The following is a 128279-nucleotide window of genomic DNA, read 5'->3' as shown; positions in this document are numbered from 1 at the left end:
TCTGAGGGAGAAGGAGAAATGAGGAGTAGGCGGACCGTAGACATACGCCCAGACTAACGCCGTGCGCGCTACATACTCGTTCAGCTCTTGTTTATCACTCCTTTATAGTCTATGCTATCCGTTAGACATGCGTTAGAGGCACGCTATGTCCGCGCTAGTATTCGCTACGCATCACCGACGAGCACACAACGAATACCCACGGTGTTCCGCGTGTATCTGGCGCTGGCCCAACGCGCTCCGCGTGTGTCTGGCGTTCGTCTTCGTGCGTCGAGCCCAACGCACATTTTTGAGCATGCACAAAAATTGTCGACGCACGCAACGAATGACGACGCATGATACCGTTAGCCCAGCGCACTCGACGAACGAGTAACGAATGCATAGCGCAGGACGACGCACTGACCTAAATGAATGAATTTTTGGTGCGCGGACCGTGCGTCGTGTATGTGTGACCGGGGCTTAGCGAAGGTCGACAATATGCATCGAGCGGCGAGCGCGCAGATGCCGCAGATACGAAAGGCTAGATTATGCATATTGCATATAAATGGCAGATGATTGTGATAGAAGGCAAATGCAACTTAAATGTTTTTCATCAAAACTTATTAGCAGCATTTTTTCCATTTTCCTGGTTGAGCAGTGAGCACGCTATGTTATCACAAATAATTTGTTTATAAGTACAATGGTTCAGTCTTTGAATGAACTATCTACTGTAGCTGGCATGAGTCATGGCAGGAGAATCGCCTTAGTATATCTATCTAGCTTTTAATCGGCGATAAGGTACGGTTGAGGATTACATTTTGATGTTCACGTATATTTTTGTGCCTGCACTTCTTGGACCACGGGAATTGTTTTGCGCTCACGCTACTTGCCTAGACATACCAATGCGGAACCCCGGAGCTTGGGACACATGTGGAACTGTGACACAGTCGCTGAGTGGTGACCCCATACCACACGTGTCTGTATGTCTGTCCGCCTGTATGTGTGTGTTTTATCGGTCACCCTGTGCGGCTGTGACGCCGGTGTCTGCTTACCATGATTGACGGCGCCGGGCGGTAGCGGAGTCGGGTTCCGCGGCCCGCCGCTCGCGCTGTGTGGCCAGGGCCTGATTGTGTGCGCGGGCAGGTCGTGACCTTGATCAGCCAGAAGGGCAGGTAGCCCGACCTCGGTCATGTTATCAGCTGTGTGGTGCCGTGGAGGATCGTTACACAATGCACATTACATATGCCGTGCCGTCGCTCCCCAGCGCGGCACTCCCGCGGCGTCGGACGACTGGGAGGTATACTGTACCGCGCTACACCGGAGCTGTGCGGTACAGCCTAACCTCCAGTGGCATACGTCCGGCACTGCCGTGCCGCCTCGTTCGCTTTGACTCTGAGGCTGCAGTTTGCATGCCCGGTTTGAGATTGTTTCTGCACTGGTTTACACATTTATATTACTTGAATAAGTATGTTTCTTGCCCTTTCCTATGCCTCCCCATTTTCACCACTTAATTTTAACATTTGCTTTTGTTGATAAACGTAACTGCAGGAAAAAGTGTATCATGTCGATGGTCAAGCTCCAAACGTTTTGAGCTTCTATTCTTTGACAGCTGGTATACTCGTAACCTGTTTTTAACATATTTTCCTTCATTAGAGCGAAATCAAGTTGCTCATACCTTTCTTTCCACGGCGACTAATCGTCTCATACCTACCAAGCAGCCGGTGAAACCAACAGCGGAATTCGTTATTGTGATACGACTACGTGCGCGGATTTCATGGGCCGCACCGCATCACTTAATAATGTGAAGTGTGATATATATGCACTAAGCAAGCTGCTTTTCGAAAGTATTTGAAATGTAATGGCTATAGCCGCCTAGGTATTGCATTGTCCAACAACATCAATCCATATAAACGTTATTGTTTTCACAAGTCATATTTGTACGTTTAGTAACTATTAACAGAATGTAGTTCTATTCCTCTCACGTCTATCCATGTTTGATACAGCATGACTCTCAGTTTAACATAGTGCGACTTCGTAAAGAATATGTAGCTTCTGTAGAACCTACATTCTGGGTATACCTCACCTCTCGGCTCTCCTAGTAAAGTGGAAAATGTCATACAGCTGGCTTGATTAGATTTGGCTACGTCTCAGTTCAACTGAGATTAAAATGTGATTGATGATGTCTTGTTTCAGTCTCTTCCTAGTGGATTTGCGGAAGACACATGCGTCCTGAGTTGCTCTTCACTATCGCTCAACAATGTAAATGGGCTATCTTCTCTGGCTTCATTCGATTTTGTGAATCATTGCGCCAGAAGTTAAGTGTTATTTTTGATAAAATATACGCTTCTGTGCGCGAACTATTACGCTAGAAGTTAAGATTTCAGGAGCCTTATGTAATGAATTGACCTGTTGACACATAATTTAACGTACCCAAATCTCAAGTGCAGTAAGTCTCTCTCAATAAGGCATCGCACTGAATCCGTACATGACACGTTAAATCGCTAGGCATTGAGCTAAATGAGCCCAGCCTCCTTTGCCTTCAAAGGAATTGTTTAGTGCTACCCAACATCATTGTACCACCTTTATATGCCATATTATTTCATATACTAGTATTTTATGGCGCCATCGTAAAATATATATGTGACCGAACACTGCGTGACGGCCACTGCGATACAATCGTAACACACTTGATGCAGCAATAACTAAAAAGTTTCTAAAATTGAGCTAGCTATTTCGACGTCAAAGCCGTTTGTCGGAAAACATTTGCATCAGGCTAGAGAAAGGTATTATTTCATAAAAAATGATATGGGCGCAAAATGACCACCGCAGTCGACGCGTCCGTAAACCCTATTGAACGAACGATCATAAAAAATGCTGCTCATATAGACACACTTAGACATGTGATTGTTGCAAAACAGACTTCTGTTTGCATCAACATTCGCATACTTCTCTGTGCCAGATTTTCTTAGAGCCAATACGGTAAGTGATTTTATGACCAAGTGGGACGCGCTCTCGGGCTGGACTGCAGGCTAAACTGCCGTCAAAATCACTCGCTGACCAGGGCTAAAGGCGGGACAGCAGTGTCAATGGAACTTGAGAGACCGGTTGGTCGCTTTACGCCTAGGGGTCATTTCCAGGTGTTTGGATCACATAGAAAGTTGGCGGTCACTTTATCTGCTTTGGTTGGTGTGTAGTAAGTAGCGTATGTTTTCCAGTGCTGGTTGTCTGCTGAACTCGTAGACGCGCCTTGCTGCTGTCATTGGTAGGTCAATGTTGTAGCTGCTGATGTATTGGTTATTGAATAATGAAACAAGTCGGGGCATCGGGAATGGGAGTTCATCAGGCCGAGTGTCCAAGCGGTGTCTCGAAAATCTAGTGGATGAATTTCGGACGTGCGGTGGCTCGGCCGGATCGGGCGAGTACTCACGGGTCCGGCGTTGTGCAGTCCCAGCTGATCAGCCACCTGTTGCACCTGCTCGGCCGCGCCATCCACCTTCACAGTCCACTCATTACGGAACGCCAGCCGCGTCTCGTGGTGGTGTCTGCTGGCTCGGGCTGCCGGCGCCCCACCGAGCCCGGCCAGCAGCACACACAGCAGCCCCGACACACGCATCCACGCCGACTGGCGCCCGCCCGGGGGCGACAGGGCCGGAGAGGAGCCGGGAGCTGCGAGAGGGAGCCGGGAGCTGCGAGAGGGAGCCGGGAGCTGCGAGAGGGAGCCGGGAGCTCCGACAGGCAGCCGGGAGCTCCGACAGGCAGCCGGCGCCGGTCGCGACTCACGGGCGGAGCCACAGGACAGGCCAGACGGCCCTCTGAGCGGGATCTGTCGGCTGTGCCGCACCGATGGGGCGCTGAGCAGACCCACCCAGGCAGCGTCTCCCAGGGAGCTACGGGCGCCGGTCGCGGCCAGGTCCGTCTGCCCCCGCCGCGGCCGCCGCACTCACACCTGTGCCCCGCGCGCCACACATGTGCCGTGACGTCACATGTGGGTGGTGTGGCGTCACTGAGGGCGGCGCTTCGGCCGACCGGACACCGACACGCCCCCTCTACGCCCCCTCCTCTGTCCTCCGACTTAGTGCGTTCCTATTATGATGGAACTGTGATGTTCCGAGCAGCCGAGCGAACGTGGCTCTGTCTTATCCGACAGAATTGGTGCGCCACTTACGTCGAGTCAACCGGTGGTGAAGTATGTTTGTGAGCTCGTTTCGGTAACTGAGCAGCGTGTGACTAGTATTTGACCTAACAGCTGACGATCACTGATGGCAATATAATCAGTGATCAGTGCTTGGATGATTTGCGGACCGATCAGTAGATTATCGGGCTTAGTTGGAGCAAAAAGTCGTCAAACCTACGATGTCCGATTGCCAAGTGGAATAAAATGTTACACTGAATCATTTTCTATAATTACAGCGATAATCTTTACGCGGACATTCCAAAGCTTATCAATGCAAAGAATTGTTAAGGAACTAAGTCCTAGGAATCAGCTTAAGTTGATGGGGCAAAACGCTTATTGATGGGGGAAAGTGGCATATGGGTAGGGCAGCAGCCCCACCAACTGTATAGGAAGTTCCGCCCCTGTTATTGGGGACTTAAACAGCTCAATAGTGAAAATCCTTGCTGATTAGGGAACTCACAGCCTGCTCATACGTTACTTAAGGATTTTATGCATGTGTATTTCGCCTTAGTACCTAATGCCACTTTATTGATCAGAAACCAACAGTGCAATGTGCATTCGAAAAGGAGGTCATATGGTATGGCATGAACTGAAGGTTTAGGTCGGTAGTTAAATATCCAGTTTGCTAATATTTTTATAGCAAAGGATTGAATTTCTAATTTGTCATGTAAATATTTATAATCAGGTTATGTTTTATTAACCAATGTTTTTATAACGTTTCAGTCACTACCTTATTAGTCAGAAATTAATAATAGCTATTAAGGTAGGTACATAAAACAAAGTAAATATATGACCAATGGCAGATCCAATTAAATATCCATTTTATCACCATTTCATTTTTCTCAGTTTATCCCAAGTAACTATCTACCAGTATCTTCTCCGTCTTCTCCATTTGTCAATGGGTGGGAAGATGGATAGGAAAAGTTCCAATCAGCCTGTAAGTACCTGTCGTGCACTTGTCGTGTCGTGAAATGAGTGGAGGGCAGTGGCTTCTTCCACGCTGCAAGCTGTCAGGATTCCTACATGCATGCCGATGCAAATGTATATCCCTACTGTCGTCATAACCGTGTAACAGCATCCCGCGTGTTAATTAGTTTTTAGAGCGCTGGTGGTATGAGGGAGGCACCACGAGTAAGTGGAAGACCGACCCGTGAAGATGAGCGAAGAAAATGCTCATTGCCAATTGAGTTGCGGCCAATGCTTAACAGTACACGAGGTCTGTCTGTAACGCGCACTTGCTCAAGTAGGTATCGGCGGGGAAATGGCGGGGAAAATGTCATGACTACATTTATATACATAGACGTTGCGAGAGAGGGAGAGAGAGAGAGAGAGAGAGAGAGAGAGAGGGGGAGAGAGAGAAGAGAGAAGAGAGAGAGAGAGAGAGAGAAAGAGAGAGAGAGAGAGAGAGAGAGAGAGAGAGAGAGAGAGAGAGAGAGAGAGAGAGAGAGAGAGAGAGAGAGAGATGAAGAGAGAGAGAGAGAGAGATGAAGAGAGGGAAGAGCCGAGAGAGGATGTTTGAATGAAATGACTCGTGTTTGATTTCAATAGTACGATTTAAGGCACTATACTCATGAAGATCAAACATTTGAACATGTTCTATTGCGGTGTCAGGTTTTGTCATTTTCTCGCCGCTCTCGTCTGCAGGTGGGCTGGAGTCGGCGATAGTGACGCTGATTGCTGATTGGCTATCAATCTGTGCGCTCCATGACAAATGAGCAAACCTCCGGCCCGCGCCGCGCCTGCCGCGCTGCGCCGCCTCCGCCGCAGATAGCTCTGACGCGCCATAAACGACACGATTGCACGTGTAATTCCCTCGAAATGGCGCGAAAATATCGCCATTCACGGATAACGAAACTGATGTCCGTTCTAAATGTCACACCCGTGTGGATTAAACATGTGTAGGAACTTGCCTAATGGATATAAAAAGTACAGGTTGCCGTTTGGTCGGCAAGAATCAGTGACTTGGTAAATTGTTTTATTAAGTTGTATTTTCAAAACTCAGTTCATACTAATATCATTTCAATACCTTTTTAGTTAAAGGTAAGGCGATAAGGTTAGCAGTTAGGTACCGTGGTACGTATATACGGGCGTTATTTCATTCTTACCTTTTGGACGGCTTTGCTGATATCTGTCCGAGCGGCACCTGGCGAGCATACCGCCGATTTTCCCGTGCCCTTGGAAATACAGTCATATTAAAATGACGGTTTGCTTAAGCGTATTTGCGCGGAAGGTAAGACGATTATGCGAACGTATCCTCAATTGATTGTAAAAAATCATTTTTAAATAGCTATGAATATATTTACGGTCGAAAACGTCAGACGTTAACCATATCTATTACCATAGTCCATCGTGTTGCGCCCCGCATTTAGAATACTTCGCTCAATATTGTTAGGAATGGCCTCCATTACAATGACGTTCAGTTTGTTATTGGGCGCCTACTTCTTTTCAAATATGTACGAATAATGCAAATATGATCTTATCGCAGCTTATTGGTCAGCGTTTTGACGTGATCGCCCAAAAGAAAGAACTGCAAGGAGTTTGGACTACCTACAACTATGCATGTAGGTAAATTATAATTACTAGATTTCAGTTTTGGCTGGTCGATAGTTATTTGATATCACGGTGAGTGGCTGAGCGCGACGCCCAGATAATCGTGGGCCTCCTGCGACCTGCATTGCCATGTCAGCTGCTTTTGATAGCGCGAAACCAAACCAAGATCACTTAACGGATAAAAGGCTTTTCAGTTAGCCTAAAATGCAATATTTTTAGCTGACCTAGGTTGACCTTGACCTTGACCCTGACATACGTACATCGTCGAATAGCATTTTCCATGATAGGTGGGAGGTAAGTAGTAAAAAATTCCGATATCAAGGTGTCAAAAGCTCACAAGACACATAGCCAACGCAAGATATTTGGTATTGATCATTTGGGTCATGACTCATGACATGACCTGAAGAACAAGATCATATCTCCGAAACCAAAAACCATAGGCGGCTGAACGGGAAGGGCACCGGGGCACCGTGCCCCCCTTTGATTTCGGCATCTTAACATTAGCCCTATGGGCGTTGCATGGAAAGAATGGGACCAAAAGTCGTCAGTGCCCCCCCCCCCTTAATTGAAGATGTTCCGCCGCTACTGCCAAAACAGCAGAAACTTGAAATTTCCAGTGGACGCTGAGAAGGATAGAGAAGTAGCTATACGAAAAGTCAGGTTTCTAGCTTTAAAATTGTTAAGTGCAGAGCAGAAAAACTAACTGGGGGTGGAAACAGCCCCCCCCCCCATGTGCGGGCGAGGGTTAATTAAAACCCTCGCGGGCCCAGGGGGGCATTTCCGCCCCCCTGATGAATATTTGTGTTAGATCCTCCCGAACGCTAAGGGATAGGAAAGCGAAACTTTGAGTACCTTTTCTCCCATCAATTTGACATCTTCTGAGGTAACAAAATTGGACCTAGCCCCTTTGATGACGTCACATATTTTTCTAGACCCCTGTACGGCAAACTTCAGCGTCACAGACGCGAACTTCAAATGGCTGCTTAACCTAGAGCCTCGGCTTAACCTAACCTAGAGCTTAACCTGCCTTAACCTGCGTTTGACCTAGAGAAAAATAAAAAAAAAATAGTTGTAGTGACCTGAAGTCAGAGGTCAGGTTAACGACTCTGAGCTGTGGTTTTAGTTTTTCGCTAAAAACTTCAACGAAAATGGTCCTAGAGCTACGGCACTACGGCAGTGGTACCAACGCTTTCGCCTTGTCAAGCCGCGTCGAATGATATATATTTTGTTTGGAAAAGTTCAAGTTTTGTGTTGACCTCATGTGACCTCGAATGACCTTTGGTTGGCTTTGACGCATGAAAGGTCGTTTATGATTGATTCGTAGCCGATGATCACGAATCTGGCATCTATTTTCCTCTAGCAAGGATACTCCTTTGTGACCTTGATCTTTGAGCAGCCTTGTCCCTATCGTAAGATGAACCACAAATAGGGACCTGATAACCTTTAAAACATTTTAAAACATCTTGGAGTTTAGAACTTAATATTTACAAAAAAGTGCAAAGTTTGAGGTCGATTTTGAGCATGATCTTGACCTTGACCTTTGATTTTGAGTGCACATTTTCAGAATTCTCAGATTCTCTTCTTTCGTTTGAGTTCAAATTTTGCCGTTTTTTGCATCTTGCTGTCCTCCAGAATACTTATCTTGAGATCGCTACACATTTGCCAATTTTTACATTTGACCTTGACCTTTGACCTTGAGGATTGACCTGAGGTCAAAAATTTTAAGTGCTTTAGAATCGTCTCTTAATCTTAAGCGCCTTTCGTTTGGTACCGCTTTTGTTTCCGTACCTTCCTTATTTACGGAGTTAGACGGGGGGGACGCCCCTTAACCGGCCGTTACGAGTACGAGTGCATAACAGTTCTGAATATCTTCTCCAATGAAAGTGGGATTATACATAGCTTCTCTGTCCCCCCCCCCCTCATGCCCGATTACTTGTTTTTGTTTGTTTTTGTTTGTTTTGTTGGGTTAGGCCCTTTCGGTCCAATGAGACCATTTCAGAGCCGGGAGGATGATAGGATATAGGGGGAGACATTGGTCTGGGCAGGCACCCTAGTGAGTCGCCGGGGCTGAGCCCGTCCAGAGGACAGGCCACCCAGCCCCAAGGCACTCACTGCACCCGGCTACGGGGTGCGCTCCCTCGGGAGCAGCGGTGCCGCTCCAAGGGAGCAGCCCGCATGAGATAAAGTTGCCTGTCCAGCCCGGAGGGGGTTGTGGCGTGGAGGAGAAGGATTTCAGTATCCTGAGGATAGAAGCATGGAACGGTGCCCGTTTACTACCGCCTTGATGACAGTACTGTCACTGCTGCGGTCTGCGGAGTCCGGCTCGATGAAGAAACCAAAGTATTGCGGTGCAGTCTACTTTCAGGCGCTTACTGCTAGTGCCATCTAGCGACATCATACGCAACTACAGCTTGTTAACGCTACCTAGCGGGAAAACGCCAACCGCTGAGCGCCACTGGTCGCCAAATCCCAAAATGAAGCATAAAAATGCTTTGCTCCTGCCAGCTCTCGTTTTTTTCTTCTAACTGTTAACAATTGACGCCGCGCGTGTTTTGTTCCTTGTGATTAGTTTAGTTTTGTTTACTGAGACTTCATCTCTCCATAGTTCCACCCCTTCCTATATACACGCTCGTGGCCTGTGCCTCATCAGTCACTCACACAGTCTCCATGCTCCAGTATATTTGTCAGTCGGGTCCGGCCGGCCGGCCAGGTCAGGTCAGGTCAGGTCGGCCGGGGTGCACAACACTCAGGCAGGCAGGCTGGCACACGAACGGCACGCGTAGAACACACCCATACACAGACGTTCGCTCGCACACCGTCGCCGAGCCGAGCCGACGGCCAAGCTTCCAGCACCAATTCAGCAGTCCCGCACCCTTCCCGAGCAAGCACACACGCGCGCGGCCAGCCCGTGAAACCCTGCTGGCAGCCAGCGAGCTAGTAATCGCTACACACATCGACGGAAATGCACAATATCACCGTATCTATAAATAAAGGTGTCGCATTCCGCATTTGGTTTATGCATTGCTGAAGGGTCACTCTTGGAGCATGTAACTGGATTTAGATCTGATATATCTTTTGCTATTTTTATGCATTTTTAAAGTGTTTAAACGTAGAAAACACCAGCGCACTGGGACGCTTTGTACGGCCGCCGCCACCGATGCTCGCACCCGGACAGCGAGAGGGACGGCCGGCGAGGCAGCGGCCCCAGAGAGTGACTCGACACATGCGTATTTACACGGCGAGGGCGCCCAGCCGGCAGTCACACCGGGCCCGGCCGACCCGGCTAAAACCACACCGCACCTCGCATCGCGCTCCGAACCCCCACCGGCCGGCGCCTCATGGAATGGACGATAGGCAGCGCTGGCGGCGTGCCACCAGGCGGCGCCGGCGGCGCTCACTGCCGCTTCACGGTGAGCACCAGGCTGGCGGCCGGCGGCCGGGTGCCGTTGTGCTGCGCGCCGGCCGCCGGGCCCGGCTCCGGCGGCGGACCGTCGTCCAGCGGGTCCTCGCGCAGCGCGTCCTGCCAGCGCGCCGGCTCGGCCAGCCGCGCCCGTTTGCGCGGCGGCTCTGGGCCGACGGCCGGCCGGTCGGCCGCCGGCGCCGAGTCGTCCTCGGCGTCCGATAACTCCAGGTCGAAGCCGGCCAGGCCGGCCAGCTGCGGCTTGCGCGTCAGGTAGGCGCTGAGGAAGTCGGCCTTGCTCGACTGGAGCAGGGTGCGCGCCCCGCGGCTCGAATCGGCCTTGCCCAGCGCTGCCTCGTCGGACGCCTCGTCTTTGAGGCTGGGCAGGACGCACAGTGACAGCGACAGCAGCAGGATCATCAGGCAGGTGCTCGGGTGGGCCACGCCACGGCCGGCGCCCAGCGCCACCCGCGTGATGTGCGCCTGCCGAGAACGGAGGGACGCGTGTCAGGACACTCACCAAAAGCTGCCGGGCATTGGTCTCAACGTCAGCCTAGGTACAGCTCCAGCCAACACCACACCTTATCAATAGGCACTGTCGCAATAGAAATCGATGACCAACATTGGCAAGTTCTGTTCCCGACTTTTCCTCCGTCGTTGTCTCACCTGTAGCCGCTTCAGTTGCGAGGTGAGCGTCTCGTTGTGGGTGCTCAGGGAGCTGTTCTGGGCCGCCAGCTGGCCGTTCTGCGTCTCCAGCCGCTTGATGCGCTTGTGCAGGTCCTGGTTCTCGGCAGTGCACATCCGTACCCTGGCGACAAAATAGTGCGTCGGTAAAATTTTGTTTCACTATGCCAGTCTGCCGTGAAAATCGCAAGATGCGCATTTATAGATTGATGCTACAAGCCAAAACAAAATTTATTTTAGAAATCAACGACGCCAAACAACAACAAGCTGACATATGCCACACTGGATACCAAACTACAATCAATTCCTCACACAAGTCCACTAAATATAAATCCACCTGTTACAGAGGTGCATGCAGACACCCACCTGTCCTCCAGGCCGTCAATGTACTCCTTTTTCCGCTTGCGGCTGTCCTGGGCGGACATCTTGTTGCGGATCTTGCGTCGGATCCTCTTCAGTTCCCTCTCCTCCTCCCTGGTGAGTGGGTAGTGGGTGGGCAGCAGGACTCCCTCCTTCTTCAATAGACGCCGCTCTTCGACTGTGGAACGGGTAAGGCAGGGTTAGAGGTCACATGGTATGACACGACACGGAGTAGGCATGACACGGTTAGAGGTCAAATGGCACGATATATCTTGCTAAGGACACGGCCTGGGCAGAGGTCACATTGCACGGCACGGCACAGCACAGGGCAACACAACACAGCACAACACAACACAACACGACACAACACAACACAACACGGTATAGGCACGGGTCGACACGGCACGACTCGACATGGCAAGATATGGCACGGCACGGCACGGCAGGACACGGCAAGAAACGGCACGGATCAACACGAACACGGCGCGGCGCAGGACTCGGGAGTCAGAGTCTGACAGTGGTTTCGCCAGGAGAGGCCCTGTCGTGGCACCCTGCCCAGTCAGCTGATCGTGGGAGGGACGGGGGCAGCTGGGACACCGTCCAGTCACCGCTGACAGCCGCCAACTTCGTAGATAGTGATAGCAAGGGACGTGTATAGCGAGGACCGCGAGGAAAGCACAGGAGAGGGGTTTGTTTGGGTTTCCTATAGATTGACTCATTGAGGCATTTTTCTCGAAATATCGTCCGTGTGTTATAGAAATCAACAGGCTTGGAAAATGAACATCTATGGTCATTTTATATATAAAAAATGCACAATATCAAAAGACTTGTCAGTAGCTTTTCCATACGAAACCAACATTCAACAGCCAACAACCCCATTTCTACCCTCCCCCTCTAATAGTCTCCACCCCCTCCGGTCCACCTACTGGAGAGGTCGAGTTTCTTTTTCTGTCCGTCTGCCAGTCCGACGCCGGAGGTGGCGGCGTCCCCCTGTCGGCTGCTGCAGACGGTGATGACGGGGCCGGTGGAGGTGTGGAGACGCTCTCCGCCGGCGATACTGTACACCATGCGGGTAGTGCCGCCGTGGCGGATGGCGGTGGGGCGCAGCTCACCCACGATAGTCGGAGACTGCGGGACAGAGACGCAGAGTGTGAACGGTGGGTGTTTGGGCAGCATGGGGTGGGCGGAAGCCAAAAAAGCTATGGTTCATTGTTTAGGCTAGCTGGACGCGAATCGATAGATCTTCGCTTAGTTACAATGAGTGCTCCTAAATACATCAAAATATTATCCAATAGTCGGTCAGAAGCGGCAATTCATTTCGTTGAGGTACTCCTGGGTGATAAAACTGATTACGCTATGCCATTTCCAAAATGGAAACGCGAGGTGGTGCACTACATATCGAAACTAAGGTCTGGCGTGTAGGTTACCCATTCTGCATATTCACGAAAAGCCAATACGCCTCGCAAGTGCACACAAACTGTTGCAGACACGCCGTCCTACTTCCAGTCCGGTGCGAACCCCGCCTGCACCGGTGCTGGGGGTAACATCAGCTACCAGCAGAAACCCTCCCCTCCTGAGCTCCCGCTGCCGCACCTTGACATTTCCGGGCGCGCTGAGAATCTTGACCGTCTTGATGTTGCCGGAGCCTTTGATGTTGACGGGTATGAGGATGGACTGTCCTGGCCGCGCCTGGCGGAGGACGGTGACGGTCGGCGGCGCGGGGGCGGTGGTGACGGGCCGCGCCGCCGCCGGTACTGCCGTCCGCTCGCCGACACCTGTGAACGGAGGGAGGGAGGGGTCAGCAGGGCTACTCACTGAGTCTGGGGACAGACGGGTCGGCGGCAGCGTGAGTCAGGGTCGGCTGATGACGGCCTCCCACCGCCGGCTATCAGCCGGTGACGGTGAGCCGATACGCTCAATGCGTCTCCGTGTAGTCAAGTGCCTGATGTATGATATAATGCGTTAGCGATTGACGTTTGTCTAACTTCCCTTGGCATTTGTATCTGCAGATAACGTGAAGTGAAAAACTAACCGATCAACTTAGATCACATCATGTCAGCGTTTGTTCATAGCAAGCCTCAAAAGACAATGTCGGCGTGATTCGCGTCATTTGAAATATCATTGATACGGGATAGAGCGGAAACGGTTAACGTTTGAAGAGAATGTGTCAGATGTACGACTGCAACTCACTTCGTCTGAGCGCGACAGCGGAGGACTGCGATAGCACAGCCAACCGATTGCTCAGAAATGTTGTACACACGGCTTAGACACTGCTGACCACACGATTCAAATGCATAGTAAAAACTCGTCACTAACATCAAACAATGGCACCACGGCGTCAAAAACGTCCTTCGGTGGGCGGAAACCAGACACCTTCAAGAACCATGACACACCGAATGTTCCCGAAACTTGAATGGACAAATGAACACGACTCCACCAAAATAACGTTATTTTTACCGTCAAATGACCCACTTAGAGCGGTGTAATTACCTTCAGTTTACCTCAAAGGCCCGGACATTGCATTTATTCCGCGTTATTTTTAACACCGACTGGTCCGCGTGGTAACCAGGGGTCACGCAGACCAGCCGTGGTTCGTCTACTGTCCATAACGACCGCGTCGGCGTCCACTTAGAGCGAACCAAATTGCTGACCTATGTCCAGCAGTGCCTCCCGGACACAGTGCGCGCAGTCTCTCTGTCCGGCCCCCTCCATCCCCGCAGCAGCGGCTGACGGCCTCTGACGCAATGTGACGTCACAGCGCCGGCCACGTCGGCACTCCTGAGGTGGCGGCGCACTGGGCCGGGTGAGTCAGGACGGCGTCAGCCCCCCCCCCCGTCCGTCGGTCTCCCCGGCGACCGGTACACATAGGGATCAATGGTCCGGTCAGTAGGGGGGGAGGGGGGGCGTACACGTGTCCTTTGTATGGTCCTTCCCACGCACACGCACCAATATGAATTGACCCAGTACAATACCGAACACCCAGACAGCCAACTGCATGAAACAGTTTGTAAGTAAACCGGTAAAAACGACCACGCCGGCCGCCCGGCCCGACCAGGCGCACAGGTGCCAGCTTTCGGGCGGGTCACGGCAAAATGGCGCAGACTCAACCAGCAGTACCGGATAAAACTGCGACGACCGGTTTGGAGGCAACATGGCGCCGCCCACGAACGTGTAAGCGGCGTGTTCATATGCAAGGAAAGTCGAGGGGACAAGGACGGTATCAGTCTGGGGGAGATATCAATCTTTCCAGCCGGCCCGACATCCTGCGGCGTACGTCCACCGTGACTGCCCGTGACGTCCACCGTGACTGTGTCCGTGACGTCCACCGTGAGTCCGTGATTGGGGTCGAAAGGAACGGCCGTATCGCCGGCCCAGACGCCAGCTGTGCCGTCCCACCCGGCCGGCAGGGCTGTGGGAGATACTACACGGCTATCGGGGGCGGTACGATAACGCAGAGGCTCGACGCTGCCCTCTTGGTAAATACGGGCGAGCTTCCTCATGGCCGACTGCGATACAGCCATATCGGGCAGCTGACAGCGTATCAAGAGAATTTTCTTACGCAATGTTATGCGTTCCTTGCTCATAGGCCCGTGAAGACAGCAGCAGGTTGTTAACATTAGAACGCAACCGTTTTGAAATTGGCATCCCAATGATAACATTTCTCGATCGGAGACAAACTCAAAACAAGCAATCTCTGACGTCCAGCGCCTCGAGAAGCGTGCCAATGACGCACGTTTGGTGAAGTCCAAACAGAGGAAACCCCACATCACCAAAACTGCGTCAGAGGTCACGCAGACTACCCTCCCATTCCGTCAATTCGGGCAGCCTTTCGGGGCTCTGGGAAGCCCGGCGGGTGGACCGGTCATCATCCTTCGCCCGCCTGTATCGGCTGGCCCGCCTGCACGGCATGTGTCGGTCAGTATAAACACAGTCTGTTGGAGCAGCGCCGGCAGCGTGCCAGCGCCCAGCCTGTAAACACTTCTCCCGGAGTCGGCGGACCGGACACGGTCCGGCCTCAGAGGCGCGGGGGAGGGAGCGATGGGGCAAAGGTACGATAGGGCACAGTGCGGGAGATAATGGGATGAGGTGGGATGAGATGGCAGAGGATGTAGTTGCAACACGGCTTAGATGATGCTAAGTTGATCAGAAGTATGTGTTGCAGATTCAATGAAGAATGCCATCACTGACCAGTCGGCCTGTATGCCCGTAAGCTTCTGTATATCGGCCAGACCTTGCGATTGCCACAGGTCAGGGCGATTATTACCGCTATCGACTGACTAGAACAGTGAACTGAGCGTTATGATGCGTTAATTGCAGCAGATAACTGTGTCCGACTCAAAAGCTCGTAAACACGCAAGATTGCGACATCACAACTTGGTAGTAAATAACCCTACGCTGAACGCCTCCCGAACACACTCATCTAATTTACGAGCCACTTGCGTATCCTCGGCAGCTCATCGTGCGTGCATTGACCGCCGAGCCGAGCCTATCTGTCTGAACAGGCAGTTGGTAGACCCAGCGGCGGTGGCGGCCCTTCTCAGCCGGCGTACGCAGCCGTGCGTGTCGGTCACTGACAGGCCCGGCGGGCGGTCAGCCGTTACGGGCGTCACAGTGCGTCCCGAGCGTCACGACGCGGCGCGGCGCTGCTGCTGTGGTATGGAGGGACATCTGTTCCGGCCGGCCCCGCATAGTGCGTCTGCCTGCTGCGGTCTGTTTCCCCGCCGGCTCCCCGGTGGCCGCAGCTGCCGGCCGTGTCGAGCGGAGCTGGGAGGGAGCTGACGGGTTCGGTCGCTATCAGTTCGGCCCAGACGCGCCGTCGGCAGCCTGCGGCATTTCACGGAGAACTGCTCACAGCCAGCGGACGGAGGAGGGTAGAGAGGAAGGGAGGAGGGGAGAGAGGAAGGGAGGAGAGAGGAGAAACCGCTCGCCGCTGATAGAGCGGCCCAGCAGGCGTAGGGGGGCGCGGTAAGGCGAGCAGCCGGGCTGGAGCGCGGACTGGCCAGTCATGACCGACCAGACGTTAGCCTCCTTCGTGACCGGGCTGGGCCGTCCATAACTGAAAACCGGCACACAGCGAGTATAGCGGAGCGGGTCCGTGAGGAATGCGAATGATAGAGCGATAACACACGAAGGATAACCGGAAAACAGACGCATATCGGCGTGAAACAGCTGGCGAGACTTATGGATCACACATGGGCGAATGTCGGCGTGAACAGCTGGTGGTATTTTGCGCCATGCTTGTGCCATGCTGTTTTATGTGGATGTTATCGTCGCTGTGCGACAGAGCCACCTGAGCCGCATCGTCACCTTTTGTGAGGCAACGCACAGGCGGGCTACACGTGCGCAAATGTAGGGGACGACAGACAGCCGCGCCGCCGTACGAAATGTCACTCGGTCGCTAAAATGGGGAGCGGGGGCCTCCCGCCCCACGTGGCCGCCCGTCAGCCGCCGTCGAGCCCGTTCGGGCGGCGTGACAGGCGGCGCGGGTCACCGTCCACCCTCGCTGCCGCAGCAGGTCGGGTCGACCCCGTAATGACTCAGGTGCGGCCGGTGACTCCGGTCCTGGCCGCCAGAGGCGCTAGTGCCGCGCAAGGTGGGTTGGGCCGGCGAGCCCACACCTCGGGGTCGGCCGTGTGGCGCAATGTCGGTCCCAGAGTAAGATCGCTGGCCGGCCGAGTGGACCCCGCCCCGGGCCGGCGTACGGTGGGGCACATCCCAGACACGGCCGAGGCGAGGCCGACGCGGGCCGACGGACCGGTTCTGGCGTCTGACCGACATCCATGGGCGGCGCGGGTGGTACTTTTACCTACCGACGCCTCGGGCTGGACCGGCTCGGCTCGATACCATTCGCCGAGCGCCGTGTGCCGGACCCACCGGCCGATCGGCCGGCCGGCCAGCCAGCGGTGGCGGCCATGCGGCCCACGCGACGATGAGCCGGCGAACGGGGGAGGCGGCGAGCGGAGCGGAGCGGAACGGGACGGGCTCACGGCGCACACGGCCGCGCTTCCGCCGGTCATGGCCGGCCGCCGCCGCTTCGTCCAACGGTTCCCCCACCGCCGGCACCGCGCCGCCGCTGCTCCGTCGAGTCGGCGCCGTCGAATCGCCCACACGTTTCCGCCGGGTGGAGAAAGAGTCGACAGTTTTCATGACTGCCGAGGCCACGACGGCGCGCTAATAGAGCGCACTTTCGCTGACCACTCTCCGATTACGATACGGACGCTTTCGCCTCATGCAGCAGTATCTCTCCGCCGTGATCAAAGCAGAGATGACGTCAAATATGTTCTGACATCATTCGCTCGCGGCTTAATTCACACCACGCTGCCACCACGCGGTTGCTAGTCGGCGCTGAGCCCCTAGTCTCGCTCGCGTCTCATGAACTATTACCGGGTTCAAGGGCAAATCTGTAAGCGGCGGGGCCTCTCCTAAACGGGCTCAGTTCATCAGTGACGTATCATTCCGGACATCGTCTCAGCCTAGGTATAACAGTCGCTACGGGCGCCTAATAAACGACGACTGCAGGCAAGAGTCAAGTCGAGTGTTCCTGTGTGGGCGTTCCCAGCCGCTCCAATAGACAAAACTGTGCCGTCACTCTGATGCCGCTGCAGTGACAGCCGGGGCGGCGGGCGGCGCCGGCGAAAGCCTGCCTCCCGCCGTTACGGCCGCTCTCGAGCACGACCTGCCATGAGAGCGGCGCCGAGAGTTGTTCAAAAGGAGAGAGGGAGAAGGGAGCTACAACAGCTCTGGGCCGACCCGGCCGAGAGAGCGGTCCCGAAACGAGCGACCCGGCCCGCCCGACCGGGTCAGGGCGCCACAAACCATGGGAGAAAGGGTGTGCGGCCGGGCGGCGACGGTGGTGAAGGGAAACGGGTGCCAGTCACGCTCCAGGCTGAAAGGCAGCCGTGACAGTCCCGATCGGCGAGCCCAACGTCCCTTGGGCAAATGTGAAGTCATCGGTCCGTTCCTCGGGCGTTTGTGGCATAACCGGTCACTGCCATGGGTGCGCGTCATCCCCTTCAACGAACAATCTGTCCATAGAAGGCTTGTACGACAGCCTCCTTGTGCATCCAACGGAAGGACGATATGTCCCCATAGAAGGCGGATACGACCTTGCGGAAGCCCTAGCTGACGGGAAGTCTGAGGTCGGGGGCGTTATCCAGTTAGTGTTCCACCTGTCCCGCTGCCAATACTGTCAAGAAGCCAACAGTTGCGTAACGCAGCGCCGCGTAACGGTGCCGACGGCTCGGCCGATGAATACAGCCGCGGTAGCGAATCAGAAGCCATGACCTGTCGCGGCCGCCGGGGACACACGGACCTTTCTCTCTGCACACGTCACGGCCTGAGTACGCGGAATGCAACCGGTCACAAAGGTGGGTATCTAGAGCGCTGATCCGTTCCATGGCGACGCTGCACGCCAGCCAGGCATGTGCATCGGCTGTGTCAAAAACAAGCGGTCCCGCACCACCAAATCCGGCCGTTGCCTCGCCGGCTGATCCGTCCGAGCCGCGCGGTGCTGTCGGTCCGTGTTAGCCAGCCCTCGGCAGGAAGGTAGACAGGTAGGTTTACCGCTGTTCCCGCTGACGCGCGCCGGGCCGGCCGGCTCACCGACAAACAGTCGCCGTGCCGGTCCGCCGCGCCGCTTCGAGAACGTTCCCGGGAGGCCGGACTCGGCCGCCATCACAGGGTCTAGTTCGGCCGCAACCACAGGGCCGAGACACACGTATCGATGGATCGGCACGCGAGGGGTCCGTTCTGACCATATTCACGCCCACCGCAGGGCGGTTACGAACACTGAATAACATGCAAAACAGTACGGTTGTTTGTTCACAGAATAGTTAGACAGATGTCGATTCAAGCTAAGTCCCACGCTACTTGTATCACTTTAGCGTCAAAATTATCCAATAGAAATAAAACTAAAGGGGCCACCAATGCCGTGCATGTCTGAGTCGCGGCACCATACAGTATCACTAGTTTTTGTGCAAGCGCATTGACATCTGGCCATGGACCGGACGGGTGACATTTCCCAGCGTAGCCTGTTTACGTTACTCCGTGCAAAACCCGACGGTCACCGAGAGCGAGCGACTGACCGGCAGCCGTCCCGGTCGAGTGGCCAAGGTTAGAGAACGTGTCAGCCGCCGTATGAGAGCCACTCACAGCCGGGGGACACGAGTTCACCGAGCACTGATTACTGATAGAGGTCGGACAGGTCAGACTGCGACACTAACCGGGCCTGAGGCGCCGGGACTGGGCAGTTAGGGCGGCGAGTCTAAAATAATACTCGCATGGTACAAGTGCAGTAAGACTTGATGAAAGCGAAGGCGACAGTGATGTAGCTTATAGTAGAAATATTTTCCACCTATGCCTAAACTAGCGCGATATCTAACTTCACCTGTCCCTTCCCGTCCGGCGCCAACCGTCCGCCTCTGCCCACGGCGGCGATGATTCGCACGCTCGCCGCACCGGCTATTCAAACGGCGCACACAGGCCGATGGCCGGGCCCGGCGGCCGGTTCGGAGGAATGTCCGCGCTTCACCGCGCACCGGGCGACGCAGCGCCGGCGGCGGCGGTGGGACGCGCACCGGCCCCGCGGCCGCCGCCGGCAGGACCGGCAGGACCGGCCGCGGCGCCCCACCGCCGGAGGCCGGTGGAGGACGATGACTCCGGCACACACCTGCCGCCCCCATGAATAACGCGCCGGCCCGCTGCGGCTGCGGCGGAGCCCCGGCCCAGCGCGCAGCGCCGACCGGTCGGCCGGGGTCGCCACGCCGCCAGGTATGCAGGCCGGAAGGAGCGGCCGGTGCCCCCGACAGACGCAATCGGCGCTCGTCCCGGACGCTGCTCGAAGGCATCCGCACACGCTGAACTCATCGTGCGTACAGAGAAGTAGACGGCCGAGTTGCGAAACCGCATTGCTTACCGGTGACGGCTGCGCATTCACGGGCAAATCGAAAGGCAAAATGCTAGAAGAAGGATCGTATAACAAACTAATGGTTATGTGAGAGCTTATCTCCGTCCTATGGGTCTCGTATCGTCCGCTGGAAGGAGCGACAGAGAGAAACCGGTCTGGGCCAGGAGCCGGCCCAGTTTCTCCGTCCATCCCTTCTCGGTAGGAGCCCGCACCGTTTCGGGACCGCGCCCACCCCTGCGGGCGGCCCGGTCTCTGCGCCCGGCGCCGCCGTCCCGGTCAGGTAACAGACGACCCGGCACGGCACAGCGAAACGGGGTCCGTCGCAGGCCACCTGTCACCCAGTCTCGAGTAGCTCATACTACGCACAAGGTTACTACGCAAGGCCACTATAAAATCCGTGCGGCAGGTTAGTTAGCGAAGGCCATATTCTTGTTCTGCGAGTCAAGATCATCTGCAAGATTTGCGCGTGTTGGCTTAACGCATAATTTCTAGAACTCGCAAAAATAGTTAGCATATCAATGTCGATCCATTTGTAGCTAACTCAACGGCCATTTTTAATGATATCAAAATTTAAACCGTGAGCCTTTGACCAGATCTCGCCCAGACGCTGTCACAGGACTGAGCACTTGAGCAGTGTGCAGTGTGCATTTGCAGACCACGTGGGCGGTAGACCGACCGGCTTCTGCCGGGTCAACCGAACCGGCCGGCCAGCTCAGGCGCGGTGAGCAGTCGGGCATGCGGTGCAGCTCGGCGAAGGACCGGTCTGATCCCCCGCCCGTCCGGCCCGGCACGCCGCCGCACCGCGCCGGTCGTGCGCGGAGGAGAGTCCTGAGCCCAGACCGGCCAGCGGTCACCGGCCCCGGCGCGCGCGCGCATGGCACCGCCGGAGGATTTGCAATGCAACAGGACGCGGCATTGACCTCAGAGGACGGTCAAGGTACCGGCGGGCGGCGGAGGGGCGCAGCGGCCGGTGCCGTGTTTTTGCGGTTGGATTGGGGTCATGGAGGGGAGCGAAGGGACGGAGAGGGTCGATGGGATCCCCGGGCTAGTGAAAGGGCAGCGCCAGAAAAACAGTCACCGGACCCAGTTCCAATCAGACAGGATCTGAGAAGGTGACCAAATTTCACTTTTCGACAAACCACTGCGCTGTTCACGGCAGTGTGAGTGCTGGCACTTTCCTCGTGCAAACTGGGCCACTCACTCCATGAGCGGCACGAGCTGCCGGTGCAGCCAAGGCCAGAGGCCCGCTCCGACCGATCTGGCTCCTTTAGCGGACGGAGCGAGACGCCACGCTGACAGCGACAACGCGGCGTCACGATAGCGTCAAAGCGCGTGACGCCGCATCCCGACTCGTCCGCTCGGCCGGCCGAGAGTGACAGTCGTGACCGGCAGATCGTCACGGCGCGTCACACCGCGTCATTCTCAGAGCACGACGAACCTCGCACCGTAACTGCGACGGAGGGATGGCAGACTGATGCCGTCTTCTGGCGACTGGTAATACAGACATTCCATCAAAGTGGCGAGGCAGAAAACTACCCACTAGCCAGTCCGTCGGTGACCACTGAACGAAACGCTGGGAGTCCGACGGCCGGCGCTCCCACCCGGCTCTTCCCACCGTACCGGCGCCGGCGGCACCGCACCGCCACGGGCGTTGGACAGACGGCGGCCGTCGCATGGGAGTTCCATGGACGGACGGATGGAACAGCGCACCGGTACATCTCACACCTGCGCCGATCGGCCGCTGACGCACACTCATGCCGTCTAACGGGACTGTCCGGCGGCCCGGCGACAGGTGGGCGGCGGAGCCGGTGTGGGGACAGTCAGTCACATATGGGATGGATTGTCCAAAAGACGGGTCGGCCGCGCCGGTTTTGGGTACAGCAGTCATCAGCGAGAGGGGTGGGTTGAGTCCAAAAGACGTCCACGCGGCGCCGGTGCGGACGCCCAGTAATCAGCACGAGGGAAAGGCAACGGCTAGAAACCGGAAGACCGTTGAGCGGCGCCGGTGTAGGGACAGCAGTTAGCGCCAGGTGGGGGACAGACAGATCCCAGAGGACGGGCAAGATGGTGCGGGGTGACGCCACAAAAACAGTCCCACCAATCAGATACACTCTCCTGTCTGTTAGACCGGTTGTCTATCAATTGTCTACGATACGCAGCTCTCATTAACGAGTTGCAAAGACGTGCTCATCAACCGAGGTGAGCCGGTGGGCCTCATTTCAATCCGTCATGCCACCGGCTCTGACCCAGATCAGCAGTGCCTGCGCCGTGCCGAGCCGACACATAGCTGACGGCCCGTGACGGGCGAGGTCGACCGCGTGTCACGCCCGCCCTCCCGGGTAGTACCCCCCTCTCCCCCCCCCGTCAGCCCCGCCCTTCCGCACGCACATGTACCGCGTCATCCGCAGACAATTACAATCCGGCCCGCCCCATCACACAGCAGTTATAGCTGCTGCGGTGTCGATGGGCTCTGACACACCGCCGGAACATGTGTCGTCTGCCCGCGGCTCAGGTGCTCCACACGGGGGCGCCGGCCGGCCGACCACGCCGCCCCCACCGCCGGCCTCGGTTCCATCGATCGCTGGCCGGCCTCGGGGGCGGCTAGGCAGCACCGTAGCCGCAGCCGCAGACTTTCACCGGCCGCGACCACGTGGCTCGGCCAGAAAACATATGGTCCGGCTCCCAGCTGATAACAGCGATGTACTGAGAAAATGTAACGAAGAAATAGGACGAGACATGAAGCCGGGATGCAACGCTGTGACGCAGCGTAACGACGGGTCGCCGTTGTACAGTAATGCCAGACCTGTTCAGTACGACCGAAGTGGCCTGCAGTTCGACCGGACCGGCGTGAACTACTAACAGACCGGGTTAGACCAGGGCGTTCAACACACCCAGAACGGTGTGCACTGTGCCGTACGCAGTACGCACAGACCGGCGTGCAGTAGTGCAGTGCGACTAGCCAGCGTGCCGGGAGTTCCCTCACGTTCGCCGCAGCGCGGTCAACGACTGGAGGTGGCGATACGCGGCGGCCCGCGCCGGTCAGCCCGGCGGCAGTGCGTGCAACGGCAAACAAGTTGCGCAACTTCTGCCGAACCGGCCGGCGGCCGGCGGTGGAAATATGCACCTCGGCGCCGAGCGGGGGCCGGCGCCCCGAGGACCACGGCGGGCCAACGGCCGCTGAGGGGCGCCGCTTTGAAACGACTGGTTATGATAATGACGGCGAGGTCGGAGGGACGCACTGACCGACGCCGGACGCAAATAGAGCCGATAATCCATTGTTACCGGCGTGAGTGGGCTAAACAGCAAACAGGTTGGCACAGCTCCAGACTGGCTGCAAGACCGTGGAGGAAATACTTGCAAGTTTGCGTCAGTCTCTATGTATAGCCAGCAAAATATGATCGCGGAAGCGTGATAGAAGTGAGATTGCCGACAAACCGTTGCATTACTCTGATAGAAATCGATAAGGTCGACAATACAATCATTTACCACATAACCCTGTTCTAAATCAAAGAAAGGTTTCAATTGCAATTTGCAGCGTTACGATTTCATATCCGTACCTAAACATCTTAATAGACAAATCCCAGTCATGAGTCATCATCATCCCCTTCAAGCGCTCTCCAATCACCACGTGCGTTCTGCTGTCGCTCATCCCTCCCTCGGCCTCCCTGGGCTGCATCCCTCCCTGCTCCCTCCCACCGGCAAGCATGTTCGCCCGTTCGCCGGGACCTACTTGTGCAGACGGTGGCCACCCGCTCGGTGGTAGAATCTGGGGACGGCGGCTCGATCTTGATCAGGTCGATCGGGTTGAAGGAGCGCTCCGGCTCCGCGGCGCTCTGCTCCGGTTTGGAGCCGAGCTGCTCCGACTCCTGCTCCGGCTCCGACATGTCCGTGCCGCCTGCGGCGAGAGAGGGAAGTGACTGGTGATCCATGCATGGTACAGAGGGGAAGGTAGATGAATTATCTGACAAAGCATTTGTTCTGCTAAGGATGGAGCTCATGACAAGAAGTTTGAAGTCTTTTCCCCTATCATTAGGTACTGGTTACACACATTACAAACTGCTAAGTGGTGACTGGTGAGCAACACTTCCAAACTTGGAGATTCACATTTATAGACCTTCCCCTTCATTAAATATCCCTTGCAAGCCAACCAACCCAACCATTCATTCATTTGTTTGTCTATTTTCTACCCAATGTGTCCATCAAAGCCTGGCTCACTCACTCAGATCATCTTCGCCATTATCGTCAGGAGACATGATCTGGTCAGAGCTGGTGTTGGAGAGGCCGCTGTCTGACAGCGCTGGCGAGGGTGACAGCAGGCCAGGCTCACTGACACTGTTGCCAAACTCTTGCAGGAATGAATCCAGGTTGTCAAACATGCTGAAGTCATTGCCCTGTGCATGATCAAACAGGCTATCCTCCTGGAAAAAAGAGCACATCCACAGTTTGGTGTCACATACCATCTTCATTAGCAACTGAACAGGTCAAGGATCTATACTAAAGGCAAGTGCAGAATTTTGTTTGTGTCATACAATGGTAAATATTTATGGGTGGAGGGTGTGGCATTTTTTGGGAGTTCACTTCACACCAGAATTAAGTTTTTAATGTTCTTAGACATCAACATGCTGGGATGGTTTTCACAAACACACAGCTCCACAATACAAATAATGACCCTCAAACATAACAACCTCAGGGAAATAAAATAGTGAGCATATCCCAAGGTGTGGAGTGTGGAATGACATATACATTATGCACACTTTCACAGTGCACCAATTTAACTGAAACAACACTTCAGGATTGGACAACATTTACAATACAGTGCAATTGTGATTGCATATATCACATCTGATTAATGTTACAAGAACATACCTTTGTAGGCTCAATAAACTTTTCTGGTTCTTGCTTATCAAAAATGTTTTCTGGGAAGTTCTCCAGGTCAAGATTCAGGCTGAGATCATCTTTAGACTTCCTATCAATGGCGATGTCAGGCAGGAATGGTCCTGGGCTGACTGGGAAGAAGTCCATTTTGTTTCCTTGTTTAGATCTGGCCTCTGGTCGTTTGTTCCAAGTCCAGAGCCAGCCGTGCACTGGTATTTTCTACGTCCTCACTTTCCACCTCCACAGCCCTGACGAATAACAGACTTTTCACAAACGCAATCTCCGCACAGCTGTCTCTGTACGGCACACTGACCGCACACCACCACCCGACGTAACACCAGCGACACGAATGATTACGGACCCGCAGCGCACCCCGAGCGGAGGGGAGGGGCCGCTGAGGGGCGGGGTATTCCAAACTGACGTCACGCCCAGTGATGGTGCCCGCAGGCAAATCTTGTGCCGTTAGACCGGCGAGACCTTTTACAGGTGCAGTTCGACAAATCTGTACACTACAATGACATAATAAGCAGCATCACTGATGGAAAACAGACTGAGGAGCCATCCCAACCAGTTTGTAGCACAGAAAACAAGTAAAACACACAAATTCAATATACCATTTGGAGCTGTCGACGTGGCCGCAGCCTCCGTGGCCGCTGGCTCGCTGCCAAAAGAATGCCAGATGGCTTGTTTTTAGTATACAAGATTGATAACAACTAAAAAATAAATCATACTAGATCTCAATGCAAAATTTTTCTTCATATAAACCACTGAAGTTATCTTGGGATACTTTTTCCTGCAAAAAAAATCACTAATAAAATAGATGTAAATGTATAAATTTCATTTGAGAAGACTACAGGCTTACTTTTGCATCTCTGGATAAACAAACTAGCTAATCTTCCATAAATCTAGCTTCTTTCACCTGCTACAAACAAAGCGCTCTTGTTACAATTCTCTGGGACTTCCCCTGAAGAAAAACCTGTTCTTTCTCCATCCACAGCTGACGAAGGCTTTCAGTGAAGTGACGTCAGCTAATATTTGATAAACTTTTTCCACCATAAATATTTAAATTAACCCATTTCTGGGAACTTGAATAAAAGCCATAGGCGGTAAAAAATGATTATTTGCAGTTTTGAGCTTCACAACATATTTTCTAACAAAAATGTATGTATGACGTACGTTTTTGCTCGCTGGACGAGTATTGAGTAGAACATATTACATGGATTGCAAGACGTGTGCATAAGTATGCATGATGAAAACATTTGTTTCCTCAGGTAATCTTTAGTTTTTGTTTGGCCGGGGCGGGGCTTCGGTCGTAACAACTTCGCGTTCGGAGCCAGTGTGCATATTAGTTGTTTTAGCCTTTGTACATAGGCGATAGGAGATTAATTGATTGAGGATAAATCCTCCAGTCATTTCAATTTGCATCTGTCCCATTCTTCCTGAGGTCAACTTGTCTGCTATTTCAATTTGTATAACAAGAAGGTAAGAAGCTGGGCAGCCTCTCAGGTCTGAGGCTATAGGTTAAATGTGCGATTGAGAATGGAGTGTTGTTCAGTACACTTTTGTTAGCGCTCTACTGCTGGATTTCCCATTTAAAAGCTACCAGCTGCCAATTTGAATCCTCAGCAGCAGCATCTCATTACCAAACTGCCAGACTGTAAAAATATACCCCGCGTTTGATGTCTCTCGGATGACGGAGATTCTACGTTGTCCGGCCAATCTTGTCCAAGGTCAGCGGGGGCTCGGCTGCGGTTATGGAACGTGATTGGCTGGACAGCATAGAATCTTTGTTGTCCGAGACTGAGACATGGAACGCAGGGATAGACACTACATGGGACGTCCTAGAGACTCTGTCCCTCCTGTATGTCAAAATTCTGCACAACCAATTTTTTTACTTAATTTTAAGCACTACATGCTCTAAAATTTGAATCTTATTTTATTTGTGTGAAATTTTAACATTTGTAACCATTTAAGCTCATGGCCCATGCACATCTCTAATATCTATCTATCTCTGCTATTAACATTCAAAGTTTGATGACAAATAGCAACGAGAATGGATGGAAAGCAAGTGAAGCAAGAATGCTTTTCCATTACAACACTTGATAGTTTTAACTTTCCATATTGATGATTGATATGAGCTCCAGTTGACCTTAACTTATAAACTTTTCAGGTAACCATGGAGAAAGCAATGGGTGATATGAACATTGGTAAGTAGATACATGAAATCAGCTCACAAGAATTGGATTTGTCAGTCATTGGTTGGAACTATGAGCCTTAAAGGAAACAGTTCACTTTCCTGAAATTAGTATTTTGCTATGGATTTACGATTTTTTATGCTCAAAATGATCAGAAAATAAAATAAAACCTTTTTGTAAAAACAATTATTTTCTATATTTTAATATAGGATGAACTATATTCTATGTAAAATAATGTTTGACGCGGAAGCTTATTACGCGTTGACCAATCATATTGCGTAGTTCAAACCTACGCATGCTGCATTAGCTGTAAGCAGCATGCTGATTGGCTGACGATGACGTGGCTGCATTCCTTGCAAGGCAAGTGCAAGGCACACATTCCTCTGCAAGGCACTCTTTTCGGAACGAGAAATGGAATATCTTCGTCTAGGTTGATCGTTGAGCCGTAAAAGCTCCTGATTTGTGCTAGTCTCAGCTCAAGCTACGAAACTGCTATTCCAGTTCAAAATCCCATGTTAAAAGTGAACTATTTCCTTGGAGGGGGAATGAGCTAGCTGAATGAGCTAGCAGATTGATTCTCCTACTTTGCATTTTCCTCTATTCTCTCCTTATTTTGATTGCATTTTGTCACCTTGCTCTGAGTTGTTGGTGAAATAAAGTCTGGAACTATTGTAGAAAAGTTTGCAACCAAAAGAGCTTAAATGTCAGTCCCAAGTCTCATTCATTAGAACATTGAGCATGTAGTGAGAGTACACGTCCTGGTGACAAATACAAGAGTCTGAGGTTCAAGGTGCAATGAACGCCTGATGCTTATGAGCTCCCTGACTGGCATGGTTGGGCATGGTTGAGGTTTGTGGCAGGTTGAAGCCAGCCAAATCAGTGAGGGTGACTAACCATACATGGCTATGTGCATAGTTAAACTTCGGACACTAAATTCTGCTGTAAAGTAGGAATTACTTGACCGGAGGGTAGAGGGCAGGGCCAACGCAACAAGTTTTGTTTAGCGGGGCTTTGTCTGTGAATTCCTCCATTTACAAGGTTTGTACTAAATTTATAAAATATCAGCATAGAATTGCTCTTAATTGGTCACCAGTAAGTGCATGGAGCTCCTGTCCATTTATTATTCAAGAGCAAGAAAGCAAACAGAGAAAGAGAGAGAGAGAGAGAGAGAGAGAGAGAGAGAGAGAGAGAGAGAGAGAGAGAGAGAGAGAGAGAGAGAGAGAGAGAGAGAGAGAGAGAGAGAGAGAGAGAGAGAGAGAGAGAGAGAGCGGAGAGCGGAGAGCGGAGAGCGGAGAGCGGAGAGCGGAGAGCGGAGAGCGGAGAGCGGAGAGCGGAGAGCGGAGAGCGGAGAGCGGAGAGCGGAGAGCGGAGAGCGGAGAGCGGAGAGCGGAGAGCGGAGAGCGGAGAGCGGAGAGCGGAGAGCGGAGAGCGGAGAGCGGAGAGCGGAGAGCGGAGAGCGGAGAGCGGAGAGCGGAGAGCGGAGAGCGGAGAGAGAGAGAGAGAGAGAGAGAGAGAGAGAGAGAGAGAGAGAGAGAGAGAGAGAGAGAGAGAGAGAGGAATTCCTAAGAGGAGGGAGTGATATTTCAAGTCAAGCACTGGCACTGCTAGAAAAGAAACCATAGTTTGTTTCATTGAACTTTGATATTTCACTATTCTGCTACTCTGATGTGTTGTGTCTATTTCCACAGCAGAGATCTACACCTCGGAGAAGAATGGGTCAGATGAGACTGGCAAGGGCACGGCGGAGGCGCCTTTCAAGACTGTGCTGCGTGCAATGCACCATGCTGGCAAGGAGCCGCTGCCCACTATCCTTGTGGATGCCAAAGAGGAGGGCAAGGTAGGATGAATGTCTGGGTGAATGTTGAAACAGCATATTGACTTGTTGGGCAAAGCTGTAGGCGTGCGGAGTCGGAGTCGGTCGGAGTCGACAGTTCTGGCCGGAGACGCCGAACTCGTACCGACTCCGACTCCGGAGTTGAAGTCGTTATTGCTAGGCCTGAAGTCATGTTTTAGCTAAGCAGTCAAACTACTCATTGGTTTTCTACCAGTCGTGTTACACGACACATTGGTTACGATATAAAAAATCAACAGCTCCTTTAGAACGAATGGGACCATAGATGGAGAATGTGTCGGCCGTGGTAGTCGTAGGAGTCAGGCCAATGTGGGCCCACAGTCCACACTGAGTATTAAGGCCTGCTGGGCCCTCTTAGACAAGACTGAGGTCAGCTCATACCAGCACTAGGCCTTCCAAGGTTTTTGTGAGCCCCTTCGACTGTCGCGTGACCTCGCATGGAAAGAGAGCTGTTTTATGTTGATTATACCTGAAATACTTAGTCGTGTTATATATATGACACCACATTACCTCACCAAATTGTCATTTGCGTAGTTCATCCAAAATAAACTGCACAAACCAATTCCACCTGTTACGACGGGTCATTTCTCGCCCCGGGCTGCCAGCAGGCCTCAGGCGGTTACACGACACATTGTTACACCTGTTACGGCTGGGCCATTTATCGCCCCGGGCTGCCTGCAGGCCTCAGGCGGCGCCTCTCCCTGTCTGTCGACGGCGCTCGAGCCGCACCTGGCCCAGTTCTCCTATATCGGCGGCCACTCGCCCAGTCGACTCGACCTGCGCGTGCTCGCCCGCCTGGCCGAGCCGCCGCCGGAGCGGACGCACGTGGCGCGCTGGTGGCGTCACGTGCGCTGTCTGTCGGAGGAGTCCTCCGGCTGGCCGGCCGGTGATGAGACGGTGCTCCCCCGTCTGGGTCTGGACCGACTCCTGGGACAGGTGGGCCCGTCCCGGTCCCGCGCACTGGCACACATGTCCATTTGGTTGCTGTGGTGCCGCATTGCTAACCTCGCTGCACCGATGATGGTAGAAGCATATAGCTTATGGCCTGGGCGACGGTATGCTTTTGACAGCTGCACCTTGCATGAGCTCCGCAATTATATGGATGCTAGTGGAATTCATTCGCTGACCATTATTGTGTATCACAGCGAGAGCGGAGCGGCCCCCGGTGCCCCCTCCTAAATGATTCTTGATTTATAACATGACGCTTTTGGACGCTGCAAAATGTCTCAAAGTCGTCAATCGTCATCAATGCATTATCGTAGTTGCATGATCGAATGCGTGTTGTGGCATTATCTCTTTCGAGCATTAAATGAGCTGGAGTAGACTATGGAGCGTTTAGTTCGTAAACCTGTCACATTCGTTCCGTTTGTTTACATCTGTTTTGTTTCAACTGCTCATGACAGCCAAAAGTGTCTTAACGAGAAGACCTGCGCTTTTTAGTTGATTTGTTTAGCTTAGTACTGGTTTTGTCATACGTCTAGCAGCATCCCCAGACCATGCTCATCAAGCTTATCGGACCGAGCGGGTTGTTATCCGTCATCTGTTTCGTAATGAAGATTATCATTTCGAGTAGAGATTCACTGGCGCTAAATACGTTTGGCTTCGGTATTGTTGAGCTGGCAACGAGCTAGTAATTGCAGCTGAAAATATGCATAGAGGATGTGATGCTCAAGAGAGGCCCACACACTGCAGTCTGTGGCACGGTGGCGGAGAGCTGAGACCTCCGCACCACTCCCTGGGGTAAATCCATGTGTCGCGGCTCGTTTCGCACAATGGAGCTTCCGATTTGACTTATAGATTCTGAACCGGATAGGCAGCCGTTTACACAGACCCAGGCACGGTTCGGCTGGTATTACTACCTGCCATAATCATTTCACACTTCATGCACCGGGCTGGACAATGGCTGGGTCGATTTCTTGTGCAACAGCACTGCGAATTTTGCCCTGGCTCAATCTTCCAGGGGTTCGAATGTCCGTCATGATTTGCACACCTGCTGGGCGAGCATGATTTCAAACACATCCCGTTTTCCTCTGGCATAGTGAGGTATATAACCAATCAATCACAAAATAATCAATGATCTGGTTGTAGTTCGGCTGTGATTTGATTTATTTCCTAGAGTTTGCGGTTTCGCCATAATTGCTTTTGCTCACCGACCGCAGAAACTATTCGGTGTTTTGCGATGAATCGCAACCAACATAACAGCGCCTGGTAATTCATCTATTGTGCGGTAAACTGTAGCTTCGTGGGCCGTCGTGCATGTGCTACGTTTGAAAGTGTCAAATTTCAATTATTTTTGCATCTTCACTGAATCAACTTCAGAATTTTTGTTCACACTGCACTCATGAAATTCTAGCTTGCTGGACCGCCCACTAACACCATCACATTGTAGCTTGCTAAGACGTAACTAATTTCTCCATTAGTTGCTCTTCGTTGCTGATCGTGTACTCCTAACCTCAGAGCAATGCCGTACTTCAATATCAATTCAGAGGAGTTTTTGTTCAGACTCAAATTATTTTGGTTTGTCGTTAGATGTCTTGCTCGCTCATTTGATACTTATTCCTTTTCTGTTCGTCAGCAATTCGAACCTGTTGCCAAGTCCCAGTTGAAGAAGGTGCACAAGATATGGCAACATGAGGTGAGAAAAGCCGCGGAGCGCGCCAAAAAGGAGGCCGAGGACGCGGAGAAGCGCGCCAAAAACCTGGAGGAGGCGCGAAAGGTGACCATCGCCGAGGACCCCAGCTGGCCGCGCGCGGTGCGTGTGAAGATCAGTGAGACGGAGCGGCACCGCGACACGCGAGTCAAGGTCTACGGCTGGGTGCACCGGCTCAGGAGGCAGGGTGAGTGGAACTTATAAAAGGAGGGATAAGGTACAAGAAGGAGCAAAGAAAGGGAGATTCTTACTTAAATCAGGAAGTTGAGAATAAACCAGAACGCTCGAAGTGATGTTAATTTGATCCTTGACTGGATCGCTTCACGACATACCTTATGCTGCAGATGTGCGACCTCAGCTTCCCGCCTCCCCAACTCACCACCCACCCCTCTGTCGTGTCCCCAGGCAAGGCGATGATGTTCGTGGTGCTGCGCGACGGCACGGGCTTCCTGCAGTGTGTGCTTACCGACAAACTCTGTCAGACCTACGAGGCGCTGGTGCTCTCGACCGAGTCGTCTGTCTGCCTCTACGGCACCGTCAAGGCGCTGCCCGAGGGCAAAACGGTACGGCGGCACCCGGGGATGGGCGATTGTCGGTTATCGGCGGTCGGCTGGGGTTCAGAATATCGGTCCGCGAGGGCTGGAGCTGAATAGAGGCGATTTGTTTTCTCAGCGGTACGAAAACATTTCTAGGAATGCGATTTTTTATTCTAGGAATACGTCAATACTCAATGACTGCTTCAAGTGTGTGATAATTGGCCATTTAGCATGTAGTCGGATGCGTTGCTTCCTTTTCCGTCCTCTCCACTACACCATTCTGCTTTGTTATGTGCTTTGAACCATCTTTTTTACTAGCTGGATATTTCGATATTAAAACATCCCTATCATTAACGAGTGTTCATTTTCTCACGCACTTCTATCATCTGTGTTGTTTACCAAACACACCCATGTCGACGCCGCGCTTTGTGCCCACCAACAGGCGCCGGGCGGCCACGAGATGCAGGTCGATTACTGGGAGCTGGTGGGCCTGGCGCCTGCCGGCGGAGCCGACACCCTACTCAACGAGGAGGCCAACCCCGACGTGCAGCTCGACAACCGGCACATCATGATCCGCGGGGAGAACGTTAGTTGGGGCTGCGGGGAATAGGGAGACTGGAGAGTAAGGACGTTGGTGACTGGGGAAAAGAAGGAGTGCGGCGGAGTTGATTAATGATTTCGGGAGAAACAATCGAAGAAGGAGAGCTACCACTGATGAAATCAAAGACGGTAGCAGAGACATAAGAAACGCATCTCAAATGCGAAACATTTTTAGTGTAAAACTGCTGCTGTATGCTCATCTTTGCAGCTATGCTTATCTGTAACCGTAATATGACCTGTAGTTTTCGTCACGTGACATTCATAACTATCTCTTTTCTTTTCCATAGACCTCCAAGGTGTTAAAGATGCGTTCAGTGCTGACACAGGCCTTCCGTGAGCACTACTTCAGCCGTGGGTACTTCGAGGTGACGCCGCCCACGCTCGTCCAAACCCAGGTAATCAAAATGTCAGCCCTTTTGCTGTATTAAGTTTTCCAGATTTGATTTATCTCAACGAGGGTTACCTTGTTCAGTCGAAAGACGAAAGGTCATACATTGTTCGGTCGTACAAAACAGTGAGGTGACCTTTCACGAGATGCTCATTCGCCGTCTATAATCACGTTGTCCGTGGGTTGTGGCTGACGTGTCGCCTTTTTCGCGGTCAGGTTGAGGGTGGCTCAACGCTGTTCAAGTTCAACTATTTCGGCGAGGAAGCTTACCTGACTCAGAGCAGTCAACTGTACCTGGAGACGGCCATTCCGGCGCTGGGAGACGTCTTCTGCGTGGCACAGAGTTACCGTGCCGAGCAGAGCAGAACGCGCCGTCATCTAGCCGAGTGAGTGCATCGCGTGGGGGTTTTATTCTGGAGGTATGCGGTATATAGCCGGAAGAATGTGTTTTTAAAACGAGCATTGAACGCTGTTATAGCTGCAAAGTAAATTAAGTACGATTGTTTCATTCAGGCATGCGCCATTCACCTTTGGTTTTGCGAACTATACTTCGTTGTGTGATATGCTCAAGATCGAACTGAGCTCTTCAATCTCTGATTGATCACCAACTCCGCCAATTTTCCGATCATCAGGTACACCCACATCGAGGGCGAGTGTCCGTTCATCACGTTTGACGACCTGCTGGACCGGCTGGAGGACCTCATCTGTGACGTGGTGGACCGCGTGCTCAAGTCGCCCTTCGCCGACATCGTCTACGAACTGAACCCGGTCAGTATCCTGCCTCATTTTACCTGTGGGGGAGGTACCTTGGGAGTGTCTTATTACGAGCGAGCGAGCGCAGCGAGCGAAGCGAAGTCTTTTCAATATAACGGAAAAATCTCAGTATGAGCGCCCCGGCCCGGCCCGGCCCGGCCTGTAACGCTTTTGAGAGGCTTATATCTCAGCAGCCGCTGGACCGAATGGCCTGCGGTCTTTTTTGCTGGGTAGCCCCATCCTTTCTACCCCGTAATTGACTATTTTTTGATACATCTCAGTGACCGCCGTGGCACGTGCCACGTGAAAAGTCAAGGGTGTTCAAGCAGTTTTGCAAAAGTAATGATTTTGAGAGGCCCATATCTCAGCAGCGGCTTGAGCGATTGTCTTGCTGTCATTGTTATAGGGTAGCTGCATCCCTTCTACCAAAGGTCGGATACTCTTCATCTATTTGAGTGACCCCCACTGCACGTGCAAAATACAACAATAAGAGGTGCCAAATTTGTTCCCATTTCAGTAACTCGGTAATTCTGGGGCGATTTCGCTGAAACTTGGCATACAGGTGCACCCATCAGGCAATGCATTCCCACGTGTTGCTGTTAGGGTGCTATTGCACGTGCGCACGTGCAGGGGGCGTTTCCAGATCTCGAGAACGGCTGGGCCGATTGCGCTCAAATTTGGTACACGGTTGGGGAACGGTTAGTAGGGTGCCGTGCAAAAGTCATTTTGGACCCCGTTTGCACGTGCGCATGTGCAGAATGCCGCTTTCAGATCTCAGGAACGGCTGGGCCGATTGCGTTCAAATTTGGTACACCGCTAGCGACCGGTTAGAAGGGTGCTTTGCACAAGCCCGTTGGAAGTCCCCTCTCACCCTTCTGCACGTGCAGGGCTCACTATCTCGCTCGCTCGTTCTTCGCCCAAAAGGCGTTTTACTGGCGTTATATATATGTCTTATTATATATTTGCCTACATGTCAGCAGCAGCTGCAGGTTACGGATTACTCATGACACCTCTTTTTTGCGCCTCCAGGACTTCAAGCCGCCGAAGCGTCCGTTCCGCCGGATGGATTACGCGGACGCCATCAAGTTCCTGAAGGAGAACAACATCACCAAGGAGGACGGCACGTTCTACGAGTTCGGCGAGGACATCCCCGAGATGCCAGAGAGGAAGATGACCGACATGATCAACGAGCCCATCATGCTCTGCCGCTTCCCCTACGAGATCAAAGCGTTCTACATGGCCAAGTGTCCCGAGGACCCGCGCCTCACTGAGTCGGTAAGGCTGCTCAAGTGTGAAGGGTGACGATACTGATATCTTGGGTGAACGGTCTCATAGATGAAACATAAAATTTGTGTTGTGATATCTCAATAGCCTTTACATTTGTATTAAAATGTGTGTCAATCTCCATTGTAGTCCTCTATTGGGCTCATAATAATTCCACTGTCGGCGCGTCCCAAAGCCCCAGCAAACCAGATGATTCCTGTGCCATTGTCAGTTTAGCTATTGTCTTTTTTACCCGCCTGTTGTTGACTGGCTGACCCGTCGCCCCTGTCCTGTCTCAGGTGGACGTCTTGATGCCGAACGTCGGTGAGATTGTCGGCGGGTCGATGCGCATGAACGACCTGGCCCAGCTGGAGGAGGCGTTCAAAAAGCAGGGCATCCCCTCGGAGCCCTACTACTGGTACAAAGACCAGGTGAGACGACAGTTAGACGGCGCAGTCTATATTTGTATTTCAACGAGCCATGGGTTTGGTACAATTGCCTATATCGGCAGCACTTAATCGGTCGGCATTGATCGTTGTCGTTTTTTTCCGGTCGTAGCCACTGGGTGCAAAACAGGAATGATCTATTCATATCTTCTATCTGTCATTGTAAAGCATATATCTTGCTTGAACCGGTTCTGATATGCTCGGTAGCATTGCCTTTTGATATTTGTGAGATGAACGTTTCTGCAATCCTGCACTTCGATGCATAATATTTTTGTCACGTCGTATGGCTTTTCTACCCACCAAAACCTAAGGTGTGGGCAGTGTCAGTTGAGCGTGACTACCTTGTAAATCGTTCCAGCCTTTACCCTTTTCATCCGCGGACCTTCTAAAATGGCTCACCGTAGCTGCCCCTTGCCAGTACGCACCCTCGCCTCACATTCGGCTGGTCCGGAATTATCTAACACCCGCTCCCCCGTCGGTTACAGCGTGTCTACGGCACCACACCGCACGGCGGGTACGGCCTGGGCCTGGAGCGTCTGCTCTGCTGGCTGCTGAACCGCTACCACATCCGAGAGGTGTGTCTGTACCCGCGCTTCACGGGCCGGTGCAAACCCTGATCGGACCGCCCCGTACCGTCCGGCGCTCGGCCGCCCCACAGACCAAATCAGCTTTATTTATACCGCCCCACGGCCATGTTTTGCGGTGATCCATCCCATCGGGAGCTGGTAGGCAATACATTTCGAATGAAATGATCAAGTTTTTGAATGGTGGTAAGGGATTAAGGGTGGTTATCCTTTGACTCTCCGAGCTTCCTCTCACGTGGTGCTTTCTAAAGGGTGAAGTCATAAGCTACCCTGCCTCTCGGTCCTGGTAACCTATACCCCGATAAGTTCCTTGTTTCTCCGCCTGCTCTGTGTCAGCTCAGTAGTAGGGCCGGTCGCCGGTGGACGAGTCGGCCTCCTCCGCGCTCGACACGCTCCCCAGGCTGCCGTGGTCGCTGCTGGCGGGCCGCGCCTCTCCTCCCCGACTGAGACTGAGACTGAGTCCGAGACTGCGCCGGCGCCGCGTGTCGGCCGAGCGGGCGCGGTCGGACATGGCTGAGCCGGGCCGCGGCTCGTGCCACTCCTGCGAGTCGGCCACACCCGACAGGGTGATATCCGAGGGCGACACGGAGCGCTGCTCGGGCGTCTCCAGCTCGGCGTCAGACAGCGAGGCGGCTGTCGCGGCCGTGGGTCGCACGTCCATTGACGAGAGGGAAGCCGGCCGCGGCGGCGCCGTCTCCTGCTCGGTGACTGAGCCGGCGGTGGCAGCCTCCACGGACCGCGACTCTGTCAGACTGGTGACCTCAGCCTCGTCCGCCTCTGCGTAGGCGTGCCAGCCGGTGACGGCCCGGCGCACCTGGCGGAACCGCTCGTGCGCCGTGCTGGCGCCCTCGCCTCCGTCCACCACGGCGATGTTGCTGCGCGACTCCTCAGCGATCGTCTCCAGAACCTGCCGCAGTCGGTCGTCACTCTCGTCCTCTACATCAGCCGGGCCGGGCGTCAGAGAGGTGCGCATCATGAGCGTCTGTCCGGCGCGGCTGTCCACCACCACGAACCGCGCCTGGTCCGAGCCCGGCTCCAAGACCAGGTAGCCGGCCACGGGCAGCGCCTCATACCCTGCCGGCACCTGGTCCACGGGCGGCGGCAGCGCGGCCGGCGGCGGCGGCAGTGTCTTGGAGGTGGACGGGGCGGCGGCCGGCGGAGCTGCCGGCTCCGGCTGCGGCGTGGTCTCCGCGCCAGGTCGCTGACTGGGGATGTTCCTCCGCAGCGCAGCCAGAGAGTCGTACTCGAGTGGCAGAGGACGAGAGACGACCTCCTGAGATCGGCTGTCGGATGGAAAGCGGCACGCACCCGTCAGTGCAGACATACGACACATGATAGTTTCAGTTCCATCACAGCCCAACTGCAAACACATGCCCTCTAGAGGTCACCGCAGCCTACCTGGCGGTCCATCGGTTGTGTGCGCGACTGCTGGCGTTCAGAGGTTGGATCTCCAGGTTAGAGATGGTCTGAGCAGTACTCTGCAGGCCGCCCGGGCCGAGGCCCTGCTGCAGCTGGGTTGTTTTCCCCGGACGGAAACGGATCTGCTGACGATAGCTGCAATAGCACAGACAGATGTGCGTGTTCAGAGGCTGCTTCTATTTTTCGTCAGTCTGTAGCATGATCACAAACAATCAAGGGCAAGCAAATCGACGGTGGTGCTCGTCGTCTAAGAAACGGCACAATAATGCCAGAAGAAAAGATTTCCTTACAAGACAGGGCAGAGGAAAGGAATAATTTTCACACGGATCTCGGCAACGATCGGATGCCAATTGCTTCTCGCTGAGGCACAGATTACGTCACTCACCTGGGCGGCATGTCCTGGATGCTGATGTAGCCGAAGATGGGCGCGCCGAAGCTGGCCTGGGTCAGCTGTGCAGGCGCGTCTCCGGCTCCTTCGGGCGAACCGTCCGCTGCGAATGAACGGTACGGGAGGACGGCTTGTCAGTCCATCCACGCAGCTGACAATGGGGCAAGAACGGCTGTTTGCCTGGAGCTTTGTAGCTATATCAGCCGTATTTATATCCCGATGTTCTGTGGGTATCTTGATCTTTCTGCCTCTCGTCATCCCTGCGCAGAGTTGAGTTAGCTTACACAGGCGATGACCAAGCCGGTTAGGTACAGAGTCAGGTCCCATTCTCACTTGCAGTTTTATCCTATCCACACCAGACATTATCACAACCGTATCGCACGGTCCCGACCAGTCAACAGTCGCACTCACTCACCCATCTCTCTGCGACGTAGAGCCAGCGGCAGCGCAAACAGGATGCCGGCAGCGGCAACGATGACGGCTCCACAGAGGATGAACGCCAGGTCATAGGAGCCCACAGTCTCTCGCAGAATACCTGTGAAACCCAGTGTCCGATGCCGATCAGAGGAATTAGTCACGGTCCACGGATGAGTTCAGCGGCTGACAATAGAAACACGGGACGTATAGCGACATGGGTGAGTGGACGAATAACTGGCAATTGGATGGCTCAATGGACGCCGATGGCTATTATAAACATCATCATCAGCATTCATCAAGGATGGGTTAATGACGCTTCACTTTACCGTGACTCCTACGTGACTTTTGTATACGTACCGGCTACGAACGGTCCAATGATCCACGGAATGGATACCATCCCGACCAGCAGCGTCCAGGCGATCTCGGCCGTTCCTCGCGGTCCCATCAGTCGCAGTGTGGTCAGTGGCATCAGGTCGACGTAGAGGCCCTCGGCAGCGCCGTACACCAGCGCAAACGCCAGCATCAGTGGCAGGTTCACCACGGCCGGTACGAGGATCAGCGAGAGGCCCATCACTGGAAATGAGACAGTGGTCAGAAGGGAGACAGACCGGCATCAATAGTCCCGATGATAGAACTGGCCAATGCTACCCTCTGATGACCCTTGTCGCAATGCCTGCCATCTGACACGGTACTAAACGATGTTCAGGATCAGCGCTCTTGTATGTACTACTGTGACCTCTTATCACCATTGGTGCCGGTGATAGCGTCATCTCACCGAAAATAGAGAGTTGTGCCATGAGCCTCTGTGAGACCCGCGGGTGGTCGAGGACCCGACCGAAGCCGATCCTGCCCAGGGCACTGGCCACCGACATCAGAGATACGGCCGAGGAGGCCTCTCCGAAACTGAGACCTAACAGGAACGGAGGAGAAGATCAGAGACTCTGCAAGAACACAGGTCACTGGCAGGACACAGGCCGCAAAAGGAGACAGACGGGGAAAGGGCTCAGTTCGTCTCTTTGTCCTAGGAAGACGACGTGTTTCTCCCATCACTGAGCATTCTGTGTTGCCACTCACCGATGTCCAGGCCTCGCTGCACCAGATGTATGATGGGCGTCATGGAGCCGAGGTGGACCAGCATGATGCACGACACCCAGACGCAGTAGACGGGGTCTCGGAGGGTGTTCCTCACCTGACGCAGGTATACCGTCACTGCCGAGGGAGAATGGGCGGCAGGTCAGAGTCGATGGGGATCGGGCCCTCATCTACTATCTCGGACTTCTCTCTGTGGAATAGCAGGTCACGCGGGTGTTGCAGGGAACACCTCATTGGTCAGGCGGCTGATGCTTGACAGCAATCATGGCGTTTAGTACTCCCATTTGTTTGGTATACGAGTACCTATCGGTCTCCCTCACTATCCGCAGTGCGGTAATCTGATACATCCCCTCCTCGGAACTTACCCGTCATCCCGTCTGCCATGGGCTCGCTCTTCCACTCCCCTGCTCAGTGCTCACCGTCTCGGGGCCGGCCAGGGTCTGTCTGGTTGGTCGGTATGAGCCGCTCCCGGCCGCTGAAAGTCGAGGCGCCGACAAAGCCTAGACACCCGATTCCGGCCAGCACTCGCATTGTGGCCCGGTATCCGACAGATGTCAGCAGTACCTGCCGGCAGAGGGGGCAGCACAGTCGACGTACTGGGGCTATAGGGCATCGGGAGACTCTAGTTATAGCTGTGGACAGACATTAGACAATCTATCCATTTTACAGTTTGGTGAATTTGTCAATGGACGAATGTTCCGCTTGCGCAAAGTACTTGACAAATAATACATGCAAACAATTAGCAACTTTCGGTTGGCTGCACAGTCATGCACAACATAATCATTTGGCTACCAGAGATATAGCTGCCAAATTCCCTTCAGATATCTCTCTGTACCATTAAACGTTTTTGATCCTTCCAAGCCCCATACGCTTACCTGTGCGACGGGAGGCAGTATCATGCCTCCTATCATGGTGCCCGACATCACTATTCCGGTGGCAAGACCTAGGTGGCGGTCAAAGTAGGGACTGCCGGTCAGAGGAGAAAACGGAACGGCTGTTAGAGATAGCGTAAATACGAGAAAGGGTAAACAGGCACACATGTAGCGACCATGAGTCGACACAAATAGCTGGGGTGATCTGGGAGCAGGGGCTAAGACTGACCTCGTGATAAGTGATCAATGGTGTCTGTGCTTATGCCCATTTACGATTCCGTAGATGAAGAGTGCGAACCTAGTATCTAACAGTATGTGCATATGTGTTCATATCTCACGCTGATGACCAAAATGCAAGGAACGGGTGTCGTTTTTATCGTTGATAGCATTTTCGCTTGTCGCTAAGTGATGCTTGCACCTTATTCCGATCGACCGGGCGCACCGAATGCGGAAACCAGGATCGTAGACGCCTGGAAAACAGCCGGATTTGGGACACTGTTTTAAACACACTATTTATGGGCGAGCGCGTCAGTGGAATAATTCAGCCGTCCTGTTTGTCACGCACAGTACTGGTGGCGGCACACTGCGGCTCGCAGATAGACCAAGGACGGCGGCTGAAACAACAAATGGTCCGGCAGGCCACACGCCGAACCGAGCCGCAGTTTATGAATTATGGCATGTCGCACGGTCCGGCTGCCGTGTGTCGGAGGCCTATCCGACCCCCAGACGACGTTATAGCGATCTACTAGGGCATATTATCACGGATGAATTCACATGCACATTATAATCGACTACTGAAACTGCAATAAGACCTGCAAAAATAAGTATTTTGAGAGTGTAAGGACTGTGAGCTTACGGTCCATAGCCTGGAATTTCCTAGCAAACGTAATCCTTTCAGAACAGTCGGCTTCGGATGTGGTCCTAGTCTATTGGATAAAAGCACCAGAAGAGTATTTGTTCTGCAGAGTTCATGGAACTCTATGATATCACCCGTTGATCAGCGGTGTGACCGGGTCCCTCCCTCGACTGCTTTGTGACGTATTTGAGCGGCCACGGCGGCTGCAAACTGGCCGAGCCCGTGAGTCTCTCTCGACTGCAACAGTGCAACAGCGGTTGTTTTACGACACCGAGAGTGTAGCGCCGTGTCGCCGTGTGTCGCGTCATTGTCACTCCGGAGCTGCCGGCGGCCAATGACTAGGCGGCGCCGGCAGAGCTCCCAAAATTGAGCCGAGACCAGCTGAGACCGTGCCGGTCACTCCCAGCGTGCAGTAACCGTGCACGGAATTTTATTGTCGTTGAGCGCAGGTTCTGATGGAGTTTAGAGCTACCGGGAACGACAGCTCTCATTGAGTCAGGATGACCAGAAGGGAGTCATGCACTGAATCACTTTGTTCGTGATCGCTGTGTGAGTGTCAGTGCGCGTGTGGGCGCCGACAAGCGTTAGGGTAGTCTGAACCGCATGAGTCACCGGTTGAGATGTTATCATCTCCCCGAACCAGTTGTACTGGTGCGAGAAGACTGGTCTGAAGGGGGCTTACATGTGGACAAAATGACTGAGCTAATTGCTGCACGTTTCATCAGCTAGCGATTGACGTCCTATACGGGTCGTTTGTCAGGGAGTTCATTTGTCAGAGAGTTCCGAACCTCGATTGTGACGTCACCGCAAACTCTGTTCGGAAATACCAACCGGACATTCAACCGGGTGACAAAGCCCATGGAACTCCGATGCATGCACTCATGTGCGTCGGACATGCCTAGTGTCCTGTCAATGTATAGCGCAGTCTACTTCGCTCAACCATTGCACCGTTCGGAACGTCCAACTTCCAATAAACGATCGTCAGTCCCGTGAATTTCCGCTCTTCGGACTATACGGTCACCTTATAAATGCTACGTGCATTTGAAATGTTTGCTGCATATTTGCACGACATATTCATGCTACGCCGGGCCTTTACAGCGTCTATCTCTCGCTCATAAACCCCTCCCATACCTGCTGAGGGATACCTTCCTCCTCACACTAAGCCCCACTCACTTGCTGACGACCACGGACGGCGTGTAGGACAGGCTGGAGCCGAGGCCGAACAGGAAGACGTAGCTGACGGCCAGCTCGGTGACGCTGTGGGCGAAGCTGCAGCCCAGCAGGCCGGCCACGGCGATAAAGGTGCCGATCGTGGCACAGGCCCGGTGGCCGATCTTGTGGAACACCAGGCCAGAGAACGGGCCCAGAAACGACGAAAAGCCGTACGAGAGCGAGCCCAGCCATGCTGCCGACAGAAACGGGAGCCCAGTGAAGGAATATATAAGCAAACAGCTCAACAGGCTAAAAAAGGTAGACGTACGTTTTTAAAGTTTTGTCCAGAGAGTGGGTCTTTCCTAGTAAATGTGACATGACTTACATGCGGTGTCGTAAGAGAGTCCGTACTCGCGACGGAACGCAATGAAGAGGACGCTGTAGGCGTGGTGGATGCCGATCAGGAAGGTGTTGACCAGCAGGGCGCCCATGCAGACGCACCACGACCAGCACGTGTCCACCTCTGCCGACGGATGGGGAGCGTTGGCACGGTGTCCACATACATAGTCATAGAATAAAATAATTATTTGAAAAAGACTATAAATTGAGATCGTTAAAAGGTAAAACGAAGACTAGGCTGTGAAACACTTGCAAATAAGATCAATTTAAAACTATGTAAGCATTCGGTCTAAAGAAACTGTTCTTATCTTATACCGAGCCATTTAACCAGCGAGCGCTCGCTCTGTCGATGAAGTTATCAGTCACCTGCCTCCTCTTCTTCGTTGTCGTCGGGCTCGCCTCCGTCCAGGCTGCGCTGCAGGTAGGCGGCATACCGACGCACCTGATTCTCCCGAGCCCGCTGCACCGCCAGCGGCACCTCGATGGTCGACGACGAAAACGCCATGGTCGCGGCGAGCACAAATCACCAATCGAGATAAAATTGAGCTTCGTAAGACACAATAGTCTGACTCCGTTTGAACGTTAGATTACCGCAGCTCTAATTTTTTTTTTTTATCAATTTACATGTCGAAATTCGTTCGAATAAATCGTTCGACAAACTTGGAAACTATTGTATGCAAGGCATTGTATGCAATTTTCAACGCCTCCAACTCGAATTTTCACCTTGCACGTGCCGAATGTTGCAGTTGATGCACTCAAGGCGATGCACTGCAGCCACACTGCAGCTAAAATGTCGGCCGTTATGTCGTTTCAGGCCCTTGATTTCCTGCGACTTGCTATTCGCAATGTCAAATATATTATGTTATATGTTATCTTAACGTTAGGCTAATGCCTCATGCTGGTCAGGACGATGATTGTGTTAAATGAACGTTATATCGTGGTACAGAGCGATCGCTTACTTGCATTCTTTAAATTTGCAGTAAAACAAAGTATGTACGTAAAAATTAAAAGCAAAAGTATTCGTTGAAATACCTCAAAGTAAGCAAAGTCGCTCGGTGATCACATCAACAGTTGGGTGTTTGGATTCTCTACCGCACATCTACATTCTACATACCACAGAGCTCATTTCCGGCCGATGCTATCCGTATACATAACCCGGCAGGTGACCGACATTTAAAAACAGCTTGCTGACAGCATTCCGCGGCTCTCGACAGATGCAGGCGGGCGGTGCGGTGCAGCACCAACATCACCCGTCCTGCATTCCTCCATAGGCCGGTCGTGTCCACTCATCTATTAAGGCGGCGCCGCGGGCCTTCCCACGGTAATCCACCTGCTGACCTCTCCCCTGCCGGGGCCCCCTCCCCGGCCCCTCCCGACCCGACGGCAGCACCTGGCCCGCGCGCCCCTCCCTTCCGACAGGGGAGCACGTTATTAGCGGGAGACGCGTGTCCGGCCGCTCGGAAGGCCGCTGGTTAGGACCGTGGGTGCGGTATTTGAGGACGGTGAGTGACAGCTGGACCTTGCGGCGAAGCTTTGTCAGGGTCTAGCGGCCCGAAGAAGCTGGTCCATTCATTCAAATTGAATCTTTGGAATTAATTTAGATCAGAGACTTGTTATTTATTCTTCCTACTGCTGATGAAACGGAGGAAAGCAAACGAGAGTGTATGTCAATGTACTGCCATTTTCAGTTTTCATACACCAACAGGCTCATTTGAAAACTAAGCGGTGATCACTGTTCACTTCAATCAGTTTCGTATTTGATGGGAAGTAAGCACCCCGACTCACTCATCCTGGACGGCGGTCGGCGGAGCTGCTGCCCAGCCTGGCCTCTACTGTCTGCAGGGGCAGGGGTCGGGGTCGCGGCGGTTGCGGCCGGGTCGGGGGTCACAGGCGCCTCTCCGTGACCGTCGGCTGCACGGACGGCGCTCACCGGTCCGGCCGATAGCGGACGGTTCAGCGGCTGGTTCTCACGGGTGTTCGGACTGCCCTCGGCTCTCCTCCGCTGCCGGGCCGAGCCATACCGGTCTCGGGAGTCCGTGGGACGGGCCCGGTGGCCAGCACCGATCGGTCACGCCAGCCCATCTAGGCGATGAATGGGAACTCTGGAGAGGAGAGAAACAAGCGCAAGCGGTACCTCTGTACAATCGCTCATTTATGGTAGCTGCATTGAATGCAAAACAGTTGATTGCCACAGTTACCACATACGCAGACATCTTGCTCGATCAATCTGCGTGACTCGTATGGCACCTGGCTGCTATTTCACCCAGCTGAAACTCCAGCATGCAGATAAGATCGTCTGTGCATGCTACTAACATGGTGACACTCTTGGCGACGAGTAGCGGCACGACATGCTACCGTATTTCGGCTGATACGCTGTGGCGCCTGTGGCCGTACTCGTACTCCTGTGCCATGTTGTGCTGCATCGTAAATTGTAATTGTAATTGGCGCCGAGTAGTAAAATAAGACATAATTTGCGTTTACGCTGTGCCGGCCTGTATCAACTAAAAAGTAGCAACTACCAACCCGCGCTGAACCACACTGTAATTGACCCAATAATTGATTAATTGAAGTCATTTACTAATTAAACCACCAATTAATCGGCCTAAATGTCACCAGCTGGCACATGTTCAGCGGCATTCAGCGGTTATCAGACATCACCCTTCCCGTCCCTATCTACCCACCATCCCGGGTCCTACCGGGTCTGTCGATCTGGTCTGTCAGGAAGCCGTACCGTACCGCCACTATTAGACCGCCCAGACCGCCCGTCCCGTCAACCCATTGACGTCCTGACTAGATTTACATCTGACTACACGAACGCTAACCGTGGTGTCAGACACCGTCGTAAACAGAAGCCGAGCGTTTGACGGTCATCGCAGTTCAGCTGAGCTGATGACCTCTGCTGGCCACTGTATGCCACTGGACACTTATTCGAGTGCAAGGGAGACTGTCAGTTCATGAGGCTCGCTGCGCACACAGGATAGTATTCAAGGAGAGCAATTCTGATCTGATGTCGCTAGATTGGCCGGCTGTCGCGTGGCCCCTGATTGTTGAGAGACGACCTGAAGTTCAGCTGGCTCATTGTGTAGGACTTGTCTTGCTTCTCATCTTCATCTCCTCAAGCTAGTCTTTGCTTTCTTTGGGTACGCTGCAGCCTAACCCAAGCCATTCATGGTTTGGGCGATGAATGATGACAAGGGACATTGTGTTTGTGTTTCTATTAACAAGTATCGATTCACGGGGATCACCGCCGGTTAAATGGGCTATTGTTCTGGTGCGAAGATTATGGAGATATGGTTGGGTACTGCAATAGCATACCGACATTCAGCAGTGCCATGGTAACTGGAATGATGGCCCTGATGGAGACCTGTGCCTAATAAAGGTATTGCTGTTTATACGTGTTTAGTGCTGGCCCACGAGTGGCTCATATGATATGTCAAATAAATAAAGTGCATGCAATTCAAACGAACACGTACTGCATTTTCATAATCATGACAACTTATACGTCATGACAGTAACTTCTGCACCTTCCAGTTCGACAGCTAAAATACTAGACGGAAGGCATACAGGAGGAATACAATGTGCAGGAAAGCTCCCGTTTGACCATTTAAAACCGAAAATCATATCAACGAATTTTCACATCACATTGTTTACCTCTTCCCGTCACTAAAAACAAGTGGTACGGTAAGAGTGGCACAAAGATTTTCAAACAGTTAAGCTGAAAGAAAATGTCACAGGTCATATTCCCATCAATGGCACCAATGATCAGTGCTGGCGATGACTAGCCATGCCTCAAAGGTAACTAGATTGTCGTCTTCATTATGTGCGATTGGCAAAAAGACGAAACCATGTCACGCTGCTGCCTTTACATTAGCGATATAAAACCGGCTCTGGGACGTGGGTGCATTGACGCGTCTTAATTTAGATCGGCTGCGGAAAAATTTAGAGACGAAATCATTGCAATTGCAATTTTTGCCAGAAGCAGTTGATAGCATCGTCTTATCCTAGGTCGTACTCTCATACCCGTGAGTATAACGCTAATTTTAAAATTGAAGGCAGACAAGTATACCGGGTGGCCCAAAAAAAAACGTTCCGAACTTTGGAGGCCTATATCTCAAATTCGAGTGCAAATAACGAGCTAGAATTTTCATCCAGTTTGCGTCACTTCTTTGCGCATTGGTATGCCAAATTATAACACTGTACCATCATTTTAAAGCCAGCAATCTTATGTTGAATCAAGTAAGACGTTTTTGCTTTTTTTGCCGTTGTTGAACGGAAGTAATGATTGGCTTAGACGTACCCTGTTAGAAAAAAATACAAAAAAAAATAGAACGGCTTGAATGATACCAGCACGTGTGCTGCTATTTCATATATTTTTGTCACACTTATGTGCCAAATATTCAAATACCAAGCCAAAGTTGTGTTAATGGATGCCATTCGTTTCAACCCAAGTCCCGTTTCGAGGCGAAGGAGTGGCACGGTGCATGGGTTACTGCTGATCGCCCTCCCTTCAAGAAGATCAAAAAGTAAATCGACCGAATAAGGAAAAAAGCTAGAGGGAATGTCAGTCACCCTGAGGCCTGAACCACCAATGAGACTAGTTGCCAGTAGCAGTCATGGCTGTAGGCCGTGGTGCCGAGATGGAAGTGGCCCGTTCACTCACATTTTTGGTAAACAACAGAGCAAAAAAGTGATTTTTACATGGCATGCTAGAAACACGAACCGTTTAAAAAGTAATTGACCGAATAACATAAAAATCATACCATTCACTGAAAATATATGTCGCATTGACTATTGAAAGTTTCAATGTTGCATCTTTATCACTTTCTGAGAAATATTGATTTAAAATTGGGAACGTTTTTTCTGGGCCACCCGGTATAAGGAATTAAAGCAGAGTCACCCACTCATAAGCAACCAACATGCACAGAAGGAAATTATTGTTTCAATCGTTGATGTTAAAAGTCTTTTTTTTCAATCGTTGATGTTGAAAGAAACGGAAGGGAAAGAGGGTAGATATCATGCATGGATCTCTTACACAACCGAGCTCCCATATTGAACGCTTGCACTGTGCCGATGAGTATCTGTGCAAAAATATGCCACCCTGTGTGGTGAGTGCTCCTGGGAGGCCGTGGTGGTCGTGCCAAATGGACCGATATTTCACAGGCCCGTTGTATAATGAGCGCTGTTGCCGACTGACGGAGCCAGGCACGCGCCCACAGCGAGTGTGTGGGCCCCTGAGCCATTCCAGACCTCCGCGGGGCTGCGAGATCACCGCTGAAAGTCGACCGGTGAAATGCTGATCAACGTCGTGGCTCGATGATTCGCAGAATGGGGTCAAAATGCATGCATTGGCGTGCACAGGTGTATACAGAGTGAATAGGGGAGAGTGGGGCACATTCGTGCAAAAAATGGATAAACCCATATATCTGTTCTTTGGTTAGTGCAATGGCAAAATTGCTGATTGTAGTATGGAAAGGAACTATTGCAGATAGTTTTCCTCTTTAAAAGTTATCCTATAAAATTATTGCTTCCATTAGAAAAAATGACTTTTATTAACTCTGAACATTTGCACGAAACTGCCCCACCTATGGGGCACATTCGTTCAAGAGATGGGGCACTTCCGTTCACCCGGCAAAATTCGAGAAATTACCGGGCATTACCAGAAATTTACCAAAGGAAATTGGCAGGGGGTCATTTCACTTGATTCCTTTCGACAAGAATGCATTGCACAACAAATGTAGAAAGAATGGGCTGGCCAACAAGAATGTGCCAACTGCCGGCCTCCGTGACCTCGCCAAGTTCGCGTGAATTGCTCGTCACGACGTCGCAAGCAGTCGAGACTGAGTCAGGCGAGCGTCATTAGAGAAACCTACTACAGATAAAGTCATAAATCGCAAAAACTAAAAAAAATATGCACGAATGTGCCCCCAGGCAGTGCGTACACGAACCTGCCCCACAACGTTATTAGTAATATATTTCAAAATTTCTTTTTGAAAAAATGACACTTTTTCAACAAACAAGTTTGCAGCAGTTCCGTGAATACAGTGGGCTTCTTCACCCCCAATTTTGAAAAGCTGAACCACATTTCCGAGTCAGGATCACGAAAATGGATGATATGAGAAAAGTTTGGAAAGCTCACGAATATTACAAATTTGCGTTTTTATCAAGCATGACAGCAGGTACAGTGTTGTCTTCTACGGTGAACGAAGGGCGGCAATGATAGACATATTTCCATAATTTACCTTGAGCTCGTGCAGTCACTCGTGTTCCCATTAACTGCTGAAAACGAATGTGCCCCATGCACGAATGTGCCCCACTCTCCCCTACCTGTTGGCGTCATGTGAACAGTGAGATGCTCTGATATGAGTAAGTATGCTACACAAAATTGTTATGTCATGCTTACTTTGCTTCTGGTGATTCAACCTCATTGGACCACCCGGACTAAAAATCAGTGCCCTACAACGTATCTTGTGAAGCTCTCATCGGCGACTTGATTAATTTTAAACGTTAAGATTTACAGCCTCAGCTTAGGCGTTTAAATTGACGTAATTCACACTGCCCACATCACTGTGTAATTAATGACCCGCCATCTGAACCAATATACAAGGTCTGTGTGGCTGTGCGTATGACGGACCACTCCTGAACGTCGATGCCCCGGGACGATGAGCCCGTCTATGCCGGTGGGCCTCAAGCCCGCGTTAGCGGTGCCATGCAGCGGCCAAACACTTATGCTTTACGCCCGATAGACGGTCAAACACGTAATGTTTAGCCTATGTACGGTCAGCACCCAGAGTTCGGAGATCATTGGCTTTTAATTTTTCATTTGTAATGCATATCATTCCGGCAGATATGTATATCGGAATATTTGCTAAGCTATATCTGCTAAGAGCTGCCAGTGCTTAGCAGTCACAACAGACTCCCTAAGGTGTGTTGCCATGCACACAGACTGTGCATTGCTACCATTTATCTGTTCGTGCAGCCAATGTGACTCCGACCGCATCCTCAGCTTGTTAGGCAAGGTTCCTGTGCAGATGCTCTTACACTCCGCTCTGTGATTATAGTTTGAACGGCGGCATGGCTCTCATTAATTGGAGCGCTGGCTGGCGGCATTCGATGGTCTCCGGCGCCTGTATGGTATGCTAGTTGGGTTCTGTTGGCGGTCATTGACGCGGATTGATCGAGTGAGATAACGGCTGCAACTGAGCACATAACGACCGATCAGCCCGGCTATCGAGAGCGATAACGACAGATCAACGGCGGTGATTCGGAATAACAACAGAACGGCAGTAATAACGCGAAGCCGCATGTCAACAGCGGCTATTGATCACCTCATGACGGTTATAGTCACATTACTGGAAAATAATTGTTATTGGTAACACAAGCTGAAATCTAGGGGAACAATTCATTTATAAAAAACACGACTAGTCCAGGAGGAATCCTTCCCACACATCACACTCTTTTTCTACACAAATCTCTCTCTCTCTCTCTCTCTCTCTCTCTCTCTCTCTCTCTCTCTCTCTCTCTCTCTCTCTCTCTCTCTCTCTCTCTCTCTCTCTCTCTCTCTCTCTCTCTCTCTCTCTCTCTATCTATCTCTCTCTCTCTCCCTCTCTCTCTCTCTCTCTCTCTCTCTCTCTCTCTCTCTCTCTCTCTCTCGCCTGCTCCTTCTCCTCCGATCCATTCACACCCTTGGTCTTCACCTAGCCTTCTCACGCCACCTTCAGCTGGCGTCCCTCTGCTGCCCGGCGGCGGTTCCGATCTCACCTAATCCAGCGGCAAGGCGGCGAGAGAGGGGGAGACCGACACACCGCGGAGGGAGGGAGGGGTGACCGCAGACCAGAGAGGGGCACGTGATTAGCACAACCCCGGCCAGTGTTTGCGCGGCGGCGGCGGCGGCGGCGGCCCGAGAGCACCTGCAGGGCGGGGGCGGGGGCGGCAGGATGTCGCCGCCCGCCCGCCGCCCGGACGCCGCCGTTTCCTGGCGGATCGGAAGTCGCCGACGCCAGCGGCCGTCGCCCGCTGACAGAGGAACGTTTTTAAGGGCTTGCACACCTGTGGCGCCCCTGTGAGTGCACCGTGGAACGTTGTTTAGTTATTTGAGGGCCGGTGGCTATCATAGCGAGCACCTGTCCTCTGATTTACTGCCAACAAAACTCGTTGCCGTGCCTCAAAATTACAGCGGAATTCGTGCTAATAAATCTGGCAGTAAAAGCCCACTAATACCGGGGAGTTACAAACACTGAATACTTAATCCTCTATTGATTTCCGCTCACATCCTTCCGATTTAGCTACGCCCGGCTGGTGGCGGTCGATTCCCACGGGGGTGTGTTTCTCGGTTCGGGCAAGTTCAGCCCACCCGACCTCTACCGCTCCCCGCCGTGTAGGGAGGGGTGGGGGCACGCTCTGCGGCCGGTGCGGGGGCGGGGGGCGGGGGCGGCGCCAGTTCCGGCGGACGCAGGGCGGGGCGGGAGACGCCCTGTGTCCGGTCGGCACGCGGCGCCACCGCACCCATACCGGCTGACACCGGCGCACACTGGTCGGAAACGCCCTCACGAGAGGCCACGGGCGATTCCGGAGTTTCGGATTATTTTTATGTAGATCGATTTGAAATTGATCAAATTATTATACTTAGGCCAAAAAAACTAATCCGGGTGACCAAAAATAACTGTAATCAGCCCCCGAAGATGGGGTATCCCAGAACTCGGAAACTGACGCGGAGCAAGAGGTTTCTTGAGCCGGATATTCAGAGTCTTATTGCTGATAGACACCAAATTGAAATCCCACATATTATGCATCAAAATGTTCGTTATGAAGTTGCCGACTGGTCAGTGCAAAATTTTGGTTTACTTTTTCCCTAACTAAGATTTGCTGTAGCTTTTTTATGAAGGCTCTCCTACAGTGATTCTGGAATATAACTGCAAAGTTTAGGTAAGGAAACAACAGGTAGTCCCATCTAGTCCCACTCTGATTTTTTGTGAGCTGAAGCAGGATTTAAATTTACACCAGGGCAACATAAAAGCTAACTGCGCATATTTGCGCAAAATTTGCAGGAGCCGCTCTTCCTACCCAAGTACCGCCCGCCCCGCCCCAGTTTCGGCTCGGCCGCCGCGCCCGGCTTACGCTGACCTGTGTGGCCTGCACGCATCCATGCGTAGTTGACTGGTCATTAAAAACAGATGCGCTTGAGTTTATGAATTTTGTGAAAAGCGCGTTTTATGTATGCATTTATGCATGCATTGACATCAAAAGCCTTCCACATATTGCGTGGCGATTACGGCTTGCATTTAGAGAGCCTTGCTATTGACAGCCATCACTCGGCTGAAGAAAGTGGAAATTGAAACCTTCGTGAATATAAGACGCTGCAAATATAGGACACCTGTCACTGACGTCGGGTTACCTTGGGCCGTCTTTTTACATTAGATCACAATTCCGGTATTTAACCCTGGCCGGACCGATTGGTTTTCTATATTGACCGGGGAGGGTTGGTACAACTCCCTCGCCGTTTCGCCTCTAATTGAGCTAGAGCCTCGCGGAAAAAAACGAGCTTGTGTGCCGTTATAAGACGCAACAATTAGTTACTACCCGATTTTAAGATCTTAGGTCAGCCAGTGGCCTCTTAGGTCAGGTAAGTGCCACAAGGCACGGGCTCGGTTTTAGGTTAATTACTTTGCCAAAAATAGTCGCACTGCCGCGATTTTGGCATCATCGTGTTTGTCTAGCTCAGGCGCGTTGAATGCTATACTTGGTGTTCGGGTGAAGTCAACTTAAGGTGTTAACCTCGGGTCAAGGTCAGGTCGGAGCCCCTCAGGTCACGAAAATGGTTGAAGTAGGTCATATCGTATATCATTCGATTCGGCAGGTCTTCCTGAGTCCAATGGTGGCTTTCTTGACTCTCTAGCGCCATCTGATCAGGAGTTATTGACGAAAAACTTATATGGCCTTAGTGACGTCATAAATGACGTCACGCAAAGTCAACAATGCTAAAGTGAAGCACTGGACCTTGCAAGGAGTGCATGAAACCATTCCCGGTGCCCGAATAGCAGCTCCCAATTTCCCTTGTTGACTTAAAGTGGTGCTAGATCCTGTATTATACTCAATTATGACGTCATAACTTAACAGATTTACGTCATATATTTAGTGCTTGACATCCAAATGATAGCTTACATATGACAGAGAAGGTATGCACAGTTTTATGAAGTTTGCTTCACTAGTTGTGGAAAAACAAGCAAAAAACTTTTGCGGAAAGGCCGCTGGCCTCTCGCTGGAGCGTTTCCGACCAGTGTGCGGCGCACTGCGGTATACCGACCGCCGCGCCCCGGGCGACAGACTGACGGACGGACGGACGGCGGGATCAGGATCGGTATCTCCCTCAGCTGCCGCCCCCTTCGCCACAGTGCCACGTGACTGAGGCCGGTGGTGATTCAAATGTGAACTGAAACAGAACGTGGTGCGATATTCGGGGATTCCTAATGAGACATAAGGCCTCATAATGCCTTGTAGTTGCCCACCGGTGGACATTAAAGTGGAAAGAACTCCGCTTGGAGTCCTTGAAAAGGTTGTAGGGTATAGATTTCGAAGCTGATTTTGCGTTGTCGTTACGCTGATGTGACTTGAATGAAGTGATAATAGCACGTAATATACCTTATTAGTTATTGTTAGGATAAACATGTGTTTTCTTGCAAACTGTGAACCATTTAATCACACATTAGCACGTGCTCGGCGATCGGTGGTACGAGTAACCTTCATATACCAATTTTCTTTTGGCGCGACTCGGTCTCGACTCCTTTCACGCCCTCTGTCGATCAGCGTCCTGCATAGGGTCAGTACCGTGATTTCCCGCTGAAAGACGAGACGGACTGATGAAAGGAGGAGACAATGGGTTGGGAGGGAAGATAATGTAATAGTGGGGGAGTGGGGAGGAGGTGGGGAAAGATGTTCCCTCTGTGATGGTTTGTCAGCAAAGGGAAGGGTGCAGTTCGTGGGGCGCCGCCGCCTGTAGTCACTTCCACGTCAGTGCAATGTCTGGCCGACCGCTAGGTGTCACTGGGTGTTTCATATGAGTCATGGGTTCACACGATGCCGCCGCCGAGTACGTACGGGCGTTTGCGGCGTCGATGTGTGTATGGCTGTGGGCCTCGCCGTTCTAATGAATCTTACAGTCTCATCCGATCCAGTAAGGTGCCATTAGCACGTGCTCGGCGATCGGTGGTACGAGTAACCTTCATATACCAATTTTCTTTTGGCGCGACTCGGTCTCGACTCCTTTCACGCCCTCTGTCGATCAGCGTCCTGCATAGGGTCAGTACCGTGATTTCCCGCTGAAAGACGCCAAAGAAACTGCCAAATGTATGGGAAAATTAGGCCGTAGAGGTCGTGATCGCCGGGACACCACGCAGGTACCCGGCCGGGGTGAGCGGCGGGTACCTCGGCTGACCGCGGAGGCTGTCGGAGGGAGGTAGGCGGGTCAAGACGACCTTGGCCACCGACATACCGAGGAGCGCGCGGCGAGCGCGCGAAGTGCGGTGGCACTGACGGGGGGCAGTTTCAGGCCACGGGGAGGAGGGGGCTGGCAGGAGGTGGAGGGGATGGTGCCGAAAGTAAGGAAACCGACCGTTCCGGTGGGGAGGCAGCGACGTCGAGGGGTGAGGGATAATGACGTCCGAGACCGCTTGTGGCCGCGCGGTGATGCGACGGCGGAGCTAGAGGAGCACTCGGAGCTGCCGGTGGTGTCTTGGCTTGCCCAGTCGGTGGTGTCCGGGCTGCTGCTGCAGCTTCGAGCGCGGCGCCCGCGAGACGGCTGTCGGGAACGCTGTGACGAGCCGAGTAGACCCAGCTCGGGGAACGGTATCGCGCATGGTGCAGATGGGACAGACACGGGCGAGGCAGGCTGTTGACACGCCACACGGCGGCGGCCGGTCGGGACATCATCGGTCATTCTGCGCGGGCCGGTGCGGGCGCCGCAGCGGCTCTGAAGGTTAGTCGGTAATCCTGTTTCGGCGTTGAGAGAAGGAATGGCGGCTGATTTCACCGCCGCTGCCGCAGCGGCACGGGGACCTGTAAGTCGCCCCTGACGTTAGTCGAATGAATAGGTGACTCATCGGTAGTCGGTGCTGGGGGGAGGCTGGCCCAGTTCTGCGGTCCACTTAGTCCAGCAGAGCCCCCGGCGGCAACCGGCTGGTGGGCTCGAGAAAGTGGACCGTTTGACGACCCGGTGAGTATGGGTTCCAGCAGTTAGTAAGGGAGACGTGACAGACAGCGGACAGGTATGGTATGGTCAGCGGACCGGTGACAGTGGGCGCTGCTCCACATCCAGCCAGCGGGCCGTGGAAGTGGGACGGTCAGCGGACCGTTGAGTGTCACTGCCAGCGGGCAGAGGAGGGCGCTTCCAGCCAGCGGGCCGTGGAAGTGGGACGGTCAGCGGACCGTTGAGTGTCACTGCCAGCGGGCAGAGGAGGGGGCTTCCAGCCAGCGGGCCGTGGAAGTGGGACGGTCAGCGGACCGTTGAGTGTCACTGCCAGCGGGCAGAGGAGGCCACTTCCGGCCAGCGGGCCGTGGAAGTGGGACGGTCAGCGGACCGTTGAGTGTCACTGCCAGCGGGCAGAGGAGGGCGCTTCCAGGCAGCGGGCCGTGGAAGTGGGACGGTCAGCGGACCGTTGAGTGTCACTGCCAGCGGGCAGAGGAGGGGGCTTCCAGCCAGCGGGCCGTGGAAGTGGGACGGTCAGCGGACCGTTGAGTGTCACTGCCAGCGGGCAGAGGAGGGCGCTTCCAGCCAGCGGGCCGTGGAAGTGGGACGGTCAGCGGACCGTTGAGTGTCACTGCCAGCGGGCAGAGGAGGGCACTTCCAGCCAGCGGGCCGTGGAAGTGGGACGGTCAGCGGACCGTTGAGTGTCACTGCCAGCGGGCAGAGGAGGGGGCTTCCAGCCAGCGGGCCGTGGAAGTGGGACGGTCAGCGGACCGTTGAGTGTCACTGCCAGCGGGCAGAGGAGGCCACTTCCAGCCAGCGGGCCGTGGAAGTGGGACGGTCAGCGGACCGTTGAGTGTCACTGCCAGCGGGCAGAGGAGGGCGCTTCCAGGCAGCGGGCCGTGGAAGTGGGACGGTCAGCGGACCGTTGAGTGTCACTGCCAGCGGGCAGAGGAGGGGGCTTCCAGCCAGCGGGCCGTGGAAGTGGGACGGTCAGCGGACCGTTGAGTGTCACTGCCAGCGGGCAAAAGAGGGGGCTTCCAGCCAGCGGGCCGTGGAAGTGGGACGGTCAGCGGACCGTTGAGTGTCACTGCCAGCGGGCAGAGGAGGGCGCTTCCAGCCAGCGGGCCGTGGAAGTGGGACGGTCAGCGGACCGTTGAGTGTCACTGCCAGCGGGCAGAGGAGGGCGCTTCCAGCCAGTGGGCCGTGGAAGTGGGACGGTCAGCGGACCGTTGAGTGTCACTGCCAGCGGGCAGAGGAGGGCACTTCCAGCCAGCGGGCCGTGGAAGTGGGACGGTCAGCGGACCGTTGAGTGTCACTGCCAGCGGGCAGAGGAGGGGGCGTCCAGCCAGCGGGCCGTGGAAGTGGGACGGTCAGCGGACCGTTGATTGTCACTGCCAGCGGGCAGAGGAGGCCACTTCCAGCCAGCGGGCCGTGGAAGTGGGACGGTCAGCGGACCGGTGAGTGTCACTGTCAGCGGGCAGAGGAGAGCGCTTCCAGCCAGCGGGCCGTGGAAGTAGGACGGTCAGCGGACCGTTGAGTGTCACCGTCAGCGGGCAGAGGTCGTATCCAGCCAGCGGGCCGGGGAAGTGGGACGGTCAGCGTACCGTTGAGTGTTACCGCCAGCGGGCAGAGGAGGGTGTTTCCAGCCAGGGGCCGGGGAAGTGGACGGTCAGCGGACCGTTGAGTGTCACTGCCAGCGGGCAGAGGAGGGCGCTTCCAGCCAGCGGGCCGTGGAAGGGCGACGGTCAGCGGACCGGTGAGTGTCACTGTGTATGGACTTGGGTGCCGGCTGGCGGCCTGCTGTGTGCACTGACATCTGTGCACACCCCTGCCGCGGCCCTGCGTGGACGCTGACCTCTGTGCACGCTCGGCACCTCGGGCACACGGTGGCCGATCGCGACCGGCCGGTGAGCCGCTCCTGTCAGTCGGTGCCGGGACCGAATACAGGCTGCGTCGATGGACAAGTCTCTCAGTACCATACACCACCTGACATTGCCGCACGGCCGCTGCCGGACATGAGGTGTGCATCCTTGGCCGAAGTCTCCAGAGCCAAGCAAATTCTCTCAGCGGTGCTGACTTCACGGGATCCAGTGCTGTCCTGAGTGAAGCGTCTTGTCCAAAAGGGGTGGCCGGCCACTCAGTACGGACTCGGAACCGTCTGCATTGCTGGTAAACGGCTGGAATTGTCCGTATGCTGCGGCGTGCTCATGTGGGGTCACCGAGTCGTTATTTCGAGCAGGGCACGTAAAGCGATCTTGGCCGAGCTCCACGTGGCGCAACCTGGATTACGTCGCATGAAGGCTCTAGCAAGAGGCTGCGTCTGGTGGCCGCTCAAGGACAAGGTCATCGAGCGTGTCGGGAGCCTGTGTCGGGCATGCCAGAAGAGCAGGCCAGCACCTGATCGCGCTGCCATCCGCATGTAGCCCTGGCCGGATCGTGCCTGGTCACGGATACACATCGACTTTGCCGAGCCCACGAAAGGAAAGTACGGGATGGTCGTGGTAGACGCTTATTCTAAGTGGATTGAGGCAGAGTGCTGCACCACTGTCAGCTCCAAGTCGACGATTACTAGGCTGGGAAATGTGTTCCCGATGGGGATTACCAGACACGGTTGTGACTGACAACGCCACATCATTCACCTCATCCGAGTTTCAATGTTTTATGCAGGGAAATGGCAGACATCACAGGACGAAAGAACCTCGCCACAGCCAAGGCAACAGACTGGCTGAGCATGCTGTGCGTGATGTCAAGCTTGCCTTGCAGAGGTCTGACGACGACTGGGAAGATGCTTTGTCTGTTTGGCTACGCTGTCAGAATATCACACCTCGCAGCACGACCTCAGTTTATCCCTCAGAGCTCATGGTGGGACGCAGCATCCGGAGCCGGCTGGATCTCTTCACCCGGACATGCGGAAGGGAGTGACTGAGCATCAGGTGAAACAGAAGGAATTCAGGACAGCAAGGTAAGATCTGAAAGAAGATTTGGTGTGTCATATCTCGAGTTTTTTTTTTTAGAAACTGCGGTGTTGGGTCGCCATGGGCTGCTGGAGTGGTCGTTGGTGTCGACGGGCCAGTATCGTACGCGATCGAGCTAGAGGACGGCAGGATATGGCGACGGCATACTGACGTACAGTTGAGACGTACGAGTAGACTAAACGGAAACACGGTTACAGAACCTCCTGCGATGACTGCTGTTTTAGCCGAGACCGTGGCCGAACCAGGAGTGCGGCTGCAGAGGAGCCGACGCCGCCGACCCAGCTGCACGCGCCTCTGCTCAGGATGTCGAGCTCCGCCTCCCAGCGACCGCCGACCTGCTTAACCGGACTCGATCCTGCCGCACGGCGGCTGCCGGTGGAAACTTCTGTGACTGGGCACGCAGGTGCCATTAGCGAAGGCGCCTGCGCCATCAGGCTATGAATGTGTCGAAGTGGCGGTGCCCCCCGATAGCGGCGGGCTGACGGCTGCGAAACAGTTAACGTCCGTACCGGCGGAGTCTGGTGCTAGCGAAGCTGGTGATCGCCGGTTGGGCCGATTGTGGAAACAAACTGATTTTGTTTTTACATAGTTGTGTGTTGGGGTGCGGCGCAATGGCTCATTTTCTTCGGGAAGGGCAGTGTAGGGACTTGGTGCCGGCTGGCGGCCTGTCTGTGTGCACTGACATCTGTGCACACCCTTGACGCGTCCCTGCGTGGACGCTGACCGCTGTGCACGTCCGGCGCCTCGGGCACACGGTGGACGATCGCAACCGGCCGGTGAGTCGCGCCGGTCAGTCGGTGCCAGGACTTAAAACAGGCTGTGTCGATGGACAAGTTTCTCAGTACCTTACTCACTGCCAGCGGATAGATGAGTTCAGTGGGAGTGCGACACTGCGACGGTCACCGGACCGGTGAGAGGCAGATAGGCGCGAGGTCCGGTGTAGGTGTGACGGTCAGTTGACATGCTCGTGGCGGCAATGCAGCATGCAGTCATTCTAGCACCCACAGAGTGGCATACGGCCAGCAGTGACCTGACTCCAGCCAGATGGCCCGCTGCAGACCCGGTGCAAGACGACCCCCGATCAGCTACGGACCTGCGGTCCGGGCGCCGGGCCAAAGGCCGCTACGCCACGGTCACGGTCAGCTGACGTCATGGCGGATGAGTCACCCGGGCCGCCTCACGGCGCAGTGACGGTTACGTGACACGCCCGCGCCTGCGCCGCTGGCGGCCACGTGGCTACCAGCAGTTGCTGTCGCTGCCGCCGCGGCGCCACCAGCGCTGGAGGTGTCCACACCTACCGCTGACGTCACGATCACGCGATCGCTGGGCAGAGGTCACACGATTGCTGGTCGCTCCCGCCAAGATGGCGTCAGGGTGGCTTGGCCTTGGGTGCACAGAGACATTAGGTCATGCACGTGGACAGGTCTATGAACACAACAAGATGCGAGGCTAGCAGTCTGGTGGCAGCATAAATCGTAACTCCCCGAAATGGGGCACGAGCATAACTGCGTATACGGTCGGTGATACTGTCGGCCGTTGGAGAGCTCTGGCCTGAACAATAATGGCCGACGTGCAGCCCTGTCCTAGGGCCAGTCGGTCGTGGCGGCCAGTAGGGCGGCAGCGGAAATGCAGGATACGACCCACCTTATTTGCGCCTAGTGGCAATCTGCAATCGTCGGCAGGCAGCACAAAGATGTTCCCTCTGTGATGGTTTGTCAGCAAAGGGAAGGGTGCAGTTCGTGGGGCGCCGCCGCCTGTAGTCACTTCCACGTCAGTGCAATGTCTGGCCGACCGCTAGGTGTCACTGGGTGTTTCATATGAGTCATGGGTTCACACGATGCCGCCGCCGAGTACGTACGGGCGTTTGCGGCGTCGATGTGTGTATGGCTGTGGGCCTCGCCGTTCTAATGAATCTTACAGTCTCATCCGATCCAGTAAGGTGCCAATAGCTTAGAAAAGACCGTAATCAGCCCATGAGTTGAAATTTTTTATCTTACATTACAATATTTTATCTGTAAAGTACATTTTTCCATTTGGTGGCAAGAGTTGAATGTCTTACATACTTTTCCGTCGAAGTTGGAGTTCACTTCGTGCACTTTACCTACTCTCAGCGCAATCTCTGATTAGCATAACACCGCTCGCCAAACATGCATAAGCAAAGTTCTGTGACCTCTGACCTGTGACCGACGGTGGACTGTCGTTAGCGAGCGGACGTTACACACGCGGGCGTTAGCCGGGCCCGCGAGCTCGTCCTGTTTTTCTCCGCTCGCCGCCGCCGGTGTTAGCTTCCTGGCCGGGCGCTGCAGTCACCAAGGTGTTCCGGTGCTAGCGCCTTTGCGCCGTTGCAGTCGCCGCCAGGTTTCCGCCGGTGAGCTGTATAGGTGTGCTCGGCCAATCAGGCAGCTGGTGCGATACCGCCGGCCGCCTCCACCAGCGCTGTTTGACCTCTGAGAACGGCGGATACAGTGCCGGCGCCTTCTGATGTGGACAGTGTTTATTATTGTATTCGAACATACGCGTAAACAATGCTATCGGGCGGTGGAAGTAAAATTCAAGTGTCGCAAACGACGAAAGATAACATGGGGTCGCGTTCATTGATGAATGAAGAATTAAGTAATACGACTGTGATCTAAAATATGTAAAGGTGGAGGAGAGCCGAAACAATAAATGAATGTTTTTCCTTCGCAATTTCCTTTTCCCTCCTAGTTTCCTTCACAGTACTATCAAACCGACAGACGTATCCTATAGGTAACTTACTATTTACTCCTCGGGCAGCGTAAAAAAGAACTTTGTCGTTGTCTTCTCTACTATTGATAAAAGTGAACAACTTTAATTGGCAATAGATTGCATAAGCTGCACAACACCTTAAAAAAGGTAAATATGCACCTACAAAGCTGCGAAACTTAATCGACATGAAATGTATTTTCAATCTAGAACTGCAACTATACTTACCTGTGAATACTTTTACCCATACTCGTGAATCAGATGTATCTTGCATGGGATATCCATAGGACGGCACATCACGAACACGCCATAGGGCCTCATTTTCATCGTCATCCCGTTTTGTTTGTTGCTATATACATATTTTTGCATTCCTTTTGGCCTCAATGTAGGATAGGTAGGTGCTCCTGATGCTGCTTGGTGACGCTTTGTTAGCTTTATGATATGGCCTGAATCGCAAGCCTGCATCGATTTATCCCTGCTGCACATATTGAATACATGCAGCGCATTTTCCATGTAAACGACAGCCACTGACCCGTAAATATTTCTGCATTCCAGTAAAACCTTTGAACACTGTACATTATCGATTGAAGCCGTATGATAACCTGACACAAAACAGAACTTCAGTCAAAGGCTCTGGCGAGAACATGATAAATACTCAGCCTTAGCTGGCTAAGCGGCTCTGTTACGCCAGAGTGTTTGTGATGAGATGATGTGTCTCTTGAAACTTGGGCCACTTAGAAGCTATGGTGGTGTACATAAGGATGATATAATAAAAGAATGTGAAATTAGCTAAAAGATAGACCCAGTCCACCATCGAAGCCTGACCTCGAGTCAAACACTTAGAGATTGACGGAGTCTTTTTAGGAAATCCAAAGTTCTTTCACACGTGTCTGACAAAGCCTGCTGGTTGAGCCTCACGAATCCCGCCACACGTGTCTGCCAGAGTCCTCTTTTGCAGTCTGGCCTACTCCGCCGTCAGACTCGACCCGTCGACTCGAGCTGCACGAGCCGACGGTCGCTCTCCCTCCCCCCTCCCCTCACCCGACGCTCGGCCGGCACCCCGATAGACGCGAGATCAGCGGCTTCGTTCAGCTCATCAGCTCGGTAACTGGCTCCGGACAGCGGCGCCCTACACTGCTGCTCGCCTGCAGCGCAACCGCTCCGCTGGAAAAATAACCAACAACTCGCTCCGCCGAGGATAGATCGTTGATATCGAAAAAACTTACATTTTAGAGGTGAGGTCAATGTCTACTACCTTAAAACGGCATGAATAATGAATATGTTTTGATGCATGTGTTTTTGCAGCTTTTCAACGTGTAGGTATAAGAAAGCTCTTCAGCTGAAGAAGTCGACATACATCGATTTTTTTTCACGCCTCAAGCAGACAAACTGCTCAGCCGGTCCTTCGGGCTCGCTCGGGGTCACAAGTCACAACTGATGGCCGTACTTGCTGTGCAACCGCAACTCAGTTGTCTTACTGAGTCACAGTCAAACAGACATAAATTGTGGTGAGATATAGGTGTAGCTGTCTGCTAGGTGTGAGCTAAAACTGTGAGATAAATAGCAGGTGATCCCGGAAAGGGAAAGGCTTTCCGCTCTCGTATCTCCTCCTTTGATATGATAATGATGCGATTGCAGCGAGGTTACACAAACAAAAGCAGCTACCTAAATTAATGATAATTTCTACAATTGGCCTTATTCGGCTTGAATCGAAGTCTATGTTTTACATACTCTGGCGGTCAGCGAAAATTCCTGTGCTCCTACACTTCCATCAAGCCTGCAGCATATACCTAACATTTTTTCCGCAACTTTTATTGCGAAATTCTGAAAAGTTTGTATCACGTCATCTCATGCAATTTGTTAAAATGAATCTTATGGTGCATGTTCTACAGCATCAGTTTAGGTCACCAAAAGTTCAAATAGCAAACAGCAACCGAAATCAAATGGGCTGGTCTGCACAAGTGTGGCTATGCCTTCCGTAGAAGGGTTTTGTCAGTGATTTCTTTAAAAAAGAAGCAATGCTGTAAGATATCGCTGGTCGCTGCAACATTTCCAATTTAATCTTCGAACTTCCCAAACGGATGAAGTGCATGGACACGACAGCTACATCGTTCACCCCCAGGTCATACAGAACGGATGTTCTGACTGTCATCATTTGACAACGGTAATGTCGCTATTCTGCCGCGCACCTCGTAAATCCTCAGGTAGCACCCAGTCAGGCAGACATCCCGATCGCGATGGGGCGGCCGGCGAGCGCCCCCGCCGGCCGTGGGAGCGAGTCGGCCGGGAGCCAATCAGCGCTCTCCGCCGGGCGCGCGCCCTCCCCCTCCCCCTCCCCCGTGTCGGCGGCAGCAGCGCGCGGGTTGTGCCGCGCGCCGGCAGTGATCGGCAGGACAGTGCGCGGGAGGGACGTTAACTGTGGGAGAGTGAGGCCCCTGAGACATGGTGTGAGGTGATCGGTACGGGCCGAGCAGACCGATCTCACAGAGACGGTACGGAGAACTGGAGACTATGGCCGACCGTCTCATGTGCTGTGCGCTGGTGCTGGCGCTTTGTCGAGTCACCGTTTCTCTCCCGGAGGTGTCGGCGCAAAATGAGGAAAAATGCGAGCAGCTCTGCGTGAAGGTAAGCGGAAGTTAGCGCCTGAGTGATGCTGATCTGGGCTTAGGCTTAGCCATAGTTCGTGGAATTGATAGGACAAGAGGCAATGTCATGTCATTAGAATTACGTGCCTTCTACATACATAATACTCCATTACTCCATTTGCTCCGAATCTGCCACACTGCAGTTATATTGAAGGTGTGAGACCGAAACGTTTTTACTGCCGCCCATCGACATGCATGACGGCTTGCGATAAATGCATACCTACCAATAAAAAATCATGAGAAATGTCTTCAATTAAGTGACAAAATGAAAATTAAGTCATCCCTTTGAACAGTACCTAAACGTAACTTCTCTCATCTTCTTACGCACTTTTTGGCCATGCTCTTGCGCAAACCTTTCGTATACCTACTGCTCGGCCCGTTTCCAGTTTCTCATGCGAGCTGTCGAACTCTCCTGATCTCCTGTTGAGCAGCCTGCCGCTCGCATTTCACTTTCCTCGTTTGGGTGTGAATCAAAGCGCATCGGACGCGCGCTGTGCACCGTATAATAGTGTGCACTGTGCAGCGTGCACCCACTGTGCACGGTGGCTGGCGATGGAGCCTAGGCGCGCCGTCACGGTGACGTACTCCGTCACATTTACCGTCACATGAACGGCTACCGTCCCCGACTTCCAGAAACAACGGGCAAGGTGTCTTGGTCTGAGTGATCGCCGCGGTGTCTCGCCGCATTCAGCGACGAACAATGTCAAACAACTGCAAACGAGACCAAACTTCTGACCATTGTATCGTCTCCGTGCAAAACATTCGATCGAATGTCACCTGCTTTAGATTACACGAGATTTGCATGACGACAGTGTGAAAAGAGCCTGTCAGTTTGACAATGGACGATGTTTGGCACTATGTACATATCCATGTCTTCTACATGAAAGAGGATCGGACGTCTATCATGTAAATGTTGACAGGTATGCCTTCGATTCTAACCACCTCGCGAGGTTGACATTGGTGTTACCGAAAACCTCGACATCGCTGTAACATGACACCACAAATTAAGCTGTCAACATCGCACACCAAGACAACGTAACGTGACGTAACGATGGCGTGTTGATCAGCACCGGTGAGAGAGAGAGAGAGAGAGAGAGAGAGAGAGAGAGAGAGAGGGAGAGAGGGAGAGAGAGAGAGAGAGAGAGAGAGAGAGAGAGAGAGAGAGAGAGAGAGAGAGAGAGAGAGAGAGAGAGAGAGAGAGAGTCGTCTGCCGTCACACCACGGCCGTGCGCACGGCGGCGTATGTACATGCTCTGCTGCCGGCGCGCCCTCGATCTGACCTTGGCTCCAATAATTGGCCACATCCCCGAGTTGGTGCAACAGTTCCCCATCCCCTCCCCTCCCCTCCCCTCCCTCCCCGCCCGGTCAAACTGCCGAGCTCCGGTGACACGGAGCGGTCTTTGTTGTCTGCTCGTGTCACCGAACACCGGGGAGGAGACAACGCAGATAGCGATCACAATGGGAGTGACATTGGCTGAAATGGTGTGCGAGGGATGCTTCTCAAAGTTCATCGCGAAATGTGAGCCGTTCATGATTTGTTGGCGCATGATGCGCTTAAACAAACATTGCACATGAATTGAAGTAAATTCTTGATATGCTCATTGTTCAATGCTGACATGCACTATGAGCAGGTGCAGAAATGTTTTCAATCGGTGGGCGTACTACATATGAATATCCAAACACTTTTGTTATGAAGTTCTTTGAAGACTACATAACTTCAGCCGACTCATCCTTCCCTCAAACCTTGCTGAATGCTGAGTACCACGATCATCCTTTTGCTAATACACAGGTGCTTATTCCTGAGTCCAGACGCATCGCATTATCATTTGCGAAGGCCCGGTATTGGTAACACCTTTGTTGAATACAGCAGCAGATCCGTTGATTTCCTTGAACGGCATCATCGCATCCCATTATGGACAAACGGTAGCCGTTATGGTCAAACAGTAGCTGTTGCGGCGGATGATAAGCGAATGGGGCAGGGGACTCGTCTGCAGGCAGGTCACGGTCTCAAGGTGTCGGATCCGCCGACGGCGCCGCGGGTGGGCGGCGCGGTGACTGAGCGGTTTCCTCTGTCATATATTGACACGTCAAGGTGTTTTGAGAACGCACTTGAGGCCCGCCCATGGACCCGTCTGATCTTGGACTCTGCGATCTGCTAGATCGGGACTTGACGGTCACTCAGGTCCAGTTCGGGCGTCTAAGCTCTCTCGAGGCTCGGGGCTCGTGATCGCCAATCCCCGTTTCGACGGCGGGTCGTGTTTGGCAGCGGATATGACAGTCAGGAGCTGGTTATCGCTCGGTCAGGCGTTGGCAGTCCTCGGCGGTGGCCGTCGTGAGCCGTCTGTGTCGGTTTACGGCAGAGAATCCCTCGACATCCGTGACTGGGACAGACGCTGGCTCAGACACAGGCTCTGGCTCACGCTCGCCGACTCAGATACTTGCTCACACATTAGCTCATATAACTATACTCTGTATACTCATATATAGTATCCAGGGTATCCAGGGTATGAGCTATATAGTATATTAGCTCATATGTATATACCCTCATATACCCCATGGCTTAAACACCGCTCAAGCATGGGACAGCCCATGACGCAGCCTATGTAAACACCACTCCGACCCTCTCGAGGTGATGTCCCATCGGCCGTCGGTTAGTTCCGAGTGTTGCAAACACCCTCTTCCCCAGCGACCTTCCCGTACGAGCGCCCCATCACGACCCGCGGACCCTGTCCAAAGTGTGACAGATCGTTATCAACCGTCACGCTGGATTTGATTGCGCGCGAGATCTCGGAGAAATCAGACCGCCTTTGCTCCCAGATGTCCGTAGGTCGTGTTTTGGAACAAGGACGTGCTGAGTTTTGTAGATGTAAGCAGATAATGGTTATGATAGTGCGAGGTTAAAGTGACACAGTGTCGTCTCAGGTTTGCTCAAAATAATCACCGATCTATCTTCAGAACCGTCGAACGTTCAGTCTTGGTGACGTTCTAAGTTTTTACGTGGCTGACGTATGTTTACCATAAGTGCACTGAAATGGTTCGAAGTCGCTCTGTGTTTTAAACGTATCACTATACGCCTACGTGCGTTCTGTGCGGTCCAGCTTGTCCACTTGATTTGCTAAATCGACGTGTCGCCACCAGTGCCAAATATCTGGAGCCGCTGCGGTCAGGAACGTTCTGCACTTGGATGATAGTGTGTGTGCTAAATGCTAATCAGCTGGGACGTCTGGATAATCTCATCACCCACATTCAGACAGGAACCCACTCGCGAAACGGAGTCGACCGGTCTACATGCTCGGCGACAGACGGTTTACTATTTCGAAAACACGAACCGAATCGTTAAAGGGAATGGATGTTTGTTTCGTGCCTAGCGTGAGGCTGTGTATTGTGTAAGTACTTTCATGACCGACATGTGTAGGTACAGTGTAGCCAATCCATTTTTAGGGAATCCTACGCGAGGTTTCTACTTCTTATATAACTCGCGTTCGCGAGAAAGTCTCCATTCCCGTCGTACTTAGCTCTTTATTCCGTCCGTCTCACGCCGCCGCTGACCTGTTTGGTCTCCGGGGACCAGCGGCTCCTCTGTAGTCGCTCCTTGCTGAGTGGTCTCTCGCCTTGGGACCGTCGCTTGGGACACCCCAGGCTCGCTGACGACGTGCTCCAGCCACCCACCGCTGCCCGCTGCCCACCGCCGCCGCTGCGTCCTTTGCCAACAGTCAACACCACCTGTTTTTCACCGCCTGTTCAAAGCGAAGATCCTGCTGATGACTGAACTCATCAGTCTCTCCACAAGTTGTCCACGGCAGCAGTCTGAATCTGTCCACATGCCACAGTCCGTCCATACGGGAGCCGTCCACCCCCCGCCGCCGTCCCCCACGTCCGCCGGTCTCGTCTCGGCGGCGTCTCGGCGCGGCTCCCACCTGCCGCTCCAATCGGGCACCGGCGGAAGAGCGCTCATTGTTCCCCTTTATCACCCGACCTAATGACGCCGGTCGTCGCCGGATCCCGTCTGGCCGGTCCGCAAAAACGGCCGCCGATCGGGGCTGGACGGCACGGAAGCCCCTCACTCCCCGCCAGCAGTCACCGCCGCCACCCCGGCAGGTGAGCACCGGACCCGTCATTAGAGGGCACGGTCACGTGGGGGCCGTCCGTGTCACAGGAACGTGTCACGTGACTCAGCGGGGCGCCGGCCGGGGCTGGAGTGCGCCGGATGTGGCAAAAACTGAGCCGATTTATACTGTGGGGATGATATCGGCAGAATCACGGACAGCGGAGTCTCACACTTCGATCGTCACGCCGTCAAGTGGGAACAGTGATATTAGTGATATGCTGACTCAAGTCAGGCACGCACATGGGGAGGTGCAGGAGCGGCTGAGGTGTAGTGAGAGCGTTACTGCGACTGGCTGCCGGGCGGTAGTCGGGACCGAAGTCCCTCCCAGGCCGAGCGGCGCACCTGTCGAGCCGAGCGGCCGGCCGGTGTGCGTTTTACCGCTGCCGTGCCGTCGACCGGATGTCGCCGGTTGGCCTCTCTCCCTCCCTCGGCCGGAGCTGAGCGTCCGGTGTCAACAGGGAGACCGAGCCAGGCTCCGGAGTGTGTCAACACTCCCGACCGCCGCCGCGGCCGCCCCCGCCCCCGCCTCGGCCCCCGTCCCCCTTCCCTGACACCGGGGTGACGCCGCCCCCCCCCTCCGCCTCCGCCCTCTCCCTCGCCGCCGCTGTATGCAGATTGACCAGGTCGGTGCTGGTTTCCTGCGAGATCAGTGTCGCCCGGCCGGTGAACGACCTGTTCTCCCCTCTCAACCGTCTACCTGTGTGGTCGTGAGGAGATGGAAGGAGAGAGGGAGAAAGAGTGAGAGAGAGAGAGAGAGGAGAGAGAAGAGAGAGAGCGGAGAGAGAGGAGAGAGGGAGGAGAAGGAAGAGAGAGAGAGAGAGAGAGAGAGAGAGAGAGAGAGAGAGAGAGAGAGAGAGAGAGAGAGAGAGAGAGAGAGAGAGAGAGAGAGAGAGAGAGAGCATGTTGGCGAAATTCATAATAATCACTCACTTTATGCCTAAACTTACGTTAGATTAATTTTTTAATTGTGCACGAATTTACAATGTGAGCTTTATTCGTGTTTTGTCAACGCCTGGAAGTGATTGAGGAAAAAGTCTATTTCAGAGCACAGTTAATCGCTATCAGTTTCATGGAGACCTGGAAAGGAAACTGACAATATCTCGCCATGCTATCGGGCTCCTTAGACTTCCGCTGCTGTTTGTTTCAATTTCTTCCTTATTTGCCCCGGTCGACGACGACTTCCGATTATTTCGCGTGAAGGAGCGGTTTCGGGCGGGCCCGACACCGTGTCCACCTGCCTGTAACGACCGTTTGTATTTGTTCCGATCGGATACAAGGCCGCTGCGGCTGACCGCCCCCCCCCCCCATTCCCACCCACCTATGTGGTCCCTCCTCGTACCGCTCTAATCCGGCGCAAATGGGGCGGACCGGCCAGCCGGGCGGCCGGACGGGCGGGTCGCGCGGCGGCCCCGCCCGGGGCGTGGCGCCGCCGCGGTCCGGACGCCGGATCCACAGCCGATTCGCCGGACGGAATGCGGCGCGCCATTGTGCGGTATTCGCGCGGAGACGCGGTGTTGGCGCGACGACCGCGACCGTCGGACGGAATGCGGCGTGGCCTCCGACAAATTACAGCGTGCCGCCTCCACCGTCGGCGCCGCCGGCGGTTGGGCCGTGATTCAACACGGCGCAGCACGGAGCGCGGTGCCCGCCAGACGGACGGTCGCCGTGCTTACTGGACAGGTATGTACAGTCTGTCTTAAAAGTACCGCGCAAAGTGACGGTGGATCCATCAAGCCTGACCGAGGAAGGGCCTGCTGAATTTGAAAGTCACCGAAACAATTGACCTGGGGAATGGACGAGGATGTCAATTGCTTCGGTGACTTTCAAATTCAGCAGGCCCTTCCTCGGTCAGGCTTGATGGATCCATCGTCACTTTGCGCGGTACTTTTAAGACAGACTGTACGCTCTGGTTTACCGCTCACTCGACAAGGCGGCTGTTATTTCCCGCCAGGCTCCTCAGTGGAGCCCGGGTGGGTTAGGACCTTAGCTGATCTAAAGACGTGCCGTCCGCCTGTGGGTGCATCCACAATCGTTTGCCCACGACTGGTCTTCAGTGCAGTCTGATGAAATGGCGTAGACTGGTAGCCAAACTGCACCGATGCAGCTGACAGCCGGCGGCCGGTCATCAAACCTCCGTTTACGGCCGGGCGACCCGGGCTGAACTGCTCGACTGTCATTATTCCCACGATCTCCTGCTGCAGTCGGGCCGCGATGGCAGACCAGACTAACCTCATTACGCGACTGACGAGCTTGGCAAATGTGTGGGCGCCACTCGGCCGCCGCCGTGTCCAGATGTCACGGTCAGGTCATCAGCCGGACAGCGGCGGCAGCGGGCCGCCCGGGGCGGAGGGCGGGCCTGGTATCTGCGGCTGCGCCACTGGAGGACCGCCGCTATCCTCCGGGGCTCGGCGGCCTCTGCGGCGGCTGCACACCGCCAGCATGCCTCGAATTCTCGGCGGTGGATACACGCGACGGCGCCCGCCGGCCGGCCGCCGTTGACCCCGCAGATTTGGTGCGCCTCGCGCCGCCGGCGCCGCCAACGCCGCCACCGCGTCACCGCTGCCGCGACGCCGCCGCCCCTGATCTGCATGTCATGTGGGAGAGAGGCGACTCGCCGCGGACTCGGGCAGAGACACTGTTCGGCGGTGCCCACCGTGAAATTGCCGTGTGGCCGGCCGGCCTGACGGCACACTTTGTGCGCGGGGCGAGTCGCCAGCGCGGCTGGCGCGGTAACTGCTTTGTTTCCTTGGATCTGCCGCTGATGGAGTTGCTTGAGTGAGATGCTTTCACCCCTCTCCGTGTGGCTGCCCAATATCATGAGATTGCGTGCTTATTTAATCACTCTGAAAAATCAACACCGGACAGTTTAACACTCAGAGTCCAATTTACAAAACCGGTTGTAGGAGAGGTTCGTTCAATTGTGACCGGGCAGCCTTCAATGGGAGTTCTCCCCTCGCTGGCTCTATCATCCCCATCTGAGGTCGGCGTGATGAGCGCGGCCAACGATGGCCGCTCACGAGGGCCACGTTCTGACCATTACGAGCGATTCAAACGCGGACAGGGCACACCTGTCGGTTCCGGTGCAGCGGTCGTGCCGGCGAGCGGACCGGGGCGTGGGTGCCCTCCTGCCCTGGCGCCCCCGCCCCTGCCGTCACCCCTCACACCGGCGCCCACCAAGGCCACCTGTTCAGCGACATTCAGTGCAATGTCGCGCCGGTGCAGCGAGCGCTCGGCGCATCGGCACGCTGACAGGTGGCAAACGGGGCAGAACGAACCGGAGGGGCTGGATACTGGTCGGCGGATATCGTAGGCAGGTGAAGACGAAGCTAGTGGACCAGTATGAGGGGTGGACGGAGCCAGTCCCGCTCCGGATGGGCCTAAAACCTTCAAGTGCGTGAGCTGGGAAGATCAATGCCTCAGGTTCAAAGGACATCCTGTTTACTGGAGCGAACGTCGAGCGAAGGGTTCCGTCGCCGGGCGGATGACTGTTGAAATCCCGGCCCAGGACGGCCTCGGGTGCCTCTCGGTCCGTTGGCCGGCGGTGTTATGATCGGCAGGGAACTGGACCGTGCCGTGATCAGTGAAGAGCGTGTTATGATCGGCGCAGGCCGCTCCCGCTGGTCACGGTGGAACCATACGGTCGGATTGCGCCCATTCCGCCCCAGTTCTCCCTGGTCTGGCTCCACACCGGTACCGCGCTACGACCGGACCACGACCGGACCACGATTGGACCACAGCCGGACTGCAGTCGGACCGCGACCCGTGCAGGAGACGAGGCGCATCTCCTGTCTACCGGCCACCCCTGACCCACTCCGGCAGTTTGAGTCGTGGCCTCCGTCATTATCACCGGCTCAACACACGTCATTGAGTTCGCCCGACCAGGAAGCCTTCGACCCCCAGTCCAGCTTGACTCGACTGGTGACTTTAATACGAATAAGTCCGAGTTGTTTAGCCTGCTCTTGAGCTTTGCGCCGTGGGGGCAAGGAACCTAAGGAATAAAAACGCAAAACCTGTTTGGCTTGTGAATGGTGACATACCTTTGATTGCAGCGATATATAAGATCTCCGTGTCTCATGGCGATTTTTGTTCAACTTTATCCTACATGACAGGAAGTACTGGTTTCTGAGTTTGCCTGACCGTCGCGTTATCCGGCGTCTGTCCGTTGTGCGCCACGTGCACACGTGCCTGTCCAGCTCCGCCGTTTGCGCGCAGCCCGTCGGCACTGGCCGATTAACCCTGACAGGACAGGAAGCGTCTGGGAAGCGCCGATGACGGTCTGCAGCACGAACTTCAGTGGCTGCGGCAGTGGAGTCACACCCTTCTCGACTCGGCTCAGCAGACAGTCACGTACCGTGAGGTCACGTGATGTCACGTCACGCGTTCGTGACATGGGTCTCGTGACGAATCGTGACAGCCTCGTGGTGGCCTCGTGACGAAAGGCCGGCGAACTTCACAACACTCCTAGCTAGTTTGGCCGTGTCTACCTTTCATGGCATGCCAGTGCATGCTCGGAGTATGTTCATTGTTCACAACATCGAAAGCTACTAAGAAATTCAGTGAGCCGTTCTCTGCACATGTTTTCAAATGTTTTCCTCTTGGGATCTGTTTGGCTTTCGACTGAACAGTCACGGTAGCTGTTAACCAATCGTTCACGGCCATGACAAGGCGAACTGAATCGATTTATCTCAATGAAACGGTTTGCGGCAGTCATCAGTTCAAGGTCTCATGCTCATGTTGTGTGACCGCTGACTCGGGTATGAATGAGGGTCGAAGAGCAGTCTCGGTCCCCGCACCACCCTGGGCGATCTCCCCGCGGGGCGGTCACTACACCTTTCCCCGCCGATCGGATATCGGTCGGGTCATTTGACCTCTGAACTGCAGGTCAGAGGTCACCTTTTTGCCGTCGCTCGACGCGAGCCGCCCCTCCATCGCCCACCCTCGAGTCTGACAAATAGTGCCACAACTGTATCAATTAGCGCTGGTGCTAGCGGCAGCGCGAGCGACCGGCGCGGCGGCCAGGCCGGGCGGCGAGCCAGCGCCAAAACGCTAAACTCCCGAGTCATGACAGGCATGACATAACTCCAGCCGACATGAACGCCGCTTACGGAATCCTCCACAGCTCGAGTCAGTAGTCAACACGACTCTGCACTCCAGTGAGTACAGAGTCCGCGTCTTGTTTAACTCCAGATCCGGTTCGCAGTTTTGTCCGCCTCTGACTCGTGATGCAGTGAAGTTGGCTTGCAGGTCCACCGGGCAGGCTCAGGCCCGGTTTTGTCTGGTCGCTGACCACAGGCAGTCGCTCAGCCTCGAGAGTACGGCGGCTGGTTACGGCGGTATAACTATCCACAACAGACGGACAGGACTGCGGGGAGCCGGTGCCTGCGGCTCCGGCGGCGGCGCGATAGGTCCGAAACACGCCACCTGTCTGCTCGCTGCTGGAGTGGAGTGCAGGGACTGAGATTGCAGGGGCACTTAGCGTGCTCCCTCACTAGCGGAGCAGACGCCTGTTTGTCTGTGCAGGGCTCAAGATTGCGGCAGTGTCGCAACGAGTCATTTTGAGGTGCATTTGTCTACAGCAAGGGTGAGCTGTGGTCGCCACGCGGTTTGCCAAGACCGTCTTTTTACACAATTATAATTCCTACCAACTATGTTACTGTATACTAAGTACAGCAGACAGCTGGCCGTATTATAGATGACCAAGTCAGGCAGGGAGCAGGCGGGTCCAACTTCCACTGACTGTTGGTTTCACCACGGCGCTCGGCCGCCGTCGCTTCCTCGGCTGCCGGGCGCCCGCGATCGGCCGTCGCTCCAGCGCGCCGAGCCCCGCGGTAGGAGGCGCTGCCAGCCATTATCCAATTGAATCATTGAGCCAATTGACCACGAGGCCCGCGTGCTTTTTGCCCGGCGAGCGTACGGCGTATGCAAAAAGCATGCAAATAGTCTGTCCGGGCCTACCGTCTCGGTTCTACCAGCCGAGGAGTCGGTTGGCAACGGCCATCTCCTGCGGCCCATGAGCGCCTTGCACGCTGCCTCTTCATTCAGACCAATTGAATCGAGTTCTGCAGCTCGCGTACTATTCCTCACGGCCATGGCTACACCACAACAGAGGTGCTAACTCGCTCGGAGAGGTCGGGAGAGATGCAAGTTCAGGCACTCCGTACCATGGTGTGATCGGTGGGTTGTTGCTGCAGCGTCATTTATCCGATACGGCCGCGGTGATGACGGTTGGTCCGAGTTCGTTTTGCGGTTGCTCGGTTGGCTGAAGCTGCACCTGCACTCGCGTCACGATTTACGGACGGGACGGTGGGAATCGGCGAGAAAGACGCGCAATGATCATGCAATGGGGCCTTCACGAAGTCGTCACAAACAAATTGAGTCATTCTTTAAATACCTCGTTCTCACTTTACTGCTAAAAAGAAGCTCATTCGGGCAAGTTTTCCCAAGGCTCTCATTTAGGATGTCATCAGCTGATTTTTATCTGACAACAAAGCTTAAGTGAACACATCGACCCGCAGTACAGGTTATTTTATCTATACTCCGGCGAACTATTTTTGTCGGCAGGCTCCCAGCTCTTGTCGACCGGCCGGGCCGGACGCGGGTATTCTGAGCTGGACGTTCCCATGCGCGGCCGCAGGCCTGCCACGCTGCGACGCTGCGGAAGCGCTGGCCATTGGGAGCGACAGTAGCATGCACCTGTGTTCCCACCCGGCGACAAATTGCCCGCGCGCAGTGCCGGCCGCCGTGCCGCCGACCCGGACCTCTAATCGAGCACAGCGCCGGCACCGCCGTGACGAGCAGAGTGCTGAGTGCTGACTGCCGAGTGCTGAGTTCCGGCCGAGTGTCCACTGTTGGGTGCCGTGGGGACGGGTCGACGTCAATGTCGCGCCCATCGACGGAATTAAGGCGACTGCCCTGAGGATCGTGATTACGCAGCCCTGACAAATGTCCGCTTTGTCGCCCCGAGGCCACATGACAGGCACGAGTCTCACAACTTGATCGGCCGCTAATCACAGTCACAGCCCCGGGAACAACGTCTCAACAAAGCGGCGGCTTCAGTACGCCAGCTGCCGATCGCTATTAGCCGTCGATAATGATACGGTCATCAGTCGGCTCTCTCAATAACCTGGCACGCGCCTCCAGACGTCCTTCAAAAGCACCTGCGGCTCTGGAGGGTCGCCGGCACCTGCTTCGGTGAAAATCCTTCCCGAGTCGCACCTGCTCGAGCTCATGAGAAATCACGAGCAGTCACGAACGTCTACCGTGACTGTGCGCCGCCCCTCCCCCAGCTGAAGGACGAACGTCGGACGGTGGCGGCTGACGTCCGCCGTCCCCGATACTCCGTGTGTGTGACACGGCGACAGCGACCCGACCGTGAAGTGAAGGGTCCTGCTCGCCGCCGCGCCGGCCGGCCGCCCTTTCCCCTCCCGGCGCTCTCATGAACAATGGCGGACCCCGTCGGAAGGACAAAAAGACCAGTCCGCGCGCGTGTGATGCCCTCTACTGAGCATGCATAACCCCGCGTGGCACTAATGGTCCCGGCTACCCTTGAAAAGTCCGCTGGTTTTATTGTGACCACTGCCGTCGGTGGCCGCAACTGACACTCGGCGCTCGCTGGGGCGAGAAGGCAGAACTGTCAGAACTACCCGACCTGCAGTCGGCGCCATCAGGGCGTTCTAACCAGAGTCCAACGACGCTAATTGGTCGTCGGTGTCATGTCAGCACGGCGGCGGCAAGACGGCATTGTGTGCCGCTGATAGCGTCTGGAAGCCGTCACCCCATGGCGTATGGTCAGTGTCATTTCCAGGGTGCCCACTATATTGTTCATTGTCTCGTGCAGCGTTGTGTTAAGATCGTGACTGTTTTCCCCAAGCATCCGTCAACGTCTGTCAACACGTGTAAGTAAAGTAGCGCGATACCCATTCATTCACCCATGCAGCGAGTTATGAATGAATTGTCTCGTTTGTGAAGTCATTCAGGAGTTTGTAATTTAATAATTCATCCGTTCGCTTCCTTTATATGTTTGTCGCTTTCTGTTGTCTAGGTAGGTATAGGGTGAATAGGTCAAAAACGCCCCCATTAAGCGCGAAACCTTCTGACACTCAACCCAACCCAGATTACTCAAACCTTTGGGCACCATCATGTAGCTCATTCTTTTTACTACGCTTTGAGACCAAAAAAAGACACTTGCGTGTGGTATTTAACCCCCCAAAAAGGTTTCCGCATACCCTTACAAAAGGGCGTTTTGCCCCACACCCTGGGTAATACGCCCACACCCATGTGCAAAGCGCCCCCACCCCATCCATCAACAGAAAATGATGAACATGGCAGAACTTGACGTCATTCTGACGTCATTTGTGGTTAACCTATCATAGCCTTTGGAATAAAATGTTGTTGCAATGTGTAAAATGGATGCCCGGAGGAGTCCTGAAAGTTTGGTGACAATATCTGCAGTCGTTTAGGATATATCAGCAAAAAAGGACAGGGAGAGGCCTTTTCGGCCCCGACCTACAGGGCGCTACCCTGCACTCTCACCACCGTGCAAAACGCCCCCCTTTCAGAAAACTGGGGGCGTCTTGCCCCATGCATCGTCTTTAGTAGGCGTCTTTCCCCATCCACTCCATTTCCGGTCAACAAAATATTGACAAAAAACGCGCCACTAACGCCGTAGCATAATAAATTCAACAGAATGACAATAAAACGCAGTTTTGAGTGATGTGCACAATAGCAAGTTTTGTGATATAAAGAGGGCATCAAAAGCTTAGGAATCTTCTGTAAAAACAACAAAAACAACACCCAAAACCAACATCAGCACCTACCTACGCTGCTCCTCAAGACGCAGAACCGAAAATAGAGAAGAACTACGTAAACAAGCAGCTGATTGTTCTGAAAGACAGGATAAAACACCTATCCGCCGATAAGATCTACGATTTTTTTAGGGGAGGCGTTTAACCCAGGGGTGCGTTTTCCCCACAGTTACCCTATGTGTGGCTTCCAGCTTTCCCGAATATTTTTTTTTTTGCTATCCAGTTAGAAGAGCCGTCTTATTTTCTGCATCGAACCTACATGTTTTATTGATAAGGTTTATTACATATTACGTTACGTTCATCACTTTTATAACAGTTTGTTTCAATTTATATGTAGGCTCATATGCAGAGGCATATGTCCGAATGCATTTCAGTGGCCCGATTGAACACGATCCGTGCTTGGTTGAGATGCTGAATTTGTTCATATTATCAAATTATCATCAAATTATCATTTGATCACTCACGACTTTGGTCAATAAACTCATCCCGTTAACCAGTGAACAATAACTGTCCCCAAAACGATCTTTCCTATTTTTGTTCGGAACGTGAGAGAACGGATGTCTCGCGTGAGATACTAATTATCCATCCATCATGACCGTTCTCTGAAGGTTTAAAGGGTGCAACCGTTCCCCGACAGCCGCAGTTCATCAGTCCAATGAAGTAACTAACGCGTCAGCTCTGCGAACCGCTCGCAGCTGCGCCGCCATCACCGCGCCGGGGGCTTTGTTTCGACCGCGTGTGTCGCCAGCCAATCATCTCACCCGCCGACCGTGAACGGTGTGACGTCATCTCACGGCGCGGCGTGCCGGTCCATTTCACGGCGCGGGGAGGGAGGGAAGGGGAGGTGGCCCGGTGACCTTCTGAGGGGGTGCGGACCATGACCGACCCCCGCGGCGCGCCGGGCCGGTCCGCTCAGCGCTGCCAGACGCGTGACGAGCCGACCTGCCGAGAATGGGGTGGAGAGACTAACTCGACAGCTGACGTGTGCCCGCCTACCAACATTGGCTACAATATCCAACCCTGCTTTTTAGTTTTTAGTTTCTATTTGTTTCGTCTCCCTTGATAACACGTCCGTGCCTAGAAAGTTAGGTGAACGTCCAGCACGAAGCATTATTATTTGCGACTTTCGCTAATGTTGTAACAAGTCAAAGTTTGCGGTGCAGTGTCCACCGAGAGGCAAACCTTTCGGAGTGTTGATCGAATCAGCTCAATGAACTCGATCCGCCCTAATCAGCATGGAACTACTGCTGGCTGCCAGTGACGCTGTGCTAAGAAGTTGACCCCAGTTTAACATGTAAATAACAGGCGAGAGACGATTGGTCGAATGGATTGGTACCGATCAATGGCACGCCACTAAGTTGTCTCGCTGATAACTTCTGCCAGTTAAGAGCATAAGCCGCTCAAAATAATATGGGTATGAAACGATATGTGCTTGTAAAAAATTCAAAAGATCTTGCAAGTGTTTCTCGGGTACGGGTAGGATTATTAGCTTTAACATTTCACAGGGGTGTCGTAGTTACTTAGCTTGGAACTCCGGATAAAGTTCATTGGAGATAACGCTGCCACGAGGGCTGAGGCCAGTGCCTCCAGCGAACCTTGCTCATAACATTTTGCAAATCGGCACAGTGCGAACAAAGAAATGTGTACGTTGTAATTGATGACTCCGACACATTTCTCGACAGGCTCAAGCCAAAGGTTATTCTTCGTCCTCAACATGACTAACTCGCTTGTTTTCTTCTGTTCCAGAACCAGGGACGAGGCTCAAATCTGGAGACATCGTGCGATGAAAGCTGCAGACTTGAACAGGTGAGCCAACAGAACTCTGTTTGCATATAAATATGATCATAAAACGTTAATATAGATAGACATACATGCGCATTTTTCAACACCAGCACGGTCGCTAACTGATTTATGAGCACAATAGTATATCATGACCTGTCTGATTTATAAATCAGTCACTGTTGGGTAATCAGTTCAAATTCCATCACATTTAGTGCGCAAGAAATGGCGTCTTTCCTCTCCTGTAATAAAAGGTCCGACCTGTTACGACCAACATCCTGCGGCTAACGACATAGCCATCAGGGCGGTCAGAAAAACGGCGCCGGTAAAGACAGATCCGGCGCCGTGGATACAAATGACCGCGCACCGGCCGGCCCCACAGTCCGCGCGGCCGCCCAAGGCTGTCCCTGCCTCGCACCTTTGTGGGCGCCGCGCCGGTCGCGTTCTCTGGGGCCGGACGCCCCGCTGACCGGCCGTTCAAACAGTGACCGGTGGACCGACTGTTTGTCGCCGCTCGGCTTCTGTCAGCGCGGCGCGCGCGTGAGAGACGGGCTTCCGCCGGTTTTGTCTAATGCGGCGCTCCCACGTCCCGGGCCGGCAGCGGCGTGCGGATAAAATCGCCAGGTACGGCAAAAAGTGTCCATCACGGGACTGGCCACAATACAGGCCGCTAATCTTTTTATTATGGGCGCCGATCGTTTCCGCGGCCGTTGAATGGAGAGGAAGTTCCGGCTTTGATCGCGGCGTGAGTTGTCGCGGCGGCGGCGCGGCGGGGGAGGGGCGGCACGCGGGCGGCGGCCACACCGCCAAATCACGGCGCGGACCGACGCACTGATTCGGCCTCAGCCGGAAGGCTCGCCGGTGGCCGGGTCGGGTGTGCGCGCCACTGAGCGGGTAATATCCGGCCGCGAGCTGATGGCGGCGGCGGCGGCGGCGCGGGGGAACGTGGGGCGCCCGCTGCGACACCGCGTCACCACCGAATGGGATGGCACTGCAAGTCACCGAGGGCGGAGCGCTACCAACAAAGGGTCGGGCCGGTCTGTGACGGGACCACCGTCACGAGTGTCGCAGCGGGTGACGGTGGGACGGCCCGCCCTCACCGCGCCCGTGGGACTCGTCTCAACCCGACTCCAGTCCCCTCCGTCTGCGCCGTCACCGCAAATTAAACCAAACTCGCCCTGTGAGCTTCCAGACCGGTGGGTGCAGGGCCCCGTCCCCGCGGCAGCCATTTTGTGACGGTGTGAGCGGCTCTGTTTGCCGGTCGGACGCGGAGGTCAGGCTGCGTGCCGCCCCGTCCGAGTCACGACCTCGCGTGTGTGCCCTTCTCATTTGATCGGTCGCGGCCGGATGTTTTAGCTGGTCACATTGTTAAACAGCGGCCTTCCGCAGAGGATGTGAAAGCCATCTCGGCGCGACCGTTCGCGGGATTTTCCATGTAAAAAGGCGTGACGCACCTGTACGGCTGGGATGACGTATCGCATGACGTTGGGGTCACACAACGTGACGACCTGAATGACATTCCGTCACGGGAAGTGACGGATCCAGCCCACAGCCGATATCGGCCAGTGTCAGCGCAAGTAAGTCACAACAGGTATACCCAAAACGGAAAGCGAAACAAAATCATATCCGTAAATATTTAAATCATGAGCAGCAAACATTTAAACACAAGTACAATCACAGTCAATGCTTAAATATATAGCATGCTATCTTAACGTTAAAAAGAAACATGCGAATGGTAAATACGTAGTTGGTTTTTAGTGTTTATTATTTTTACCATGAACGGCAATTTAGACATGCGACGTTAAAAGCGATTCTTTTTAAAAAGACACCAAGGCAAACACAAAACTGATGCGAGTGTACGGGGAAAACGGTATGCCATCCAACAAATAAGTCATTTTCGATCCCTTGTTTTTACCGCATAATCTCTCTGTTTCAGTGCAATAAAGGATGCGCCGGGAGAAATCGCTCCCTCGAGTCGTCTTGTAAACAATTTTGTGTGAGTATGGGGCGGAGACGGTTCCTTTCTACACCATATATCGTGTGATCTGTCAGCTGGATTATTTTTGTTTGAGTGGTATAGTGATAGTGGGAACGGTCGGGTAAATAAGACCGTATTCTGGATCTTTGGAGCGGGATGGTAACACATGAAACAATAACACAGACATAAAATACGCCTCCTGTCACTGAGTTTGGAGAAGAAGTCTAAACTAAGCTTTTTTATCTTCGTTTTTATAATAATAGGTTGGCACTTGAAATGCAGGGTCATTACTTATGTATGTGCCTGATATATTTATGACTGCTATGTATTTTCTGACCTTACTCGATTCGCTTTCCTGCATCTTGAGCATTTCATATCACATCTCGACCTGACCTGACCTGACCTGACCTGACCTGCCCGGACGTCATTTCCCTCATCAGATGGACGAGGGGCCGTCATCGCAGCAGGGAGAGCGCTGGTACTGCGTCATCGGCTGTAACATCGCCGTCAGTCGATACGTTCAGCAGCTCAGAGGTGAGGAAACACCTCGCGAAATATCAGCTGCCATCCGCCGAACCATTCGGCAGCTATTTCCCCACCCGTGTCCCCTGACCGGCTGAGTAAAACCAGCGGCCTCCGAGAGCCCGTCCGTTTGTGTATAATGGCCCGCCGCCCGCCGGCCCCCAGAAACGACCCGTTGGCCGGCCGTTTAAGCGCTGCAGCGCTACACATGTTTATGACTGCGGTGTCCAGTTGTCACATCAGTTAGGTACTCATGCGAGAGCCACGTTTGTTTACGCTCTCCGAGCTGGCACGGGTTTGACTCCAAACTGGCAGTTTTTTCGTTCTCCCCGCTATCAGCGGATTAGGCCTCCATGCCGTATCTTCAACGGACAGTTTTCAATAGACGGAATATACATGTTTGCACCATTGATGACTTCCAACGTGCTGAATATCTCGGCAATGTCGCACGGTAGTCTGTCGAAATTCCAACACCAGATTCTATGTGGCAGCTGTGGAATGACTACTTGGGTAATGTGTATATCTGTCCGTGGCCATATGCCAGATGTCTGTATGTATAATTAATGCCTGCACTTTGACACAAATTGCTGACTCGTAAAATTCAGATTAAAACCTCGGTTTAATAGCCCTCGGTTTAATCGGTTATTCGGGCTGTGCTCGTGCGTTTTTAGATAAATGATAAAAACGTTTAACCTTTACTCAGCGCGTGCCTATTCCGTTCCTCTGACTGCGCCCCGTCCGACAGAGGAGCTCCAGCTGGGCGCTCCGACTCTGGTGCCGGACTCGCTGACGGCCGACTCCGTCACCATCCGATGGCTGGCCCCTCCGCTGCCGCACGTCATGCTGCTCGTTCAGTACAAGTGAGTAGGCGTCACGCCTTACGTCTGCCTTTACTGTATTTTATTGTATGCCCTTGCCCCTTGGTCTATCAGAGTCCGACTGCCGACGCGTTCCGTCTATATCGTTTTCTGTTTACCGCAGGCGGTCGATAAATGATAATAAAGTTTAGTGCTATATCATTTTTTTTCTGCATAGTTTGCATATTTAAATTCGATGCAATTGCTTACCCAATATCCATGTCTACGTCACTCTAACGTTCATTGCTTTCCTTGCTTACTTTAAGTCATAACACGGGACCGGCATATGCGAGCATTTCGTAGTTTTCACTTTGTGCTTTGCGGGACAGCATACGTTCCAGGCGTTTGTTTTGCGGCGCAGTATCCCATCACGGACTCATTATTCCGCCCGCCATTGTAAACGGTGTGTGACTGAGAGCAATCGCTGTTGATGCTATTTAATCTGTTTACGTTAAATGTTTTTGTCTCCCCTCAGGTATTCGGATCTACCCGGCGAGTGGATATTTTATCAGCCGGACGTGAAACTAAACGCAAGCCAAGTTACAATCACGGGACTAAAACCCTACACGAAATACCAGGTAAGCTCGAGCCATGAGCCTCCCTCATCCAGCAGATCCTCATCAAGTCTTCAGTTATTGTGTCGCATGTTATAATATAGACGCTGTCCATTCTCAGCTGGGCCCCACTGCGTGGCGCACTGGCACGTGCCTTGGTGGTCGCTGGTGCCCGGCGCCTTTGGGACAAATATCCAAATGGCAGTGGCCGTCTGAAGGATACCAGGTCCGGCTATAGTGTAGACAGAGGTCTCTTGGGAGGCCGCAGTGCGGCTGTGGTGGAGCAGTTCTGTAAGAGTTTACGAGAACGTGTTTGGCACGGCACTATGAGGTCAATGCGCTGATAGAGTAGGCCGATTAATATAGTTTTTTCATAACTTATTTGATTTTTATGTAACGGTCCGTTTCTCGTTGTGTTCCACAGTTCCGCGTGCTGTGGGCGGTGGCGGCCAGTCAGGAGCCTCTGCCGGGCGCCCCCTCCCACCCGATCTCCACTCTGGCCCGCGGCCGACCGGCCTCAGCCCCCGAGGCTCTGACGGTGGCGGCTCCGGACGCTCACCACGTATCTCTCCGCTGGCTGCCGCCGTCCTTCCCCGGCGGCCCTCTGGTCAGCTACCTGCTGGTGGTGCGCGCCGGTGGCCAGCGTACTGCAGCCGAGATCGACCCCCACCTGACGTCACACGTGCTGGGCGGCCTGCAGCCCAACACCAACTACACGGTCACCGTCTCGGCCATCAACAAGGACGGCGCCGGGCCGCCGGCAGAGAGCTGGGTGCGCACCCCGGCACTCGCGGCCGAAGGTGAGCGAATACTGATAGTCTGAGAGAGGAAAGGGTTGTTTCTGCGGTCGTCTGACCACACCGCTGATGGCAGTTCGGTCACCATATCACGGCCATAATATTTGATGTTTTGCTTGAGCTACATTTGCGTCGAGAAATATCCCATGACCAGTGGTTCTGTGTCTCGGGGTCTCTGGGATATCCATGTCATCATCAGCAGCCAGCACTGCATTCATACGACAGGCTCCAGTCATCTTTCTTGTGAGCTCGGTGACACATGAGTCTGCTCACTGCTCATTTGCCCCGTTGCCCCTTCCTTACTCCGGGGTGACTATTTAACACCCAACACCACCCCTGACGTCACACGCCCCTTTTATGCAATCACCAGAGACGCAACCGCAACCCTTGTTGCAGCTCACAATGACGTCACACTCCTCTTTCAGTCTCTACCCAGGAGAGGCCAATGCTCATCATCGGCTCTGGAGATCTGATCTTGCGACTGAAAATGAACGTCACTTCGGCGCCGAGAACGGTCTACAGAGCCGACAAAGGCGTCAACATCACAGGTCGGTTTATGGTTCATCTCGGACATGGGAACGGTGGTAGTGGGTACTGGGTCCATTTGAGATCCACTTGTCACCACGAGCACTGCTAATGAGAGTTGAGACAGCTGTATAATTGTTTATACTGATGCTTGTTAGACTGGGCAGCATGTCCAGGTCAGCCAATTCTTTCGGCATTTTTTTTTTTATTTGAGACAATAAAGTGCTGAAGCATTGCGAAATTTTGCTCAATGCCTGCATATCATGCAAACGTGACCTCAGCTTGGTTTGTAGACCAGGCACCATACCCTCTGCAACCCCCTGAAGACACGATTCAGACTGTCGTCTGTTGCCAGCCAGCCGTGTGACCTCTTTTAACCTGTCTGTGAACCTTACACACAGCCATGCATGTCTCCTCGGGCTGGCTGTTTCTGTTCACCTCGGCTGGTCGTGTGACCTCTGGTGACCTGCCCCCCCCCCCTCAGGTACGGCCATGGACGTCTCCTCGGCCCAGCTGTTCCTGGCGACCTCAGCCGGCCGTGTCCTGCGCCTGCCTCTGGACGGTAGCGCCTCTCGGCCGGTAGATGTCACCCCTGTCGGCCTGGCCGGTCAGCCGGCGCTCCTGGCACTGGATTGGCTGGCCGGCGCCCTGTACGGACTGGTGGCCGCCCCCGATGGAGACTGGACCGTGCAGCGCTGGCTGCTGGAGGACCCGACGGTGATCGACACTGGTCTGCGCTTCGCTGCCCGGCCGGCGCATATGGCTGTCGATCCGCAGAATGGGTAGGTAGACGAAGGAACCGTGGGTGGCCCATGAGAGGATTCTTCGGTAGCTGTAGGTTTATGAGTCACTAAGGTCCAGATTCCCTCAAAAGGCTGTGCTTTATCAATGGCGTGCTAAAATAGCCCCTCACTGAGAGCAGCTTTAAAAGCAAATAGCTGTTCGATCAGCGTGATCCTCACCAGAAGGCTGCAAAAGGCAGTGGCGTTTCCGGCGACTTCCGTTCTGCGTCGGAATACACAGTCCATAAACAGCTGACCCATCGGTTTTCTACTTCTCTCTGGCCGGCATGTCCCGCCGGAACCATGAGCCAATAGTTTGCTTACACAGTCGCTCGTCGCGCTGAGACAGTCGGCCGCCGCTCGGCCACCCCCGCGCACCTCCTTCTGCGGCCGCTGACGTCACCGGTGACCCGCGTGACGTCACTGGATAACTAGCGGTCAGTGTCAGGTGGGCGAGGATTCCGGTCTCAGTGGCGAGATGTGTCATTACCGATATATCCCAGGCGCTCGGTGGCCGCCTTGCAAGTCTGACAAACCCAGAACAAACAAACAAACAGATAGACGAGAGCGAGACTTCACACGGGGGTTATGCACAGGGCTGCAATTGCTACAGTTGCAACGGACCTTTCATCTCACTGTCACAGCAGCCCGGCGATGCCGATCTTGTTACACTTTAGGACACCCAAATGGCAGCGAGCTTGTTTTCTGACGTAAATTACACCCACAGTGCACTTCGTTAAAGTGCCCGTGCGTATTGATTTAAGCATGCTTGGCTGGTTTACATGAATTCCCTCTCAGGTCACGGTGTCACCCTCCCCCTTCTGATTTTGGCAGTTATTTCTACTACTCGGTCTCTGAACCCAGCCCGGACGCAGGCCTGTTCCGGTGCAGTTTCGACAACATGACCTCAGCCGAGCGAGTGGCCTCCGGTGCTGACCTCAACTTTGCCACCTTCGTCATCGATCACACCAACTTCAGCGTGCTGGTGCCCGGCCGAGAGAAGAACACCGTGTTCGCCCTCTCCATGATCAGGTGAGCCATGGCAATACTATATCTGTTCACCTCACGTCATCATGTGTGTTTTGCTTGTTAGAATGTTGGCTTATGCCTGCAGTAATCAGTTTTGTAATCCGACCTGCGTCGAGTTCTGCTCCGCTCTTTGACATTTTATATGACGTCTCAGCCCTCCTTTTGGTCTGACACTCTGTTTTCGCCTAGGCTATCACTGTCCTGCCCATATTATTCTTCCCAAATCCCCAATAAATGATCCTCTGTGCATCCACGCCCTGCTCTCCGCTCTGCCTCTAACTCTCCCCCTCCTCTCTCCCCAGCTGGAGCCGGACCGATATCCGCAGCGGCGCCGTCCGGCCGCAGTACGACGGAATGCTGGCGCTGGCCGAACACGCGCGCACGCTGTGCTGGTCCCGCGGACAGCACATCTACCTGGAGACGTACCGGGCCGACCGGCGCGCCCACTACGCCAACCAGTTCATGTTCAGCCAGACCCGACTGCCGGTCATCAGTCTGCACGTGCAGCACCCGGCCTCGCAGCCGCGGCCGGCGCCGGCCAGCCCGCCCAGGGAGCTCCAGGTCAGTCCCGTCACGGAAGGAAAGGGAGGGGCAAACCCAGACGCTGTTGGAGGACATTTTCGAAATGCTAGCAAGGCAATTACGCTTACCGAAAGCAAAGCCCTCGTATTTAAATGTAGGTCTATGCTAGTCGCTTGAGTGAAAATAAATGACTATCACAGTTATTGGTCGTACTGACCACGTTTCTGTCCGTTCAGGTGGTATTCCACTCTGGTCGCGCGCTGGCCCGGTGGCAGCCGCCGGCGCTCTCTGGACTGGCCGGCCCTGCCGCCTGGAGTGACTGGACCTACCAGCTGCGGCTGACCGACGCTGCCGGCCGGAGCAGGGATGCGGAGAACATTACAGGGACAGAGGTCACCGTGGAGAAGTTGGCTCCCGACACACAGTATACCCTGCAGGTCAGTGGGGAGTTGGGGAGATCAGGGAAAGGTCGTAGAGATCAGTGACGAGTCGCAAACGTCAGTCATAGATCACATAGGTCAGTTATGAGTCGCAAAGGTCAGATACATGTAACGTAGGTTAGTGACGAGTCGGAAAGATTACACGAAGGTCACCCAGGTTACTGGTTAGTTACAGGTCATTGAGACTTATGAGAACCCAGCGCTGTTTGAAGTTGCATGTACAATTATACGAGTGCATATTAGGCTCAGCCACGGTTTATCTTTCCCTTCCTGTTCTTCAGCTGTCTAAGTGCGCACACATCTGTTTGTGACTTCGACTCTCTTTGACAAACCTCCCTCCCTCTCTAGGTGCGCGCCCTGTCCGTGAGCGGCCTGGGCCCGTGGTCGGCGCCGTTCCGCGGCCGGACTCTGGAGCACCACCTGGACGCCAGTGGTCCGTTCCTGCTCTGGTCTACCGAGGTGGGCCTGCTGAGGTCGGATGTGATCGGAGACCGGCCTACGGTGCTGGTCAGCCGCGCCAGCTTTAACGTAAGTGTCGGTGGTCATAAGGCTGGGGTGAGGGTGGAACGGCTTGAAAGGGTAGTGATGTAATAGAGGCTGCCCTAAGAAAGTCCAGCTAGCTTTAACCGTGTGATGGTAGCTTCCGCAGAATGACATGAGAGGGGTGGGTGGAGGGTCGAGTCTAATTTTCTAAGGCTCAGACAAGTCGTGAATTCAGGATTTGGTTTGCTCACGGCCTAGTCTGCCTGCAGCCTATTGTCCCTGTTTCACTGAATACCTCCTCCTTCCAGGCCTCAGACAAGAGCGGCATCCACGTATCGGACCTGACTTGGTGTGACGACATCATGTACCTGGCCACCAACGACTCACGCGTCTACTCTCACGACCTACGTACGGGCGAGCTGCGGCAGCTCGGGGACGCCGTACAGGCCACAGCACTGGCCGTGGATTGGATCGGGCGGCGACTCTACTGGTCCAGCCCCAAACAACAGCTGGTACGGCGCGCAGAAATGGCAGTCGTGGTGGCAGTTTAGTGCGGTGTGGCGCGGCGCAGTGGTTAAATATTTGTTCCCAGAATGTTTATTCACACAATCATGAGAGCGCTGCGCTCTGAAAACATCCAGCCGAGGGGCGGTGAATGTCATCTGCGACTCATCAGAGCGAGTGGAACGCGTCGGGCGTGCTGGGCGGGCCGACACTAGGCTTTGCCAGTCACCGCGACCTCCGACCTCATAGCTCGGTCTGACTGTCCCTTCACTGACTCCCCGGCCTGACCTCCACCCACCCGCCGACAGATTTACGGCGCACCGCTGCCTGATGATGACGTCACCTCAAAGGATGACGTCACCGCCGGCACTCCTCTGCCGTTTTTCACTGCTGCAAGGCACCTCAGAGTAGATGCCCTCCGCGGTGTGCTCTACTGGGCGACTGGACACACAGTAGAGGCCAGCTACCTAAACGGAGAGAGGCGCAGGCACCTTTACAAGACGGGCATCTTCTCCGGAAAACAGGTGAGGAAATATTCGTAGGAGTGAAGGAGGTGGAAGACGTACAAATGGGCTGGGGGATACCGAATGAGTCAAAGGAGTAAGCGGGGCTCGTGTCGTCATGGATTTTCCCAGGCTGGAACGCTGGGAGGCGTGTTGTTTATTTACACGACGGGTGTGGCGTGAAATGATCTCGATGAGTCGACAGACACAGCTTCGGTTGAACGTAATCGAAGGTTATGTGCCAATCACTGTGGCATGTATGTAGATGTGTTGTGTATACGGTCAGCACAATCCGCTGATCTGACCGATCTGACCGTTACACGGCTCCCCGTCTCCCAGGTGGTTGGCCTCACGCTGGACCTGGCCGGCGACCGTCTGTTCTGGATCGTACGCGACTTCAGTGGCTCCAGTCTGCACGTTCTGCCCCTGCTCGCCTCCCTGGAGGGAAGCAATGACACGGCACCGCCGGCTGAGGTCATCCCGCTGCGCCACAAGCAGGTAAAGGGACCGCTGCACTTCTTCAGCGGGCGACTACTCTGGGTGATGGAGGACGAGTCAGCCGTCATCGCTGACCCGGCCGTGGCTCACTTGGCCGTCATCAACGCTGACGGCGTCACCGGCCTGCGGATGATCTCCGTGCTGGATGGAGCGCTGCATCCTCTGCCCGCCGGGTTCACCGACTCCCATCAGGTACACGTGCTACCTGACAGCGTACCGGCCGAGTCTGTCACCCTCTCAGCCGAGGACGGAGGAGTGACGGTCAGCTGGGAGGCCGTCACAAACACCAACTTTGCGACGGTGACGTACCGCGCTGAGCTGAACGGCCGCCAGGTGGCGGTGGAGGCGCCCGAGGCGGAGTTGGACGGAGCCCTGCCGGCCTTTTCGCCGGTCCAGGTGGCGCTGAGAGCGGTCACCAGGTGGGGCGAGTCGGCCCTGACCCAGGTCACCCTTCACACGCCCGAGGGTACGCCCAGCGAGCCGCGCTCCCTCAGGGTGTTCACACTCCGGCAGCAGCCCATCGTCGATCCCCAGGTGAGAAATAAGCCCTCTGTGAACACCCCTTACTAATAATAATCTAGTCTTACTAATGACAATGAAGTATGTTAAATGGCAATGCAGCGATTCATTAGTGCCATTTCGGTTGCCAACTCTTTGTTCTTGTCAGCTGGTATCGTTGCTCATTGATTCTATCTAATCTCGCTGTTCCAACCGTTAGAACTGGACAGCGGTGGTGCGCTGGGACGTCCCCGTCTCTGCGAACGGCATCATCGGCCACTACCGGCTGACGGTATGGCAGGGGGACGGCATCGTCTTCAGCAGCACCGTCGTCAACGGCAGCGAGACCGAGACCCAGCTGACCGGCCTCAGGGAAAACGTCACCTACGGCGCCGAGGTGGGTCATTAAGTAGACATCGACTACCTGGCTTCTGGAAACACCTACGTTTTTAAGCCTGACTGACAGCAACGATGTTATTGCTATTGCTTTGACGTCTTTGGAGCTCGCTTGTGATTGAATAAAGGGTCTAAATCTACGCTTACATTTTGCATTTATCCCATTCAGAGAAACAACAACCACATAGCTATTTCTGCAGTGTTGAACCAGTTATATGGCCTTGGTTGAACCCTCATCTTCTCATTCTAACCTCCTGTGACCCCTGCTCTCCCCCAGATCCAGGCGGAGACGTCTGCCGGCCCGGGCCCGCTGTCCTCTCGGCTGGAGTTTGAGGTACGCGACTTCCCCGTGCCCCGGCTGCTGGTGGCTGATGCCGACCGGCTGCGACTGGTTGACCTCGACACGGAGAAGGTCACTGACCTACTGACCCAGCAGCGGGTCACTGACCTGGCCTCGGACGTCCGGGAGCAGCGGCTGTTCCTGCTCACCCCGGACAACGATATCCTCAGCCTGGACCTGCGCACACTGACCAAACACAAGGTAAGTGAACTATAGATACCGGTGTATGAAATACACAGTACACATGGAGTGAACTACTTTTTAAATCTCATATTCCATGTCATTGAAATTAGCTCTCTTGAAACCATTTGTACGGGTCTAACCACCGATTCTCTCACTTCTCTCCCATTTTTCATCAGGTGGAGAGCCTGCGCGGTTCTGGCAGCAGCCTGGCCTACGACTGGATCAGCCGGGATCTGTACTGGGCCGAGTCAGACACCGCCGGCCAGTACAGCTCCATCTACCGGCGAAATCTGGACACAGAGACGCTGGAGCGGGTGGCGGGACAGAACGGACGCATTGGCCGACTGCGGGTGGACCCGTGGACCAGGTATGGAGGGATGGTGGTGGGAGTGAGATGGATGTGAAGGTGGGCAATGACAGTGTGGATGGTGTGAATGAGGCGTAGAAGGCATGGGGACATGTCAGTACAAATGAGACATGACAAACGTCTGGAGAGAGTGACTGAAAGTGAAGGGTGAACAACTCATCAGTTTTATGAAGGAGTGATAAACGGTTGATTGCTACATTTCTGTTGATATCTGATGTTTTTACGTCTGTTTTAACCCTCGCCCATGTAGGGGGGGGGGTTGGTGCAACCCCCCCTGAGGTTTTTCGGAAATAGTGCGAAAACGGCGGCTGCGCGCCGCCAAATTTTGGGTACCTTATGGGGCAAACCTTGCGCATCTTTTGATAAAAAAAAATTTGACCGGGTCATGTCAGGTCACGGAGTTATGACGTCACAAAGGGAACAGCCTCCAGCCGGATTTTCACAAACTGAGTGCCAACGCCCGAGGTTTCCTGCCGGTGGTACAGACATCGGTTGATGGATCGTGATGAAACTTCCCATGCATGTTGGGGCAAGTATTGGCTATCATATGGTATAAGAAACTTGACCGGGTCAGGTCAGGTCACGGAGCTATGACGTCACAAGAGGAACAGCGTCCGGTACTATTTTTGAAAAGCGCCCGAACCACTATTTTGCTAATTCTTGTCACCTCAATGGGAATATGCAGCAATATTAGCTTCTATAGGGAGCAAATGGACCTCCCAAATCCAAAAATACAATCAGATTTCAAAAATCTAAATTTTGATTTTTCGAATTTCTGCCGCCGACTGTGACCTTGCCGACTTCCGGCGCTCCCAACGCGCCATTTTTAGAGCTAGGGAAACGAAATACATACCAAACGATAGAGAATTGATCAAGGAACACGATAGTGAAGGTTTCAAGTCGATATCTCCCATCGTTTTGCCGCCATCGCCGCGGAAAGTTGAAAAAAAAGGCTATTTTTCCGAAAATTTGACCTTTGACCGGTCAAAAGTAGGTCAAATGTTGACCTAGGACCAAAAAATATACCACCAATCGCGAGATCTCGGCGAGAGCAATCCGTTGGTCTTTTCCGCTAAGCTCTACGACGCTCCGTTTTCAAACGCCAAGGGGGGGGTCGCACCACCCCCCCCCCCCTGCATGGGCGAAGGTGGCAGATCGCCGTTTACGGGCGAGGGTTAAGTTTGCATTGCCATGGAAATATGTTCACAGCTTACACCTCACAGCTAGCTTTGTATGTTCTCCGATTTTCCACCGTGCCATTCCTTTCACTCTGCCTTATTTGTCTGTTCGCCAGTCTGCTGGTGTGGAATATGGTCGGTCGAGACGGAGCCACCATGCTGATGAAGCGTTCAGCCAGGGACGGCGGAGTCATCGGACAATTCTTCGACGCCAACGAGCCGTCTGACGGGTGAGTCGGAGACAGTCCTGGCCCCTGTGGACTGAGGAGTATGTCTCTTGGGAACACATTGACACGGTACCTATAGCTGGTGTCCTGTATAATATGATCTACATATGCCCTGTAAACCTGCCTCTGGAACATCTCTGATTATACGGTAACCTTCATCCCTATGTTGCCCAAACCAACTGCTTAATCTTTGTTTCTTTTTACCACTCGTATCCTGTCCCTGTAACATCTTGGTTCCACCTCTCTCACTAACGTTTCTAACCCGTTCTGCCACAGGTGCGACTGTCCATCGGGGGCGTCCGGCGGCCGGCTGGTCGGTCTCCACGGCCACCGCGTGCTCTGGCAGCTGCCCGGAGATGACAGGCTGATGGCTGCGGATATGGACGGCTGCCGCTGTCAGACGCTATCAGACATACCCAAACACGGTAAGTGATCGTGAGCGGGTGACGGATTTCGCCGCTAGGTGGCAGGAGTAGTGAACGAGGATCTTGCCGCTAGATGGCAGGAGTAGTATAACGCCTGAAGTTAGGCTGTACCGGATAGCGCGGAGCGCTAAAATGCCGTTTATTTTGGCGTTTATATGATGATTGCATGTAACTTAAAATTTATCTTTTCTTGCTGAACTGTTTTAACATTCTTCTTTGCTCTGTTAAGTTTATCACATAGCCAGGGGCTCCGCCACGGTTTTGGGATTGGGGGGGTCCGACCCAAAACACAAAACCTCACTGGCGGATCCAGGGTGGCATTCAAGGGGATGCCACCCTGGCCAGAAATCACCAGGATGCCACCCCCCCCCCCCACCGCAGCGCCCGAAATCGACGAAAAATTGCTGTTTTTTTTTTAGTACAAAGAAACTTAACAATTTTGTTGGAAGAGGTTCGCTTTAAACTGCAAAACAAAGGTTCAGATTGCATAAGGAATCGAAAACCGAGGAGCAGAGCCCTATTGACACCGACATGGCGGCCTCTAAAATTGACGTTCTTGAGGAGTAGAGGCCAGTGTTGCGCGCTCTAAAGGCGGTAGGTATTGGCCATCAGAGAACGCATTGGGCTCTCAGTGACTGGCATGGGCTTGGGGGACCTACATAGGCCCTCAGGTATCTACGTAGGCTCTAAAGCCAGTGTAGAGCTCTCCTAGGCCGTACTTAACCCGCGCCCTGATGGGGGGGGGCCATTTTGGCCCCCCCTGTGGTTTTTCTTAAATAGCGAGAAAACGGCGGCGCAAATTTTGGGTACCTTACCGGGCATCAATTTGACACCTTCACACAAAATTTCAAGTCACAGGTCACCTCAGGTCAGGAGTTATTGAGGTCAAACTGAGGTCATGTTCGAGCAAAAATGAGCAAAAAACATGACATCTTGAAACGCTCACCAATTCTACAGTTAACAAGCAATTTTAAAGTTCTTTATGTGGTTGTGTAGAGAAAAGACGGCGCTACAAAACTGCTATCTCGGATTTTCGAAATTTTGGAATTTGGACCCCCAAAATCAAAAAAATTGAATTTTTTAGAAAAACTCAAAAAATTTCCAAAAAAAATTCGAATTTCGAAAAAACCGGAATATATGTGATAGTCCCTGCGCTCTTCGATATACATACCAAATTTTAGATCGATACCTCTTTTTTTGGCCAAGTTATAGCGAAAAAACTGTTAAAAATTGATGACGTCAAATTTTTGAACTCAATTTTTAGCAATTCTAGACCTTGTAGCGCAAAACGGAGACCACCATTGAACTCCCCGTGACGAGCTGCATCGAATCGATACCCATTTTATGCAAAAATATCAACTTTGAAATTTGACCTAATTTGACCTGACCTTGACCTGACCTTGACCTAACCTTGACCAAAACGTGACCTAAGCTGGCCCTAAAGTCTGTCTGACCCACATAATCGCATTTGTCATGTAAAATGGACCATAAAACATGTATCACACGACACTTTCATATTGTGACCCCCCCAGTGACCTGACCTCTGTGACCTGACCTGGTATCAGTGACCTCAAATAGCAAAATATGTGTTTGAAGAACATTTCTCCATCGATGATTTTCAATGAAATGCATTTTACTCGATTTTACAACGCATTTCTTGAAATGCCTGTAAACGGTGAAAATTCGACCTTTGACCTGACCTGTGACGTCATCGGTTTGACCGAGGTCAATGAAATTGGGTCACAAGGTAGTTCCCCGTTGGGGCTATCCAACACCGTTTACCGCTTGTCGCTATGTTGCGTGGTTCTCGAGATCTGAGGGGGGGGGCCAAAATGGCCCCCCCCCCCCATCAGACCGCGTTGCTCGGCAGACCCCATCTGGGCGCGGGTTAAAGGAAAGCTCAGGGCTTTAGCAGTTATTGTAGGGATTTGTAAGCCCTACCCTCATATAGCAACATGGAGTCCTTAGAGACTGACAATTGACATTCAGATTCAGTCTCTGTGATGAGTGTGACCTATCCTGACCTGAAAATGGATATCAAAATGCTCCACTTGCTGTTGGGACTTGGGATTGTGACTTGTGAATGTCCTACCTCCACGAACCTGCATTTAGAACCCTGTGCAGATTATTGCAGATTACCTCAGAACGGTGTGAGGATGCTTAGACTAGTATGGTGCTCTGAAAGACCGACATGGACCCCCCGACACTATAGGATGACCTCACATTGAAAGGGGATTCTCAGATCGATTTGAAGCTCTCTTAGGGCAGGTTTGTGTCAAGGAGGTGACCTACAAGCTGGACCCCCCTCGCAAAAGTATAGCCAAATTCTAGCATACCTAGCTAATCCTAGCCATCTTAAACGCATTCATAGTAATAACAAAAATGGTGGAATAATGACACTCCCTCGTAGACCGGTGTCACTGTCGAGCACTTCGTCTGCTATGACATTACCAGTAAAACGCCTTTTGGGCGAAGAACGAGCGAGCGAGATAGTGAGCCCTGCACGTGCGGAAGGGCGAGAGGGTGCTTCCAACGGGCTTGCGCAAAGCACCCTTCTAACCGGTCGCTAGCGGTGTGCCAAATTTGAACGCAATCGGCCCAGCCGTTCCTGAGATCTGGAAGCGGCATTCTGCACGTGCGCACGTGCAAACGGGGTCCAAAATGACTTTTGCACGGCACCCTACTAACTGGTCCCCAACCGTGTACCAAATTTGAGCGCAATCGGCCCAGCCGTTCTCGAGATCTGGAAACGCCCCCTGCACGTGCGCACGTGCAGTAGCACCCCAACCGCAACACATGGGAATGCATTGCCTGGTGGGTGCCTACCTGTATGCCAAGTTTCAGCGAAATCGCACCAGTAATTACCGAGTTACTGAAATGGGAATAAATTTGGCACCTCTTATTGTTGTATTTTGCACGTGCGCTGGGGGTGACCCACATGCATCGAGAGTATCCTATTTTGGGTAGAAGGGATGCTGCTACCCTACAAAAATTACCGCAAGTCAATCTCCCAAGCGGCTGCTGAGATATGAGCCTCTCAAAATCACTACTTTTGCAATACATCTTGAACATCCTTGACTTTTCACGTGGCACGTGCCACGACGGTCACTGAGATGTATCAAAAGTAGTCAATTACGGGGTAGTAGGGATGGGGCTACCCAACAAAAAAGACAGCAGGCCAATCGGTCCAGCGGTTGCTGAGATATAAGCCTCTCAAGAGCGTTACAATATAGTGAATGATTTAGTCATTTCTACGCGAAAACAAGCTTATAGGTACCTGAAATATTGGGGGGTACTGTACCCCCCAGGTAAATTATTGAGGGGGTCCGGACCCCCGCGACCCCCCCTGTGGCGGAGCCCCTGCTGACATAGCTGTTGTTCATTTACAGTTATCTCCATGGCCCTGTCAGAGGACACGTTATTCTGGTCGCCCAACACCACTCACTCCATCTCCAACTCCATCTTCAACTCGAGTTCGGACGAGGACACTGGCTCACCAGTCTACTCGCAGCGTCTGGGCTCGTCCGGCCGGCGCCAGGTGTACTGGGGCGCCTCTGTGGGCGGTCTGTGGCCGCTGGACGGCCGGCAGCAGCGTTATCCCTCCGTGCGCTGCCTGCTGCCCGGTCCTCCCGCCGGCCGCACCACCGACACCCACAGCACAGCCTCGACGGTCGACCTGCAGATGTCTCCCCGGTCCCCGCCGGCCGAGTGCGGGGCGGTGTCCGCAGCGGCCGTGCGGTACACGCTGCACTACGGGTCGAACGCCGAGAAAGAACGGTGTCGGGACGAGCTGCGATTCTGCCAGAATATGGTGAGCGGGGGCTGAACGAAACAGTTTTTCTGCTAAGCCGAAATAATCTAAGCCACTCCACCAACCTGCTTTGAGTAACAGTTTGTTTGGTCTTTTGAAGACAGAAGTGTACGGCACTTCGGCACTGCTTTACGTTCGTGGTGGCACTAAACATTAAGCTACTCGTAAAATTTTGTTTGAGGTTTCGCATGAGGTTTTTAAAGTGTTAATTTACCAACTCTGTTCACATGAATATCTCCACATTTACAGCTAGAAGACTTGTCCCACCTCGACTCGGCCTACATGCCATGACCTCCCGCTGTCCTCTCTCTCCCCTCAGACGTCTGTCAGTAACCGCACTCAGCTGACGGGCCTGACCAGCCTGACGGCCTACACGGTGCACGTCTCCGTGTCCAACTATTACTCTGAGCTGCTCGGCATCGAGCTGCCGTCCAACACCAGTATCATCGTCCGAACCACGGCGCCGGGTCAGTATATTTCCCATTGATCCTTCGGCCAAATGTGGTCCCAGTGGGCAGTGCCACCCGCATTATATGGGGTGACACTATGTGAAGCGGCTCTGTTTCATGTCGTGTCATGGACGCCGGAAATAGGCAATCATTGTGGCTCAGTGTCGATCCGTTTAACCTTTCATCGGAGGTAATAGGGGCTATAAATTGTTACATTTATCGGATCGGCTGGTTGGCGTATGAGCCCCGTGACCGAGCCGTTCTCGGTAACCCTTTCTGACATATCCCGCAACTCAGTCTGACCTTTCCTCGTGTGTTTCCGGTGACCTTGTCTGATTTGTCCTTTCTGTCAGACTTAAGCACCACTGTCTGATCTGCCCCCTCTGTGATTTTTCTCCTGTGTTTCTGATAACCCTGAAGACCTGCCTTTCTGTCTGACTTGTTTTCATCTCCTTTCTAGCCAGTCCCTCCCCCTTCTGACATACCCATCCCTTGTCTGACATACCTCTCGCCGTACGTCACCTGTACCCCCGACTGACCTCCTCTCTCCCCCTCTCTCCAGCGCCGACGGAGCCGCGTGACGTCTCTGCCCGTCCGCTCTCCCCCGGGGAGATAGAGGTCGGCTGGCTGCCGCCTCTCTCCTCTGGAGACCGACTCAGCTATCAGGTTCACTGGCGCATTGAGGGAGCCACCAGCAGCCTGCGGGCCTTCGGTCCGGAGCCGACCGGTGGCGACCGGCCCGACGACGCGCCGCAGGGCCGCTTCCGCTTCCTGCTGAAGGACCTGACGGCCGCCACAGAGTACCAGATCTGGGTGAGTAATAACGAGAAGGCAGTGTGGTGCCGGGTGCGTGAGCGTGGTGGAGTTATATGTATTTGTGTACATACATACACACATTGCTATTCATGGCTCTCATGAGCGCGGTATTCGTTTGTCCCGTGCACGTTTAATTGCAACCTCGTATCGGCTCCATTAGACCCTTTGTTGTGGTGTATCCTCGAATGAGCTCATGCCTCATACGACTTCATGTGAACGCGTATGACCCCCTGTGACCTCTTGTAACTTCATGTGACCTTTTGTAACCTCGTGTGACCTCATGTGACCCTTGAATAACACTGTAGCTTCATGTGAACACTTTTGATCTCATGTGACCTTTTGTGACCCCTTGTGACCTCATATGACCGATACGATCCTCCTCCACAGGTGAGCGCGCTGTCGTCGGACGGCAGTGCCGACTCCAACAGTAGTCTGGTAGTGGCCACCACCTACCCGTACCCAGCGCCGCTCAGTCTACAGCAGGCTAACGTCACCAGCCTGACCGTCGGCTGGCCGCGGCCCGGGGATGGTACCGTTCACTGGTGAGTGACGCGGTCCGCGGGAGAGGGCTGGGTGGTCTGTGGATGGTTTATGCGGATGGTTTATGTATGGTCTGCGGATGGTTTATAGATAGTCTGCGGATGGTAAAGATGGTTGATTAATAATCTATGGAAGGCTTCAAGGTTATTTTAAGACGGCATATTCGACATTGTCTATTCAGCCAGTATAGTGGCAGTTGGAGTTGGGACGGGTACGGGGTGTAGGCTCCAGTGCATGGACTCTAACCCCAGTGCTAGTACGCAGTGACCCATCCTCCAGTGCAGTGGCTGCAGTAACCTGACACATATTGCAATGGCCGTCCACCTGATGTGGAACTGCGAAGCTGCAGCTTCCGAGCAGGAATGATTTAGCGTGATATGGGTCCCCGGTGGGTGACAGAGCGTATTACCTCGATTGTCTGGGGATCTCAGTCCAGCGATTTGCGCTGTAGGAGCTGTCACTTGAAATCCCTGAATTATATGCGACTTTGGCGTGCATTACCTGAACTTTGACCTCTGGTGTCTCCATAATTCAATACCACCCCGTGAAAGGATCTGCGCATGTTCCTTTAATCCATGCCGTCTAACATTCCCAGAAGTGCTGCTTAGGGTCATCCTATATCAGGAAGTGTGAGACGCTGTATCTGACTGCTAACCTCTCTGACCTCTCCAGGAGCTGGGTGCAGTACCGTCCTGCCGCCGGGGGTGACTGGATGAACGCCACTCTGGCCGAGCCCGGCTCCCAGCAGCCGCTGCAGCTGTTCGTGGCTGGGCAGCTGCAGGCCAACTCGCAGTACCGGTTCCGACTGCAGCTGGTGTTCAGCTCGGGACAGCCGTTTGTCGTGCCGGCGGCCGGGGAGAACTTTGTATTCACTACTGCAGGTGAGCAGGATGGAGACTGGGTCGGGTGGTCTCGGGAGAGCTGAACTACAACGAGTTCTGACACTTGACAGTTGTGTCTACCGGTATTCTACCCGGACATTATCCCTCATGTTTTTTTTTCAGTGAGTCGGCAGGTTCGATTGCCTCGGGAGGGCATAGCTAAATAGATGAGTTGCGACAGTTCTGCCTCCTAACAATTAATTTACTATATCCTTTAATATCTCCCTGTCTTTCTAGCGGGTTGATAGGTTTGAGGCTCTGGAGCGTTTAACTAGATGAGTTCTGACTTCTGACAGTTCTGTATTTCTAACAATTACCCTATCCGCTGACAGTATCTCTCCTGCCTTTCCAGCTGGCCGGCCGGACCAGCCGGCTGCGCCCGAGGTCCAGCCGCTGGCCAACTCCCTTTACCAGGTTAGCTGGGCACCTCCCGACGATAACGGTGCAGAAATCGACCGCTACGAGCTGGAGGTCGAGTCGGAGGCACGTCGCGCCCGACGCGACGCTTCCGGGATGGACGACGACGGTTCGGGCTGGAGACTTGTCTACACCGGCGCAGGTGAGCGACGGAACGACGGTCGGGGACGGAAGGGTGCAGGGGACGATCCCAGGGAGGAGAGGTGACGGGGTCAAAACCATTATGAGTTGGTCATGAGGTTGGGTCGCGGAGGCTAGTAGGTGAAAAGCTATGTGCGGGTCACACAGATCAGATAACAATAATGCTTGGGAATCAAACTCACTGAATCGGGAGGATTGGGTATATGATGGCCATCAGATAGAGCTGGCTATTTCGAGAATGCGACTTTGTGTAATTGTTTGACTTTCAGCTCAGTGTATTTAAACTCGGCAAAGAATAACAAGTGACTGAAGCGTACCTATATGCTAAGTTGATTTGCGCTTCGCGACGGTTTCACAAGCGCGTTTCAGTTCAACGTTTTGGTTGGTAACTTCGTTGAAAGGCAAACACATTTTAGGCCGGCGTTTCTGGAAACTCCGCAGATAAACTTCGCTACTTGCAGTAGTTTTCCCTTGCGCTCTTTTCAGCACCGCTCCAAAGAAGCGCCTCACTGACCGCCCGCTCCTTTCCCCTCCCACAGACCCATCATGGATTATTGACGGTCTGGACCCGTCTCCCAACTACCGGTTCCGGGCTCGGGCGCACAACACCCACGGCTGGAGCTCGTACAGCGCCCCGTCTCTGCCGCACCACCTGGAGAGTCTGCCGCTGACGGCTCCGCGGTCCGACACGCCCGTCATCGTCGGGGGCGTCATCAGCGCCGCCTGCCTCGTCATCATCATCGCCATCGTCTACCTGGTGCTGCGTAAGTGGGCCGGGAATGGGCGCGTGACTGATCAGCTGAGGCTGACTTGATAATGTGTGAGATCAACTACCTTTATGGTGATTACCCTGAAACTCCTCTATGGTAGAGAAAGTCGGTATGGTATATGTGAACGATCAGGCGCTAAGGGACGTGCTAATTAGCCCCAACAAAGTTAGAGGACTACTGTATTTGACCACACTTACAGAGAGCGTGTTCAACTTTCCTCAAAAAACTTCTCCACTAATAGCCCCAGTGAGCCCAGCGATTAGTTAGCACTGCATTGATAACCATGCTCTTGACCACCACGTCTCCACCTCTCCAGGTTTCCGTCACCGTCCCGAGGACAAGAAGGCACCCCGCTCGCCAGACCAGCTCCCCCACGACCTGGAGCTAGCGCAGCTCCGCGAGATCCCGGCTCACTTTGTGCGCCAGAACAACACTCTGTACGCGCCGCCGTTCGCTGATGCTGAGGACGCAGCCAGTCTGCCGCGCGTGCGCCGCGAGCACATCACGCTGACCAAGTTCCTCGGCAAGGGGGCGTTCGGCGAGGTGTACGAGGGCCTGGCGCAGCAGCTACCTGGCAGGGAGGAGGATGAAGACGGAGTCAGGGTTGCGATCAAGGTGAGAAGAGCGTGGGAGTGGGAGGGATAGGAAGCTGTGGGTGGAGTAGTAAAGTAGACAGTAGTCTTGGGAGAAGGAGGGGACATGCTATTCCTTGTTTTCGTTTGTTTAATGTTTTGTATCAAATAGCGTATTTCAAAACGACTGTCTAAATGCAAATCACTTGAGGGTCAGCCTGGCATCCTCTGTCGTCTACTTTTTACCGTGGACATTTGTCGTTTCCAGACACTCGCGAAAGGAGCTAAGGACGAAGAGAAACTCGAGTTCCTGAAAGAGGCGCAGCTGATGAGCAACTTCAAGCACAAGCACATCATCTCTCTGCTGGGCGTGTGTCTGGATAACGACCCGTACTTCCTGCTTCTGGAGCTGATGGAGGGCGGTGACCTGCTCAGCTACCTGCGCGCCAACCGAGGCACCGACTCCGACGGGGTAAGACGACACAACCGAACTATCCGTGACGATTAAACGTCTAAGGATTTTGATCAGATGCTCAAATTGTTGGTGATGCCGCTGAGCTGTATGTAACACGTGATGCCATTGGTAAAGTCCTCACGCCTCAGCCATGTGTCAACTTTGCTCAGATAGTGCGCAGTGCGTTCCCGTCGATCGAGCCCACGATTACTCACTTTACCGCTTCTCTTCTGCAGGCTCCGATCCTGTCGCTGAACGACCAGCTACAGATGTGTGTGGACGTAGCGCGTGGCTGCCAGTACCTGGAGCAGCTGCACTTTGTCCACCGGGACCTGGCTGCCCGCAACTGCCTGGTCACCAGCAGCGAGCCGCACAGACGCATCGTGAAAATTGGAGACTTCGGACTCGCCAGGGACATCTACAAGAACGACTACTACAGAAAGGAGGGCGAGGGTCTACTGCCTGTCAGGTGAGGACCAGGATAAGGGAGCACACAAATGAGTTTTACATGTGAGGACGCAAAGTTACACAGATGCCCGCGCACGATTAAGTACCTGTGCGATTGAAGTTCCTGATCCAGCCGCCAAGTGGATGTCTGACCGTAGTTCCTCCCTCCTCCGCCAGGTGGATGTCTCCAGAGTCACTGATTGACGGCGTGTTCGCCAGTCAGTCGGACGTCTGGGCGTTCGGCGTGCTTCTCTGGGAGGTGATGACCAAGGGCCAGCAGCCGTACCCGGCCCGTACCAACCTGGAGGTGCTGCAGTATGTCCGTGAGGGCGGCACGCTCAGCCGACCGGACCGCTGCCCCCAGCTGCTGTGAGTGACGCCGGGGGTTGGTTGGGGCTGAGCGGGTTGGTTAGGCCCGAGGAGTTAAGGTGGAGCTAGGGCAGGAAGCGTTGGGTGGTCAGCGACTGGTCATTTGCAGCCTAGTAGCGTAACTACTCCAGTCATCAGCGTAGCTGTTCGTACATACCCGGCCATACGCTCTCCATATTTGCAACTCAGGGACCCATGCACGCATTCCAATGGCTATCATTGAGCTCCCCTCATCTAAGAACAGGTTAACATTCATCATTCACTTCTCTGACCACTGCGAGGCTCTTCATCCATCCACTGACGCCCTGTCCCCTCCACCCGGCAGGTACGACCTGATGCAGCAGTGCTGGGAGTACGATCCCGAGGACCGGCCCAGTTTCGCGCACTGCCTCCAATGTCTGCAGCAGACTCAGGTGGCCGCCCTCGGCCAGGCACCAGGGCTCGTGCAGACCGGAATGACCGTGCACAACGCCCAGTACGCCCGAACACCCGGTGAGTACGACTGCCACGAACGACGTACCCTAGTGCCACGTCCGATGAATGATTTCGCATCCCTGCACGGAGATATGAGTTCAGGCGTCTTTATTTGTGGAAGAGTTGTTATGCAGATAACGTTTGTTCAGGCAGGAATATGATATTTGCCTGGAACGCATGTGGAATGAATGTTAATACGAGAACGATATTGCAAGGGTCTGTTTGACTGACGCTCATTATTGAGCAGGAATGGTAAATCCTATTATTGGCATATAACTGTGTACATTTGATGGCCCGTGCATCTCACACACGTGTACTAATTTCGTCTGGTATGTCTGTTAATCTTGGTATGTCCGCCTGTCTCGGCTGATGCCCCTCTGCTGGCTCTGTACGTTAACTTCTGTCCATTCTGCTGCTGTCCGTCCGTCCGGCTCTGCTGACTCTAGCTACTCTTTGTCCCACTCAGCTGCGTTCGATAACAGCGCCTACACGGCCGATGGAGAGGAGGTTGAAGCTACCGGTAAGTGTGCTCACCTCTCGCCTCTGCTGAGTAACGTTTCCGCCTCTCAATAACCGGAGTGTGTCGTGTGCGTGTTTGTTGGTCAATGGTTCACTTATCTTCGAGCTGGTCCGTTGTTCACTAATGCTTTGAAAAGAGATGAATGTATTGTATTCCACCTCTAATTGGTGGATTCCGTCTACAAGCAACTACGTCCCTTTCACTCATTAACGGATGGGTTTGCAACTATAATGTGTTAGCTCACCTCCCATTTTCTGGGCTTGGGTAAAACTCTTCCCCAGACACCACCTACCCGCCTCTAATCTCTCATCTTCCTCCGTCAGGCGGCGGTTGGAGGCGCAGCTCGAGCGCCAACAGCGGTCGCGACAGCTCGTTCCTGCTAGCTGACGGCGACGACGACTCCGTGTTCAGCGACTCGTCAGCGGCGCAGGCCACGCTGCCGAGCCGGGCGCGCCTGCGGCTGCCGCACCGGCACAGCTACCTGCAGCTGCGCCACGACAGCAGCTCTGGGTACGAGGTGCCCACCGGCGAACCGCCCGCCCCCACCGCTGCTGTCCGGAGCGTCATGGGGGCGGCAGAGCCGGCAGCGGCGGTGGGTGGGGCTGCAGCACCTCACAGCTACCAGAACTGCACGCTGGCGGGTCCGCTGCCGGCGAGCTCTCTGGGTGCACTACCGGCGAGCTCTCTCAGCGCGCTGCCAGCCAGCTCTCTCAGCGCACTGTCCTCGGGGTCCTCAGGCGGCGCCGGTCCGTCCTGCAGTTCAGTCCCGGCGGGGGCGGGGGCGGCGGCCGGGGCGGGGGCGGCTGGCGCCTCCGTCGACGACATTCAATTCTCGTTCGCCGCCGCCGCCGAGCTGGACCCTCGTCATAGCGTGGCCAGTCTTCTGTCACAAATCAGCGGCGTCGCCATCGATGTCGATCCGGGAAAGACGTCCTGGTGTTAGCGCCGGCGACCGCTGGTGTGACAGACAGACAGACAGACGGACAGACAGAGGGGCTGTGAGCCGAGGGTCGGCGCCGGGGCGTCACTAGTCACCGTCCCAGTCACAGGGCGCCCGCCGCGAGCGGGGCGCCCGCCGCAGTCACAGACGGCGCCCATGCCCAGTCAGCAGGGCGCGCAGTGGGTTCAGTGTGAGTGAATTCGTGATCGAACTTATTCGGGCTGCAGCGTCGGTGATGCTCAGCCCGCGTGCCTTTTATGCGGTGGGTCGTGGTCGGGTATTTTAAGTGGGTGGACCAGCGGGACCATGTGAAATGTATGTTTAAACGGGACCAGACACGGCTATTCGCTGGTGTGGGTGAAGTGTCCGAATCTCGAAGTGTTTATGATCATGTGTGTCGTTTCCAACTCATCATAGACGCGTCGCAGGGACAAAGCGGACGCCACTGCGAAGCATTTGCACACGAAGTGACCGCACATATACAGTAATGAGAAATGTACGAGTGTAGACGATATTATACCTATGTAACAAGCAGCGTATGCCAAAGTATTTTCCAGGCTTGGTCAGACTGCTGGCGGCCGGCTGGTTCGGCTCTGGGGTCGGAGAATGTCTGAATCTCTCGAGCCTCTCGTTTGCTCACAGTCTTCCTTATACGCTGTCTTTAAGCTGACCTATTTTGCACAACACATCGATATTCTGAGCACATTCCGATTCGTTGAGCTTTGCGCGGCCGTCGGGGCGGCCGCACTTGCCTTTGCCCCAGCAGGGCACCGCCAAGGGCCGCGGCCAGTCTTCCAATCACCGTGTGGTGCCTGTGCTGCCGAGGGTATTATGTACAGGGTGTCCCATAAGTTCCTTCTCACCTAAATTTTTCTTTAAGAGGCTCTCTTATTTAAAGCCACGCTTAATTAATTTTGTAACTGAGCTTTTGGGGTTGCCATGGCAACTGTGAATGTGCTCCACGGTAACTAATTCGTCTAGACAAAATATTCTTTGCCAGAGAGTTCACTTCCTTTGGAGACGGCTTACGCCGCAACATAGAGGTCTCTGATACGGGAACGTCTCGGTATTTAGACCGCACTGGGCCATTCACGACGGTTGAGGGTGATTGAGGCCATCCAGTATGTAGCCAATGTCTGTCGCTAACTGGACGCACAGTCAACAAGTGACGCCGATGATTTGTCGGGAGTCAATCGCTGCAAGTTTATGCTCTCTTTTGTCAGCTTTCACGAGTGAGCCATGTGGCCAAAACTGTGTGGCGCCTAAATGGCCGTCAAAAAGGTCTTAGCGTTAGAAAGTTGGTAAACAGGCTTTTCAGGATGTATTACCAGCTGTCTAAGAGTATTATCTCGGGATACCTAACTCAAGGTGACTTAAGCTCTACTTACCGGAGGGCTCAAAACAGTCAAAAACGTCTTAAAATGGCCAAACATGTGTTTCGTTATGCCTGAGGCTAAAAAAAAACTGATTGGTCGATGACATCAATGTGGTCATCTGGACTACCTAGTCCGTGCTCGAGATAAAACACCCGTCCAAACCCCAAAACGGTCCCATATCAGTAGGCGGAACTATGGTCATGAGTACCCAAATATAGGAACGTTCCCATTTTTGGGAACGGAGTTCCCAAATATGGGAACGGGCGTTCCCATTTATGAGAACGGAAGGCAATTTTTCGGCCGTTCTCCCACTAAAACTCAAAAGTGCATCACGTCTCAAAAAAGTGCACGCTGATTTAAGTGTCTACTAAATCTCCATAAAGTTATCTTTAATCTGACCGTGGAACAAGGAAATTGACCGTGGAATGATATTTTTAATGATTTTTTGAAAATGACAGAATGGTGGAAATATGGGTTATACGACACTTAACATGCAATTTTAAGGAAAATGAAGCATTTTTCAGTTTGAGGTAAAGTATAATAATTTTCGCCTGGTTATGAACTTTCATACTATCGACACCAGATGCTGACAAATGCAAGCGAAGACGCGGACGGTCCCGAGGTAATATTGTTGACTTTTGTGTCGGGGCGGACGACCGCGTGGAACGTGAGCGAATTTACCGAGCTACTGTTGTAAACTCAGTTTAAGCGGTTGAAAATTATCCAGCTGTATTTTATCATCCCGGAAAGACATATTTTATTTGGATGCTAGCTGTTTAGAGTTGTTTTATAAGGAGCGTCATGAGCGTGGTTTTTGTCTTCCGTGTTTCTAAGCGTGATCGTTTTGGGGGAATTTCTCTTATATAGCTCGCTCTTTGTGCCTTATTTATAATTTTTATGCTGATTTCGATAATTCCTCGTGCCCATCCTACCAGGCCTTTTGCCACTTACACTCATCAAGAAAGGAAAAAACTAGATTTTCATTGGGACTAGGTGTTTTGAGGGTGTAACATATTCAGCGTTCCCATTTTTGGATACTTCCTTGTACTCGTCAACTATCGGTGATAAACAAACAGGTGCTTGACATGTCTCCACCCTCAGCGCGGACGGTGGATATAGGTATGGAAGACCTTGTTGAACATCGCTGAGCGTTGTGAATTACGTAATCCTGCAGAGGGGGGCGTGCCCGCTGCGAGATCGACGGGAATAAAAGCGCAGAAGACCGGGCGAAACATGCGACGGTCTTGCCGGAAAGGTCATCTGATGATTGTTGCGTTAACAATAATTTGCGGCGTTGGACGTGATGCTTGTTAATGAAAAGAGCCCCTGAAAGGCGTCGGTGAAATCGTTCCCAATTTTGGGTACGCCGTTCCCATAATAAGGAACGCTTGCAGCGCCAGTGTACGAGAGCGTTCCCAAATTTGGGCTCGCGGCCCGGATGATGGACTGCTTTAGAAATAGGGGAACGATTTGAAACTACGATGGGCCTTACAATATCAAACTCTTTCCCAACAATATTGAGACAAATATCAGGCGGTTCACGATCGTTTTATATTTTTTGGACGTCATTTAACGGTTCTTTTTCTTGTTTTAAATAATGCCTACATGGCGTTCCCATATTTGGGTTTATCGTTCCCAAACATGGGAACGAAAATGCGTTCCCGAAAATGGGTACGCTTGACCATAGTTCCGCCTACTGATATGGGCGACGGAAAAGGCCTTTGTGTCATCCAGCTTTATTCCTATGCAAAAGGCCAGGGTCACGGTAATGTGGGGTAATATGCGTCCAGACACTGATCACGTTGCGAATGATGCTCCAGAAACAGTCTTGGGACGCAGAATGCTTCTCCAAGAAGATCTAGGAGTTTCAGCTTTCTAGCTTAACTTGAACCGCAAGTATGACCACATTTGTTTAGTAGAAAATGGCATCCGGGAGGTCGTAGGCCCATCTTCAAGCAAGACAGTGCATCAGTGCAGAGGTCAAGCAAAGCATAAAAGCAGTGCCAGGAGACTGTGATAGGCGTGTGTGGCAAGATCACATCCCAGGCAACTCATCAGATCCAAATTTCATAAAAATGTGTTGGGAATATTGAAATCGAGGCTCGTCGAAGCGAAGCGGTGTTCCAGCATTGAGGAGCTCACGGCGCATGCCAAGTCAGTCTGGGCTAACTTCAAGCCTGCTATGCTGCCAAACATGCCGGTTGGCATGTCGCAGCATGTATTCATGTGTTTGCTTATGAAATGGGGAGCACATTGAGGGGTTATAAACATATCAAAACGCAATGTACTATGTGTTACATGCAAATAAAAGGTGAGAACGAACTTATGGGACACCCTGTATGTGATGAGTGTCATGAGTGTGTACATAGGTTTATTGAGTGTTGAAGCTGTGCCAATTCTTGCGATATCAATACACCATTCCATGATGATAAAACCCAGTTTTAACTTTAAAGATTCGTAAAATTCTACGATACTTGCTACTAAAGAAAGATAGAAGATCAGAAAAGTCAGAAATCCATACCATCCAGTGAAACCGACCAAGCAGACATAAGGCTGGTGACCTATGGTTACAGAAATGCCCAAAGGCGATAACAAATGGTCAACCGTCAAAGAGAGTCTTTCAGTGGTGTTTCTGTAGAAAGCCCGATTCATTTCGTGTGGAACGAGTGCTAGCTAAACCGAGGAAACGCTCCAGTTCACGGACCCAGAAAGGCACAAAGGCTCGAGGATCCCAAGCACTAAGCCGACTAATCGATTTTACGACCGTTTTCAGTTAACCCTGCAAGAGCTACTCGGTGAATCAAAGGATAAACAATTTTTAAATTAAAAACTGAGTCAGAGCTCGGTCAAACAATGTTTCGGGCTTGGTCAAATATATTGTTACAGCCCTACGTCAAACATATATCCGGCGCCTTTGTGTTGCCAATACGTCAACGTTTCTGAAATAAACTTATCCAAGCGATAGCCTTCCAGTCCAGCGAAGCAGCCGAGAAGGTTCACAACAAATACGCGCGTGCTGTCTTTCGATCACAGCGTCTAACACCAGGTTCTGAAGCGTGCAGCCAAGCGGGCACGCCAACAGCAATCTTATCAATATCACCGTTACGAACGTCTCTCAAATCTCCCAGAACCGCGGCCTTACATTGCACATCGCACATAAAGTCTCTGCCATCAAAACACTTGCACAGCGCTCGTCCTTAACTTACGCGCGATTACCCGGTACGCAGCGCGGCGGCCCTGGTGCCGCCTCTCCTACACGTCTTCTGACCCACAGCAGGACAACCATGCTCACCTTCTACTCTAACGTCCATACAACGATCTCACAGAACAGCCGCCACCGCTGCCGTGCCGGTCGGCCAATGCCCGAGTCAGCCGGCGGGGATGGTTCACGAGCCCTGTCAGCCGACCAGCCCACCGACAGAATCGGCCCAACGGCAGACCAGACCAGACAGACTCGTGACCACCGGCAGACCCGGTGGTCACCGGCAGATCAAACCCCGCCGACCGGCCGACCCGACCTATCGGTAGACTCAGCCTACCAGCAGACCCAGCCTATCGGTAGACCCGGCCTACAGGTCGACCCAGCTTACTGGCAGACCGTGCCATGTAACAGACCCACGCCGCACTGGCCGCAGACCCGCGCCCACCGGCAGACCCAGCCTACCGACAGATGCCGACCAGCAGACCCAGTTCAGTGACAGACTCACGCCCATTGACCAGTCTCCTTGGCCATACCTCTGCGGCCGCCGCCCGCCGCGCCCTCGGCATACTCCTAGCTCAAGACCTTCGACCCCGCAGCAGTGCGTTGGGGCTAAAATCCCGACAGACAGCGACGCGCAGGGTACGACCATCTCCGGCGTCTTACCGGAGCTCCCGCCGGGTCGGCTGGGTCTACTGTTGCTGCTGCGAGTATTGCAACTGCTGCTGCTGTTGTTGCTGTTGCTGCTGTTGTTGCTGCTGTTGTTGTTGCTGTTGCTGCTGTTGCTGTTGTTGTAACTGGTCCTCTTCCACCAGTTTCTTCAGGCCTTCTGGTACGCGGCCCTCATCCAACTCCTGGTTCCATTTTAAATACTGAAAAAGATACGGTATAGTTACTGGTGATGTCTGATGAGTGATGGTCAAAGAACAGAAATCGGATTAATCCTGGGAACTATCCCAAATGCGACACAATAAAGGCAAGAGCATGTCGCATGATCAGACCAAGGGGTGACTTTGATAATTCCGCCGTTTGAGCGCTAGCACGCATAATAATATAGTCAATGTGATGTCCTGAGTTTCAAACCGTTTTTTACTTTCAAATCATTCGTGTATCATGGCATAGAGTATTGTACAGTGTCCCCATAAAACACATACACTAACACCACATCATGTCTGTTTCATAATACAAGAACTCTCGCAAAAAAACGTCAACCCAAACAAGGTCAGGCGGTATTTACAACTAAAACAAGGTCATGTGGCATTTACGCATATTAACTGTGGAAATTAAAGCATACCACTATGAGGTCTTAGCCACAGTCATTGCGTTCACACAGGCAATGACCCATGGGATGAATGGTCCCTTTTGCGAGACGGTTGGTTTATGTGACGGCTGCCGATGGGGCGGGTCAACGAGCCGACATCTGTGTGCACCAATTACGGTACATATACACTATTTCCAGTTTACTGTCAGCATTTGAGGACGAGTGTAGTCCAGTATTGTCCCGTACCACACCCTGAACACTATAGAGACGCCCCGCAGAGACGGAGGCACGTATCTTCATGACAAACACACGTCTCCATAGACCAGTGACGGCACGACGAGTACATCTCCACCTGACAGCCATTACCCGCTCAGTAGCGGGGGTTTCTCAGAATATCAATCATTGCCACATGATCTGATCACCGCGGGTGATATGATGATGGTCGGCTGGAGGAGAGCTATCTCGAGAGCGCGGCTCATGGACCGACAGCCTGTTTCAGAAACTATGACCTATGAGGTATACAGGAGGTCGACATGAGGACGGCGACATTGAATACGTGCCGACAGCACATTGAGTGAATCAACGGCGTATTATGACATGGAGAAAACTAGAGCAAACGCCTGGCGCATCACGGGCATTGACAGCTTCAGCCAAACCCTCCCGGTATGATTGGTAGCGGTTCCACTTATCTGAACGTCGATCAAACGTTAATTAAATCACCAAATCGCCGATCGCAGCGATTGATAGCATAGTTTTGAGGATGTTGCCATTATCGACCAATTTAATTCAGATCAGAAACGCGGGACCGTGACAAAGCCAGCAGCCCCACAGCCAGATTTCGAGCCCCACAGAATAGCGGTCCACTACCTAGCCCTGGTTAAGCCTCACGCCCGCTATCGACCAGGCGTATATTGCCAGGCAATATTGTTTTCCTAAATTCAGGAGAGCACAATGCCGCCAGAAGTTCACTAAACGATGAAACCTTTCTGCACCAGCTCCTCAACGATCACCGACAACCGTAAAAGAGGCATACTCCGACCATACCACCGCAATGGGCTGAAAACGTGTCTCAATGTACGAACCTAACCTTCCAAACCCACATATGCCACATCATATGACATACTAGCACCCCAGGTCGTTATCGGCGTTGTTTATAGCTCACATTTCTCCTCTGTCGTCCACATCTCTACCAGCCTGCCACTGGTCGCACACTCCACTGACCTGTTCGAGCTCCTTCCGCAGCAGTAAGTTGGCCTGCTCGCGGGTACGAACGACCTCCTCCAGGTATTGGTAACGCAGCTTCTTCCTCGCACGGCACTCGCGCGCGCTCTGCCTCGACCGCTCTGCATGAGGGAGAGAGGGAGGGAGAGAGTCAGAGAGCAGTGTGACATCGGCACTCGCGCGCGCTCTGCCTGGACCGCTCTGCATGAGGGAGAGAGGGAGGGAGAGAGATAGAGAGCAGTGTGACATCGGTGTCCACGCCCTGCGAGAGCCACTTCTTTGCAGTTGGGCTGAAGCTGAATCAAATGCACTGCGACGCTGGAAAGAGTGTCATTGGTAGGACACTGAGGTTCAAAGGGATACATCACATTCTGCGCAGTTCCTGATCAGGCTTCCATATCCGAGCCAGCTCACGGAAGACCAAACTATTCAGACAATTACACTGAGCGGCGCAGAATATCGCGGCACGAAATGCATCGACAAGATTTACTTACTCGTACTTCGCAGTTATGGACTTCAACTACTAGGAACTCATCAGATATAATTACAGCGTGAGTGTGCTAACAACAGAGAACTACACAACAGACAACAGAGCTGCGCAGTGCGCACATTAGAGAGAGTGCCAGCTCATCAAATCCAGTCGCAACGGCAGCGCTGATTGTACGGGTGAAACGTACCAAGCTTAACCCTCATCTCCTTGGGTCGTCGAGCGCCCTTCTTGGCTCCCAACGAGTCGCCTCCCGACTGGAACAAACAACCAACAACAGTCGGTCAGTCTGTGACAACGACACTGTACTGGAACGGTACGTCAACACCTACACAAGGACCGCATGAAAATGCACAAGCCACAGTGCCTACTCAAGGTACACATGCCAATGAACAAACCCACAATGTTGTACCTTGAAAAGTTTAACATTTAGCAATTGTAACACCACGCAAACAAGTGTTCTAACGGCCTTTTCCACGGCTACAAGGGAAAGGTAAGGGCCAGTCATCATCATCTTACCTATTAAGTATTATGTGTCCTGCATCCGTAACGTAATCCGTATCATATGTCCTTTCCCATCCCGTTCCATTCTACTATAACCAGCATCTTTACTTCTATTTGGAGTTGGAGTGGTGTTAAGTGGGAAAGGGTGTTCTTGTTCAGTTACGTACACAGCCGAGCCATAAGCTGTTGTAACCCATTCACCCGCTCATCAGCTGAGCGCTCTGACCACACCACATTGGTCGCATTGCACAATGAATGGGGATAATCTTATCACTAATGGCTGTACCGATAATGAAGCCCCGACGCGGTGCTAGCTGAGGCTTACTCGGCCACGGCCCAAGGTGTATTGAGGATGCCTGCTTAGCTGATGCCGTATGTTAGAATGGGGGCGCTGCAGTCGGACCCCTCACAGCTGACACCGGCGCGACGGGGGGGGGGGGGGGAGTGGCACCCGTGACAGGTCAGGGGTAAGGAATGTTGGAACCCTTCCTTACTTCTGCAGTCGTCTTCGCTTTAGTCAGTCGCGTAATCCGTCCTTTCCCTACTTCTTCCGTCCTGTGTCGTTCTGTCCCGTCTGTCAATCATCTACGTCTCCCGTTTAGTCTCATCCATCCTTTCTATACCCTCCCGTCTATCCCTTCTCTACCCCTCCCTCCGGCCCATTGCCACCCTTTCTAACCCTTCCCTTCCCGTCTGCCGGTGCGCCAGCTGCCGGTGACGCGACTGCCGACTGGCACGTTGCGCCGCGCCGCTGCTCGTCGCGCCGGCACTGTGCGCAGTTAGTAACGCCTCATTACAGGGCACCCAGCAGCGCTACAGTGCCGGCCGGGCGCCAACGGAATGGTCTGTTGAAACACAGATCTCAGGCCTGTGTTTATATGGACGGGCTCATGCTTGAAATTGTATGAAGATGTAGTACAAGTCAGCTAATTCGACATATCTAGCATAGGAGTAGGCGGCATTTACTTAGGAGGGGACACCCGAACTATCGGCATTGCAGCGCAATTTCATGCAAGCATTGCTAGCGCATATATAGCAAGGCAAGCAGGAAATGGGATTGGATTGCGCTCCTGTCATAGGTGAAGTAATCTGATGTGTAACTTGACTTAATCCCATGAGGGGACACAAAACTCCAGACACTCACAAGAGATAAAGGATCTTCGACGATAACTTGGACGCAAAAAGAACTCACGATAGTACAGCCACTTGGCTATTGCGTCATGAGCCAACACAGACAAAGATAATGCACCAAGTGCGACTTCCACCGCGCGCTGGCCTTCTCACGAAGGTGAGCGGAGCCGCGGTGCGGTGTCGGGGCATGGACCCCGAGCCGGCAGACCGCGTGCGGCTCAGCCGGGGGCCCGATCGGCGCCGGTGGGGCTGCAGCTCTGTCAGCTGAGCGCCGAGCAGTACCCACCCGGAGACGGTCGGCCGCAACTGACGGGTCCGCGCCGCGCAACTGCGTAGTTGGGAAAAACGGTAACGGCCGCGCATCGATTCGGCCGGCGCACAAGCCGCAGGCGTCCGGGCTCGAGAGGCTCGGGGATTTGGCAAAGCGAAGGCGGGAGGGTTGGCGTTGTTATTTCTTGCGCCGCTTGAATGCGACACTCTTCTCGAGTTCGCATTCAAGTAGTCTGATCGTCTTTATTCCATGGCCTTGTCCATGCAAATCAAAATGGGTGAAAGTAGAGGGAACAAAATAAAACGTCAATGTTTACTGTTAATATTCGGTGACCGTGGCCGGTTACACCACAGATCACTGAACCGTTTATCGACCTTGACCGTGGTACGCGGCCAGACTAACCCTGACCTAGACAAAGGAGTGTCGGCCGGCCCGTCGCGTCGGCGGTCACCAGGCCGTCGGTGTCGCTCCCCAGTCAGCGCCCGCCGCCCCTCTCCCCCCGGGGCAGGGAGGGACCGCCGACGCCCAACTACGCACATCATACCCCGCCCGGCAGGTGGGTCGGCGGGGGCGCCGGGTACTCACGGCGCTATTAGCTACAGGTCGACCGGCCGGCGGCAGCGGCGGCCCGGTCCGTCAGCTGGTCCCTGCCGTGTCCCGTGTCGCGATCACGCCGCTCGCCCGTCGCTCGCACACTCCACATGCACACGCCGCAGGCACACCGCGCCCCAGTCCACACCGACCCCGGTGCCGAGTCCGTGCCGACTGCGCCGCCGTCGCGCCGGCCGGCCGGCATCCAGCCGCCCGGCCGCCACCGTCTACTACGCACTACCGCGCCGTGCCGGCCGGAGCACGCCACTCTCGACCCTAGCGGCGCCGGCCGGCCGCCCGGGCCCGGCCGCGAGCTGCGTCGATGGCGTGGCCGCCGCCGCCGGCACCGACAGGCCACTCCAGCCGGGGATGTCGCCGGGGACGACCGACGGCAGCACAGCCGGGCCGCCCCCGCCCCGCCCAAACGCCACGCCGCCCGGGCCCGGCCGCCGCCGCCGCCACAAGGCGCAGAGTCGCCGGCGGCCGGACCTCTGATCAATGGCTCTGTTTTATGCGAATAAAACGGAGCTGAGTCTCGCGCTCTCACACCGCCCTTCTTCGAGCTGTGTCGCGGCGGCCACGACGCAGGCCGTCTGAACTGCGCCGTTGTGCGGAGGGAGGGCGCCGGGACGGTCAGCGGCGCACCTGCCCGCCGCCCCTCCCCGCCGCAGCCCAGCCGGCGACCGCCCAGACGGACCCAATGACCCCGCGGCGGCCGGGCCATGGGCGGCGGCGCCGACCACGGCATACGGAGGACACACCGCACACACCACGGGTGTGCCCTCAACAGCTGATCACAATGAGAGGCCGAAAGTGTCGGAAAGTCGGCCCGTGACGCATCGCCAGATATGTACTCCATGACCCCGGAGGGCCCGGCCGGCGAGGCGCAGGAAGGGACGCCCGAACTATCGGCATTGCAGCGCAATTCACGGCCCGTGGTGTCAACTGTACATAGACGTGTGCCATGGATTATAGGGGAAGATCCAAGATGCACAAGATTACTTGGTATGTGTAGACACAACATATTTGTATCCAGCCAGAATCCATAGCGTCACAAGCCTGATAAATGGAGCGCAGTTTAAAGGTAGTGTGCCACCTTTGAAAGATTTCCCGTTTTATTTTTCCTAGGATAAGAAGCTTCTGTTTTTACCTAATATCGCAAAAAAAATCAAAAATGGGCCTGGAATAGTGCCTTTTTCGCCTAAAAGTTTATCGGTTTTTAGATATGTATAACAACTGTAGTGGGCTCACCTGCAAACAGGCGTCGGGCAACAATCGCGAATGCGGCGCACTTGTGACAATAAGCAAAGGTCATTATAGTGTTACGACCATACGACGTACGGGAATGAGTTATCAGCTGTCTAATCGTAGACAACACAATGTCGAGCCTTAAACTGTAAGCCTGTATTGGTATTGTTTCTTAAATTTGGCTGTCGAACATTAATTTGTGGTTTGAAATATGATTTTATGTAAAATAATTGATATGAAACAGCCGTCTCTTAAGTTATGACCCCATTACACCACACGCAAGTGGCAGAAATGACAATGATCAGCTGACGCATTTTTCTTGGCCGAAGTCAGAGCGCGCGGCCCGACGCACCACGCGTATTTGGAAATTCCGACCTCGACGAGCATCAGAAGCCACCTAACAGGCGTGTTCGAAACCGCAGGAGATGATGATGAACGGGTTTATCGAAACTTGATTGGATGAGCCTATCGGTAATAGCGATTTTAGTGTGTGCATTTATTGTTCATAGTGGTGTGAAATGTGGTTGGGGTACGACCGACAACCCGTCGGGGCGAATTTCGCACTGGGGTACTAAAAATTTGAAGAATTTAAGACGTTTCCATAAGTTTTGAAGGTATGGATAAGTTCTAAAAATCCGGTTCTCCTTATCCGGGTCATTAACTCCATATGGTCCAAGAAAGCTGGCACACTACCTTTAAAGGAAATAGTTCACTTTTTAACATGGGTTTTGAACTGGAATAGCAGTTCCGTAGCTTGGGCTGAGACGAGCATAAATCAGGAGCTTTTACAGCCCAACGATCAACCTAGGCAAAGATATTCTATTTCTCGTCCCGAAAAAGGTGTCTTGCGTTGAGGATGTGTGCCTTGCATATATTTCCATCCAGTATGAAAAGAGCATGGGTCCCGAAAATTCTTCAGAAACTAGAGAAATTATCTACGAGAACTCTAGAGAAATTCTCGTACTGATCAATTAGGACATTCAGGGGAACATTATCAGATCGAGCAGATCGCCCAAATGCCGGTGGCTGCGATAATTTCTCTGTTTCTGAAGAATTTTCGGGACCCATGCTCTTTTCATACTGGATCGCGTGTGCCTTACAGAAACTGAAAAGTTCTTCCTATATCAAAATATAGAAAATAATATTTTGTTATAAAAAGGTTTTATTTTCTTTGCTGATTATTTTGAACATAAAAAATCATAAATCCGTTGCAAAAAATAATTTCGTGAAAGTGAACTATTTCCTTTAAATCAATAAAAACCATACCAGAAAAAGAAAAAAGGCTAGGATGCATGCAGTACCAAAGTTGCAAACGCAAACCATTTTTTCCGTTCAATGAATACGAAACCCAAGCTTCATATTTCATTTTTTTAATGGAAAAAACAAAAGAGAGAAAGTAAAAAATATTTATCAGCTAAACACGAACATCTCTCAGCCTCTGTGCGAGTCATAACATTCGTGCGACTGCCTCTGAGTTTGTGTGCCATTTTATTTTAAGCAGAAAGTCTAGTGTAAACAACTGTCCCCAACACTTCAACATCAGCGTTTCAGTATCTCGAAATTATGTGTCCTGTGGAAACAATATGCCGATTTTTTTTAGGAATGTCCGATAACAACATATGGGCAAAACATGTGTGCACCATAGCACGCAACACCAAATTGTGCGCGGTAGCAGCATACTTGATGTAACAAATGACTCCGCCATATGTACCGATAGAGAACACTTAGCAGAAAATCCGTTTCACAGAACGAACACATGGAGACGGTAGACGAAGGCATCGTTATCCCAACTATGTAGGTACGCCGCCCGGACCACGGTCACAATCTGCTACCGTCAAACTCCGTCGCGGGTCCCGTCAGGCCTCCCTCCCCGATATCGCGGAGTTGCACAACCTTCAAAGGGCCGGATGGCGAGCGGCGCACATCATGCCTACGCCGCACGCGGCGCCACAGACTGCGCACACGGCAGCATGCAACGCAGCCACAGGTGACGTTGTAGCCTCGGTCACGGCTCGGTCACGGGTACGGTCACGGCTCGATCACGACACTTTCAGCACCAGTGTGATACGTTAAAAACATCACGAACACCTCAGGTCACATCCACCAAACACCCGAGGCTTTGCGGACGTGACCTGGGGCCTGGGAGGAACCCACACAGCAGCGACAGCGAGGTCGGGCGATCGAGGTCTGGACCGAATGGCGAATGAAGAGCGAGCCAATCGGAAAGACAGAGGTTAACGGCGTCCCGGGAAAAATGGACAGACCGGCACCATTGAGCCAGGGAAAGTTCATGGACGAGGGTTATGCCGACCGCACCATAGTTAGAAGCCAAACGAGTCGGACAAACGTAGATGCCATTCCTCTCGATCGTCGATTGACCGACCAGTCGCGTGCTCGTCTAAGAAATCCAGCGACGGGCCCCGGTTTCTAGCGAGCATCTTGCGCAGTAGCCATTCGGCGCAGTTTGCGGGCAAGCCGCTCAGTAAAAATAGACACCGAGCCGGGTTTTTGCATGGCGCTTGAGGGCAAACATCAGCTGCTCGGTGCTCGGATGATGTGTCGCACTCGCTTGCAAGACGGACCTCTTGTGTTCGTCGTGTCGTGAGTGAGCAACGCTATCCAAATATGGTGCGACGCGCCATCATCGGAGCAAAAAGATGGAAACAGCCTCTGCCTCAACGTAACTGCCTCAACGCAATATCTGTAGTGCAGCTGTACTAACAAACGTCTATTTTTAGCATCGGCTATTGACAGATAAAATGCTCCCTGAAATCCGATCACAGGACCACTCCAACACAGAAACATGCCTTGACAACGACCATACTTAATGCAACATATCCGGAAACAAGGCTAGTGGCCATGCCAGTCTCGTCCCGAAAAAAAAAAACTGGTGAGCAGAATATGCCCCTAAAGTTCAAACGTAACTATTCCGCTTGTCAGCATAGCAGTATACTACAGTCTGCAGTCAGCACTCATCAATGTTGTGAGCGACTCTAGACCTCATCCATGGTAATGGTATGCAAAACAGACTCCAGTGCTGGTAAGTGCCTCTCTGTGGCCCGAAGCTACGACCGATGCATCGGAATGTCATTAGCCTGTCGTATTCACTATCGAGCGCAAACAGTGAGCACTACTGAGCAGGGCCGGTCAGAGCAGGGAGACACGATGGCCCAACGATGGCATACCTGCCCACCCGCCGCATACGCACAGCCCGTCATTATGCACTGAGCACTCAGCAGTCAGCACTGAGCATCATCCTATGGGGGGCGGGTGGGTCGCAGTTTAAGCGCCCAGTCGCACACACTGACACCTTTTGAACACAAGGATGATGGTTGATTAGAGGATTAATCCCGGATATTTCTTTTTGCGGCCCAACCAATACAACCCAAAAAAGGATTGATTAACCCTATTCCTGGCGGGGGGGGGGGCCTCAGGAGCCCCCCCCCTGAGGTTTTTTGGTTATTTCTCCCAAACGCGTTGAGCTAGGAAGCTCAAATTTTCTGACTTTTCCTAAAAGGCTTCTACACAACATGTCTGAAAATTTTGAGTTGATCTGACCTCAGGTCAGGTCACCAGAGGCGGTTTGGTGACCCTACCTCAGAAAAGTTTGCAATCACGCCAGAGCTAGAGTTTTTGACCGATCAATTTCTTCTCTTCAGGCTTTAGTTAGGGTACCAGTATGTGCAATTTGTATGTCTCGGAATTTTGATATCGGTGACCTAAGGTCAGGTCAGTTTCGCGACCTCCCCATTATAAGTCAATGGGGGAAAAATCAACTCCCTGTTTTTACCACTAAAACGGGTCGGAATGGCCCCATATACCATAAATGACTTCATATACGATCAACCTTCACTACCTTGAGGTCTGTTTTGCTGTTGGGCAGCTGTGAGGTCATGTGACGTCATCAAAGGTCACCAAAGGTTTTTGGCCAATAACTCCGTACAGGAACAAGATACAGACGCGTGGATGGTCTCATTGTGTTCAGCTCATCAAGACGCATCGAATGATATACATGATGACCTCGAGGTCACGTGACCTGAGGTCAACCTTTGACCTTGACCTTTCGAGGTCAACATATATATCATTCGATGCGGATTGACGAGAGGATCACGATGATGCCCTTAGTTTGTTCCTATCTTGACTAATTCGAAAGTTATTCGAGAAAAACTCTCTCCATATCTAGAGCCGCCATTTTGACTTTTTCGACCCCTGTGACGTCATCTTTGACCTGACCTGAAAATGACCTTAGTAAAAATTGTAGACCTTGTCCATGCGTATCCGATGCCGTTTACCGCTTGTCGCTATCTTGCTTCGTTCTCGAGATCTCAGGGGGGGGGGCCGAATCGGCCCCCCGCCAGTTTCTTGTCCCGGCGGAGCCCGCCAGGAATAGGGTTAAAGTATCGAATAGCATAAAAATTGAAGGCACAAACATGCTACTGCCTCTTTTGAAACTTAACATCTTCTCTTCTACGCCCTCCGATTCAGTTAATCTTCGACTGGCCGTATCGGCAAAAGTTCCGTTTCATCAGAACACTGACCAGTGACCACAGTGTAGTCCTGACATGAACAGTGCACTCCTGAAATAACTACCAGACCCTCTCATCCTGCTCTAGACCTCGCTACGCCCGCAAACTGCACCGAGGGGCCAGCCAGCCGGGTCCCGCCCCAGCCAAGGTCCTAAAACAGCGCCCGGGCGGCAGTTTCAGTGGCAGTGACGGCGGCGGCAGTCTGGGGTGCCCCGTCTGCAACTCGTCGCCGCCACTCGGGGCCTCTCGTTTCAAGGATGTCGGGGGGCTCCCTGAAGGGGCGGCGCGGCTGCAGCATGGCGGCGCGTTTGGCGCAGCAACAAACCCCGCCCCGCGTCGGCCACTCGCCCCGCCCCCACTCACCCCGCGCACCGCGCACCGTCGCGTCGTGCTACCGAACCAGGACACTTATGTAATGGAGCATGGACATCCGGCACGGCCGCTCGCCCCACACGAAGCATAAATTCTCAAGTTTCTCGAAATGAGCATTGCGAGTAAGTACATACTGGTTGGAAGATCATCCTCGTGATGCATTATGACGTAATCTTTCAGAACGGATACATACTCTGATATGAGTTGGATAAGCGGAGGCATGAGCTCCGAATAATACCAGAACGGCGGGATGCAGCTCCAACATCGCCAGCCTGTTATCAGACGGGGAAGGCTGCGCGTGCCGTAAGGAGCCCACGCCCGGTCAGACGGTGAGGAGTCGCCTCTCGTCCACCGGAGACACGTCACCTTATCGTGGAGTCTCTGCCGCTCTATCGCCCCGTGGCGGGGCGTCGTGGGTGCGACCTGGGCTTCCCCACCCCGTGCCGCGCCGGCAAAAGGTCACCGGACCTGCGCCGGGGCCCGGGGTGGCCGGAGTGCAACTGTAATGCACACTTGCACAGCGATGGGCGCTGCAACTGCCTCCTGTCTGAGTCGACAATAGTGCACTGGACATTGAACGATCGAGTGGAGCCGAGATCGGCATGGCCAACTCATAACAGCGTCCGGATCCTTGCTCAGAAACTGAAACTCTTGTCATTATTAGACAGGGACTAAATCAATCATCTAAGGCAGCATGTATAAACTGAGTGAAATTAACTGGGAGAAAAGGGTCGTCAATGCAGATTGTATACAACATTAAGTGCACATAATCGAATGTGCTTACAGCCAAAAGTTCGTATGCAAAAAAAAAAACGGGATTTACCTCGTCCACATACAAGAACATTCATCTCCTGTTATCAGACGGGGGAGGCTACGCGTACCGTAAGGAGCCCACGCCCGGTCAGACGGTGAGGAGCCGCCTCTCGTAGTGACTACCGTTTTCAACGGTAGTCACTAGTCAATGCATTGCGTTTTTCCGGTAGGTTGGACCAAGCCTATAGAGGACAGACGGAAATTGAAAGCAACAAAAGGTTACGACGAGTAAAATAACAACAAGGACGAAACAGCAAAGAGCACCGTACCTCGAAGTCAGGTAGTGTAAAGAAACCCACTCTATCAGACGACGGCATAATACGTCATGCTTGGGATTCATGATTGGCATCATGCGTTCCTCACCCGTGATGAAAAAGTCACAAATGTGAATCTACTCCACGAGTTCTTTGCGCTATCAGTTGAACGATTGAGACGTAAAAGGCAATTCCTGGAACACTAGACAACAGATACTGTACTGATTTCCACTCCTTCGTCATGCAAGCATCAGAAACCTTTTTTCAGATAAAGCCTGTTTCAAAAATATGAACTATGAAGTCCTCTTTGAAATCATTTGCGTTCCGTGGCACCAGAAAATACCAGGCAACGTTAGCACTGTGAGTCAAAAGGCAGACATCAAACATCAGTCCATTCTCCAAGCCCAATGCACCGGCTGGGTGATATGTATTTCGCCGCTTCGCCGGTGAAATGAGGTGAACTGAAGTGAAGCAGGTTAAGTTCCAACGGTAGAGGACCAGCCGGAAGACCGTCTAGGGCTCCGCTATAGCACGGCAGCGGGTTAAGCTCCGAAATAGAGGAGCAGCCGTAGACCGGCTGCTGCGCCGCTCCGCCGGCCGATCAGCTGGGGCGCTGTGACGCCGTCCGGATCTACTGCGTCGTCCGCGGCGGAGCGCCTGACGCAGCCGGCGCTGATGCAATGCCGTGGTACCGTCTGCCAGCTGAGCGGACCAGCGCCATCGCGGCGGCGGCGGCGCCCTCCTCCTCCCCTCCTGGCCGGACAGAGCCGCAGGAGCAGACCCGCCACCCCCGCAGACAGCAGGGACACCCTCCCCCTCCCCTCCTGGCCGGACAGCGCCGCACGAGCAGCCCCACCGCCCCCGCACACGGCGGCACACAGCTGGGGACGAGATCGATGAGAACAGTCCACTGCAATGAGGTGCCGTATAATGACAACCAACACTCAGTCAGACCCGCTTAGCCTTCAACGTAATTCGGTGTTATGAAAGGCGTGCTTGAAAAGGAAGCGTAGTGTTAGCCGCTCGACACCTACGTAACTCCATGGCTACTACAAAAAAGTAACCTAAACCGTGAGTTCCGCAGAAAACGACACTCAGTATGCCCGCAACAAAAACAACTGGCGACAGAGATGACTCCTCCAGTTCAAGAATCACGACAGACGTTGAGACTGGAGTTAGCGTTTCCCAGACTCCGATTTATTCGAGCGGAATACAAACTACCAGGTCCTGGCCGACCGTTGGCGTTGTCTGCACTAGGTATGTAGTGCGTCGTTACAGCTTGCAGCCGCGCCCTGCTGCCAAGCTGAACCGATTCTGACTGCAACTGCGGCCTCGTGCGCCACCCTGCCAGGTAGCGGACCGACCACCAGCGCCCCTGACGGCACCGGTGGCACACAATCGAGCCAGCCGTGGTCCGTGGACTCCGGGACCAGACGGCGCTGCTCTCTGATACGACAGATACGTGGCAACTTGGGTTTTGGTAGTGCGGGAAGGATCTGGATAGCATCTCCATCCCACTCCCACTACCGAACTACCTACTGACCCAGCCGATAACTTCCGACAGTTCAGCGGGACTGCCATGCGCCACCTTACGGTCAGGTGACAGGTCAGAGCCTGAACTCCCTCTAGCGGCTATTAAGCTAATCACACCAGCCACCTGGCGGTCTGAGCCGAAACCATCGAACAACTCCGCCCTCACGTCGAGGTCCGACGGCATGGTGACCCAGCCTTCCGCGGTGGAATCAGTCCTGGTGCCGCCCATTAGTGACCTGAGCTACCTGACCCACCCCATGAGGTCCTCACAGGTCTGCTAGCCCAAATAACCATTCGAAGTCAGGAAGACACTCTTAAAGTTCATGACGAATGGTTTCCTTTCCCTAGATTGGAGCAGACGACCTTGTCTATGTCCTAAATCACCTAACAAATGCTCTTGGATGCTTCACCTGTCACCCTGTTTTCCCTGTCATCAAGAGCAGCGACTAAGGCACAATACAAAATACGATAGGACTGATAAGTGGCCACCTATTATTCTCATTGCTATCATTTTAAAATGAATTAAAATAATTTTCATGCGTGAAATAAGACCTCAAATGTATTTAATGAAGCATAACTTCTGCAAACAATGGCAGCAGGCAGTATTGTAGAAATAGTGGGTACAATGACTGTGTTTGAAGTCTCTGCACCACTGACTCACATGCCTCTATAAGCTTGATGAACAATGGCCAGTTTGTTAGTGGCAGCCTCATTTTTACTGAAAACACCAATCAGAAGTCTGACCTAACAACAGCCACCACTAAGGGAATAATAAAAATTATAGCAGAAAAAAATCAATGAATCACCTGTTACTTTCCACAATGCATCACTAATAGTTATCACCACATCAAAAATAGGAACAGGGAGCAGCACTAAGAGCCACAGTAACAGGCTTATGGATAGAGTTTAAGAACCCTGAACACTATTTTGAATAATCCACCACAAAACTTACACATGAAATAAAAGTGCTTGATTTCATATTGCTATTATTATGTCTTAATTAAATCTGGTTCAAAATACCTTACTATCCTGATGCTTTTCCAGATAATTTTCAATACAAAACTAATACAATGCTTAACAAAACTCAGTCCATTGTACAAAAGCCATGATGCCCCTCAAAGAAGCATAAGCAAGATGTACTAAATAAATTACACCAAATCCCCAACCTTTTGGGCAGTTACCTAGACACTGCAGCTGATAAGCAACTCAAGTGAATAATTCAAAACACAGTTCAAGCCTTGCAAATAAATTAATTTTCACATTTTCACATACCTAAGCCTCATAATAAATGGTCACATGCCTTGTATGCCAGTATCATTGGGATTGTTCATGGATGCTGGTGACAATAATTCTAAGTCAGCCAAGCTGGTACATACAGGCATTATATGTTGAAGCAAGCCAAGAAGTTGAACATTCAACATGGTTGTACAAGCAGGCTCCTAAAAACGTACAAATATGCTTGAGACAATGAAACCAGCAAGGCAAAAGAGTGTACTAACATTATCCTTCCCATGCACATGACCTGAGTGATGCTCAGCTACTGTTCTATAAATCAGCATGCTGTCAGCTGGCTGGGAATTCTTGGTCTCTTATGTCAAAACTAAAAACATTTGTGCCAATCCTTGTCACCCATGAGAGGTTAGGAATGACATTTAGTTACTTCCATGCAAAGCAAAACTGGTAGCTTGCAAATGAAAACAGTCTGGTTTCAGGATATACTGTTCTCAATCATATGGAATGTGAGTAGGCTCTGGAAAAAAGCAAATATTTATGGACAGTGCCATGTCAGCACCTTTAAAATTTGTCCAAGCAGATAACACAAATACTTTAGACTAGATGATTGCTGATGTTGTGAATAAAAAATAGCTAACATTATTTAAATTGAAATCAGCCCAATTTACAAACAAATTACATATCATTTTGTCCAAAATGCACATGTGAGGGGGAGGTACCTAGCTATTAAATTGAAGAAAGTCTCAATGGTACCTACTGATGCTAGAGCCAAGCAGATGCATACCCTAACTCAACCACAAGTACAGTCTAATGCAGAAGTAATGTGCAATTTTAGTTGTGGTTATGCTTTGCTTCTGTATCGTAGGAACAATTTGTCAGACTACAATGAAACTTGGAATGTAGCTTACATGTATTGCCATCCTTGCAGCTGCAAGTTTATCTTTTGCTAAGTACTCCTGGATCATTCCGTATTTAAAAATCATCAGTCAAAGCTGTCTGTTGAGATTCGTAAAACCCCACATTACTTCAGCCGTGGGCTGTACCTTCAGCCCAAAATTGGGACATTTCAGTAACATACAATACAATGACCACTCTCATGCCCTATAAAACAGCACAACTGGCACACATAACAATAATGCTGCAGGGTACTTCATGTCCCAACCATCCCCCGAGCCTCCCATCGCGAACTGCCACACTTGTTGATGGAACATAGGGAGTTGTCATATACCATACCTAACTGTTGATAAGTGCATTACAAATATAAAAGGAACATACCTCCAGGTCATCCATCTGCATTCCATCGTATCCTTGAGCCATCTTGATCTTCTCTCCAAAGCAAACTTAAGCTTGAACTTCAGAAAAATAAACCTTGCTTTCTTTGCTTCAAAGGACTTTGAATTCTCATATTATTCCTCCAACATCATAACTATTTTATTTACTCTAAAGCAAGCAAAAAGAATGAGTACAAGACTTCACAGTAACGTCAGACTTCAATCTTCTTCAACCAGCTATAAATGGAAAACGTGAAACGTGTGTGGTGATCCTAGCCAACATGGCGATGTTTACAAACATTGTGAAATCATGGGTGACCTTGAAAAATGATTTCAGAATGATTTGCAAATTTGGAGGGTTGTTGAAAATTTGTTCATACTTTTCGTCGTATTGACCAATTTTGATGTATTCCTCATTATCAAAGAACATTTTGTGAAAATATGAATGAAATAAATAATGTACCTAAGCAAACAAAAAACAATTGTGTTTCTAGAATTAAAGCAATTAAAGCAACCGAGAAAGTGAAAATTCGATCAAGCATTTTCATATGTAAATTACATTTTTGGCCCTTTATTTTCAATATTATTGTCAAAAATTATATATGTTACATAATGCGTTATAAGACTTGATTTGTTTTGGACCAATGAAAGTCGAGGACGTGTTGATTACGTCGTCATGTTTGTCACAGCCGCGCTATGATTGTATTCAAACAAACAGTCTATGCACAACACGCACATGGACACTGATAAATAGGTCGAAATTGCGAGTTATTTTGACTGAGGACCAGCGAATATAAGGTTTTCCTTATTTGTATGAATAAATTCACGCTAGCATAGCATCTCACATCGTCACTGCCGAGCTTGCTGCAGAGCTTGCACTTCTTCATTTTGGCAGAAAGCGTAAGTTGAAGTTAAAGTTGATTTGTTTTGCCTTCCTGACAATTGTATATTGATATGGAATTGTTGCAAAAAAAAAACTGTGAAATTTTGAGAGGCCAGTGTCCTTCAGGGTCTGGTACTAGGCTAGCAACCTCCTTGATACTCCTCTTGCCTCATCATTGAGGCTGGTCTTGAGTCCTTGGGCCTGTTCCAGCGCCTCCAGTAGAAATTCTTGACTGGAGGCTCTACCAGAGGTTTCACTGGAGGCGCTGGAACGCAATCTGGAGATTTCTGGAGATTGGCGTCATAGATACCAAAAGAATGACGATTGTTCTCTCTTGAAACGCAAAATTTGTTTTCAATTTTAGTAAAAAAGATTAACAAAATTATAGCAGTGCAATTTTCTTTTCATTCAAGTTGTAAATTCTCAGTCAAAAGTTCTTTGTTTACATTCGTGATTGTCACATGTGCGCCATAATTGTAGACCAGAGCCTCCAGAGAAATTTGGACCTCCCAACTCTGGAGGCTACTGGAGGTTTCTGGAGCTTTGGCGAGAGCTTTCTGGAGCTTTCTGGAGGCGCTGGAATGCTCTCTGGAGGATTCTAGAGCTTTCTGGAGGTTTCTGGAGGTTTCTGGAGGCGCTGGAACAGGCCTTGACTGTCACAGACAGTGTCCAGGTTGGTTTTGGTCACTAGAATACCTGCCGTGTGTTCAGGTTTGGTAGCTTTATCGCATGAATAGGGCATATTTTCTGATGAGATATCTTGAATAGATATATTGTTTTGGGGTATTCTTGTAAGTTCAGGAATACTTTTATGAAAAATATAGGTTCTTTGTCCTACACTATTTTATAAATCCTTCTTAAACTCCCGCAAGTGTTCACACCATGATGGCTGCTGGCCTGTGTGTTACCTATTTCTCCTGACACCACCTGGTATTTATTGCCATAGTCTTGACAATGCATTGATGCATGCTGACATTGTAAAACATGCCAATTTAAATGAGGTCTCTGTGCTTCAGTGGTGCTGACTGCTGGGATGCTCAGCCATTGTGCTGTATGGATTTGGGGAATGCTACTTACTCTGATCTGAGGCAGGTACCTATCCTAAAAGGCCTATTTCATGAGTCAAATTATTCTGTAGTTTTAAATCCATCTTGGTTGACTTGCTTGGATGTTCATTTATGATAATTCATTTATGTTACTCTGGACATAACAAGTAATACAAGATTAGTATTATTTATAATGAGGTTCACTCATCACTGAATGAAATTGTAAATTTTTTTGATGAAATGTATTGATTTAGTTATATGTATGTTTATTAGAAATGTATGTATTTAGTCAAACAATGAAATTGTTTGACTAAATACCAAATCACTGACTTATGGTTCATTTTTCAGCAAAACCAGGCACAAATCATTTGTTTAAGTGAAGCAGTTAAGCTACTGCCATGAAGTCTGAGGGCAGACATGGTTTCATCCTTTTCTTGGTATCATGTTTGTCATCTGCTCAAGGTAAGTAGTTACCTGTGGCTTTAGTGAAGTGTCTGGTGTGAAAGCGGTGTGCAGTTACCTCTGGCATTAGTGAAGTGTCTTTGATGTAAAAGCACCAAAACTGAATATTTCTCTGTTTCTGAATAAGTTTTTTATCACAATATTTGTATTGAATTTATTTGCCTAAACCTACTTTGAAACACCACATACCTAATACCAGTATAACGCCTTTTGGGGCGACTAACGGAGCGAGCGAGAGGGTGAGCCTTGCACGTGCGAAATTTCGACGGAGCACCTCCAGCTGACTTGTGCACGGCACCCTACTAACCGGTCTCTAGCAATGTGCCAAATTTGAGCACAATCGGCCCGGCCGTTCTCGAGATCTGGAAGCGGCGCCCTGCACGTGCGCACGTGCAAAATGGGTCCCAACTGACTTTTGCATGGCACCCTACTAACCGGTCCATAACCATGTGCCAAATTTGAGCGCCATCGGTCCAGCCGTTCTCGAGATCTGGAATCGACGGCTGCACGTGCGCACGTGCAGCAGCACCCCAACTCTGGCACATGGATATGCATTGCCTAGTGGGTGCCTACCTACATGCCAACTTTCAGCGCAATCGGCCATGTAGTTACCGAGATATTGCAACAATTACAAAAGTGACCTCTTCGTTTTGCACGTGGCACGTGCATAAGGGGTCACCCACATGCATCGGGAAAAGTCCAATACTTGGTAGAAGGAATGAAGCTACCCTACAAAAATTACCGCATGTAAATCGGTCAAGTGGTTGCAGAGATATAAGCGTCGCAGAATCGTGACCACGGCCGGCCGCTCATACTCAGAAATTTCCGTTAATCTAAGGAAAGACTACGCTCGCTTCGCTCGCTCCGTAATCATCTTTTATCCCTTCTGGTGTGGTGACTGTTTATTATCCTGTTTTAATTAGACTCTTTTGACTCACGTTATCTGTTACTGATCTCGCATTTGTATCTCACGGAACATCAGGCAGCATCACAGTGGACGACGTGACGTGCGGCTCGGTGGTGAAACTGATGAACATCGCGTACAAGTCGCGGCTGCACTCGCACGACGTCAAGTACGGCTCCGGCAGCGGCCAGCAGAGTGTCACTGGCGTGGAGGACCAGGACGACGTCAACAGCCACTGGGCCATCATGGGCCCCACCGGCAAACACTGCGAGCGCGGGTGAGTGGTCCAGACTCCGGCGGAGGTAGGAGGGGGATGGCGCCTATAGCGTCTGTCGTCCGAAAGACGGCGAGTTTTTTCCGCTGTCCGTCATCAATGAATAGGGACCAGGAGCTTTTGCAGCTCACGTGCCTGAGCGGCCTGGTGGCGGTGTGTTTTGCTGCTGATTTTGGATCTGTGTGTTTGTGTGTGTTTTTTTCGCCATTTT

The 128279-nt window shown here is 52.9% G+C and overlaps 6 protein-coding genes across 16 annotated transcripts; 3 read left to right on the top strand and 3 right to left on the bottom strand.

The window, feature by feature from the left end:
* Nucleotides 1-9364: 9364 nt before the first annotated feature.
* LOC122374669 (cyclic AMP-responsive element-binding protein 3-like protein 2) lies at nt 9365-25617 on the bottom strand. The gene is made up of 9 exons (XM_043353555.1): nt 25539-25617; nt 24916-25172; nt 24269-24467; nt 23780-23944; nt 12738-12919; nt 12071-12272; nt 11151-11322; nt 10767-10908; nt 9365-10583 (listed from the first exon to the last, which is right to left on the bottom strand). The coding sequence occupies exons 2-9, from the start codon at nt 25069-25071 to the stop codon at nt 10095-10097; spliced, it is 1707 nt and encodes a 568-aa protein (XP_043209490.1). The 5' UTR covers nt 25072-25172; nt 25539-25617; the 3' UTR covers nt 9365-10094.
* Nucleotides 25618-25929: 312 nt separating this feature from the next.
* Nucleotides 25930-36363, top strand: LOC122374667 (asparagine--tRNA ligase, cytoplasmic-like). Of its 7 annotated transcripts, none has more exons than XM_043353549.1 (13): nt 25930-26195; nt 27095-27131; nt 28808-28956; nt 29653-29907; nt 31547-31808; nt 32027-32184; nt 32600-32743; nt 33045-33152; nt 33362-33531; nt 33778-33913; nt 34928-35173; nt 35461-35592; nt 36093-36363. In XM_043353549.1, the coding sequence occupies exons 2-13, from the start codon at nt 27101-27103 to the stop codon at nt 36222-36224; spliced, it is 1923 nt and encodes a 640-aa protein (XP_043209484.1). In that variant the 5' UTR covers nt 25930-26195; nt 27095-27100; the 3' UTR covers nt 36225-36363. The 7 variants fall into 7 exon arrangements, with proteins under 7 accessions (XP_043209484.1, XP_043209487.1, XP_043209486.1 ...); XM_043353548.1 differs by having other exon boundaries at nt 26161-26406; XM_043353550.1 differs by having other exon boundaries at nt 26162-26406; nt 28811-28956.
* On the bottom strand, nt 35605-43499 carry LOC122374666. Of its 3 annotated transcripts, none has more exons than XM_043353545.1 (12): nt 43153-43499; nt 42773-42910; nt 42409-42640; nt 40383-40473; nt 39927-40071; nt 39490-39624; nt 39191-39325; nt 38773-38988; nt 38414-38533; nt 37996-38101; nt 37590-37745; nt 35605-37474 (listed from the first exon to the last, which is right to left on the bottom strand). In XM_043353545.1, the coding sequence occupies exons 1-12, from the start codon at nt 43289-43291 to the stop codon at nt 36529-36531; spliced, it is 2559 nt and encodes an 852-aa protein (XP_043209480.1). In that variant the 5' UTR covers nt 43292-43499; the 3' UTR covers nt 35605-36528. The 3 variants fall into 3 exon arrangements, with proteins under 3 accessions (XP_043209480.1, XP_043209482.1, XP_043209481.1); XM_043353547.1 differs by having other exon boundaries at nt 43157-43478; XM_043353546.1 differs by having other exon boundaries at nt 43229-43461.
* A 19541-nt stretch (nt 43500-63040) lies between these two features.
* On the top strand, nt 63041-107018 carry LOC122374663 (proto-oncogene tyrosine-protein kinase ROS-like). The gene is made up of 36 exons (XM_043353542.1): nt 63041-63288; nt 77967-78026; nt 79936-79995; nt 80418-80511; nt 81245-81359; nt 81832-81934; nt 82335-82710; nt 83133-83255; nt 83717-84014; nt 84849-85046; nt 85346-85604; nt 85802-86002; nt 86354-86533; nt 86797-87000; nt 87301-87516; nt 87835-88527; nt 88712-88888; nt 89165-89428; nt 89587-89777; nt 91072-91185; nt 91459-91607; nt 94997-95418; nt 95738-95885; nt 96430-96680; nt 97071-97225; nt 97896-98104; nt 98457-98663; nt 99202-99426; nt 99749-100047; nt 100273-100476; nt 100695-100927; nt 101083-101274; nt 101600-101766; nt 102215-102268; nt 102592-104040; nt 106921-107018. The coding sequence occupies exons 1-35, from the start codon at nt 63175-63177 to the stop codon at nt 103209-103211; spliced, it is 7575 nt and encodes a 2524-aa protein (XP_043209477.1). The 5' UTR covers nt 63041-63174; the 3' UTR covers nt 103212-104040; nt 106921-107018.
* Nucleotides 107019-107440: 422 nt separating this feature from the next.
* LOC122374664 (cAMP-responsive element-binding protein-like 2) lies at nt 107441-124934 on the bottom strand. Its single transcript, XM_043353543.1, has 4 exons — nt 124504-124934; nt 110943-111009; nt 110266-110387; nt 107441-108655 (listed from the first exon to the last, which is right to left on the bottom strand). Exons 1-4 carry the CDS (start codon nt 124543-124545, stop codon nt 108476-108478), a joined length of 411 nt encoding a protein of 136 aa, XP_043209478.1. The 5' UTR covers nt 124546-124934; the 3' UTR covers nt 107441-108475.
* Nucleotides 124935-125214: 280 nt separating this feature from the next.
* On the top strand, nt 125215-128075 carry LOC122374662 (stromal cell-derived factor 2-like). 3 transcript variants are annotated; one of them, XM_043353539.1, is made up of 3 exons: nt 125215-125399; nt 126777-126890; nt 127873-128075. In XM_043353539.1, the coding sequence occupies exons 2-3, from the start codon at nt 126827-126829 to the stop codon at nt 128073-128075; spliced, it is 267 nt and encodes an 88-aa protein (XP_043209474.1). In that variant the 5' UTR covers nt 125215-125399; nt 126777-126826. The 3 variants fall into 3 exon arrangements, with proteins under 3 accessions (XP_043209474.1, XP_043209475.1, XP_043209476.1); XM_043353540.1 differs by having other exon boundaries at nt 125229-125253; XM_043353541.1 differs by lacking the exon at nt 125215-125399 and adding an exon at nt 126258-126474.
* Nucleotides 128076-128279: the final 204 nt, after the last annotated feature.

This window comes from Amphibalanus amphitrite, unplaced genomic scaffold (genome assembly GCF_019059575.1).
Source record: "Amphibalanus amphitrite isolate SeventyFive unplaced genomic scaffold, NRLGWU_Aamphi_draft 001691F_arrow, whole genome shotgun sequence".
NCBI lineage: Eukaryota > Metazoa > Arthropoda > Thecostraca > Balanomorpha > Balanidae > Amphibalanus > Amphibalanus amphitrite.
This window is presented reverse-complemented; position numbering and strand designations above follow the sequence as displayed.

Bases quoted from the DNA above. Each gene is read 5' to 3' on its own strand.
- LOC122374669 (XM_043353555.1), bottom strand. From the start codon at position 25,071: ATGGACTTCTTCCCAGTCAGCCCAGGACCATTCCTGCCTGACATCGCC. The intron at 23,945-24,268 runs GTGAGTGAGCCA...CTCTCGCCGCAG, and splicing joins TAATGGCGAAGATGATCTGA to GCGGCACGGACATGTCGGAG. The intron at 12,920-23,779 runs GTAGGTCCCGGC...CTCCGTTCACAG, and splicing joins GGTGGCCACCGTCTGCACAA to GTGTCGGCGAGCGGACGGCA.
- LOC122374667 (XM_043353549.1), top strand. From the start codon at position 27,101: ATGGAGAAAGCAATGGGTGATATGAACATTG. The intron at 33,153-33,361 runs GTAATCAAAATG...TTTCGCGGTCAG, and splicing joins CCACGCTCGTCCAAACCCAG to GTTGAGGGTGGCTCAACGCT. The intron at 33,914-34,927 runs GTCAGTATCCTG...TTGCGCCTCCAG, and splicing joins TCGTCTACGAACTGAACCCG to GACTTCAAGCCGCCGAAGCG.
- LOC122374666 (XM_043353545.1), bottom strand. From the start codon at position 43,291: ATGGCGTTTTCGTCGTCGACCATCGAGGTGCCGCTGGCGGTGCAGCGG. The intron at 42,641-42,772 runs GTAAGTCATGTC...TTCTGTCGGCAG, and splicing joins ACTCTCTTACGACACCGCAT to CATGGCTGGGCTCGCTCTCG. The intron at 37,475-37,589 runs GTAGGCTGCGGT...TCCATCCGACAG, and splicing joins CACAACCGATGGACCGCCAG to CCGATCTCAGGAGGTCGTCT.
- LOC122374663 (XM_043353542.1), top strand. From the start codon at position 63,175: ATGGCCGACCGTCTCATGTGCTGTGCGCTGGTGCTGGCGCTTTGTCGA. The intron at 81,360-81,831 runs GTGAGTAGGCGT...GTCTCCCCTCAG, and splicing joins ATGCTGCTCGTTCAGTACAA to GTATTCGGATCTACCCGGCG. The intron at 86,534-86,796 runs GTAAGTGTCGGT...TCCTCCTTCCAG, and splicing joins TCAGCCGCGCCAGCTTTAAC to GCCTCAGACAAGAGCGGCAT.
- LOC122374664 (XM_043353543.1), bottom strand. From the start codon at position 124,545: ATGGCTCAAGGATACGATGGAATGCAGATGGATGACCTGGAG. The intron at 110,388-110,942 runs GTACGTTTCACC...TCCCTCATGCAG, and splicing joins GGAGATGAGGGTTAAGCTTG to AGCGGTCGAGGCAGAGCGCG. The intron at 108,656-110,265 runs GTCAGTGGAGTG...TATCTTTTTCAG, and splicing joins TGCGGAAGGAGCTCGAACAG to TATTTAAAATGGAACCAGGA.
- LOC122374662 (XM_043353539.1), top strand. From the start codon at position 126,827: ATGAAGTCTGAGGGCAGACATGGTTTCATCCTTTTCTTGGTATCATGT. The intron at 126,891-127,872 runs GTAAGTAGTTAC...ACGGAACATCAG, and splicing joins ATGTTTGTCATCTGCTCAAG to GCAGCATCACAGTGGACGAC.